Raw genomic sequence first — 108,974 nt, 5'->3', positions numbered from 1 at the left:
TGACCAATGCCAGAGGCATGCCAACATATACCATCAGCTGGCCACAACCCTCTCAGCTCTCAGCAGGGGGCAAAAAATACCTTGTCGTCGCCGTGGACTACTTCACCAAGTGGATAGAAGCCAAACCCCTGGCTACTATTACAGCTCGAGCAGTTCAGAGCTTCTTCTGTAAGAACGTTATTTGCTGCTTCCGCCTCCCCCACATGCTAGTCACCAACAACGAGAAGCATTTTGATGACGCCAAGTTCCAGGAGTGGTGTGCCTCCCTCAGCATCAAGCAACAGTACACCTCGGTTGGCTAACCTCAGACTAACGGCCTAGCCGAGGTCACCGAGCCCTCCAATAGAACAATCTTAGATGGACTGAAGACCAGACTAGACCGAGCCAAAGATTTATGGGTAGATGAGCTGAGTAGTGTCCTCTGGGCATACCGAACCACACCTCGAACGGCCATAGGAGAGACCCCGTTCTACCTAACCTATGACATAGAAGCAGTTATCCCAGCAGAAATTGGCCAGTCGACACTCCGAACTGAAGCGTATGACGAAGCCAAAAACACTGAAGCACTTAGAGCAAACTTGGATCTACTGGAAGAAGCCCAGGAGCAAGCACAGATTGGGGTGGTTGCCTACTAGCAATGAGTGGCCTGTTACTACAACTCGAAGGTGAAAGAAAGACACTACCGAGAGGGAGACCTCGTCCTTAAGAAAGTGATGGTCCCCGAACCTAGAGTAGGAAAGTTGGGTCCCAACTAGGAAGGCTTCTACAGAGTCAAACAAGCCATCAACCCCAACACCTTTCACCTGGAACACTTAGATGGAAGACCCATCCCTCGGACATGGAACTCGGAGAACCTCTGGATGTACTATAGATGAGTGTAATTTTTTTATGAAGTGATGAATCAATGAAGCAAAGTTCTTATTTGGCTCAAAGCTTAGCCCGTGTTCTCACTAAGTCTCTAAGACCCCTCGACTTCGCGACTGGCCGAGGTGCATAGCCTCTCTCGAGGACCATGTGCTCATGTCGGACCGTCGCCCAGGCATATTACTAGTAGAGAGCACCCTAACACTTCGCCAAATTACCCCAAGATGACTGAGGCCTCGAACGCCTCACTGCCTGCCTCGGCGGTTGATGGCCTCTTGGTCTTTTACACTTAGCGCGATTAACTAAAGGCAGAAACCCCGACTAACTTGACGGTTTACCTCGGCCTGAGACCCCAACCTCCTTAAAGCGTCATCTTGGCTTTGTTGAAATAACCACTTGGAGAGACGGGAGCTAGGCAAGCTTTAGCTCTGCCTCAGCCCCTCCCCCATAGTTCAACAAGCCATCTTGGCTTTGACTAAGCAACCACAAGAGGAAGGGGGCCAAGCAAGCTTTAGATCTGCCTTGGCCTCTCCTCCACATTTCAATAGGCCACCTCAGCATTGCCTAAGTGAACACTTAGAGGGAATTAGGTTAGGCGAGCCACACTTTGGTCGCGTGGCTCTACCTCGGCCTCTCCCTCCTAACAACCTAAGGCATGTGTGTAACGAGCCAACGCGAGCTATTTTTTTGTGCCTTGTGATCTTTTCGCTTGGGGGGGCAAGGACCCCTCAGGAAAGAGAGAGAGAGAGAGAGAATACAAAAAGAATGCTTAATTTCTCATTGCACTTCATCAAATTTTGAGCCTTTACAAAAAATTTTACAGCTTCTGAGCCCGAGCCCATTTACAATCACAAAAAAAAATCAAGTAGAAAGCAGGAGCCCCATCTAAGCCTCGTCGCCAGCCGAGGGAGGGGCAAAGCCATCAATGCCATCGGCAGCCTGAGTCTCATCAAGGGAGTCGGGAATGACCTGTAACCCCTCGGCATTGAAGTCAAGCATCACTTGTAGGAGGGCCTTCTTGGTGTCCTTGATTCCATCCAAGTAGGATGCCGACGCATATTCCACAAGAGCATGTTGGTACTCAGCGGATTTCTTGAAAGCCTCCACCGCATCATTTGTCGCTTTAGTTGCCCGCTCCATTGCTACCGCTGCCTCCACAGCCTTCTTCTCTGCCTCGACCTCGGTATCCCGCCTCTTTGCCTCAGTTGCCCATCACTCTACCTTTGTGACAATGCTCTCGAGACGAACCCTCTCCTCTTGCTCCTTGTTGAAACGGGCCTGTGTTTCTTTCAGCTTAGCCTCCGCCCGCTCTCAGAGAATATGTTCGTCCCTATAGCCCTTCCTATAAGTGTCTCGCCTGCCCTCGATAGTGGTGAGGGTACCTTGGAACTTTTCTTTCTCTTTCTTGAGCTTGTCCAGGCGAAACAGAGTCAGTTTCATTCAGTCTCCCAGACTGACAAAGTGAAGGCAGGCTTATAACAAAAGCAATCAGTAAACACTTTAACAAAGAAATAACCACAAGGCAGTGCATGAGATCAAAGATTACCTCGGCCAAGTACAGCCCCTTGTCACAGATGGCCTTCGGCTTACTCTACATCATGCGGTAGCAATGCCTCGAGAGGATTGCCCCACTCACCAAGGCCTGGCTAACCCCTTCCTTTGTTATTGAGTACTCCTCGCGAACAGACCACTAGGGGCGAAAGATCTGGTCAGACCCCTTGGCCCCTTCGGCAAGCCCCTACATGGACGGAGGAGCAGATAAGGGCCCTATGGGATGCCCCTTAGGGGGAGGCTTCGTCGCGGCATCCTTGGTCGGACGCTCAGCGTGGGCCACCTTTTTTGGCAGCTACTCCTTCAAAACTCCTTCGACAAGCCTCTTCTTGCCTGCCTCAGTCCCTTTTGCGGGCTTCTTTGATGTCTTGGCCGGCTTCAGGGCCCCCTTGGTCGGCCTCTTCCCCTTAGGAGGGATTTGTTCAACTGCCCCCTTGAAGGGGAACTATTGCTGGGTAACCCCCTTGGGGGGGACTGATGCCTGCTCGCCCCTTACAGGCTCGTTCTTGGCGTTTGCCCGCCCATCTTCTCCGCCTGGGCCCTCTGCTTGGCGTGGGCCTTCTCGAGCAACAACTTCTTGGTGTCCATGGGTACTTTTGCAAACAAAGGGAGAATGTCAATACGTTAGCCGAAGACGAAGGGGACATGTTAAAGAAACTGCAAGACCTCTCCTACCGAGGGGAGCAGGACTGATCTCCGCAATCACCAGTAGGAGCTCCTCCTCCACCAAGTGTTGGGCTCGGACTCTCCCCAGCACAAGCAGGTGAGCCAGGTCAGCAGCCTCCTCGTCCAAAAGTGGGGGGGGCACTCTTCTCCATCGTTAGGCAAGCCTCTCCCCACCTTGACTTGAAAAACCAACCCTCAGGGCAAGACACGAAGAAGAACTTGCTCTTTTGATTGTGGGCAAACGAAGGGTTATCTATGGGCTTAGTCCTATGGGGCTGGAAATAATACATACTGGCCTCAAAAGAATGCTTCCTCGGCATGAACATGGTCTGGAAGAGCTTTGGTGTCAGTTCCACTCCCTGAAGTTGGGCCACCACCAACATTGCCACTATGGTCCTAAGGGCGTTTAGGATTAGTTGGTTGAGGGTGATCCCATACCATCCCAATAGCTCAGAAATCAGAGGGTGAAGGGGGAACCTAAGGCCGAACTGGAGGAAGTGCTGGTAGACATAGACCTCCCCCTCCTTGGCAGTCCACGGCCGGTCACCTACACCGGGCACCCTAATAGTGTAAGTCCGAGGGATGAAGTACTACTTAGCCAGGGACCTAATCTGATCCATGTACAGAGAACTATCGAACTCCGAACGCGAAAGACCAGCCCTTGCCACCCCTTGCGCAGCACTTTCGGCCACTGTCTCAGGGGCAAGATCCGGGGTCTCCTCCTCGACTTGAGGGGACTCCTCTGGCTCCCTCAGCATCACAGGTGCGGCGCTCTCATAGGGAGGGTCACTGCCTCTGTGGCTGCCTTCGGCACCCCAAGAGGCTACCCTTTCCTTTAGCACCATCACCTCCAGCCGAGGGGAGATAGTTGCCGAAGGGCCCAAGGGAGAAAGGGGGGAAGGAGTCTGAATGGAGCTCCCTTCCGAAGCATTCGGAAGTTCATAGCACTCAGGGCCTGAATCTGAGAAAGACATGGTTTGAAAGTTACCTAGGAGACGAAGGTGAGGAAAGTGAAGGCGAGGTGTGTCGAAGGATTGAGAGTCTGAGAGTAGAGTTCACTCGATAGCAAGGGCACCCAGAGACAAATGACAGAGAAAAATCGCCACTAAGGCCCCTATTTATAGATGAATGAATGGCTCAGATCTTGTCAGAACCAACGGTCGTGAGGTCCTCGCTTTCGCTGACCACCCACGGTGTGACACTCGGCAACCGGCCTCAGTGAAATGAAACGACACCTGTTAAACTGCACATGCCTAGCCTTGGGAAACCAAAATGACGCCTAGTAAACCCACGCATACCTGGTCTCAAGAAAGCGAAACGACGCCTAGTGAACCGGCACCCGGCCTCGGGAAGGCAAAACGACACCGAGCAAACTAACAGGCCCACTTGCTGTGACCCACCGGTTCGAATGCATGAACCTGATGAACGCATGGACCGGTTCACCTAGAACGCCCGTCTCCCCTACGGAAGGCTCTCCTCATGCTAAACCCGTATCAGGCACGACTCCGATGCGCCAGCCAGTGAATCTCGTACCGCGCACGGCCCCAGACCATCACCATGTGAGTACAAGACATAGGCTCGACTCAGCCGGGCCCCTTCCACCTCGGGCTCCCTAGCCGAAGCAGAGGCATCCACAGACTCACTTCTCTTATGCGAACTATAATCAGGCCGAAGCATAAGCGAGATGAAGGAGACGTCACTACAGGGTACACTCCGCTAAACAAGCCCGATGGCACCTACCAATATCGACACTCCCTTTGGCCAAAGCCGAGGCCCCTTCCGAACCCCCACCTCGGCCTCGAGAGTGGGGGGCAAGTTATGTAGGCGCATTCAGCTGGCCTGTACAAGGCCGACGCGTGTCAAATGGAGGACGCCCGCATAAGTTTACCATGAGGGTGCTCAGAGTTACCTGACGTAGATCAAGCGGGCCTAGTTGCAGGGTACCATGTGGCGCTGGCAGAACATCTCACCAGGCCCTCGTACAGCTCACATCTAGACCATCCGTGCCCAACTACCCCCTGGCAGCTCCGACTATAAATGCAAGGCACCCCCCACAAGGTAGGGGATTCGATTCCACTTGAAACCTTTATGATCTCTAGTGCTCTCTCCACTAAGGACTTAGCACTATTTGAGACCTCGTTTGGACCCCCTTGGCTCCAGACTCATCACTTACCTCGTGCACGTACTAACTTGATCGTCGGAGTCCTCACCTCGGGTAACCACCCGAGGCCTTTAACACCCTCTCCTTTGCAGGTTTGTCATTGTGGAAACAACACCTCATCCTCCCTCGGGACACCCTTCTCAGTACTAGCCCTTGGCTTCTACAGTATCTGAAGGATCGACACACCTCGGCCTTGGCTCATCTCCTCAGGACCCGCAAAGCCTTTAACCTTCCCTCGAAGCTTAGGAGTGAAATTACTTTGTTGCCATCGGCCAAACCTAGCACCAATAGTATCGATACGGAACCCGATATGTATGAAAAAAGACTATACGTCTGATTTTCATGCATATCCCGTATCCCCTTTTCAAAGATATGATGCAATACGCCCCATATCATGTGTATCGCATCAATACTTTAAACCTTGACTTCCAGAAGTGAGTTCCACATAAACAACCTATAAGCTATATTTGATGGAAAAAAATTGAAGAGCCCAAATCAGTTGTCAATTTTTAGGTTGTCCATTTCAGTCTCTTTTTATAGTTTATCCATAGCTCCTTGAAGTAGCTGAACCAGCTTAGTTGAATGTTCAGCTCAGCCCTCCTAAATGGGCAATGTCTGTTTTGAAGAACTAACATGCAACGACTTCTAGCTAGCTTTCTAAGGTGGGTTCCACATAAACAATCTATACACTATATTTGATGAAAACTCTAGAGAGTCCAAATCGGCTATCCGTCAATAAATTTTTGGACTGTCTATTTTGGAGAACTGATGTGCAGTGTGCTTCTGGTTTTTTGATGTGGGTCCCACATGAACAACTTATATAGGGAAAAGTCCAACGAACCCAAATTTAAAGGGTTGTCTGTTTCAACCTCCTTTAATGGCTTATCTAGAGAACTTCAAAGCAGATGAACAAGCTTAGCTAAATCTTTAGCTCGGGTATCTTAGAGAGCCAAAAGCCATTGTGTTACCTTTCCAAATGGACCATAAAAGAGAAGACACGTCTTTTTCTTGTGGTAGGAAGGCATGTCCCATATAATTCAGATTCAGTCCTCACAAAACTGTCCTTACAGCTACTTGTAACCATGCATTGGGAACATCTTTGTACTTAGATGTTTTATTCAAAGGGAGATATTCTTAATGCACGACTGTGAAGACGACTTTGTAAGGACTAAGTCCGATTTCCATCTCATGTGTAAATGTACATCTAGGTAAACATGATTTTCTTTAATTAATTACAAATAATAGGAAATTTAAAAATACAAAAAGAAAAGTGAATCACCATACTTCCCTATCATTCTCTTTGATAATATTCTAAGAACTGACATCTTATGTCCAATGCAACTAAGTTAATGCTTTCTTCTGCAAGTGGGTTTAATGGCCCGTTATCATTAAATGCTAAGTTTGGTAGGAATACAAATACAAATATGTACAGAAAAAATACATATAAAATACAAGGTTTCGCGCTCTACATATTTGTATTTGTAATCCTTCCAAATGGAGCCTGAAGGGTGAAGGCTCAAAACCAAATTTATGCATTAAAAAACCTTGTTTGGTATTGCAAGAGTGAATAAATAAAGTATAAGAAGACTAGGAGAAAGATTGAGAAAGATAAAGACCATGCTCGATCGGCCAAACAATAAACAACTTTGTTTCCTTCTCTTTTGGCATGTGTAACTAAGGCATAGGTAAACTCTCTCAACAATTCCATGTAGGAGTGTCAATTGGACTGGATTTGGTCCAATCTGATCCAATCCAATGTGAGTCCATTATAAATGGACCTGATCCAATTCAATCCAATGAATATTTTAGACCATTTTGGACGGTCCAATTCAATGTTTGGACCATCTAATCTGTTCAAATTCGTTTTGATTTAGATTGGTTTTAACCCAAACCCGGTCCATTGACACCTATATTCTTATCTTATATCAATGACCATATATTGGCTTATCCAACCCAATCCAATATAAATTTATCATGGACAGACTAAGTCCAGTCTAATCTAATAAATATTTTGGACCAGATTTGTCTAATCTAATATGTCTTGTTGATCCGTCTAATCTGTCCAAATTGATTTCGGACTGGATGGGATCCAATCCAAAACCGGTCCATTCACACCCTTAATTCCATGTAATTGGCGATAATAGATTGCACACGCCAATGTGATTTGACATTGTCCACCAACGGGTAATAGACAATAGTTAAGAGATTCACTCTCCAAAGCAAAGAGAATCCCCTCCTTATATACAGCAATTGCATTCAATCTCTTGAGGGGAATACAAGCTCTGAACCATGGCTCGACCAAAGATGAATCCAGTCCACCACCATCATCACGAAGAACTTCTCCTGTTGTAGTCTTAAAACCATAGAAATCTTTTTTTACATCAGCATTATCCTCTACTTCAATATTGAGCTGCTATCAAACAAACCCCCTTTTTTAAGTAGCTATCAAAAGAAGAGTGCAAATTAAATGCAAATATAAGGTTTAGAAAATACTTTATACAAGGTTTTGTATTGAACATATTTGCATTTGCATTCTTTCTAACATAGTTTTGAAAGGCACTAAGGCTAGGTGTCGAGGTGCACACCTCAAGGCGAGGCGGAGTCAAAACGCTTGGCCTCAGTTGCCTTTGCCCCTCTGCTAAGAGGCTACGACCTCTATTTTTGAGAGGCTTATGCCTCACCGCCTCACCGCCTTGCGCCTCAGATTGGCGAGGTGTAAGGCCTGTATAAAAAGCATTAAAATTGAAAAAAAAAGAAGAAATATTATAAATTACTTGTAATATTTCTTAAAATTTAAGAAAATTAATTATTTAGTTGTTTATAAATAAAATAAACCAATTATATTAAAAAAATCCCATAATACTTCTTTTAAACAAAAAAAAAACATATAATTTGTTTTTCTCTTACTGAATGTACATGTTAGAATAGGGTTTCTTTTTTTTTTCAATTCTAATTATAACGAACAATAATACCCTTCTACAAACAAATTTTGCTCCGCTTCGCCTCGCTTGTGTTTGCCTCCGCTTCAAAAAAAAAAAAAACCCTTTTACTAGTTTTAATTCTTCATAATTTATATATTAAATTATATTGAAGAAGATCTAAAATATATATAAATTAAATAGAGCTATTTTTATAATGTAAACTATATATATATATAAACTATGAAATATGCAAATTAAATATGATTAATTTTAAGACAAAAATGAATATAAATATCAAAATTGCTATAAAATAAATAAATTGTTCCCATAATGCATAAAATATTACAAATAATTTTAATATGTATATATGTATATATTAACTAATTTAGATAAATAGAGTTATAAACATAAAGCAAAATAAGAAATGAAATTTTAAAAAACACAAGTCTCATATTAAAAAGAATATGCATGTAATAAAAATAAAATGTATAAGTTGGCTATAAAATGAAATAACTTGTGTCTATATACATACATTGTATTTATATACAAAAATTAAAAAATATATATTTATACTTTGAGGCTTATGCCTCGTCCACCTTTAGCCATTTAAAAACTTGCTTCCCAAACCAATTCTTGTGCATAAATTCTGACTAACTTGTGCCTTCTTAATAGAAAATTGTGATCTTTATTTTGAATTTTCAAACCTTTAAAGCTAAGTTTGGAAATAGTACAAATACAAATATGTACAATGCAAAACAAGGTTTAGAAATACAATATACAAGGTTTTGTCCTGTACAAATTTGCATTTGTGCTCTACCTAGATTGATCCTTGTAGAGTGCAAAACCTTGAATTTTGTATTATTTTTCATGTATTTATACTGTACATATTTGTATTTATACTCATTCCAAATCGAGCCTATGCAATCTTTATTTAATGGATGTATTTATTTAACTATTTGAATTCATAACCACTTGTAATTTGGGTAATTATAATTCATTCTTGAACTGCACTAATATTAATTAATAATTCAATTCAAATTAAATTGAATAGATATAGAGTAAGAATACAAGTAGTGGAAGGATGGAAAATATACAAAATCAATAAAAAAAGAATGTGGGTAAAAAAACTTATTAGGTACCGCGTTAACCCCAATATCTAATAAGTTCTACCTACTATTGGATTTGAACCAATTTTTCCCGCCATGTGAAAGCAATACTCTAACCACTGAATTAAGTAGGTCATTTATCGTCATAAAGAGATTCGGGAGCTATTATGTTAGATCATGAAATATTCATATTGACAAGAAAGTTATCTACATGATGAAATATCTATCACAAGCACAATGGCTATAGCTCAGTTGGTATAGCACCTCGTTTACAATGGCTATAGTTCAGTGCATATTATCAAAAATTGTGAGCATTAGTAGCCTTTTTTTTGTTGCTAAAGCTTCAATAGATTCAAATCATATTAAATACAATGCATCAAATACATATTATCAAGGTTCAAAGTATGGTAGGAACACAATACAATTTTGAGCTTTAGTAGCTTTTTTGAAATTTTCACTCTTTTTATTTTTTACTTTTTTACTAAGAATGCATTTGTTTGCGATATAAACCTAGAACCGGGGTAATTTATGCACTCCACTTCAGATTTGTGAGTGTGTTTGAAATGCAAAAAATGCAATGATTAAGATAGGAAAAATGTCTTTTTGACATTCGTAGTGTGAGGAGAGTGCATTACTGTACCTATTTTTGGCTACAAATTTTTATTTTTTAAATCTTGAGTTGATCGAATAGGAGAGAGACCACCGTATAAACTTTTACATTGATTTAAAACAAACAAGAAGATAACAAAAAATGGGTTAGAACTGAAAACCCACATTGCATCCTTAATTGAAAAAGAGGTATTTATGTAGAGTACAGGTTTGTGTTTGTATCGCAAACAAACACAACCCAAGGATCAAAATATTCGTATTAGGTGGCCACATGGAAACACATGGATACACTATGATGGTGTGTTATAAATAGAGTCAAGGTTTTTGAAAGCTAGGTGATGGTGCGCAATCCGGCCTAAGGGAGAGCTCGAGCTCCTTACTGGGAGTTCGGGCTCCTTGTAGGGAATTCGGACCACTGGTTCCTCCTTTCGGAGCTCGCGCCTTGGCGAGCTGTTGTGCCGAGCTGTTGCCTTTGCCACGTGTTGAGTGGTTACGAGGTCGGGCCAAATCTTCCTTCATCATTAGGGAATAAAAGCCTTTCCATCATGCACTTAAAATAAAAGAATAAAAAAATAAGAGTTAATATTATGTAATCAATATTTTTATCCTTATTTTTCTTCACAACAAGGTTTGGGGGAAGATATACTAAGGTAAGTGCACGCACAAACAAAGAATAAAGATATAAATTAATATTATATAATCAAATTTAACTTTTATGAGCAGGCAAGCTTTCACTTTATAATAGTAAAGATAGGGAGGGGTTCTAAGGATTATACATAAACACCCTATAATCCCTACATTTGGGCACATCACATTTTTATAATCAATGCACATCTCTATCCAAAATAATAGAGAAACATTCATCTATACTGATAAAAAAGAAAAAAATAATAACATGTAGGAGTGATTTTTTTCCCTTGGAAACATGCACTTTTTTCCCTTCATTAAACATTTTACTCCAAAATTTTCATATTTTTTAACATAAAATATATTTTTTTTGGCAAATGAAAATCCGGATATTTGTTAAAATGTATAAAAAGTTTTTAACATAAATTTTTAATATTTGCTAACATGCTCTTTATTAACAATTATACATTCATATGTAAAATATGCCAAATATTCTATTTTGTATTTATTTAAAAAATAATATATTGAATTATATATCTATACTACTTTAACAAGCACGAATAACCTTATTTTTGGAATTTTTTTGAGGAGAAAATTTACCCCTCTATATTTAAATTTGTTGATAAAAATTGAGGGCAAAATGGTAATCAATTGTTAATATTAAATGAGTTGAAAATATATAATTATAAGATATTCAATGCACCCAATTTCTTCTCATTAAATCCAACACTTAAGGTATTAATTTGCATTCACTTTCATTGAATCATATATTTAAGGCATTTTTATTTCTTATCATCACTAAATTCTATTAATTAAATCCATACATAATAAATTAATAATTCCAATAACATAAAAACATACTTTTAAAACCTACCTGAAAAAAATAGTGTTTTCATTTAGGCAGTGGTAAGAAATTAAACTATTTCGGGTCAAATGGGCCAATCTATGTTCCACAATTAAATAATAAAATTAAAAAATAGATAAAATGAAAAAAATATAGAAATTCAAAACATTGAAAATATTTTTAACATCATATATTCGACATATTAAAAAATAATAAGCATGGTAAATAAGAAATGATTTTATTAATGATGGAAATTGAATGTAAAATTTAAAACCAATTAAAAATAAAACTATCTTCCTATTCTCTTTCATGAAATCTCACATTAAGGTATATTCTCTTATTAAATCCACAAAATTAATTTTAATATTACAAAAATAAATACTTTGAAAACAAAACAATTTTCTTCCCTCCCAATGGTGGGTAAGCAATTCAACCATTTTGGGTCAAATGGATCAATAAATAATGTCATAATTAAATAATAAAAAATTAAAAAATATAAAATATATAATACAAAAAATAAAAAGAATTGGATATATCTAATATTGAATATTCATTATACTAAGCAAAAATGCGTATAAAATATAAGAAGTAATTTTATTAATGATGAAAATGGAATGTCAAAGTTAAAATCAACCTATAAATGAAATGATGTCATAGTCAAACAATAAAATTTAAAAAAATAGAAAAAATTTGGGCACATATCTAATGTTATATATTCATAAAAATAAATATTGGGTACATCTTTAATATTATACAATCATTACCAATAATGAAAATGTAATATAAAATTTAGTGTCAACCTATAAATAAAATTATTTTCCTTTTTGGGTTGTGTGGGTTAGTGGTTTGGGTCAAATGCATTAGTCGATGATATGATAGTTAAATAATAAATCTTTAAAAATAAAAAGTACAAGTAATCAAAAGAATATATATAAAAAATTATATATTAATTATGTCAAACAAAAATTAAGTATGATAAGTAAAAACTATTTATATGATATAGATGATATATAATTAAAAAAAATCCGAAAGTAAAGCTTTTCTTATCTAGATGATGGGCCAATAATCGAACTTTTCAAAGATAATCATGATATCATAATTGAATAATAAATATTTAAAAAAGATAGAACACAAACAATGAAAAAGTATAAAATTCTGTCATATTTATATATTCATCATAATAAATAAAAATATTTATTAAAATAAATTTTATTTTTATTTATAGAAAAATAGAATAAAAATTAATAGTAATAATAATTTAAAATTTCCACATGTAATACACATGCACATTTACTACAAGCATTTGAGTTTATTTTTAATCATATTCTTTATTTTTGTTAGTTTTCATTTTTTATCTTAATTATGATATATCTAAAATTCAAGTAATTAATATAAAAAAATTGTACGCACTTACTAGTATATATATATTCGAATTCGATCCAATTAATAAAATGGAATACATTTTCATTTTTCAAATGTGATAATGTTTTTATACTTCTTAGCATTGAATTCAAATTTGAATCGTATTAAATCCGATCCATTTCAGCCCTACCCTAAAGGGCAAGTTTAAGCCCTCATCCGACCCACTTCTTACCCGCGTCATACCATCAACGGATTCCCGTGGCACCGGCTTGAAACCCAAGACGCCCATCCATCGCTCCATGTAAATAGTAAAGTTCATTATAGCTTGTTTCTATTTTTACCCAAACGGTCCCTTGTTTCCCCTTCCTAATAATTGTTTTTGTTATGCACAGACAGACAGACAGACAGTGAGGGAGAACGAGAGAGGTAGAAGAGCTTTTGCAGAAGGGCAAGTTTAAACCCTAGTGAGATAAAAGTTGCAGAAAGGAGGTTTAACCCTCCAGGGCGAGAGAAAAGAGAAGAGCGAGCTTCTTGTTTGCTATATATTTTGTTTTATTTTTATTTTGAAGATTTTCTACTTGCGAAATGAGGATTTCAAAACCCTAGTTTGGGAAGGTAATAAGAGAAATTGAATGGTTTTTTTCTTGTTCAGCTTCGATTTCACTGTAGTGAGTCGAGACAGGGAATTGAGTCCTCTAAGTAACCTTAAACCCTAGAGTATTTAGTGGAGCAAAACAACCAAAAGTCAAGATGAGGATTATGATAAAGGGTGGTGTTTGGAAGAACACCGAAGATGAGATCCTTAAAGCGGCTGTTATGAAATATGGGAAGAATCAATGGGCTCGAATATCTTCCCTTCTGGTCCGCAAGTCTGCGAAGCAGTGCAAGGCTCGATGGTACGAGTGGCTCGATCCATCCATAAAAAAGGTCGGTGGTTCTTCGTTTAATCTATTTAATTGTTTCATTTAGAACAGAGAACTTACAATGGCACCGTATTTGATTAACTTCTATTTATTGTAGTGACTATCTGTCGGAATTTCAAACCTGATAGTTTAGTTGGATTTGTGATTTTAATTTTCAAAGTTTTGCTCATTATTAGCTTGCATTGCGCTTTTCTTTTCATCCGAGTAAAGGTTGCTTAGCTGCCGTTGATCGAAGGAGTTGTGTACACAGCTTTTCATTCTATTTTATTTTCTTTTTGTTGGTCGAAGATCTTTGCTTGTTTAATTGAAGTTCTGGTATTTTATGATTTGGTTAAACGATTTTTAGCATGCTTTCGCTTTCTTTCCTGATGTTGGAGAACTTTGTGATTTTGCCCTAAATGATTGTTCTGTACTCTTCTTCTCTTTGAGCTTGTTGTCTTTTCCTGCTGAGAAACATTTGTCCTCCAATCAAATTTCTTTGGTTGGAGTGGTTTTCCCACCATCCTTTTGGTGTTCCTGAAGATGGGAAGTGTCTCGTTGTTTGGTTATCTTTTTCTTCTTCACCTCGCTGCCTTTTCTCCTTCAAGATGGCTATTTGTTTAACTGGGTTTCTGAATAAGGCTATCTAACTTTTTTGTAGCGTTACCTTTCAAAAAAAAAAAAAAAACTGTTTTGTAGCGTTACTCATGTTTATTTATGCTTTCCAATTGTATATTGTTTTACTGCATTTCTACAAGCCCTTCTTTACATATTTGTTCAATCCCATTTTTGAAAACTGACTTTTTAATTTTATTGAATCACCTAGACCGAGTGGACCAGAGAAGAAGATGAGAAACTGCTTCATCTTGCTAAACTCATGCCCACACAATGGAGAACAATTGCTCCCATTGTGGGCCGTACTCCATCTCAGTGCCTTGAGCGTTATGAGAAACTACTTGATGCGGCATGTGTCAAGGATGAAAACTATGAACCCAGTGATGACCCACGGAAATTGCGCCCTGGAGAAATTGACCCGAACCCAGAGTCCAAGCCTGCACGTCCAGATCCTGTAGATATGGATGAGGATGAAAAGGAAATGCTGTCTGAAGCACGGGCTCGATTAGCTAACACAAGGGGAAAGAAGGCAAAGAGGAAAGCCAGAGAGAAACAACTTGAAGAAGCCAGGAGGCTTGCATCTTTACAGAAACGGAGAGAATTAAAGGCTGCTGGGATTGAGACTAGACAAAGGAAGAGGAAAAGGAAGGGGATAGACTACAACGCAGAGATCCCCTTTGAGAAGAAGCCACCGCCTGGTTTTTTTGATGTTACTGATGAGGAGAGAGCAGTAGAGCAGCCCAAGTTCCCAACTACCATTGAAGAACTTGAAGGGAAAAGGAGGGTTGATATTGAGGCTCAATTGAGAAAGCAGGATATTGCAAAGAACAAAATTGCACAACGGCAGGATGCTCCATCATCTATATTGCAAGTCAACAGACTGAATGATCCAGAAACAGTTAGAAAGAGATCAAAGCTGATGCTTCCTGCACCACAGATTTCAGACCACGAATTGGAAGAAATTGCAAAGATGGGTTATGCCAGTGATCTTCTTGCAGGGAATGAAGAGATTGCAGAAGGCAGTGGTGCAACACGTGCACTTCTTGCAAATTATTCTCAGACTCCACGTCAGGGGATGACACCAATGCGGACTCCACAAAGAACACCTAGTGGGAAAGGAGATGCTATTATGATGGAAGCTGAAAACCTTGCAAGACTCAGAGAGTCACAGACACCATTATTAGGTGGGGAGAATCCCGAATTGCATCCATCAGATTTTTCAGGGGTTACACCGAAGAAAAGGGATATCCAGACACCAAATCCTATGGCTACTCCTTTGTCAACTCCTGGACCCATGGGTCTTACTCCAAGAATTGGCATGACACCATCAAGAGATGGATATTCTTTTGGTATGACTCCAAAAGGAACACCTATCAGAGATGAGCTTCACATAAACGAAGATATGGATGTGAGTGATAATGCAAAGCTTGAACAACGTAGACAGGCGGAGTTAAGAAGGAACTTGCGGTCTGGTTTAAGCAATCTTCCACAGCCTAAGAACGAGTATCAGATAGTTGTTCAACCTGTTCCAGAGGAAAATGAAGAGCCAGAGGATAAGATTGAAGAGGATATGTCAGATAGAATAGCTAGAGAAAAGGCTGAGGAAGAAGCAAGACAGCAAGCATTGCTTCGAAAGAGATCAAAAGTCTTGCAGAGGGAACTTCCTAGGCCTCCTGCTGCTTCATTGGACCTTATTAGGAAGTCTTTAATGAGATCTGATGAAGACAAGAGTTCATTTGTTCCTCCTACTTTAATTGAGCAGGCTGATGAAATGATAAGAAAGGAACTCCTAGTTTTGTTAGAGCATGATAATGCCAAGTATCCACTTGATGTAGAGAAAGAGAAGAAGAAAGGAGCCAAGCGTGGAAAATCTTCCATTGCAGTCCCTGAAATAGAAGATTTAGAAGAAACTGAACTGAAAGAGGTAGGTTTTCTTAATTAATTTCTATGTATTTGGTGTATGTTTCTAGTAGCTATTTCTGCATTTGGTCACTTAGGATGGCCTTTAATCAATGTCTATCCTTTTTAATAATACTTAGTTAATATTCAGTTCAACTAAAATTTTCACTCTTCATATTGTATTTGATAGTTAAGTATGTTATCTATGCCATTTTTATTTTTCTTCATATGATTTCTTGTTATCAGGGTTGGTTGGAAACTATGCTTTTTGTACTTGGATTTTTGTGTATTTTGCTGATATCTTGAAGTCCATTTACTTTCAGATATATATATATATATATATTATAACATAGCTAGGTTTCTTTGTTACACATTGGCTGCATTGGTTTCTGTTGGTGATTAATTTTTTGATTGATATTGGTTGCAATTGTTTGTACATAAAATGCAAGAAAACTTCCTCAAAAATGATATTCAAAGGGAAAGCAAATTATCTTCCTAAATTTCCTGGTGTTTGGATTTAACTCGGGGAAATCAAACTTTGATTGTTGAGACATGTAGATGTTGTGAGATTTCAATTAAAATGGCGAACCATCTGTTTAGAGAATGACTTGTTTGATGATCAGAAGGAATGCTATTTTTGTACAACTACACTCATTTTTGAAAAAAAAAACAGTTGTTTTCCATTACCAGTTATGTGGAACTAAACATCATAAAATAACAATTTTAATGAAAATTATTCTTTATTTTATGTTTTATTTTGTATATACACTATTTGTTTAAAAAGAAAGTTGGAATACACTGGTCAATGTGTCATCATCAATGTTTTTAAACCACAGTTGAACCTGCCACTTGAACCAATTGACCCATTATCTTACCATGTTTCTAATCCTGTTTCAAACTTTTACCTTTGAACCTCTAATTTTCAAAAAATGTTGACTTCGTCAACAACCTGATGATTTGGTTAGTTTACTGCTGAACTGTTTGACCCAGTCAGCGGGGTTGACCCAGAGGGTTGAACTGCTGACATGCCCATGAGATGGAAAAGTAGTCCAGTTTCAGGGTTGGTTTTTAAAACACTGGCCATACATTTTGAGGTTGTTGTGGAGATTTTGTGCATCTAGCTCATTAGATTTCACTTATTTTTTTCTTAGGATTATTTTATTTTATTTTTCAAGTTTCTTTCACATTTAAAATAAAGAATTTGTTTAGCTGTATACTTGATTACTAAGACCTTGATTCAGATATTTAATACATAATGTTGTTGTGTCTTCATGGGACAACAAGTGTTAGGGGGTGTTTGATAATGACTGAAATGGATGATCTGAATGACCTATTAATTTGTCATTTAGTAGATAATGTAGTTATATGGTAAAATATAATTTTTTTTTGAAAATGGTGAGGATAATTTCATTGAAGAGGTAAAATAGTTACAGTGTATGGCACCATGTACACAAGATTCCGTATTCTGAACCTTCACAAACCTTTCAATCTTTACAAAAAGAGAGGGGCGGTGGCTAAGATGATTGAAAAGAAAATGCGAGATTTTCTGTGGGAAGGATGGAAGAATGAATTTAAACTGCATTTGGTCAAGTGGAACAAAGTATGTAGTCCAAAGAAAGCAGGGGGTTTGGGGGTGAGGAAGCTAAGGAAGTTCAATATAGCTTGTCTTGCCAAGTGGCTTTGGAGGTGGAATGAACAACCTAATGCCTTATGGAGAAGGATTGTTCTAGCTAAATATGGTGTAGGTGATTCAAACTGGGAGCCAGTGGAGTCAAGAATGTCTTATGGGTGTGCCGTGTGGAAAGGAATTCAAAAAGCTCTTGTGGAGTTCAGAAAAGGAATCAGGTACAAAGTGGGAGATGGCTCAAGAATCAAATTCTGGACTGATACTTGGGGCCTATTCATTTCCTCTTAGCTCTCATCTCTTAAGAGGAATCTTTTAAATTTAAGAGAAAAATGGTTGTTCGTTTTCTCTTATCTCTTATCTCTTAAAGTGCAATCATACAACTTTTTGTTTTTCAATGATGCCCCCAAAAAGGTAAACAAAAACTCTCATATATGGGGTCAAAATGGATATTTGATAATTTTCAGAATTCAGAAGTCAGAATTCAGAGCAACATTCTCTGCATTCAGAGTTTAGAGGAAAGAAAAGTTCACCAATACCAATATACCTCTTAATGTAATTATTGCACTTTCAGATGTCAGACTCCAGAGCAAATGAACAGGCCCTTGGTGTGGAGATCCTCTTAATCAGAGCTACCCTAACCTCTATGAGATTGCTCAAAGTAAACACTGCTTGGTTGCTTAGGATTTCTCTTGGGTAGGAGATACAGCAGTTTGGTGTCCGGTGTATAGAAGGAATCTAAATGACTGGAAGATTGAGCAGTGAATGGAGATGATGCAACAGCTATCTGCCATGACTCCTGGATTCATGAGTAGGGATAAGAGAATATGGAAGTGGGATAAAAGGAATTTTGAATTTTCTCAGTGAGATCCTTCTATAATAAGCTCACGGAGGCAGAGATGGTGGATTTCCCCGAAGCTGTAGTGTGGAATACCACAACCCCTCCAAAAGCTGCTTTTCTCTTATGGGTGGCAGTGTTGGGCAAGTGTTTGACAGCGGAGGTTTTGGCTGGGAGAGGGCTGAGTGTGCTGCCTAGCATGTGCATAATGTGTGGGGAAAGTTTTTGGGTCTGTTTGATGTTCAGTGACTTTAGTTCTGTTTCCCAGAAAATCAATTAGCAGTGTTGCAGAGTTGGCAGTTGAAGGTCTGTCCCAAGAAGGCAAGGTTATTTGGGGAGTAGGGCCAGCTTTAGTGGTTTGGAAACAAAAGGCTGTTTGAAAAAAAGTTTGTTACAGAGGAAAATTTATGTAAAGGGCTTTGGGGTAGGATAATGCAGGAGCTGAAAATCAAATATGGATTTTTCTTAAAATTTTTGTGTTTTTTGTATATTTGGATAGTATGGGTATTTTCGTCATTTTAACTAGTCCTGTGTGGGGCCTGGGCTATAACATCTTGTTTCTCTAGCTTAGTAGTGCTTGTCTTTCGATTTTCAGTTTATTTGCATTAATAGATAGAAAGTTATTGTGTTTCTTGATGCACAAGACAAAGAGTGGCACTTTTTGTAATAATGGTGAACAGTATTCTGGGCCACACAAGTCACTCTATAAATAGATGTATTCTCTTTTGAAGCTAATGAATGAATGAAGATTTCTTAAGAGCTCTCTTGCTGTATGGAGTGATTCCTACAAACCCTAGAGTGATTCTAGGACCCCTTGGAGTGATTCCTTGGGATTTCTCTCTCTTTTCTCTTTCTCTACCCTTTCTACCCTCTGTTCCTCTCTCTTTCTGTCTTGTGTTAGTTTGTTCCAGCCCTACTGCATCATAGGATGTACTCATGGGTAGGAACACAAATGATTCAGGAATAGACAATATAGCTCTTTTTGTAACTATGTACATAGGGTATACAATTTAGAAGATGTACAGTTCTTGATTGGGCACTGCACAGCTCCTTGTTGTGCAGATATGGTTTTGCTTTTTGTCTAACATATTAGTTTACCTTTCTCTCAAAAAAAAATTTTACAAAAGGAGATTACAACTATCAAAAAACATTTCAAAATTTATTCCTTTAAATGCTGGAGGATACTTAGCCATGAGTAAAGGAATCCACAGATTATATCAACTATTTCCTCTTCTGATGCCTGAATTTGGTTGAAAACTCTTATCATTTCTTTCCTTTCATACATGCCAAATAATTGCATCCAGGATAGAATTCCAAATAATTTTCTGCTTGTTTAGGCCAACCTCCTTGGTGCAATGGTTGGATTGCTCCATTGTGACCTTGGTGACCAGGGTTCAAATCTTGGAAACATTCTCTCCATGTGCGCAGGGATAATGCTGTGTACATCTGTCCCTCCCCAGACCTTGCATTGGAGGGAGCCTTTTGCACCGGACTGCACTTTTTTTGTTTAGGCCAACCTGGTCCCAGCACCATAAATGTCTACAGCTGAAGCTGGCATACAGCCAAATACCTTAAAGCATCTGTGAGAAATCTTGCCCATAGGGCAGAAGCTAGCTGACAGTCGAGAGTCTCCACTTTCTGACAGATACCACACATTATCATCCCTCTCCACCATATTATATTTTGTCAAACATTTATCTACGCAGCAGCCCAAACCACACAAGCCATCTCAGAAGGAATATAAGGAACCCAAATTTCACCGAGTATTGACCCGAGCCGTCAAATTTTCATATCTTTCTGTCTTCTGGGTTTACATTAACTTCATATCTTTGAATCATGGAGAGTAACTCCATTAATGAAAGTACAGCCTCTAGTTGTACATGGTTTTTTTTTCTTTTTGCATTAATGAAAGCAACTCTGTTAAATGGTCAACCTCCCAATCATTTGCATTTCTTCTAAATGAAGGGTTCCAAGCCACTTGGTATTTATTATTTGGAAGCAATCAGCCACTAAAGCATTTCTGTGATTCTGTCCCTGGGAATCAGATAAAGGGATGGGAATAAGTCCATAAGAGGTTGATCCAAGTACCATATATTGTTCCAAAACCTGATTCAATTACCATTCTCCATCTTGTATTTTATACCTGAACTGAAACCGTTTTAGCTTTTTTCCACCCCTTCCCATAAGGAGCAGAGCACCTATAAGGTTCTTTGGAGCTTCCCAGGTCCTATGCCATGTTTCTTGTACCATAGTTAGATGCAATTGTTTTTCTCCATAAGCTCTTTGGCTGTTCATCGAAACACCAACACCATTTGCCTAACAGGGCATCGTTAACTAATTTTAACTTCCTTACACCCAATCCATCCCTAACTTTTTTTGATCAATAACATAGATTTCATTAAATGATTAAGAAAAGGAGTACATAGAAGGGGAGCTAAAATATCTTAACTCCCCACAACTGTCACCCAAAATACAACATCAGTTACAATTGAGCCCAAAAATAGAATTTCTATTTGCCCCTTGTCTAGCTAATCCATCTGCAAAAGAATTAGCATCAGTGTTTTAAAAGTGCGAGGCACAAAAAAGGCATAGGGGTCAATTTGCACCTAAGGCGCAAGGCATAGGCGCACCTTTTTAAGCAAGGTGCAAAAATAAAAAAGGCTAAAAAATAAAAATGCCAAAAATGCAAAAAAATTATTAAACATAATATTAATAAAAATATAAACTTTAATTTTAAAATAAATGTTTTAAAAAACCTATTATCTAATATTTAAATACATAAATATAACATGTAAAGCATATTCAAATGAGAATTAAAAAATCAAATCAAATATATAAAACATTTTCAAGCATATAAAACCCACAATCTCCTTTTTTCTCAATTGCATTACTTCAAGTAGCTAATGTGATGTAAAACATATTACATTCCTAATTCTATGAGCTGCCTTTGTGCCACGCCCCTCGAGGTAAGCCCAAACAAGTTCATGTTAGGTCTTAAATTCTTAGTTCTCACACAAAAAATAATGATTTTATATTTGTAGTTGCTTTTTAAGAAGACATTTTATTAGGATGAATGAATGAACAACATTAAGAATACATTTTATTAGGATGAATGAAGACATTTTATTTGAGAACCCCCTATTTGGTAATGTTGTTCATTCATTTCTAATAAAATGTCTTCTTAAAAAGCAATTACATCTATAAAATCATTATTTTTTGTGTGAGAACCAAGAATTTAAGAGCTAACGTGGACTTGGTTGGGCTTGCCTTGAGGGGCGTGGCACGGGGGTTCGGGGGCGGAGCCCCCAGCCCAGCCACTAGACACACAAATGCAAAAAAAGTGTCAAAGTTTCAAAAGGCGCAAGCCTTTTGAAAGGGCTGCGCGGACCTGGGTGAGGCGCCTACCCTGAAATGCATCTAGGCACGCCTTTTAAATCATTGATTAGCACTTTTTTTTATCCATGTGCATTGAACTTCCATGTCCTTGACCAACCATTTATATTTCCTCTTATCATTTCTGTAGCTCTATAGTCTTGAGTTGTCTTCTATTAGCCAGTTCACTACAGTCTCAGAGTCTGCTTCAATATTCAGCTTGTTTAAGTGCAACGCTTTAGCCCTTTGAATCCCTTCCAGAGCTGCTAAAATCTCAGCCCTTGATGAGTTTCGTTTTTCGATTGGGCCAGAAAACATGGATACCACATTCCCTTTGTCATCCCTTAATACTCCCCCTATTCCAGAGGGCCCTGGGTTGCCCATGCTGCTGCCATCAAAATTTCAGTTTGGTAAAGCCAAGAGGTGGGGGGACCAATATGAGCTTGAAACCTTCTTGACTAAGAATGAATATGCAATTTCCTTCCAGTTTCCAATCAGATCATTAACTCAAAATGCTACAAACAAATCTAAGGTTTTCATCCAATGAATTACTCTTATGTGAATCACTAAAATTATTGCTTCCACAGTTCTCTCCTTTTCTGAGAAGATCCTTAAGTTTCTTTCTTCCCAAATAGCCATCACACTGCAACCCTAACACATCTCCACATAATCCTTGCCCTTTTTGTTGGCCAGTTAGAAAGAAAGGAAGCAAACAAGCTTTGCACATTTATTGGAGAGTTCCACCTGCTTCCAAATAGAGAAGTAAACCTTTTTCATATAAAGTTTGTGTTAGTGGTGTTAGTGAAGGGGTATTTCAGTCTTTGTACTTGTTGAGAATGCTGATGTGTACTGTTATGTTAGTTCGAGTGCCTCTTACTTAAAGAAGGGCACTCAAGTCTTTTCCAATAAGTCAATAATATAATAATAGGTCTGGCCGAATCAAGGGATTAACTTTTTTCCCTAATTCGAACCAGCCTTTCTCTCTTTTCTCTCTTCTCTCTTTCTTCTTTCCTCTCCTACTTCTTGCTGTCTACTTTACTCTACAGTCAACGAACAAGACAGAATTCTATGGCAGGTCAAACTTCAACATGGTATCAGAGCTAGGTTCACCAAATCAGACTTGCTAGAATTCTGCCTTCTGCGCATTCGAATTAGGGTTTCACTTGGGGTTCTCAGTTGTGAGTTGGAGACTGGGAAAAGGGCTGAAAAGGAGTGATCGCCCTCTTCCCTAGGAGGTCTCTATGCCTCCGATTGTGTCGTTGGTGATTGGTTGCTGTGGTTTCTAAGCCCTAGTTAGGGCTGGTACGTGTGGTGCAGTGGTGTCTCAGCCCTTCGTATGGTTGGCCTTCAGGCGATGAGGTAAAGTTTTTTTTATATATTTTTTTTTGTTATGGAATACATGAGAGGTGTAGTACAGTTCGCATGATGGGTTTTCAGATTGCAGTATGCTAGGGTTTATTCTGGTTTGTGTGTGATTCGAATGGCAATAGTGTCTACTTAATGGTGAAGCTTCCTATAGTTGTGGATTAATGTTGGTGGTGTTACAAGTGTGGTTTTCAGCTTTTGATATCGCTGAAATCAGTGTGTAGACCTCGGTGAGTAGGGGTTGTGGTGTTGTAGTTTTCAACATTTAATACTGCTGAAATCAGTGTACAGATTTCGGTGAGTAGGGTTTGTGGTGTTGCAGTTCTCAGTTGTTGAAATCAGTGTGCAGATTTCGGTGAAGTGTCTGTGTGTAGTGTGCAGTGTGTAGTGCTCCTAATTCAGTGCTCAGAATTAAGGGAGTTCGGCAATGGCAGATAACAGTGATAGTAAACCTAGTGTCATGATATCTACTGACTACCTGAATGTCCAAATGACCTCCATTAAACTGAATGGAGAGAATTATGTCCCTTGGGCCAAGTCTGTAGAGGTTTTTCTGAAGGCGAAGAAGAAAGTGAAGCATATAAGAGAGGAGAAACCCCCCGCTAATTCTCAGGAGTATGAAGACTGGGAACAGGAAGATGCATAGATCATTACATGGTTGTGGAACAGTATGGAACCCAAAATCAGTGTGAACTTCATGTTTCTTGACACAGCCAAAGAGGTGTGGGATCATGCTAAGAAACTGTATTCAGGTCAGGATAATACCACTAGGGTATATCAACTGTATCAGGAATACTTCAATCTGCAACAGGGAAATCAGAGCCTTGAGGAGTACTATGCCAATGTGAGGAATATCCGTAATGAGTTAAATGTCTATCATCCTCTCACTTCAGATGTCAAAGTTCAACAGCAACAGCGAGAGCAGCTTGATGTAACACGGTTTCTGGTGGGGCTGAAGTCTGAGTATGAACCAGTACGAGCCCAGATACTAGGGGGATCTGCTCTTCCATCTTTAGAGGAGGTGTTTGCTCGTCTTCGGAGGGCTTCCATTGGATCTATGGACTCTAATGTCTCCGATAAATCAGCATTTGCAGTGTCAAGAGGCCGAGGTGGCAGAAGTGGGACTCGAGGAACCCAGCCTGGCAGGAGTGGTAGTGGTGGATCTACACATATCCGTGGTGGTGGTCGTACTGGAGGCAGAGATTCAGGGGGAGCTCGTGGTAGAGGACGTGGCTCGGGTCCACGGAAGTGTACTCACTGTGGTTTGGATGGACATACCATTAACTACTGCTATGACTTACATGGTCCTCCCTCGACGTGGACCAACCATGCCATGACTAGTGACACCAGTTTCAGCCCTACACAGGAGAAACGGTCAGCTGACCCGATGCCTTCTACTCCCTCAGATGGTCCAGGCAAGGAGATGGTGAGTGTTCCTCGTGATGAGTATGAGAGGTTTGTTCAATCCAAGTCGCAGCAGAACACAGCTTCCTTTGCACACTCAGGTATGGCTTGTTTGGCATCCACACCCAACCCCTGGATTATTGACTCTGGAGCCTCCGATCACATGACGGGAACTCCAGGTGTGTTTTCATCTCTCACTCATTGCTCAACATCACAATCTGTTACCCTTGCTAATGGCTCCACGTCATCTAGCTGTGGTGTTGGTAATGTTGACCTAGACCCTGTATCCCTATCCTCTGTTTTATATGTACCTAAGCTTCCATTTAATCTTATGTCTGTTAGTAAGCTGACCAAGTCACTTAAGTGCTCCATCACTTTTTACCCTTCTATGTGTGTTTTTCAGGATCTCAAGATGGGGATGAAGATTGGTGGAGGGCATGAAGCCGGTGGACTGTATTATCTTGATGGTGGTGGACGAACATCAACGGCTCTTCAGTCATCCATTTCTCCTCTCCAGTGGCACTGTAGATTTGGTCATCCTTCGCTGAAAGTGTTGCAGTCCTTAGTCCCTTCATTGAGTCAACTTTCTGTTTTAGATTGTGAGTCTTGTCAATTTGGGAAACACCATCGTGTTCCCTTTCGTTCTAGGGTCGATAACCGTGTGTCGAGTCTTTTTTCTTTAATTCATTCAGATGTTTGGGGTCCTTATAAAGTGATGTCATATAATGGATACCGATATTTTGTTATTTTTGTTGATGACTGTTCAAGAATGACGTGGCTCTATTTAATGAAAGAAAGAAGTGAATTATTTTCCATCTTCCAGAAATTTTATGTTGAGATCCGCAATCAATTTGGTGTTCACATCAAAATTTTCCGTTCTGATAATGGTCGTGAATACTTGTCTTCATCTTTTCGAGAATACTTGGACCAACATGGCATTATACACCAAACTTCATGTACCTATACTCCGCAACAAAATGGGGATGCTGAGAGAAAGAACCGCCATCTTGTAGAAACGACACGCTCCCTCATGCACCACATGAATGTTCCCAAAACTTTTTGGAGCGATGCAATGCTCACCTCTTGTTTCTTAATTAATCGGATGCCCACGTCTATCCTTGATGGTCGTTCTCCTTTTAGTGTCTTATTCCCCAACATGTCTCCGTTTCCGCTTTCTCCTCGGGTTTTTGGGTGTGTCTGCTTCGTTCATAATCTGAGTCCCGGGACTGACAAGTTAGATGCACGTTCCATGAAGTGTATCTTCCTTGGTTATTCCCGAACTCAGAAAGGGTACAAGTGTTATCATCCTAGTTCTCGTCGTTCCTTGGTATGTGCTGATGTTACATTCTTTGAGTCTACTCCGTTCTTCGTGGGGTCCGGTGCTGCTGTTTCCCCCACATCACCACCTCCTCTTCCTCTTCCTGTGGCTGATCCACCTCCTCTGGTTCCAGTCATGCCTACGTCCTTGCCTTCGGTGCCACCATTGGTTGACCGTCCACCCATCCGTCACATGTATACACATTGCCCACGTGTACCGGCTGCAGCTCCTCCAGCTTCATCACCGTCGACAGATCCAGCTCCAGCTTCGACACCAGCCTCCGACCTAGATCTTCCTATTGCCTTACGGAAAGGTAAGCGTACTTGCACCCTTCACCCTATTTCCAATTTTGTTTCACTTACCCACCTCTCCGCTTCCCATCGCCAGTTCATATCTTTGTTATCCTCCGTGGTTGTTCCTAAGGATGTCCAGGAAGCCCTTACCTCTCCAGAGTGGTGCCGTGCTATGGAAGAAGAGCTCTCTGCTTTGCATCATAATCACACTTGGGATCTCACCGCTCTTCCTCCTGGGAAGCAGGCTGTCGGTTGTAAGTGGGTGTATAGTGTTAAGTACTTGCCAGATGGTCGTGTTGAGCGCCTGAAGGCGCGGCTGGTTGCCAAAGGGTACTCCCAAACCTATGGCATTGACTACACGGAGACGTTCTCCCCGGTTGCTAAGATAGGGTCAGTTCGTGTCGTCATCTCTCTTGCAGCTATGTCTGATTGGCCTCTCCATCAGCTCGATATCAAAAATGCCTTTTTGCATGGTGATTTGCTCGAGGAGGTCTACATGGAGCAATCACCTGGGTTTGTTGCTCAGGGGGAGGATGGTAAGGTATGCAGACTTAAGAAGGCTATTTATGGACTTAAACAGTCCCCTCGAGCATGGTTTGGTAGGTTCAGTGAGGTGGTCAAGAAGTTTGGTATGAAACAGTGCCAAGTTGATCACTTTGTCTTCAGTCTTGACTCTTCGGCAGGTAAAATAATATTGGTGGTGTATGTGGATGATATCGTTGTGACTGGGAATGATAAAATGGGCATTGACAGATTGAAGGCATTCCTACAGGAACACTTTCAGACAAAGGACCTTGGCAAGTTGAAATACTTTTTGGGCATAGAGGTAGCAAGATCTAAGCATGGCATTAATTTGTGCCAGAGGAAATATGTGCTTGATTTACTGGAAGAAACAGGATTGTTGGGTACTAAACCGGCTGAGACACCTATGGAAACAAATACGAGGCTGAGCAGTGATATAGGTGAAGTGTTTGAAGAGCCTGGCAGATACCGACGACTTGTAGGCAAACTAAACTATCTAACCATTACTCGGCCAGATATTTCATTTGCGGTTAGTGTGGTGAGTCAGTTCATGCAGAAACCTTTGGTCCCACATTGGAATGCAGTGTTAAGGATTGTGAGGTATCTGAAAGGAGCTCCTGGTCGTGGTTTGCTGTACAGAAGTGGTGGAAAACTGGTAGTAGAAGGATACACCGATGCTGATTGGGCAGGTTCTATGTCTGATAGACGATCTACCACAGGCTATTGCACCTTTCTGGGGGGTAACCTGGTAACATGGAAAAGTAAGAAGCAAACAGTTGTGGCAAGAAGCAGTGCAGAAGCGGAATATAGGGCCATGGCACATATTGCTTGTGAACTAGTGTGGCTGAGGAACCTTCTACAGGAGATAGGATATGACATCAGTACTCCAATGAAGCTCTACTGTGACAATCAGGCAGCGGTTCATATCTCTTCCAATCCAGTGTTTCATGAAAGAACCAAGCACATCGAAGTTGACTGTCATTTTGTGAGAGAGAAGGTGCTGAATGGGGTGATAGAAACTGCATATGTTAGTACGGGAAACCAGTGGGCAGACTTGTTTACAAAAGGCTTGAGTCGGGGGAGAGTGGACTACATATGTAACAAGCTGGGATTATATGATATATACTCACCAGCTTGAGGGGGAGTGTTAGTGGTGTTAGTGAAGGGGTATTTCAGTCTTTGTACTTGTTGAGAATGCTGATGTGTACTGTTATGTTAGTTCGAGTGCCTCTTACTTAAAGAAGGGCACTCAAGTCTTTTCCAATAAGTCAATAATATAATAATAGGTCTGGCCGAATCAAGGGATTAACTTTTTTCCCTAATTCGAACCAGCCTTTCTCTCTTTTCTCTCTTCTCTCTTTTCTTCTTTCCTCTCCTACTTCTTGCTGTCTACTTTACTCTACAGTCAACGAACAAGACAGAATTCTATGGCAGGTCAAACTTCAACAGTTTGCAAATTGACAGGAAATTAGTAAGTGAAACTCAGACTCACTAGTAGCTTTGTAGACGACACACTAATGTGGAGAGAAACATCTATTGGGTCTTTTTCTTTGAATCACATCTCCTGTATTAACTCGTTCAGAAAAGCCTCCCAACAGAAACTACCCACCTTTGGAGGAATAGGTTGATACCACTCCTCTTCAATAGGGAAAGGCGATCCAATTGGAACATCCAGTTGTGTTAGGGCTTTAAAGGAGGCGCAAGTAAAGGTACTTGAGGGAGAAAGGGTCCAAATTCTACTGTCTACCTTTGTTGGCTCTAGGAAAACCCCATCAAGGATGGATAACAAGGATAAGGTATTGTCCAATTATGTGTCCTTGATATCTCTTCTTAGCCCAAGTTCCAACGAAACTAGAGGTCGAGTTAGAAGGTACAAGGAAGGTAGAAACCGGTTCATTCTTGAAGGTAGACATGGAAAAGAGAGCCGGGAATTGGTCTTTTAGGGGATAGTCCCCAACCCAAATTTGTTCCCAAAATTTGATAAGGTGGCCATAATTCAAGTCATACCTGATCTAGGGAGAAAACAGAGGCAAAATAGGTTGGGTTGCTTTCCATGGAGATGCCCTTGTAGTCCTTGCCAGAATGCCAATGTCCCATCCGTTCTCTGCAAGCCCATGAATACTACCCAGTATCTTAACCCACAACTTTTTCTTTTTCCAGCGAGAATCTCCACAACCATTTCCCCAATAATGCCAAATTCTTCTTCCTTATGTTCCCAATACCGAGGCCACCCTCCTTCTTACTCCTACACACCACTCCTATCCGACCCTTTGGTCTTTTTTTTCTTCCCCTAGTTCCCACAAGAAATCTCTCATTAATTTTTCTAGCTTACTAGCCACCCCTGGCGGGATCTTAAAGACTGACAAAAAGTAAATAGGCAAGTTAACTAAGGCATACCTAATTAGGGTGATTCTTCCTCCAAGGGAAAAATATTTCTTCCACGAGGCAAGTCTCTTCTTAAATCTCTCTATTACCGGATTCCAGAATTTTCTCCTACCTTGTCCCACTTTACCAAGTAAATTTCTCCTCCCTCTACCCTATCCAAAGAATGTTTCTCATTTTCCTTTCCAGATTGTTAGCCACTTGAGCTGAAATTGGAAAGAGGGAGAGGAAATAGTTGGAAAGAGCTGTCAACACACTATTTATAATACAAGTTTTCCTCCTTTTGAAAGACACCTCAGCTTCCATGAGGCTAATTTCTCTTTTTGGTAGTAAAGAAAAAGAAAATTTATTGAGAAAAGAAGAAGAAGACTACAAAAAGGTCATAAAATGTCGCCCAACAACAGAAAAATCTCATCCCCAATAGCAGCCACCCTGACGAGGCAAAAAAAAGAAGAAAATTGAAAAAGAAGTGAATGTAATTCTGTTTTGCATGTTTTCTTGTAGTAGGATCCCAAATTGTTGTTTTTGGGTAGCTTTGTTGACAGTTTGGGACCAGGGGTATTTTCGTCAGGGGCAGTTGGGTGCATATCTGTTGGGTTTTGATCTCTTGGGTCTTTTGTAACAAAAATTATCTTTTGGGGGTTCATTTGAAGTTAGTTTTGTTCTTAAGGAGTTGCTTGTGAGAGGGAAACATTCTAGGGGTTTATGTGTAAATATTTTAATTGGCTTCTTTAGTAAGCCATTGGGTCTTATAAAAGAGAAGGTGACCTGTTTCTGGGGGGTCTTTTTGGTTCTTTCTCTCTTGTTTGAGCTGTAGCTCAGCCCCAGCTAGGGTTTTCAAGTATTGGGAGCTTGGGTTTTGAGGAGTCAACCCATTTTGGCACATTCCAATCCCTCTATCACTGCGTGTTCGCACTGGAGGCCAGCTTGCTGCCATTGTTACTGTAGCGAAACTGTTTCAGGAGGAGTTTTACTTCAGGTTCAGGTCTGAAATCCCTAAAAATCCAACTTGTTTTGTTGTTTTCAGCTTGGTATTTCTTGTGCTTATTGCTGTATACTTGAAGTGTTGCTTGTAATTTGTTTTCCTATCCACATCACACCCTCCTCTAAGACCATTAGCTACAGGCTTCCAAAAGATGCAAAAGAGAAAAAACATCCCAAACCCTAGGCCCAAACCACAACAGACGTGCTGACATATTCCTCCAACTCTTACAACAAATTGCCAACTTAACTGACTACAAAACCATCAACACCCATCAACTGACAAGACCTTCATAACAAATGACAACTATACTTCAACACTGCACAAACAGAAAACCCAATTACTCGGCGTCTCTTGAACCTAGACCAGGACCTATCCTAAATAAGCCCTCTTTACTTCTCTTGATAGTTTTCTTTGTGTTCTTCACCTTCTTAATGGGCCCCATCCTAAATAAGCCCCCCTCTATCTGGAAAGAACTTTTGACACCTGAACAGTTTGCTGACTCTTCTGATTCCCAAACCACATTTTATCTTCCATGATGCTAACCTCTTATCAACTGTAGATTAGAATGGAATTTCACACTTTCTTGGATATACATCTTTGCCCTAAGGGGAAGCCTAAATACTTCATTGGAAGCTTACCTACCTTGTAGCCCAAACTTTCAGCATCTAAGTCTACACCTTGTACATCACCCACTGCCATCAACATCCTTACTCTTGTTCATGTTTATGTGCAATCCTGAGACTACCTCAAATAAAGATAAAATGCATTTTAAATGTATTACCTGCCTTGAGATGCTCCATAGAAGAAAAGAATGTCATATGCAAGTTGAAGGATACTTTCTCAGTTTGTTCACTAACTTTAAATCCTTCCACCAAAGCACAATCACTTTATCTGTCAATCATTTTAGAGCCGGCTCTAGTAACACAAATGAATAGGTATGGAGATAGTGGCTTCCCTTGCCTCAATCCTCTAGACCTGAAAAATTACTCATAAACAGCTCCATTGAACAGGATGGAGTAAGATAGGGATGATATACACACCCTGATCCAATTTCTCGATTTGGCCCCAATGTTCATTCTTTTTAATACATAATCTAGGAAAACCCATTTGACATGATCACAAGCGTTTTCAACATCTGTTTGCAGATCAAACCCCCATACTCCTTGGATTCTTGAATCAATTAGTTCATTAGTCACCAAATCCAAGAATTTGCCTGCCCTCCACAAAAGCTCCTTGTACATTGTATATTACCAATCCCATTACTTTTTCATCCTTGATGTCAATACCTTTGCCATTATTTTGTATACATTACCGATAAGGCTTATGGGCTGAAAGTTCTTGATTTCAACTGCACCCTTCTTCTTTGGAATTATAGCAAGAAAAGTTGCACTAAGGCTCCTTTCCAAAGCAGCTGAAGAATAAGATTCCTCAAATGCTTGCATAAGGTTCTTTTTTTTATGAAGTTCAAACATCTGTAAAAGACCATAATAGTGAAGCTTTTCGGTCCTGGGACTTTGTCACCCCACACACATACCCTCAAGGTTCAAAGTATTGATACACTTCTGTGTATTGGTAGAAGTATATCGGTACTTTAACTGATACACCTTTTATTTTTTTAGTTTTTTCTTTTTCAAATTTTAAGTTATTTAATATAACTTATACTTATAATTATACAAGTATAATTATATATGTTATTTAATATAAAAAGGAGTTTGTAAAAACACCTGTAAACAGGCGTATTGGGGCACAAAGATACTTTATGATATGCTCCGTTTCAGGCGTATCTTGTCGGTACTTTGAACCTTGCATGCTATCAGTGGCTTCTTTAACTTTTGCCTCTTTTCCGACTGACTTGATTGATCATCAGACAAATCATTAAAGTTCAAAGAATCTAATTTGGGTTTCACCTTCTAGGTTTTCTTGTACAACCATTTGTAATAGTCCACATTTTCCTCAAGTCTTCTTTCTTTTTCTACCATTTATTCTCCAATTTGTAATTTTCTAATATTGTTTTCCCTCCTTGCATTGGCTAATTTGTGGAAAAAGCAGTATTCTTGATCCCTTTTTCAGCCATTGACTCTAGGGTATTGTCTCCATTTAATTTCTTCTTGGATAGCCAACATGTTAAATTTCTTCTTTGTTTGCTTACTTTCTCTATCCTCGGTTTTGTTCCCTCTTATTCTTTTTTGTGCACCTCCATTGTTGTTCTTAGGCTAAGTTTGAGAATACACTCTTCTTCTATTAATGTATTTTCTCCTTCAAATTCTTTAGTTATTTATAGTGTTTAGAGAACCGGATTGGATGACGAACTGTTTTCCCCTTCAGGTTGTGGGTTATCGGTTCAACTGCCTTAGTCAAATTGGTTGACTCGTGATGTCATTATATTTGTATATTATTAATATGTAATAACTATATACATTGTATATAATATAATACATAATATATGTGTAATATGTAGTAGAATATGTACATAATAATATTAATTATATACACATATTCAAAATATATAACTATATTTTGCATATAACATATATGCATATCATTGAAGTTTTAAACTTTTATACTAAAAATTAAGATTTAAGGCAAAAAATGCATTTTTTGGCAAAAATAGTGGGGCAAGGTGACTTTGGTGCCTTGGAACGCATAGATCGTGAAAAGTTATACAAAATAAAAATATCACCCCAATCAGACAACTGAGTGCAAGGTAAAGTTATGACCTTTAGAAGTTTGCATATAAGTAAAGAAAAATGAAAAAACTGGCTGATTTCGTGAATTTGGGACCAGTTCTCCAGTTGGATTGGCTGGTTGGCCAGTTTTTAACTCCCCTGGTTTTCAGGACTTTTTGGAATTGGCTGGTGGACCGTTCACAGTTTTTCTAGTCGGGCGGGCTTGTTTGGCCCACTTTTATGAACACTTGTCTTTTACTGAATACATGGCTTGGTGTATCCTTGAAGTTGAAAGGATTTCCACCACATTGTCTTTTACTGAATACATGGCTTGGTGTATCCTTGAAGTTGAAAGGATTTCCACCACATTGCTAGAAGCTGCGCAAAGCCTTCTTCCTTAAGCCAGACCCACATGTGTTCAATTGGAAGGACTGAATTAAGTTTCTCCATAGTCCAAGAAAATTGGAATGTGTTCTATGTAGAGCCTCCTAATATAGTTTGGGCATCTCTCCGCTCAATCAACTATTGACAAGAATTTGTTTAGTTTCTCTAACACTGGTGTTTCTTGATTGTTCGTCCGTGTGTACTTCACCCCAGATAAATGCAGATCAACTGGCTCCCCATCTGTCCACAAAACGAGCAAAATCTCTCATTCCCCTATTTTCTCTCTTGACTTCCTTTTTCATAGGAAATTTTGACTACATTGAAGTTGCCTGCTATCCAAGTCAGATCCCAGCTGTTTTTTTCCATATCTAGTTCTTCCTATAGCCCTCTTCCTGAGCTTTCTTTATTTGACCTAAAGGGCAGTTCAGTGAGTTGTATCTCCTAGGTAGTAGGTACCTCCAAATATATAACCAAATTCAGTATCCTTTCACTCTATGCTGAATTACAAAATGAAAGCTAACTTATGAGTTTAAATCCATCCATTGGTAAGGAGTTCTTTTGAGGTTCCCCTCCTCTAATTAGTGATATATTTGTAAGGACTGGAGTTGCCAAAAGCGTAGGGCATTCTGATTTGTCTAGGTTACCCTTTCTTTGAAAAAAAGGATGTGATTTAGTGATTCTTTATACTAGGACATCCAACCTAACTTTTATTTGTTTGCAAACTAAATATTTAATATCGTTCTTTTTTTTGCATAATTGTAGTCTATATTAACCTATTTATGATATTGCTAATTGCTTTAAAGAACTCAAATGGTCTCACAATTAGTGTCTCCTTCCAAGGTGGGCCTGGATTGGGATCTTGGTATTAGAAGGGGTTTAATGGACTCTGCCACTCTCCTTGTAACTGTCAGAAACAAAAAAAAAAGTCACTAGGTCATTGGAGATCTTCTCATTTTTCACAACAAATAATATTATTAGGAATTGGAAACAGGTGGCTGGTTCGCCTTCAATTAAGACAGTCCCCATGACTAGATGGGTTTCTCCTAGGACATGCTTTGTAAATCTAAGGCCTTGTTTGGTGGTACTTCGTGCTTTGTACTTCCAATAGCAGTAAAGTACAAAGTACGTGGTATACTTTTGGATGGAAATTTTTCAAAAACATGTTTTTCAAAGTAAAAGTAAATGGTGGTGTTTGGATATACAACAAAATATTTTATACGTATGTATGCCATGTGACGTCTGAATGTAAGTCAATAATATGTGGATGCTACATGGCATCATATATGGGTACCACGTGGCATTTAAATGTAAGTCAATAATATGTGGATGCCACCTAACATCATATATGAATGGCACATGGCATTTGAAAGTAAGTCAATGACATTACATGCTATGTGGTAGCATAGATGGATGCCAATTGCCACATGACATATAATTGTCACAAATTAGGTTCAGATGGCATGTGGTGTCCATATGTGCCATGTCACAGCATATATGGATGCCACATGGCAACATAGATGGATGTCATGTGGTACCAGAAGGTAAGTCAACGATACTATGTCATGTGGCATGCCACATGTCATTGAATACATTAATGTGTCTATGCTTCCACGTGGCATTCATATATGCTACGTGTACAAGTATCACACGTATGGTTGATGCACACATTTTAGAAAGTATAAAATATGTCAAAGGGCCAAAAAGCACAAAGTATCAAAAGCTGGTTTTGTGCTTTCGTGTTTTTTGTACTTTTACTTTGTGTTTTTCAAAAGTAAAAAACACCCCAAACAAATGCATTCCGGTACTTTTCATACTTTTGGAAACTTTTAAAAGTACCACCAAACAAGGTGGGAAAATCATTGGGAAGGTTTGGTTTCCAGTGTTGCCTAGAGTCACTTTAGATCACCATCCCATTAGATTAGGAACAAAAATCTTTTTACATGGCCCTACTCCTTTCAAATCTTAAAACATGTGGTTGACGCATCCGGATTTTATTCGGAAAGTGAAGGAATGGTGGAAGGAGGAATTAAGGGGATTAAGGTGGGAAGGAATCAAATTCCATAAGAAATTGCAAAGATTAAGCACTAAAATAAAGGAGTGGAATAGGGATCATTTTGGAAGGTTAGAAGAAAGGAAACTGATTCTAATTCCCAGATTGAAGAGTTGGACAATGTGGAAAATGAGAGAAATCTCAGTGCGAAAGAGAGGGATTTAAGATGGAAATCAAAGAAAGAATTGGAAGAAGTCCTTAAGAGAGAGGAAATATCTTGGAGACAAAAGTCAAGACAAAAATGGATAAAGGGGATGAGAATACAAAATTCTTTCATGCAATTGCCAATGGAAGAAGGTGCAAAAACTGTGGCTAGGTTGGAAATCAATGGAGAGCTAATCTCAAATCAGGATGAAATTGCCGGAATCTTTGTGGACCACTTTAAATCCCTTTATAGGATATGTCGAGTTTAGAAGGATTGGAGTGGCCTTTACTAGATGAGGAGGTAGCAAATTGGCTGGGAAGAGATTTTGAGGAAGAAGAAATAAGAAAGGCAATGTTCACCATGAATAGGTCTAAAGCACCGGGCCCAGATGGATTCACAAAGGTTTTCTATCAGGATTGTTGGGAAGTGCAGAAAGATGATTTACTTAAAGTCTTTAAGGAATTCTCAAATACACATATTGTTAGCCTTGGAGTTAATGCAACTTTCTTGGCCTTTGATTCGAAAAAAAGGTGATGCTAGCCATCCAAAGGATTTCTGACCTATTAGTCTAGTGACTAGTGTTTACAAGATAATTGTTAAAGTCCTATCATTGAGGATCAAAGTAATTCTCCCTTCCCTCATTAGTCAATACAAGGAGCTTTTGTTCAAGGGAGACAAATAGTTGATCAAATTCTAATAGCCAATGAATGTGTAGAGGAGATGAAGAGATCTAGGAGGGAAGGTTTTGTGTGCAAATTGGACTTAGAAAAGGCCTATGACATGGTGGATTGGGGTTATTTGAAAGAAGTTTTGCATCAATGGGGGTTCAGGGAAAGATGGTGCAATTGGATGTTTGGGTGTGTACGATCTTGGCATTTTTCTATCCTAGTTAATGGTGTGGTAAAAGACTTCTTCCTAGCTTGCAGAGGGTTAAGGCAAGGTGATCCCTTCTCACCCTTCCTTTTTACTTTAGTGGCATATGTCTTCAGTAGACTCCTCTCTAAGGCAGGCAAAGAAGATGATTTTAGGGGTTGGAGAGTGGGTAGAGACAATGTTCCAATTACACATCTCCAGTTTGCAGATGGTATCATTATTTTTTGTGAAGGGGGAGGCATCAGGAAAGTCGAGAGATTGAAAAATCTAATCAAGAAGTTTGAAAAAGTGTCAAATATGAAAATCAATTTGGACAAGAGTTGCATAGCAGGGATTAATATGGAGGGGATGGTCCTACATAGGATAGCAAATTGCTTAGAATGTCATATCACCCCGTGGCCTTTGACCTACCTAGGGCTTCAACTAGGTGCAAACCCGAAGGGAAGTAGTTTTTGGAACCCAGTTATAGAAAGATGTAAAAAGAGATTAGCTGCTTGGAAGAGAAATTATATCTCTTTGGGAGGTACGACCACTCTGATTTGGCTAACCTACCCATCTACTTCCTCTCTGTCTTTAGGATTCCACCAAGAGAAGAAAAGAAATTAGAAAAAATTATGAGGGATTTCCTTTGGGAGCTGGGAGAGACTAGAAAGGACCACTTAATAAAATGGGAGATTGTGTGTAAAAGATAGGAAAAAGGTGGTTTAGGTCTAGCGAATATAAGGAAGAAGAATACAACTCTGTTAGGGAAATGGTTATGGAGATGGCCTCTTGAGAGAGAAAATTTGTGGGTTGAGGTTGTGGCAAGCATAAATGGTAGATTGGAGAATGGCTGGGACACTGTGTATCACGTAGATCTACTTTGGCAGCACCTTGAAAAGCAATTCGTAGCCTCCTCCCTCAGTTTCTCAGGTACATCAGGTATGATGTTGGTTCAGGGAATTTAATTCGGTTCTGGGAAGACACTTGGCTTGGTGATCGGCCTTTAAAGGAGGTGTTTCCTTCTTTGTATTCTATTTCTTTGTATAAAAGTATGGTCATTTCAAATTTTTTGGTTCTTCCTTCTTTGTCTTTGATTAGTCTTAATTGGGATCTCGGATTTCGAAGGGGTTTGAGGGATGAGGAAGCAACTTGTCTGTTAGAACTTCTCCTTCTTGATATTTTTCTTAGAGCTTTCTTGTCCAAATAGAAGAATTTGGTCCCCAAGCTCTAAAGGTTCCTTTTCTTGTCCTCCTTTTTTAAAGTTCTTTGTCAGTTCTCTTCCTCTCTGTCCTTTCCTTGGAAAGAAGTGTGGTTTCAGCTGATTCCCTCTAAAATTCAGGCCTTTTGTTCGGAAGTGGCTCTTGGGAAAATTAACACTGGCTTATTTGCAAAAGAAGAGGCCTTTTCTATGTATTTCCCCGAATTGGTGCACTCTATGCAAATCTGATGGTGAATCTTGTTACCATTTACTAATTTCCTATTCATTTCCTACAGATATATGGATTGGTTTTCTTCTTTGTTTGGGTGCAGGTGGAATATGGCAACAAAGATAAAAATGCTGTTTGACCCATCTACCTTTGTTTTACCAAAGAAGAGGGGAAAAGTAATGTGGAGGTACACTAGAGCAGCAGTGGTGTGGACATTGTGGGAAGAGAGAAATGCCAGAATCTTCCAAGAGAAAGAAATGAGCAAATGACAAATTATGGAGTGTCTAATGACTAGGGTTATACACTGGCTACAAACGCTGGAACTATTCAAAAATTTCACATTTGATGATATTTGGAAGAATTGGTCTTTAGTGGCTTCTAGCTGAGTGTAGAAGGTTAAAGCAAGGTTGGCTTGGACACCTCCCATTGAAGGATTTCTGAAACTAAACTTTGATGGGAGTTGTCAAGGCAACCCAGGCCCAACTGGAATAGGAGGGGTCATTAGAGACAAGGAAGGAAATTTAAGAGCACTCTTCTCAGGACCAGTGGGGAATGGAAACTTCTTAAAGGCAGAATTGTACGCAGCCCTACAAGGCGTACATATTGCAAGAGAGTTAGGATTGGAAAATTTGGTGATAGAAGGGGACTCCAAGGTGGTGGTGGGTTGGCTAAAAAACCCAGATACAGTGATTTGGGCTTGTAGAAATGAAATGAAGAAATTCAAATGGATAACTCAGCAGATGGATGTAACTATACAATGGGTGGGGAGGGAGGCAAATGCTTTTGCTGATTCTCTAGCTAAACTAGGAGTAACTAGGGGTCAGTTGTACTGGGTCCACTTGTAACTTTATGATGTTTCTGTATTAATGAGTGAGGCTGCACCTCGCGCCTCATATTGGGATGCTTGTGACGGACTATTTATCATTTGCTTCTAATGAAATCAATTGATTTTTTATCTATCAAAAAAAGTACCACCAAACAGGGTCTAAAATTTGATGGATGGAGACTAGGAAATCCAGGTCTGGTGGGCATTGGAGCGGTAATAAAAAATGAAGAAGGAAACATCATTGCTATATTCTCAGGACCTATAGGAGGTGGATACTCAAGCAAGGTGGAGACATGGGCATTCTTCATGGATAAGAAGTGCAAATTTTTGAATCTCAGTACTCTGATTGTTGGAGGGGGGATTCAAGAGTTGTAATTGAATGGTTAAGTGGAGCTATGGAGATTTCATGGAAGTAGAGATGTGCTGTTCAAGAGACAAAACATATTAGAGGATCTGAGAGCAATTGTAATCTGGATACTATGATCTGCAAATGTACTGTTAGATGAGTTGGGAAAACAAAGGGCTTATGCATTAGGGCCAAGTGATGTAAAAGATTCTATTTTCTGTATCCTGGAGGGATTTGGCCAAGGCTAACTAGTAATTACCTCTCTGGGGTATAAGACTGCTATTTTTACTCCTTTTTAGCAGCATTGATAAAATTCTGATCTCTAATCCTAAAAAGAATGAACTGCAACCAAAATTATGAAACCAACCCATCTCTCTCTCTCTCTCTATATGTATGTATGTATACATATAGAGAGAGAGAGAGAGATGGGGTGCTTCCCTATATCCATCTCTCTCTCTCTCTATATTGGGGGTGCTTCCCTAAACCTCCGAATGGACTTCTTTTGGCTTGCTTCAAGGTGCCTTAGGGAGGCAAAAGGTTTAACTTTTAGGGTTAGGAACGCAAGATGTTTAACTTCACGCTAGTTAAGCAATGCAACTAGGAGACAAATAACATGTTGAAGGTTTTACATGAATTGTTGAATGTTTGAAGCACTTTGGTACAATCTACATATGTTTGCTTTTGCCTTCGGTTTTCACTTGAATACGTTTTATATATACTTCAGGCCAATGAGTTTTTAAAACATTTAATTCCTTTAAAAACTATGTTTGCATTTTTTTTGTATTACAATTTTTCTTTATTTTTTTTCCAAAAAATTTCACTGCCACTAGAAGGTCGTTGCACTTTTCTTGTGCTTTGTGCTTTTTAAAAAAACTGATTTTGGTAAGGAACTTCCCAACTCCCAAGGTGACTTTCATACTTGTTTGCAAATGAATAATATCAACACCACGTGGTTTTCTTATACATTATGAACAATCCCCGGAAATATAAAAGAGATTGAGGTTTTGGTATTTGTGGGCTTTATTAGTTTTATGGTTAACATGACCAACTTTAGTAAGGACTTTTAACATGAAATTCTCAAGTTCCGCAGCTGATGTTTCTCCAAACTAATGTAATCTGGGAATTCCTTCATATCATATGAGATGCAATGGCACCATGGAAATCAATGTTTTTTTTTTTTTTGCTTATTATGCTTGGTGATTGCTCTCAGAAACCAGCTTATCTTAAAATGCCATTCTTCTCTTTGCAGGCTGATTCTATGATACAGGAAGAGGTTCAGTTTCTTCGAGTGGCAATGGGGCATGAGGATGAATCATTTGAGGAGTTTGTTGAAGCACATAGAACATGTCTAAAGGATCTCATGTATTTCCCTACTCGCAATGCTTATGGTCTCTCTAGCGTTGCTGGGAATATGGAGAAGCTTGCAGCCATGCAGAATGAATTTGAGAATGTGAAAAAGAGGATGGATGATGAAGCTAAGAAGGCACAACGCCTTGAGCAGAAGATAAAGCTTCTCACGCATGGATATCAGGTATGTTAAGGCTTTGAGATATAACAGCGTCGGAATTGATTTTGTGTTTATTACTGTTAATCTGTTATTGACATTCTGATTTTATAGCTATTAGTTGTATTTGACTTTGACATTCCAATACTAGTATGTTCATTTTTTTCTGATAGTGTTTTTCTGGTTATTTTAAAGCTCAAGTCTTAGATCATTTGCATTTCATTCCTGGATCTTACAAACATGAGATCTGGGGGTTAACTGTTGGAGTATTATTTTAAATGAGCAGATGCGTGCTGGGAAGCTTTGGTCACAAATTGAGGAAACCTACAACAAGATGGATACTGCTGGAACAGAACTTGAGTGCTTCCAAGCTTTGCAAAAACAGGAGCAGATGGCAGCATCACACAGGATCAACTGTCTTTTGCAGGAAGTGAATAAGCAGCAGGAGCTTGAACAAAATCTTCAAAGGCGCTATGGGAATTTAATAGCCGAGCAGGATAGAATTCAGAGGCTTGTGGATGAGTACAGACTGCAAGCACAAGTAGAGGAAGAACTTGCTGCAAAGAAACGAGCAGAGGAAGAAATTGCAGCGAGGAAATGTGCCGAGGAGGAAATTGCAGCGAGGAAATGTGCCGAGGAGGAAATTGCAGCAAAGCTTTGTGAAGAGGAAGAAATTGCAGCAAAGAAACGTGAGGAAGAAATTGCAGCGAAGCTTTGTGAAGAGGAAGAAGTTGCTGAAAAGAAACAAGCAGAGGAAGAAACTGGAGCCATCACTTATGAAGAAGCAGTGAAGAAATGTTCTCTCGAGTTAGAATTTGCCACCAATCAAACTGACATGCAAAGCACAGAATCTGTTGAACCTGTAGCCTCAGAACTTGGGGTTTCTGTACCAAATAATTTGCATGGTGAAGCTGCAACAGAGCAAATAGATGCTTCCCAACACGAAGAAACTCATACAAGCCCTGAGCACATGGATGTTGATGGGCAGCCAGGGTCAGCTACAACCGGGATTTCTGCTTCTGAGGGAGAACAGACAGCATCCGCAGGTCATGTGCCAAGTGATCCTCGCCAGTTCAGTGGGGATGGAAACAACCCAAGTGATGTTTTGGTCCAAGGTGATGGAGGTAAAGTTGCCACTGATAATGATGATTCCCATTCCATTTCAGTTGCAGATGGGATGGAGATGATGGTCGACTCTGGGAGCCATACTGCTGATGATGCGGGGAAGGGTCTTGATATTGTGAAGGATATTAATGATGTACCTTGTAATGGTCTGGAGAAAGTTCCCGTTGATGGGCCAACTTCCCTGGAAACTGGGAACAATCCAGATGATAATTTGAGCGAACCAGCCAACAGCTTCCAGCATGATGATGGGGATAACGAGCCGGTTTCGTGCATTGAAATTAATATGGATGGGAATGATGTGGAACCGGTTACAATTAGTGGTGCGGACAGTAAGGAGTCCGTGCCCACTCCGGATGGAGATGCTGAACCAGTGGCTAATATTAACGAGTCTGAAGGTGCAATTGCAAAGCCAGATGGGGAGTGATGAAGGAATGGCGAAACCTGTGTCAAACATTCTGATGACGTTCCTGCCTTTCCTGGGAATGGTGAAATCATCAAGCTGGATTGATTTGCATTATCTTTCGGAGGTCATAATGGTTTGTTGTCTGTCTGGTGGTTCCAGTAATTTTTCCATTTGGGTTTTGCAAAGGATATGTTACTTTTTTATGTGGGGAACTGGTATCTACTATCTACATAGCATGGTCTCTTGCTTTTAAAAGGCAACATCAGAGGAACAGAGGAATCTTAATATTTTTGTTTACCATGTATTTGTAACGTCATGATTCAAATGAGTTTGTGATAACTGCGACTCATCAGGAAAAGAATGTTTGGTGGGGAATTGGTTAATTTTCCATTTTATATGAACGAGATTTCATGTCAGTGGTCACCCAAACGGATGTTTTAAGTTAGGAATGTTTCACCTTGAATCCTGGTATCACGTTTAGAGGGTAAAAACTAAAAAAGATGTTTATAATTTATTTAGGCATCACAGAGACATGGGATGGTTGAAGTGGGAATTTTCCATCCCCCTGAAAGATGTTTACAAATCTGGCTGTGTTTGTGCAAATAGAAGAGTAGTTGCGTAAATAAAGTTAATCTTTCTTTGCATTCCAAAATCAAAACAAAACATGTCTTTTTATTTTTATTTTAAGGAGAACATTTCAGGTTATGCTTTCATTTTAGGTTAGAAACACGGTTGAGCTGAGAATTGAGTTGCAGTTGCGTGACGCAAATAGATTTGATTTTAATCTAATTTATTTAAGTCGGATTTGATTTGAATATTTATTTATTTTTGGTAAAAGAATAATTGGCCATAATCGGATCTTATTGGATTTTGAAAATGTGATTGGTTTATTAATTTAATCAAATTTCGATATTGCATCTCCAGAATTCGAGTAAGTATACGTATCGACTATGCACTATTGGACCCTAATGGAGGGGTAAGCGGATTAGCTGGAGACAAATACAAATACACCCGGCTGAACTACCTATCAAGGTTGAACACGTCAATGTTCAGTATAGTTGGGTCTCAGATGGACCCACAGTAAGCACTGGCGTTTTCAACTGTGATAGATAGTTCAGCCAGGTGTGTATGATTTTGTCTCGAGTTCATCTGGACTGACTGGAGAAAGGGGTTCTCTCTCTCTCTCTCTCTCGCTATATATATATATATATATATATAATTTCGTAGAATTATACAAAATTCATACAGGCTTAAGGGTCTGTTTGGTTTACTGTTAGAATCTGAATTGAAATATCCTCGAATCAAAATCAAAGTTGCCTATTCCCAATGCCTGCTTGGTTCAGACGAGAATCAAAATCCAATTTCAATTGTTGATAGAATGGTTCAATTGGATTCAACTGAATTATTTTATTTTATTTTAATTTGTTAATGCTTTATTATTTATTATTACTTTAGTAATATAATATTAAGACTTTATTAATACATTATTATTATTGTTGTTAGTAACTTAGTATTATTTTATTTGTACTTAATAATTATATTTTTATTATTTTAATAATATTTTATTATTTTAATATTACTATATTATTATTATCTTATTATTTATATTTTATAAATATTAGGATTTGGGAGTTTTATTGTTGAAAAATCTTTACTTATAAACTCTAGAATGGGAATCCCATTGGGGGGTAGGTGGGGTTTCGGCTTGGGAATCCCATTCTGCTAAGATTGGGAATTGGAGAATCTCATGAAACGGCTGGGAATAAAAGACATGTGTTCAACTCCTACTGACCACAGGCTGAGCTTTCAAGTTTAACTGTATTTAACAAGGAGAGATGTTTGACAAGATTTGAAAATTAATAATTAATGGCATTAACGGTGAATTAATGGGTTCAATTTGAAATTTGAAATCTAAATATCATAATTAATGGGAATTATGATGATAATAAATAGGGTAGAAAGTTGGTAAAATACAATTAATGACAGGATTTGAATTTCAAAAAAGAAAAGTGGTTTGTATCAGCTCGTATCGTATCGACTGATCCAAACCAATACAAAGGCCGATACAATCGATATTTCGTGGCACGAGGGGAACATTTGGCACCAAGATTCCTCCCGTATCGCGTAATGGGTGCTCAAGATACTGATACGGTCGTGCCGGTATTTAAAACCACGATATTGAATGGGAATTTGCTTTGGAGTTTGAACCCGAATATTCGCCAACGAACCAAATTCGGATCCCTTGATGTATGCGTTTCGATCGGATCGATATGTTTGCAGCCCTAAAATGGCAAATCAACCAAGCACTAGTAAGGCTGCAACTTGGGCCGGGTTGACCCGAACCCAACCCAAAAAAAATCGGGTTGGGTTGGGTCGGGTTGATGATCGGGTTAGTGTTAGGGTTGAAATTCTTAAACCTGACCTTAGTTCGGGTTAGATTAGGATTGACCCTTTGGGCAACCAAACCCAACCCCCTATAGTACTAGACTACTAGTCTACTAGTCTACAACTCTACTATATGTCATATATATAATTATATATAACATACATTGATTTATTTAGATGTATCATAGTTGTATAGCCCCGTCTCTTTAAGTTATTCATAGGTACTTGATTATTTGTTTTTTCCTTTTGTCTTATAATTTTTACGTGTGACCTATCTAATAGATTCAAATTATTTGCTTGATCATATGAGTTGTTATTAGTGATTTTATTTCCATAATTTTGTGTTTCATTATTGTTGATTTCATGAATTTATATTTGAGAAAAAATCTATCATAAGTCATAACTTATGATAAACAAATACTTATTTTTCTACTAGATTTTAAGGGATGGAAAGATTGGGTTGGGCCTAACCTGAGCCCAATTCAACTTGAACTTGACATCGGATTGGGTTAGGATTGAAGGAATTAATTAGGGTTAGGGTTAGGGTTGGGTTAGGGTTAGAGTTGAGGGTTTAGAACATAGGATCGGAGTAGGGTTGGCCTCAACCTGACCTAATTAGTGAACAATAGCTATTGTACTTACCGGGATGGGCAGTAATGAGTGATGATGGTTCACGAGTGAGCAATGAGCAGAGATCAAATCAGCCCCTACAAGATTACCCCCATAACGTCCCACAGCACATCCTCGCCGTGTATTGGAAAGATCCTTCGATGATGACATACCTGTGGGGGGCAATCTTGTGGGCTGATTTGAACTCGAATGAGCATGTCTGTGGGGGTGAATGTGGATCACGTTTACACTGTTGGGTTGAAAGGCTTTGCCAGATCAAATAAGCTCCCCACAGGATTACCCCTCCCCCAACGTTCGACAGCACATCCCCGCCGTATATTGGGAACATCTCCCGATGATATGAAATGGTGATGTCATCATCGGGAGATGTGGGGGCAATCTTGTGGGGAGGGGGGGTGGGGGCGCTGTTTGAACTCGTTCCTACTTCCTAGTTAGGCGGAGAATCAAAATAGAACTTGTCTTCCTCCATTTTAATATACCGGAGAATGAACTATAAATAGTCCGCCATTGAAGTTTCAGAGGAGCTGGATTCGATCCAACGGTTCGTATTAAAGCAGCCGAAAAGTCCGTCGCTGTTTTATCTTTCTTCCTCTTTCGAGGAACGGGGAAGGCGGGAATCCACCACTAGAGGTCTAGAGCTGGGAATTGTGTTTATTATTAGGAAAAGATCTGGATATGCATCGTGGAATCTGGGGGGTTAGACGGGTTACTTCAATCTAGTGGACGCATTGCCACTTGTTTGTAGTTATCGGAATGCACTCACTACAGCTACATGTGGTTGGGTTTTTCTTCTTGCGTTCTTGACTCGTTCTACTGGTGCGTGTCAGATAAATGCAAGTCGAGCCGTAGAGGTTGGAAATGTTAAGTTTCTGTATCATGGATTAAGTCGGACTTCGTGTATAAATAAGACCCAGTTCATGCTTTTTGTATCATGGATTAAGTCGGACTTCGTGTATAAATAAGACCCAGTTCATGCTTTTTGTCGAGTATTAACCATCTCTGCTTCTTTTGCTGGAATAACAAAAAGAGAAGATTGAGTGGAAACATTTCTTTTACCTTTTTTTTTATTGCGATTTCTGGTTTAAATTGGATTTTACTTGAAGATTCGATACTTCGTCTTCAGTCCGCTTCAAGGCGTCATTTTCAGAATCCAAAGATTCTCATGCATCTTTAGTAGCTATCTTGGTTTCGGCGTTCTGTTAAAGGTTTTATGGTTTCTGAATCTCTGTTCCATACTTCCATATAAGGAGCAGGACAACTGTGGTAGTGAAGGGCTGAAGGCTTTTTGCAGTTACTAATTGAGGTCGAGGTCGAGCAGCGTGGGTCTTGGTGTGCGGCAGAGAATCGTTGATTTCAGCGCACAGAACACAAAGGTAAGAAGATTGGTTGCAAGCCGTAAGCGGAATCATTTATTATTAATACAACATTTTTTATCTGATTTTTAATCATTAAACATAAGACAAGATTTCTTGTAGAACTACCGACTTATTTCACTTATCCTGTAAGCGATCTTAGCAGCCAGACTGAATAGTCCATTCTGATCGAAATGCCCTTCTACTTTGGCCACCTGATGAAATAGATGCATTCCAGAGTCAGTACTCAGTACCCACATAAATAGAGGGTAGAGGGGACATTTTGAATTTATATTTGATTTCAACGAGACTAGTTTGGTACTTTTCCACGTTTGAATTTTGATGATTCCACAGTAGAGCATCAACAGAAGGGCTGTTACTTCATAAAATTATTAGGATGCTCCAATATTTCTTTTTTATTGAATTCTCTGTCAGTATGAACTATGAACTATAAAATTATTAGGATGCTCCAACAGGAACTTATGTTTAGAGAAAATATATTATTATTAATTGTTATTTTTTGTCTCAGATTTTTTTTTTGGTCTTAACAGGGAGAAGGCAGAGCTCTTATTGTATATTTTCAGCAAAAATGGTGGTTAGAAAGGTGGACCTTCGATCTGACACAGTCACGAAACCAACTGAAGCAATGAGGGCCGCAATGGCAAATGCTGAAGTTGATGATGACGTATTGGGTGCAGATCCAACAGCTTGCCGCTTCGAAGCGGAAATAGCCAGGATCACGGGCAAGGAGGCAGCTCTATTTGTTCCTTCAGGCACTATGGGTAACCTTATAAGTGTCCTTGTCCACTGTGAGATTCGTGGAAGTGAAGTCATTCTTGGAGACATTTCCCATATTCATGTATACGAGAATGGAGGCATCTCGACCATTGGACATGTACATTCCAGGACTGTAAAGAATAATTCAGATGGAACAATGGATATTTCGCTGATTGAAGCTGCCATAAGAGATCCTAAGGGGGAGCTTTTCTACCCAACTACTAGGCTTATCTGCTTGGAGAACACACATGCAAAGTAAGAGCCTTGTTATATTTTATTACAGGAATTTAAGTTGTGGTGGATGTTTAGATAAGACCCACTTGGTCTTTTAATTATTATTATTTATTTTTTGTTAGGTAGTTTACAATTTTGTGGTGTATGTTGACTTGTTTGCTTTTTCACAGTAATGTTTGGTTTTAAAGGTGGGATATTCCTTGGACTTTCTTTATAGAATATTCTAGTTTTCATATGGCTGTGGGCAAAATTCTTTTAGTGGGGTTTTACCTGAGATCCATGTCAGCATCATGAACCTTTGGCCATCCATCATGATCTCCTTCAGTTACAAAAGGACAAAACATAAACCTGGCCACCTGGGTTCTTCTGTAAATACAGGGTTTGGTGGGGTACTATGTCTTGTTCTTTTGTGATTAAATTGTGATTCAGGATGCTACAATTTCTCTTCTACTATAAGGTTGCTTATATTGCAGTTTTTGCTTTATTGAACTAACTTATGTTTTATGAATGGCCTAGTTTTCCCGAAGAATGGGTTTAGATATACTGGAGTTTTATTCCTTTAAAATTCATAACCTTAAGGATGCGTTTGGTTGCCAAGAAAAATTTGCGGACTGTGTAGGAGATCAAACAGGACTTTTCTTGTTTCAAATGGCAGTTTTTTTTTCGTTATTTTTTAAGCAAAACTGTTTTGAATGTAAAAGGAATGAGTGCCTTGATTGAAATGGATGGATGGATCCATCCAAGCATCATACTGAAAATAAAGATTTCATCAATTTTCTTCTCTTTTCCTATTCTTTTTTTTTCTGATTTTTTTTCACTTTATTTTGTTTTCTTTAATCCTACTAACAACCAGATGGAGCCTAATACTTCTAGAAAGAAATTAATTCCAACTTTTGAGAATCGCCAGAGATTTGTTGTTGTACTCTCCAAATCTCTTTACCATGTTATTATTCAATTCAGCTGTGTTTGACCTCATCTGTCCCACATCTATAATTACAGTGGATAATAAGTTTGGCTCTTTTCAACCGTATGGGTTATTACTTCAGAAAGGAATGGAAATGGTTCACCTTAGACAAACTGATCAGGATATACAAGCCACACAAATGCATGGACCCCACTGATTTGAGGAATGGCAGAAAGCCTGAAACCAGTTTGCATTTCTGTCCCTGTATTTGAAAACAATCCAAGTTTCTCAGTGGTCTCTATTCGATGTTCCTGGTTTATTTGATATATGTCTACATAGCTTGAGGATCATTCGGCTGTTCCTCTGATGTATAGAATGAATAGTTAAAACGAAACTCCTTTTTGTATGGTCAATTCAATTCATAGTTGTTGTTCTAAACCTTAAAAAAATATCAAATGGTGTTATTCAAGTATTTCCTCCTCAAAGGATCCTGCCTCTTAACCACATACACTGCCTGGTTGGTGGTCAATTCAATTCATGGGATATCTTTTGAGTGTGACATATCTTTTGTCCATAGGCAGTGGAAGGGCGAAGGTTGTGGGTTCATACTGTTGATGGCCTTCAGGTTCATCAAACATTTCTTTTGACCACAAACTGCCATTCTTTCTATGTTTCGTAGTGGAGGAGGCTTCATTTATACATGCAGGTTTAAAGGTTCTTCAGCATTAATCATTGTTTTGTTCATGGTGGAGTAATAGTGGAGGACATGTAGAACTATCTAGCTTTACTGACTCTGATATTTGGGCTTTGCTATTGATTTAACTTTCTTAAAGGTTAGTGCATGTCATCTCAATAAATTGATATCCAACTCATTATGATTACAAACCATAATAGATTTTGTTTGTTACAATTTATAAATTTCAACTGCTAGTTTCAAATTTCTTATTCAAAAAAGTGCTTTGTTATCAATGCAGTTCTGGTGGTAGATGCATTTCTGTTGAGTATACAGACAGAGTAGGAGAGTTGGCTAAAAAACATGGGTTGAAGCTCCACATTGATGGAGCACGAATTTTTAATGCATCAACTGTAAGTGACAATTTGTTGTATCTGAGTTATATAGTAGTAGGTCATAACTTTATTTGGCTGCGATTTGTGTGGTTTTATTTTTGATTTGTTTTATGCGAAATTAAATGTTGGTTCTTTTGAACCAATATATATGCACAAAAATTTAAATAAAATCCCTCAGTCATTCCACCCATATTATATGAGATCTACTAGTGTTAAATCTCCACAAATGCTATTTCCTCAGGTACTTGATTTAATCTCACATTATCATGATATGATCCTGTTTGGTATTTAAGTTTTGGAAGTTCTGTGGTGGTTCCTCCCTCAAACGATCCTTCAGTGGGCCTGCATTCTCTAAATTTATTATGTTTCCTCTTTTCCCTTTGTTGCCTGGATGTAATATCAAAGAATCATATGCAAGTTGAACTCTTCTGGAATCTATATCTTGCTGACTTTAGAGCATTTTCTTCTCTATAAACTATCATAGCTATACAGTTTGCAATCTTGAACTGAATATCCATTTTTTTTTGGTTTAAATCCTTCAGAACTCGTTCTACACCTTACTTGACTTGGCTCCTGGAAAAAAGGAAGAATACATTGAAATCACGACCTAGTTGCAAAATTATGGATTAGCAGGGGTTATTGCTTGGTGCAATGCTAAAATCTCGGGAATGAGAATATTGGTTCAAATTTGATTGGTCACTTTGTGCAAAAAATAGCTAAAGTTAGGTCCATATTCAGTCCACTTCTTTACCTAGCAAGTGACCTTAAGAGAGAGTTATTTTTGATAGACTTAAACATCTGAACAAAATTAAAATCCTGCCTGTTATTTGAAAATAAAAAAGAACAGAGAAATGATAAATCATATTTCCTTCTAAAACATCTACGTTCACCTCAGGCATCTTCTTGGAGTTATTCCTTTTAAAGTAAACTGATTATTGAATGTTTGGGGCCTTTTCTTGGAAAATGGGGAACTTTCTAAAATTAATCTTCTTCCTAGTTTCTGAAGTACTTGTTAAGAAAAGAGAAAAATGGTTTTTGGAACAAAGCTTATTGTGCCTTTAAGAGATCAGATGATTTGAGTTTAGAGTAGCTGATTGTTATATCATCTTGGGAGATTCTTTGAGGTTCTATTTCTAATATTCCTTGGACCTAGTGTGGTTTTTCAACACTCTTTCTATGTATAGTGTTTTTATTTCTCAAACATAAATCCCAATGCTCTTACAATGACAACCTCAACCAATAATCTGTACTTCCTTAATTAGAATGACAAGTGAAAACCTAAGAAGAATCTCAGTTGTCCTTCATCTCATCCATTTTCTGATCAGGTCACTACAACTCAAAATAATACTATTGCCTCCACTTTCTATTCCTCTAACTCATGTGTTATGCTCTTTATCCCTCCTCCCTTCTCATCAATTCTTATCACTGCACTATCGCTACCCTGAAAGCTCTATCACTATCCTTAAGCTTCTCAACCCTCAAATCATCCATTTCACTATTCTTCTCCACCCCTGAAGCTGCACCTTCTCTCTCTTCCATTTGAAAAGATCCATGATCTCTCATTTCCCACCTAGCTTCTTTATGTGCTTATTCCAAATTTCCAATTGCCATCTCTCTCTCTCTCTCAACTCCACATATACTTAAAATTTGCAAGTTCATCTGCACCAAAAAAAGAGAGGTATTTAAATACTCTACTTCTTTCATACATTAATCAGAAAAATTTGGATGTTATTTAATCAGAAAAAAAACTATGGAATGTAATCAGTTGGGGGGATTCTCCATGAATCTTATTTAAATACTTAATTGCAAATTCCCTAATCCTACAGCTGCAAAAAAAGTGGGAATTCAGATAAAGTAGATGCAGATAAATCTTTTATATTTTTTTGGATTGTAATTTTTTTATTGGAATTATTCTGCAGGGTCTTATTTTAGCTCATTTTATTCTTTTACTTGATTTTCTTTTCATAACTTTACTAACCCAAGAATGATGTGACTTAATGATCACTCTTGGTGGACGATGGGGATCTAACTCGGTTGAAGTTGGATCTCATCTCAGTCATAGTGCTGGGACTAGGGATATAACCCCATGCTGACAAATATATTATCATAAAGGACAGCTTGAAGGAAAGTTGATGCTGTTCTGCATGTTCCCTTTATTAGTTTCTATATTTAACAACTAATGGTTGTGAAGGAAAGATGAGAAAGATCCATGAATGCATTCGTTTCATGATGGTTATATCCAAACTCCAAAGCTTCTGAGGAAATCACCCCAAAAAAGTTATATTGCTCTCAATTGATGGGCAAGGAATTCTAATTATTTTCCTTTAATGTTGCAGTACTGCTATGTGGTTTCACTTCAAATGCTTGTTGTTACTATTTCTACAGTTCTAACATTGATATTTGGTGCCAGGCCCTTGGAGTTCCTGTTAGTAGGCTTGTACAAGCTGCTGATTCAGTTTCGGTATAGTTCTCTTTAATTATTTTGCAATTTTACCTTTATTTCCCTTGTTTTTATTCTTCCCTTTTTAGTGAAATCTCTTCTACATTTACCTGATTGACATGCAAGGTGAACAATCTTGTGTGAACTCATAGAAGTCGCACCTTAATTTTGTTTAATGGTTCATTTTCCCCCACTATATTATAAAATGACTTGATCTCTGCATCTTTATCTCTTGATTGAACATGTAGGTCTGTCTGTCTAAAGGTTTGGGTGCGCCAATTGGATCTGTGATTGTAGGTTCAAAGAGCTTTATTGCCAAGGTATTGGTGAACTACGTGCAATAATAGCAGTGTCTTTCCTTTGTAGAAATGGATACCCATGCTACAACTCCTTTTCAGGCTAAGAGGCTCAGGAAAACCCTTGGTGGTGGAATGAGGCAAATAGGCATCCTGTGTGCTGCTGCATATGTTGCATTGCATGAGAATGTTGGTAAGCTTGAGGGTGATCACAAGAAAGCAAAAGTTTTAGCAGGTATTTTTTATATTTTAACATGAGAATGTTGGTAAACTTGGTTGCATTTTCTAGTGTTGTGGAGATAGGTTCTCAGTTGTGTATAATGTGATTTAAGACCCTGGCACCAAGGTTATTCAAATTTCTTATATGTCTGGGTCAGACTTCTACTCATTCAGAGACAAGCTAATATATTGATCTAGACAAATCCCAGTTGTTCATGTCTGTTTCCATCTGTTAATTAATATAAATTTGCTTAATTCCATGTATCATATTATCTGAGTTCTTTCTATACTGTATAATGAAATAAAAGACATAAAAATCGATTTGGTGTATGAAATAAACAGTAAAGTTGTGACCTTTGGGTTCTTGAGGCTAGTGCTACTTATGTGTTTATGTGTCTGACATTCTCACATGGGTTAAGATTAATAGCAATGTTTGCCATACATTTGCATTGGGTATGAGTGCATCATACATCACAGATCAGGAACATTGTGTATGGACTGACACAATGTTCAAGATATATGGTGTATGGACTTGTATCTGGTACAAGAAAACTTTTGGATTGTCTTTGAGAAATACCGATGAATTTTTGGATTGTCTTTGAGAAAGGGTGCCACTTGAACCCCATACTGTGAGCATAGGCTATTTGTTATCTAAATTGGTCAATATTGTTCTCCAGTAAATGTAATTGACTTTATTTTCTGCAGAAGGACTGAATCAAATCAAGGAACTAAGAGTGGATGTATCTTCAGTAGAAACAAATATTGTGAGTATCACTAGTGCAACATTGGTCTTGCTTTTCAATTATACTTATGGTTGCTATGCTGGTAATTCTGCCTAGTCTAAGGCCCTTATCTAGTAGTTTTGTTCATTTCCTCAGAAGAAAATATGGAAGATTCAATTTTTTTCTAGTTCCAGTCCTCTATTTTTTTTAATGGTCAACAGAATGAATTTTCATTCAATATCAAAGAACCCATGTTGTCCAAGAATGGTCAGCAAGGGCATTACAAGACAGCTACAGCATAGCTGTTTCAGTCCTCAATTTTTACCCTGACCTAACAGTTAGAAACTGAAAATGGGGCTATGTCATTAAGTTTATTCAGAGGGCTTATATCTTTCAACCTGGATCTTTGAATTTTTCTAACTTTAGCATCTGCCATCAACATATAGTGGGTCTATTGGTATAATGTGATATGAATCATTACTAGACATGTTTAAAAAAGGCCATTACCAAATGTTGGTCCCAGCTATCTGGAGTCTTGGGAGGGGTGAACTGGATAACCTAACCTCTGACATTTTTTGTGCACAGTGGCTACTCGGTTCTCACACTCACAGACAAGTTGAAAACCTTGTATGAATTTTGAGAATGCTTTTATCCTTCACTGTGGACTGCATATTGCTTGTTTTGTTTGATCCCTTCTAGTGCTTTTAATATAATAAATAATTGAAAATAATAATGTTATTTTCATTTATTGCATGGCCAGATATTTTTTCATGTATTGGAGGGTTCTGAAGTCATTGTAGAAAAGCTCACACAATTTCTGGAAAAGCATGGTATACTTGTGATGCCAGTAAGCTCATCCGGGTGAGTTTTCGGTTCTGATTAGTGCATGTTGTCATGTTTTTGTTTCATACTTCTATGGCATAAACGTGATATGCTAATACATATAATTGAAACTTAATTGTTGGCTCTTTGCCCCTCTCCTTTGAACATGAGGACTGCTTACTACAAGACCCAAGCATTGTTTGAAAACTAGCACAAATCAGCTTCAGGCTGATGATAAACCTAACAACTAAATGAACAAAGCTGCCTGTTTTATATGTGATTAAGGCCCACAAACAGAGAAAGAACTGCTTGCTACCAAGTTTGCAGATGCAGACCAGGTGGTAGGAATAGACAAAGCTCCCATTGTCAGATGCCAACTTTTTACCTAATGAAACATGGGACCTCTGTTTTTGCTCAGACACTAAAATGTAGAATCCAGTAATCTACTGGCTTTGTTCTCAGATGCCAACTTTTTACCTAATGATGGGTTTTTTGCTTTTGACTGTATCAGAATCAGGCTTGTTCTCCACCACCAAATCTCTGAAAGTGATGTCCAATATACTTTGTCATGCATTCAGGTAATCAGTAGTTTTTGGTATTTGGTAGTCTATATTCTGTCTTTTAGTAGATTTGCAGAACTAAGATTTGGTTACATGAATATTGCAGCAAGCCGTTCGTCTCCATGTTGGAAGTGCTGGAAATTGAGACATACAAAGAATCATTTCCTTTCTGTGGTCAGAAAGATGTTTGTAGGCACACAAGCAGTTGAAGCATATGTGCTAATTCAGTCTCAGCCATATTAAACTACTGTACTTTCTAGCCTTTATTTCTACTTTCTTCTTGTTGTACTTGCCTACCAGAAACTCATCAAAAAGAAAAAAAAAAAGGAAGAATCCTATCAAAAGCATTTCTTCTTTCTATTTCCATTTACCCATTCAAATAATATTTATTTACTCTTCCATGTTCCATCTCACTAATGATTTTCATGGCTTTTATGTCATCTCTGCCCCCACCACCACCACCTCTACGGTGATTATCAAACCTCACTGTTTTTCACTTTCATTCTATCTTAGAATCATTTCTTTTCTAAAAGTACCAGATCCCAAATGCACTGAAGGCTTAATATTCAGTTTTCAATGAATTGGACAAGGCCATGTGAACATGTTTGCATGCATGCAGACATACATGGATACACGTAATGATGGAAGTATATCACTGCACAAATAATTATTTGCTTGAATGCTAAACTATGCAAGATGCCAATAGGGATAGATGGGTCCGTTTGGATGGACTCCCAAACACAAATGGAACTATTTCTGAACATGCTCATCTACAGTTTACTCGTCCTTTGTTATGTCCTTTAATTTGGATAGCTGATAGCTCCCACTCTGCACTGCACTGCACAAACAGAGTACGTTTGACTAAAGGTGTTCTGGGCGCTTGAAGCACACTTTGTATAATCTCAATTGTGCTTGTACCATTTCTTCCGGATTATGCGGTAGATGCTTTGACAGCCCAATACAGAGCTGTGTGTTGTTTTTCCTCCCATGTGTCTAAACCTTCTTCTAACATTGACAGGGTAGATATATGCATCTTGGTTCTTTTATAGAGCTGTGTATCTTCTGTGGGATTCAAAACAAGGACATGCTCATGTATGATAATTAAATGAATCCAAATCTAAGCTTAAAGAGTGAGTACAATAATGAATCCTCTTTCATTAACTACAGAAAAAAAAATTACCGTAAGGGAAATAAATTACTCCAAAGTCAGATATTGGTCCCCCCAAAGGATTTTTTATTTGATTACTTGACCTCCTGTCTTAAAAAATGAATAAATAGATAGAAAAACCCTAGTCGACTTTTTTCTGATGTCATGTACAAATTTTCAGCCGAATCTCTTTCAATTACCTGGCAACAATGTGCAAGTTCATTTACTGAACTTTTCTATTCAAAAGGAAAATGCAACTTGAACAGATTTTGGGAAAGTTTATTTACTATTCTTGGTATTGACTGCATGTTAAATCTAGATCTCAATCAATTCACGTTTTCACATTAAATTTAGATCTTATTTACTTTTCATTGATTCATGTTTTACAAAATGTACTTTTATGTTTAAGTGAAATCTTGTACAACTTTCATTTTCTTTTTCTGAATTAGACAAAATCTATGATGCATCTACTTCAACATGCAACAAAAGACATGACTGGATATTTTTTAAATTATTTTCTGATATTATTAAATATTGTTATTTATATTCATTTAAAGATGGGTTTTAGAGGAAGGTTCAAAAGCAACTTTAGTTCTTAAATAAAGCGATATTAACTAAAGCAAAGTATCAAAGCTGAAGAAAACGATGGTACATATGATTTGTGACTTTGGATTTTAGGGGATGGTTCAAAAGCAACTTCACATTTATACAGTAGGTTGCATGGTCAATTGGTTTATGGTAATACTAGAAAAAGCCCCATACAAATGATGCAAAAGTAGAAAAAGTCCCATGAACAAAGGATATGGCACTGAACAGAAGGGAATGGTGAAGCAGTAACCGACCCATATAGTTAGGACTAGATGTGATGGATACATACATGAATATGAAAAGTAATTAAATATTCATGAATATGAAGTATCATATGGAGATGTTGTGAGTGTTGATAGATTGCTCTTGCTTTGCTTGTAGGTGCATCCATTTCCGACCTTTGGAAGGATGTAGAGATCACAGTAAAGAAAAGAATGTGTGACATAAGATTTAGTAATTGTAGGCGCATTTATGGGGAGCTATTGGAGGTGATTGAGACAAGTAGAACGCGATGAGTTCATGTGATTCTTTTTTTTTTTTTTTTGAATTTTTAGAAAAGATAATTGACATCTAGACAACATTTCCTAGAGCTTGCTATGACAATACTGCTATATGATATTGAAAAAGTAATTTGCTTTTTTTGCTTTTTCCTGGCTGCATCATGTGCTCTTTTAGGATCCATGAACTAACGACATTATGTGCAACTGAAACTGCAAAATGTGCAAACTATAATATCATATGGTTACAAAAGCTACTACCTTAATTATCATAGAATTTGTATTTGGGTGGAAGAGAGAAAGTGAGAGCTTTGGGAATTAAGAGAGAGAGAGAAGGTGTAGTGATTATTGATATAGTGTAAAAGTATAATAAAGAAAAGCAAAAAACATGAAGAGAAAGGGGTGATAACACACACCCAGCCTCAAATGTGAATTGCCTATCAAAAACAAAACCCCTCAAATGTGAATTTAATTTTGTAATCTTTTGAGAAATCTTCCATGTGGCAAAGTAGTCATGAACTCAAAAGGAGTCTCTGTTCCTCTCCCTCCCTCAATTAGTGGAGAAAACTTCTCCTAAGACGACATTGCCACATTTCAAAGAAAAAGTCCTCTTTCCTAGATAAGATAGGTTTCACATTAAAAAAAGGAATTAAAACTTTTGATGGCTAATATTAGATGTGAAATCTGTCCAGTCCCATACATGGTGGAATTAATGGGCGATATAGACTACGGGATTTTAACTTGTGGACAATTCAGTGGGTTTCCTATCTAATTAACAGTTTGAATGTGCCACAGGATTCTTCCATCTGTCAGAAATAACTGCGTTCATGCCGAGTTCTTTAGGCTTCGTTTGGATTTGGTGTAAAACATCATTGGTGTAAAAATACACTGATAATGTTTTACATTGATCATTGCATTTTGAAAATTGTGATAAAAAAGTGTAAAGTATTATATTGATAATTGATGTAAAGTTTTATGTTTGATGAGATTTTACATCGATTCATGATGTAAAGCTCTATTCCATCCAAACTTTAACAAATCTAAACTAGAGTGGAGTTTTACATCGATCTTCATTTACACTCCTTTTAAATGTCAACAAAACCGAATTGGTGTAAATTTTTACATCTTTTTTGATTTATGCCAATTCCAAATGTAGTCTAAGGATCAACTTCGAAGGAGTACAAATACAAACATGTACGGTGCAAAAATCTTGTATTATTTTATATGTATTTACATCATATATATTTGTATTTGTATTTTTTCCAAACTGAGATTAAGGCTTAGTTTGGAAACAGTACAAATTTAGGGGTGGATTCAAGCCTAGCTATTCGAGCTCGGTTTGCCAAGAAATTATGAGGCTCGAGCTTAATTCGAGCTAGAGATTTGAACTTAAATTTGACTCGAGACAAAAAGCTCATAAGCTCGAACTCGAGACCGGGTCCACAGCCCTATTTCTTAGCTAAATCCGTAACAGGACCCTCTTCTACCCACATCCTAACTAGAGGAAGCCGCTTCACGAAGACAGGCTTTGCAGCCCTCCTGTGTCGCCTTTTCCAGTTTGGTTGGCCCACTTCCAAAGTGACAGATATCCGATGATCTCTAACTCACTTTCTTTTGCAAGAAAGTTCAGCCCCTATTTTTGTATTTATATTCCTAATATAAATACAAGTATGTACAATACAAATACATATAAAATAATATAAAATACAACGATTTACAGTCTACATATTTGTATTTATACTCGTTGCAAACTGAGCCTAAAATGTATTTGATTTGATGGCTATTAGTCTCTTATTTTCTATCAAACCAAACATAGCGCAAGTGACTAGGTGGTTCAGGATGATCCATAATCCATTCTGTAAGTGCCACAGATGGTTTGGATTGGAAACAAACATTTGGATTATGGGCGAATCATGGACCCGCATTCAGGATCTTACAATTAGTGGACTCAGCACAAACCCAACTTAATGGGCGGCCTACCAATTGCCTGGGCTGACGAGCCCATCTCAAGCCCACCGAGCAGCTAACAGTAACACGACTCTCCCCTTAATTACTTTGTTCCTTCTGTTCCCTCTCCGTGCAGGGCATCATCGACAGGACCATCAGTAAAGAGAGATCCTACTAGTCTTTCAAGTTTCCAAAGGAGCATCTGATCCTTTTCTTCCTCAGCTGTTTAAGGTAGTACAAATTATACATTAAGGCTGCATTTGACATTCCTTATTTTAAGGACTTACCTCCTTTTTACTGTGAAAATGCCTCTATAAACACTGAATTCTTAAAATAAGGAATGCCAAATGCACCTTAAGAATTGTCTTTTACTTTGTGAACATTGCTTAAGTGAAGTTATATGATAACTCTTTCTCTGGTTTGGGTTGGGGGAGTGATTTTGACACAATCTCGTTTTTGATAGGTGCACACACCCGATCCTGAGGTTGAACCGCTTTTTCCTCTTCAGTGGTTCAGCTGTTCTGATTAATAGATCATCCCATGATCCAGTAACCTGCTAAATGGGTTGGATGGGTCAACGATTCAACTAGGGTTGCAACTTGGGCAAGTTTGGGTTAGACCGACCCAATGGCCTAAGCCTGAAGCAGTGTAAAATACTAACTCGGTTCAATATGAGTTTCAATGCTAGTTTCAACGTTCAGATTCACAGGCTATTGGTTAAACCAACAATTTTCTGTGATATAATTAGTTAGAGATTGGCCCAAATCAGGATTATAACCAGATCATCCGGTTGTTGGTCCGACCGGCTAGATCAATGATGGATTTAAATTTAAATCAAGGGAAAATTTCTGATCAGTACAAATCCAGTCCCCAAACTTTAAAACGTGTCTCTGCAGTACTCTAAACTTTCAAAATATATCTCTTTAGTATCTTGAAGTTTCAAAACGTGTCTTTGCATTAAATAATTTCAAAATAGCAAAATTATGCTTTATGATATTTTTCTGAGCATTTTACCCATTTCGTTTGAGTGTTACGGTTTGTTACAGGACCAAGCACATTGGGATTGCATACGAGCTAATGACTATCCAGACCTTACCAAGAGCTTTTTAGAATTCGTAATGTGGAGACGGGGAAGAAATATGAGTACTTGGTAAACTGAATAGTGAAATCAAGAGCGGAGGTCTATGTATTTTCGTCACCCATACCCATAGAACAATTTGCTGAATTTGCAGGAATTAACGCCATCTTGGGCTTCCCATTGTCAGATATGGATGAAATAGGAATGTAATACCTGGACATGCAAAACAAGATTGTAGAAACCTTGCATTAAAGAACGCAACGATTCTCCGCTACAGTTGTTGCATTTGAACTGCTACCATTTCAACTGTCCGTCTCTTAATTTGATTTATGTAAAAGTGGTAAATAAAGAAAATTAGATGACACCTAATATAATAGATATTGCTGTTATTTCACGTATTTGTTAATGCTTTAAATTGTATCTATAGGGCCCTTATCCGTTAATATTTTATTATTAAACACAATTTGAAAGTTTAGGGTATTATAGAGGGACTGAGTTGACACATAAAGTACATGATACAGATCAGGAAATTTGCCATAAAACAATGCCATTTATATAGAGGGGTAATTTTGTCATTTAATAGCGGTTAGAGATATGCCCTTTTGGTAATCAAAGGATGAGATGTAGCCAAATCAATCTGGTAAAAGGATCATTTCTTTCTTTTCTGCGATAAAAAGCTGACTAACGTGCCACGTGAACATGTAGTGATGTAAAGGGACACGGCTATCTGAAGCCAGCCACGTATACTACAAGGGAGGGGGACCCACCTCCATCCAGCCTTCTAGCTGCCAGCAATATATGCATCTGATGCGGTGATACTGATGCCTCTTTTTACGATGTGAGTTTATTTTTTGGTAGGCATAAGGTAGTGGTAGTGGGCACTGGACTTTTATAATTGGCCCATATGTTTGGTAGCCAGGCAATGTCCACAGCTGCGAGATGCACTGCAAGGAGAGAGAAAGATACGACAATCTTTTTCTTATTATGCCACGTGGAATTTGTACCTGCCTGCGTTGGCCATACCTCTCTATATAACGATTGACATGTGGCCTTGACTGCCACCATCTTATGAACTAAGGGGGCAGCCCCACCCCATGATAATTGCTTTTCATTTCAAAAATAGGGAACATTGGATAGATTAAGGTACCCTTGTACTTTTGGGGTACAGTGACACTTGAGCACTCGAACCTTCTTCACTTATATATGAGTATGACAAACAATAAGCCATCCTTTGCTTCATAGAAACCAATATTCAAGATTAGCCGTTAGCATTCCCTAAGTTATCTGTAACATGTGATACTATGTGCATTTTGAAACGTTTAAAAATTTCAAAATTATCCGAGGTTTTGTTTTCAAAGAGAATACTGGTTGAAGCAACCATGTCCATTTATGTCATTTTACAATGCTTTTCTCTTAACTATTCAACCCCTGAATGGGCATTTTGGGAAATCTATTAGTCACTCTGAACGCCGTTAACAGACAAGATCGGCTTCAGTCAGTGTAAGATCTTCGTATTTATGTTGAGAATATTTTCGTATTTATGTACTCTTTATTTTATGGGAAGATATTCCGAATGCAAGGCTATAAAAACTGATGAAACGGGCCCTGCATCAACTGAATACAGGTTTGTAATTTCTGAAAATCTGACAGTACAAGGTCCTACCTTATAATGGCAATCAAAAGTTGAGGTGCTTAAGTTAAGTGTCATTTACCCCTAAAGTACAATAAGATACTGATTCTTAATTTTCTCTTGAAAATTCATCGACATCTCTCGTCAACGTCGGAAAACCAGGCAGTTGGACTTGTTTTATTGTAAGATCAGACCTCAATCAGTCCAGTTGCATTGATATCAATCGGATAAAAGTCAAAAACAATGAATTGGATGTTTCAATTAGTAAATTAGTTCAAACAGCAAATGAAATCTTCGATTTCTTTTCAAATAAGGAGCAGGGCTTGTTTTGAAGATTCAGTTAAGCTGGTTCACTGAAAAGCTATTCAAAGAGGCTGTGGCGGATAGTCCTTCCTTCAGATGACTGCTGACATTTGATTTGGGTTCTTCAGATATTTCACCAAATACAGATTATAGGTTTTCTGTAAGGAACTTATCTTAAAAAGCTAGAAGCCATTTTGCTTCAGCCCTCCTAAATGGGTATTTCATTCTATTTTTTTTCAAGGTTGTGTTTGGAAATGATGCAAATGGAGTGTAAATCTCAGTTCAGGGTAAATTTACACTTTGATTCATTTTTGCTGGTGTTTGACAACATTATATTTTTACATTGACAAGTGACAGACCAATGCATATTTACATTGATAATAAGATGTAAAAGCACATCAATAAAAAAGAAATAAATTTGCATTCAAGCAGACTTTTGATAAAAAAAACACATGCTTTATTAGAATTTGTGTTTGCATCCGTTACAGCTAAAACTCTGTTTGGTAAAAAGATAAATTTGTCAATACAAAACTAACCCAATTTTACAATTTATATGAACCATTTTATACTCTATATATTTACATTCACACATATTTGCATCATTTACAAATACACTCTAAAGATCACAAATTTTAACCAAAGCAAAATAGACATGATCTATGGCTGAATAGTTTCTTTTTATTTATTTATTTTTTTTTAATTTTTTGGCTGGATAGGGTTTGGGGTTTGAGTTTCAGATGTATCGAATTGCCAAATTTTGAGTTCATCCAATCTGATTTTGGATGTACTGGTTAGGTTATTAAATATTTAGGTAATGTTAATTTTATTGAGACCCAATAAAGTCATTTTACAAAAATAATACTTACCGCCAATTGGATTTTTGTCATGCACGCACCAGGTCTATATGATTCCGACTCAACCCAAACTATAAAGGCAGTAGGGTTAGGGATAGGTCGATCCAACCAGAGCCTCAATTAATCCAATAGAACTTTTGCATATGTTTGGCCTCAGTTTTTGAGGCTGTAGGTTACGTCTGGGACTGACCAAAATTTGGTTTCGGTTTGGATTGAGGACTTAGGTAGGAATGCAAATGGATTGGGTCGAATTTGAATTGGGGTCTATCTAAATTTATAGGACATTATTAAGGGGAGATTTGATCGGATTTCATAAAGGTGGATTTGAACTTGAATCCAATGAGACCATCAAATCTCTGGATCTGATCCAATCCTATCTAGTCTGTTTTTTTTTTAAATAAATAAATTATTAAAAAATAAAACATAACAATTTAAATAAAGAAACACAAAAAATACAAGTATCTTCAACTATTTTAGTAATATATATATATGTATATATATATATACATGTTTTACACTAAAACAAACATGTATAAATATGAACTGCGACGGTGAAATTTTACATCGAAAACAAACGCAGTTTAAATAAAAATTTTCTTTATTTATAGTATGGACTTAATAAATAAGGTAGATGTTAGGAAATTGGCACCGTCAGCACAGACTTGAATAATTAGGTAGACCACCTCTTTCCGGTATTTAAAGAAAACATTTGCACATGGATGTTTGCAATGCTGCAGAATGTAATATAGATGCTCAAGCCTGACAAAACTATAGGGTATTGAAACGTGGCAGATCTAGTTGGGCCCACGGCTCATGTAATTAAACCAACTTAATTTCCATGCTTGGATGTTGGGATGAATTGATTGTGAGGTGGGACCCATTAAAACACCCTCGTTAGTCATAACGACCTCTACATAATGAAACTATACTTTCTGTGTTCAGATGTGGGGTCCTCCTCTTCGGTCTTTACCTAAACATCGTCCATACGGCATGTAATGACAACAAACCTACTACCCTGTATCTTGAATTTGATGTTTCTGGCCCCAACATAAAAAGATGACCGCGCTCTCGTTGCTATTTCATTCGCATAAGGGTCTGTTTGGTTGAAATCCGAATGGTTGGGTGGATTGGGAATTCTATTTCCATTCCTGGCATAATGATATTCCCATTCCGATTCCTTGTCCAAATCAAACAGGCTGGAGGAATAAATCATTTCGATTCCAATTTCAATGAATTTTAATTCTGATTCAACGTGAGTCAAATGAACCCTAAAATCATCTGGTTTCAAAATAATTTGTTTGTTAAAACAAAATACAGTGGTCATACACAATTTATTTTGGTGAGGAAATAATGTATGAGTTTGAGTCCATGGGTGTTTCTTATATAAATGTTTAATTGAAAAATGTTACTTTAAATGTTTATTGTTTAGTTGGACATTTCAAGTAATACCCCATGAAGCTATTTTCCACCTGAATTTACAAAGTTCTAGGCAAGTATTTCATTTCAATAAACATTGGGGCTTTGGGTGAAACCAGAATTTGAAGTTCCCCCAATGCCTCGTGCACATAAATCCAATTGTTTCCCTTTTTTAATATTTATTTGATAAACGGTAAAATCAAACAGTAATTTCATATACAATACACACCAATCCCAATGCCAATGCCAAAATGATACTAATATGACAGTATTTTACCCATAAACACCCACAAAACCAAACATAGCCCATATAACTCCACTTAATCCCTCAGAATGATGAAACCAAATCAAATGACACTTGTAACCACCCATAGTCAATTCTTTGTCCCATATATCTTAACTCTATATTATATATTTTTATTTTTCATCTTCTCCCCCACCTGCCTTTGCTGGGCTTATATCTATAGTTCATTCAAAAGGGAGAGAAAACTTTTAATTTGTCTGTCAAGAAAAACCCTCTTTTAAATACTTCCATTAAAACCAAAGCCTAAAGGTATACAGGACCAGTTTAGTGGTACATATATTATGTGGGGTACAAATTTCAAGATGTGTCCTCTGTGCCTAGAACCAAGATGGTCCCTTGTCCACAAAGCCTCTATAGCTGCTAGTAGCTAGATGGAAAGATGGATAGATATCTAGACCCGATCTTCTGATATGATATCCTTCTTAATTAGAATTAGGATCACCCACCAACTTGTTTGAAACCCGCCCATGCATGGGCGGGCATTTTGGGGTCGAACCTATTCTTTTTCTCTTCTTACTCACCTTTTGTCTGGTGAATTGGTTATGTAACTTTTTTTTCTCTCTCTCTCTCTCTACATCCACCAATAACCAGTCCAATGTCAATATCAATCCACTCACTGAATAGTGTCCAACATGTGAACCCAATAAGGTTGCTTAACCAACTTTTTTTCTTCTTTGGAGAGAAAGAATATGCTACACTAGATGGGGTAGCAGGGCCCCAAACACCACCCAAATCAAGTAGTGGAGTCTGGAGCTAGCCCAGGGAAAGAATTTCCACCTACAACAATGTCTTCTTAATTTGATCAACCAAGGCCACAGTTGTATCACTTGGATCAAAGTTCTATTATTTGGGGCATTAATTAAACTAGTTATTAGGGATGAATAAAGAAGAATTAAACAACAAATTTAGCCCATCTTTCGAGCTTCCCATTTTATGAACACAAGAAAGAAATTCTGACTCTCCTTTTTAGTGGCAGCAGGAGCAGCACCCTCCTTTGTAGGTCCCCATCACCCGGCAACCAATCCCTGACAAGTGAACTCTATACCCTTTTAATAATGCCCAAGGACAGAGGATTGGACCCTCAATGGTGTGAGAATTTTGATCTTTTACTGAAATACGAGACCAGCCCCTGACAAATGATCTCTATCATTTGCTCCAAAACAAAAAAAAAAAGGTCTGATTAGTATGTTTTCTTTATTATTATTATTTTTAAAACTTGTGTTTGTTTGTATAAATCAAGTACTAGGCAGCTGCAAGCCTGCATTAGCCATGCACCATGGTTGCACTGTATCCATGCATTGGCTGTTGAAACAAAGAGAAACATATGTGACAGAGAGGAGGAGAGTTAGTGTCTCCATCGTTTGCTTCTTCAACCAGGAAGATCGGAGAATGGGCCATTGTTCTGTTTTCTAAATTTCAAAAGCGAAGGGACTCTTTTGGCTTTCCTAAGTACTTCTTATTAGTGGGTCGCACGTGCCTGTGATTGTACACGAGTTAAGGCATGCAACGACATAGCGTGATGGTGGGGTTGATCCTAGCTAGACTAGAGGGTGATGGGCCTGATGGTAAGGTAGGATCTCAGAAGATTTGGATTTGATATTTTGATAGTACTAGTACATATAGAGAGTAATGAAATTGTCTTAATTATTTTATCTTATTTTATTTATTTAATTTTTTTTGTGAAGATGAAATGAAATGGTCTAATTAGATGGAACCTTTATTGCCAACCGATAGAAGAAGAATTGGGAAAAAAAAAGATGAACTCATTATTAGAATGCTAATTAACAAAATTTTAGATGATATTTCTACTTCATTCAATTACTTTAGACTTAAAACTGATATTCCTGTTAGATTTTCTTCTTTGGCCCCATTTGCTTTTTGATAAATTATTTATCCGGGTAAATGCAATTATTTAGATAAATTTTTCTTAGGAGATATTTACCCGGATAAGTGTATTTATCTATGTTCTTTTATTTCTTAGGTAAATAAGATAATAACTATTTTAGTCATAAAATCCATTATTAAAATAGGCATTTTTGTCCCATTCAAGTGTTAGCAACTTTCCTCCTATATGGGTAGGTATATCCAAGAACATAAACTTTCCTAGTCTCCACATTAATCTGAAAAATGAATAAGAATCAATGGGAACCAAAATCCTATTGACCAACTTTCCCCTCTCTCAAAATCCAATAAAAGAGAGCCCCCTTTATGTAATAAATTTTCTTAAAATCATTAAATGTTAGATTTTGTGGAATATAAACATGTTTTAGATTAATGTATCTAGTATATAGTATCTATTTTTCTTTAATTTTATTAGTTTGTATATATTTTTATTAATGAATTAGATATGGTAGGCATTTTGTATGGGTCTTGTAAATAAAGAAATTTGTGGTTTAAATAATTTTAAGTATGATCAGACCTACATACAAAACATTTTAATTTATGTTGAAAATTGAATAGATTACTATATAAATTTATATACATTAGATGGTTAATTAATTAATTAAGTAAAAGGCTTCAGAGATGACAAGCAGATGCATATGGCTAACCCAATAGAGTCCCTTATTGGATGGACCATTTCTGATCTTCTTGTCAGTGTTCTGTATAACGGAAAAAACTGAACTGGAGGCCTCAAGGCCTCGAGCAACATATTAGAATAAATTAATAGAGATATTCAAACAAACTTCAATTCATAATTTAGATTTTTCCCTTGAAAACCACAACCCTTGAAGTTCCAACTTTATATTTAAAATCTACCACCCCAAAACAACACTTTGCCATGTGGCAGAGGTCTTTCTTGCTGAAACTTAACGCATAAATGTAGGTTGTAGGGTAGCTTGCCCTAATTTGATAACAAAAGAAATACTCAAGCAAAGATTCCTTCAAGGGTGAATAAAAAAAGGGTACGACTTTGAAATTCCTCCCAATTGATTTGAGTGGTCGAATGGTACTCTCTGTTATTATTATAGTAATATATATCTACCATATGAAGCAAAACTGATGTTTATAGTTTGGGAAATGCCGTGAGAATTCCATCTACAACAGGGGGTCTTTCTACACATAATCTCTCACAGTCACAGTTGAAAGGATTGAGAGACATGATATCTGTACTACATTTTGCTTTTCTCAAGACAAGGAGGGAAATAAGAGAGTGGGTAGGCTTGCTCTCTTGACACTTCTCTTCTTCTGAGAGTTCTGACTGCAGCTACCCTAGCTCTTGATATGGGAAACTGAACATCAAATTCATTTGCTTTATTAAAAATAAAATGGATAAGTTAACAATGAAAATATGATGGCCCTTGAGTTAAAAAAGTATGGATGCATGTGCAAGAACATGATTGATGGATTGAATGGTATATGATGATCAAAGGGGGGTCTACTGGGAGTCTATACTCTATACAATGTAGAGAAAACGGCTGGAAGGGTGATTAGACCAACGGCCTTTAAAGGGTTGGACCCTGGTCCCTGTATTGATTTGAAGTGTAGTAAACTGTTGAATAGACTGGTTCAAACGCTCAAAGTGTCAAACTACCTGAGCTGCCTAGTCTAATCTGTGATGGTTGCCAAAATTTACACCATGTATGTAAACAGAGTGATCATTTCCAAATTACAATCTCTCTCTCTATATATCTATATATATTAATTGATACTGAGAATTCAGCAACAGAATTGCCATAACACCATAGAGATTGATGAAAGCATAGAAGACAAGAATTCAGAAATGGCCACGGACAATTCTGCTTTTGGACGAATCCATCAAGTGGGGATTATTCAGCGGCGTACGGATCAGTTCTAAAATCATTCTAGGTTCTACTATTTTGGTTTTTTTATCTTTTTGCCCACAGTTTTTAAGCCACATGCTATCGGCCTGAGATTTAAAGAGTTGAACGGTGATAGAACTGGATTGACTAGAACTGGGCCCATTTTGGTCTGGTTTATTGGATCTATACATTGGAATAAAAGAACATGATGGTTCAGGGTTCAGAGTTGATAAAATGGTCTGGACTCTGGAACGAGCTTTATATTTGTTTATGGGAAACATGTTGCCATTATTAGAAGATTTATAAGTTTTATAAAATCAGCAATCGCAAACGGATGATGTACGGTTTTTGCTAACAAGGGAGAATGAATTTCTTTCGAGGCCAATTTGGGTATTATCTGCAGGCTACCATGCTCCAGCCCGACACTCAGAATATGTAAATCCAACTTGCTGATAAAATATGAACATTTGGGTTCCTTTTATATATAATATTGTTGATTAATTGTTTTCCATCCAAACAGTGCTTTGTGGGTTGTAGGATTCATGCATGATCCCATGTTTTTTTTTTTTTTTCATTTGGGGGTAAAGCATCTTGGTGCTTGATAATTGATAGATACCTTGAAACTCGCAATAAGCTTTGTTTGTGTGTGTGTGGTTGGTTGATAAAAGTGGTTTGGTTTCATGTCTCGCAACTGCCCATTTGTTGATTGGGCATGTATATATGCAACCATTGTTGATTTTTATGCAACCAAATTTCTGGGATCTTCGCCAATAAACTAATACAAGGCTTCCATTCCCATAATTAATATACTTGTTTTTTTTTTTCAAAAAAAAAAGTTCTTTGATTTTCAGATTTTTTAGGGGCTGTTTGATAACAGCTGAAGATTTTAGTGAATAAGCTTTAAAGGAGTCTGCGGGTTCCTTAATTAATGGTTGACTCTTAAGTTGCGTAAATAACTATAACCTTGAAAATTTTATCACTTAATAATGTTAACAATTATAAGACAAAGCAAAAAGTCTTTTAGTTCAGCAACTTCAAATGTTATCAAACAGTCCCTTAGTTTTTTTTTTCCTTCTTAGGTGTCATTTGGGAGTGTTTATTGGATAAATAAGTGCTTATATTTGGTGAAAAAGTATTTATTTCAAATGGGATAACTAAGTATTTTGAAAATTATGTAGTGGGCCAAGACTAGAAACACAATAAATACTTTTTCAAAAAGTGCTTGAAAAAAGCCAAAATTTTGGGTTTATTCAAAATGGGCTTATTTCCCTGAAAAAACATTTATTCAATTTATTATCCAAATACATATAAGTGCTTATTGATGCAGTCCTGACCTCAAATAAGCAATCTTTCCAATAAGTGCTTAAAAATAAGCACTCCCCAATGGGAGCTTAATAATAGCAGCCCTATGAAGGAGCCCACAGGAGATCTATCATAGTTTAACTACATATCAAATTGTTTGGTTGAAGGGATGAGATTCATGCTAGAGCTAGGGATGCAAATGGATCGGATTGGATTTGAATCAAGGTATATGTGAATCCAATCCGATAGCATATATCTGAGATCTGATCTGATTGGATCTTATAAGTGGTGATTCGAATCTGAATCCGTTAAGGATGTGGGATATATGAATCTGATATGATCCAATCCAATTCAAATTCTGAAAATTTCAATGAACTATTAAAAAAAACATAACAATTTATATAAAAAAATAAAAATGTAAGTAATTTTTCAATTATTTTGTTCATATATATTAATGTTATACATGTCTTATTATAAAAAAAATACAAAAAAATGCAATATAAACATATCTATAAATAAATATGTCAATAAATATATTAGTATATGTATGTCTTTTTATAAGTAAATATGTTTATAAATATATACATATATAAAGGTCAGATGAGATCGAATAAGGGATGATTCGAAATTTTTATATCAGTATCTATTATTCGATCTGATCCAATCCAAAAATCTGATAAAATAGGGTCGGACTCGGATTGGATTAGATCATGATAACAATGGAGTTCACAAGTTTGATGCCCAATTTGACATTTCATTTGATTATCCTAGATTTAGATGTTAGAATTTGCATATGATGATTAATAATTGGATTAGGTGTGGATTTGATTCCATCCGATCCATTTAAAATTTGAGTCTAAATAAAATTTATTATTATATTATACAATTAATGTGAAGTTTATAACTAATAGATTTAATATTCCCTATAAATTAAAATAATTTTTATTTATTTATTTTAGATTTTGTCATTTTGAGCACAATAAGATGGGTGTGATTAAATCAAAATCTAGCAATCGGATGAAATGTGTCTGATCCAGAAAATAGAGTATGTGCACTGAGATTAAAAATTCAGATTGAAGGTTTATTATTATTATTATTTTTTTTTGGGTAATACAAGGAAAATGAGATACAGAAATATAGGGGTATGAGCTGGTCTCCTAATGCATTGAACTGGAAAGATGATTCTAGCTTTGTCATCTGCCAATCTGCTTCATTAATTAAGGGCATTTATTCCCAAATGTCCTTTACTTGCTAGTGCTTCCTTTGGGCTATAGCAGTACTAAGAGGCATCCCTATGAATGGGGGATATCTATCTTTGTTGACAAAAACCAACCCATACAACCTAACCGTCCTTCTCTCCAACTTCAACTCCCCTAAGTCAAAACTCAAAAGGAAAGCCAGCTCAATTTTTCTAAGAGAATTAGAAGTTGTGATGTCTCATTCAGTTATACCATGTTCCACCCCATTAGCTCTGAGGTCCACATGCACTAGGTCTATATGATACAGAATAATTGACTAAAGACTAAATGCTCCAAAAGATGGGTGAGATATTCTGTCATAACTTGCTGGAAAATTAATTCAGATTCCACTTCCAACTTTTTGGTATATATTCAGTCCATATATAGGTCTATGTGTAATTATTGTATGCGTTCTATGGATCCATTATATTAGTAGTCTACTGTAATCATCTCCAAAAAGGCAGTCCACAAGGTTCCCCAGTTTAGGGTTTGGGGAGAGACAGATGTATGTAGCCTTATTCCTGCATATATAGGGAGGCTGTTTCTACGATTTGAGCCGATCACCCGGATGGCAATGGAACACACAACCCAACCGTTCTATCAAGGCCCATCCTCCAACTGTAATCATATGATTCTTATCTATACTCCTTTAAATAGTATGAATCCACATTTGAATTTCTATACTTCTATTTGTTAATTTGTCCCCTTTTTATTATTAGGGAAAAATGGTAAAGGGGTGTTTGGTTGGATCATATCTCTTTAGGAAAGTTGTAAAAACATCCCCTAGATTTTTTGACAATCATATAAATCTCCCTGTGATTTGACCCTAACAAAAATATCCTCTGCGGCTTTGAAAAAAAAAAAAAGGTGCGAATACTTCCCTTTTATTAGTTTTCCAACTATAGAGATTTTAAAATTACCAAATTACCCTTATTATTAATCAGACATTACCATATATAATTTGAACCTTCTAACTTTACCCTTTAATACTTCACTCTGCCTGACAACTTTTAGAAGAGTGAGGTTGCTTTACGCGGCTTCAAGATCAAACTTATCTACCTAAAGTGGGAAACCTTAGGCCTGCAGAAATGAAAAGTCTCAGATTATCTACTAAAAATCAATCAAAATAAAGATTTCAACCCAACGATCTCAAAGGGGATCCCTAACATGAGGCCGATCCCATTCTTTGGCAAGTCAAAGAATTTGTTCAAACTTTACAGATATTGCATAAAGTTGAGAGAGAAAGATCACCCTTTTATCTAATAAGCTTGAGATTGAGTTTGAGTTTGGCTTCTGTCAAGCACCCTAATTGAATAAGATTCCATCACCATAATCACTGAATTTTCCAATCAAGGTCTATTGGCCACTGAGGTGGATTGAGTTTGAGGCTCTGAATTATTCCTTTATATATTTGTTTTGGTTTATAATCGCAGAAATAATAACATAATTAATAAATATTTGATTTAATCTTGGATGCCTTCTCCAATTGATGAAGTTTCATGTGGTGGGAATGTGAAATAAATAGAAGAGATACAATGGGTAACACCATCTAACTGGATAATCCCAAGGTAAATCTGGTATTTTAGTAAATGTTCTTTCTGGGGTATTTTAGTAAATGTATATTTGAATAAAAATTAAAACATTATGTCAATGTTTTCCATCTAGAAAGCTAAGGAAATAGAGGTATTTCTCTATATTTTTTTGAAACTATAGGGGAGGTTTTTGCCAAGATCAAAGAACGGGGGAGGTTTATATGATTGTTAAAAAACCCATGGGAAGTCTTTTATAATTTTTCTTTTATTTATTGTGCACCATAAGGAATAATTAATTTGAAAAAGTGCTATTAATGCTTTTAATTGTTTTTGTGACTTGAACTATTTTTATTTGACAATTTAAATTTCCCCCATTGTATGGTGAGGGAAAAATGTTAATTGACCTAGGTTGCATTTAGGGAAGCTATCTTGTCTTTCTTGATATACCTCCAATGGTTGCACTTTCCTCTTGTCTCAAAGTGACTAAAATGTTCAAAATTTTGAGACATTATTGTAAAAAGTTACTTATTAAATAGGTTAAATGACCTATTCACCTCTAACTTCTATTTATGGTGATTCAAGTGCTATTAGACCACTGAAATTAAAGGTTAAAAGAAGATTATTTCTTAATCCACTAATTATTATGTGCTTGGGAATGGTTACAATGTGACTCTTCAATATGGCCTAGCCTTTTTTTTTACTTAAAATGGAATAATATGACATATCACATATGAAGTTACTCAAAGATGTTTTCCTAAATTGTTGGGTTTATCTTTTCAAAGGTGTTTTTATAAATTGAAATTGTGAATAGCCATGCTAATATTTATTTATCGTGTCCACATGAATATCTACATTTTCTAAGTTTTATATACAAATTAGAAATTCTAATATAATTTTGTAAAGTTAATTAATATTTTAATTTATAATAAATAACAATGTATTTATTATTTACAAAACAAAAACATTGTTAACATAATATTTAATAATTTAAAAATAAATTGACTTTTTTGTTAATATATGAGTCAAAAACAGTAAAATAGAAAATAATTGATATCGTAATTAAAATATATTGGTCGCATATAATTTGTGCCTTGAACCTTCAACATTTTCATGAATCTAATATATGTTTTAGGTTAATTATATATTTCTATAATTATTTAATAATTTAATTGAAATAAATATTAACATAATGATGGTTTCATGCATGTAATAATTTGTAAAAATCTATATAGTTTGTCTTTTGGACTCTTGATTGATACATTAATTATCAATATAGTTGTATGATATCTACATTTCCCACTATATTGATCGTAATGTATTTCTTTATATGTACCATTAAAGTATACATTTCTTATGCATTTATACCTTATTCCTTGTTATTTAAACCTTAAATTTAGGGTTGTTAATATATTTGTGGGATTTGTAAGAGTATTGCTAATACATCCAAGTGTATGTATATCTTTCAATTGTATCCAAAGCCATTTGAGGTTACTAGTATAATACATGATACTGATATTTTGAACATTGGTTGGATTAAAAGGGCGGGTGTACCGCCCATGGGTAGTTAACATGAATTGAAATTGTTATCTCCAGTGAATTTTGATGAGTACTTGTTGATTGGTTATTAGTTTTTCAAGTATCATGCCTTTTTGGTAACATGGTGGGACTATATTGTCATTTGTTGGATTAGGAAATAGGTAAAAGAAAAACTCTCTTCTACATAGGGGTGATAAAGGAAAACCAAAAAACCGAAAAATCAAACCAAACCAAAAATTCTGGTTAACTGAACTGATTGGTTTGGTTTCAATTAACCAATAAAAAACCAGCAATTAATCAAACCGACTGGTATATATATATATATATATGAATTGAACCAGCCGTTTGAAACCAAACCAATCAGTTTTCCAAAAACTGGTACTACTGGTTTGATTTGAAAGTTAGACCCACAGTTTGGTTAATCGAACCGTGAGCACCCCTACTTGTACAAGGAGTCCAAATTTCATATGCACATGTGATATGTCTGCAAACAAATTGGATCAGACCCAATATATATGGTAGATCCAAATTAAAAAAAAATGAACTATAAATGGCTTTGATATTGTATAACCATGAAGAAAATATGTTGAAAATAAGTTTCATGGATTGGACAGGGGTGGATCCATATTTGATCCAAACTTTCAGGAGATCCCACAAGTGTGCTAGGCAAACTTGCAGAACAGGTGTAAAACAGTGATTGTGTGCTTATTATGCTCATGGGGTATGGTACCTGATTCTGCCTCTCCTAAAAGGAGCAAAATCTCCTTTTGACAGTGAATAACAAAATTATGTTGGCATTTAGAGAATCACAAGTTTCACATGATAACATGGGTGATATGGCTCTGTTTATCCACCATTCAAAAGAGCAATTTCTCCTTAGTCCTTACTAAAGTAGCAAAAGTGAACTCTTGGTATAAAGATATCCATATCTGCATGTTTTCATTACATGAGAAACATGTGCACACATAGTGTTTTCAAATACATACATAACCTTCATTACAATAACTCCATTCAAATTCTACTTTTACTGTTTGCTAACTTTTGAAGTCTAGGCTCAGTTTGGAAGGAGTACATATAAAATATTTGCATATTCTACATATTTGTATTTGTACTCCTTCCAACCTGAGCCTTATGCCTTCAATGATATCAATCCTAAATACAGAATGAAGAACATAGGCATTTTATTCTATTTTTCTCTTTGGATGAGCCCCTTTTTATGTATTCTATTAGTTAATCTGGTAATATTCTGTGTTTATGGTATGCAGAGTAGGAGATTTATCAACATGTATAAATATAAATTCATTCAAAATGTGCTTTTGAGATAATACCATATTAAACTTTTCAACATGCTTTTAGCATTTTCATTTTGTTTTCCATTTCTTGGTTCTGGGTGTATTTAATCATTTAACTCCGTCTCTTCAGAGCTTCTTAGAACAATTTTAGGAGCTATTATTGTTGCATACTTGCATTCCTGTACACCGGTCAACTTAGGGCATTATTCCACTTTATCTATAATCTCAATTTAAACATTGCAAAGAAAGGATTCCTCTTTAATTTATCATCATTTTCTGTTCATCATTCATTGGATTATACATGACTTATCTGTTCTTTTTTTTTTTCTGTAATTCCCAGGGGGTTCAGAAAGGCCATGGCAATGTGCCTATTTGGGCAAATAATGTTCTTAATTGGAACTAATCTGTTCAAGCAGATTGCTTAGATGGTGTATTATTGGTATATGATATAATTTTTAGAGGTAATCACATCCAATGCCTTGCTTCATGACTTAGCAAATAATAATGGTGAATTACTCAAATCTAATGAGGAGTTTTCAAATTTCTTTTTTTTTAAGGGTAGGCCAATAGGCCATTAATCAGCTGCAAGGTGAGAGGTTCTAATTAAGATGAATGTTCATAATTCCTGAAAGAAAATATGTCAAGTGACCATTCTCTATTCACTTGGAAATTTTGCTGAATATATGTATATATTTGAATTATCACCAAATGACATTAAGTTTTACTAGTTCTGGTTCTTTGAATGTGAACCAACACTGAATAAGGGATCAGGATCACTGTAGCCAGTGCTACTTCATGTGTAAAATTCAGTGGTCTAGTACATTATCTCCATGGAGGGATGGGCCCCCGAAGGCCGCCACTACAGTAAATTCTCAACAGGAATATAATAGTAGAAATCTAATTACAAATCTTGAAAACCCAAAAAAAAATTATAAATCTTAGCCATTTATAATAAAGTTTTAAGATTTGTTTTTAGAGTTTTTCTTTTACCCTCTTGAAATGAAAGAGGGAGATGATAATTAATGATGCTATTCTTGGAAGAAAACCATGGCTAATGGAGTGCCTACAGGTAAATACCTAGGTCTCTGTAGCCCCATCCTGTTTGAACAAATCCAGCAATAGAAAAAAAAATCCAACAAATTAAAGAAAAGTTTTCTGTCAGTTTCTTTTATTTTTAAGAGGCTACCACATACAATTAGTGGTGGTAACATATCCCCCAACCCTAACCCTGATCAAAGGCAGGCCGGGATTCGAACCCAAGTGTACACTATGACAAGCAGAGACTTTACCAGTGAGCTAGCTGGCACCTTCAGAGTTCTGTCAGGTAAAAATGTAGATGATTCAGCTCTTGTTGGATTTATTGGTTACCTTCATTGTTCTGTCAGGTTCAATGTTAGAAGATTCAGCTTTTATTGGATTTATTGGCTTTGGTTTGTTGATACTATCTTGGGTCTGGGCCTTCATGACCCACATATTCGTGCCAATTCAATAATAAAAAAAAAAAAGCATCCAATCAATATGTTTTAAGAAATCTTACCTTCATCAGGTCTGTTAAAGTGGATCATCTGTTGAGGATGGAATAAAGGAAAAGGGGAAAACTAGTAGCTAGGAAGAGAAAGAACCAAGTGGGAAAACTATGTAGCTTCAGTTATTAGAATCTACATAATTAAATAGATAGAACTGTTACTTGCCACAGACACCTGAATCCTGAATATGAATAAAACAAGTAGAAATCCTCATGAACAAGAAGTGAACATATAAGGGGTAGAAGCCAATTGTATGTCCTTTCATCCCTTGAACATATGCTCAATCAGTACTAAAGCTTGGGTTTGGGGCTTTAGGGGTGCATTGCCAACTATAATATCAAAAGGATTTTGTAGGAATGATGTAAGCATGTAGCATTGCTTAGAATCTTGGTTAAACTTCCTTTTCTGGTCAAGTTTCCAATGTAGAAATCTAACCTATTTCACCTATATTTATTTATTTTAACAATATCTGTACAAAATCTTCATAAAAGTTACATGGATTTGCATTTAAATTGATTATGTGTACAGTAAAGGCATTAAAGAACTTCTAGAGAAGGGGTTTGTTCAAAGAAGTTAATTTGGTTGTTTGATTGATGACACTGTTTTGTGGACCTACTTATTAATGAAGGTCATATATGCTTTGCTAGTATGCAGATTGTTTGTCAACAGAGCCCATTTAACTGCATTAAAGGTGGTCATCCAAATTGAGCCCATTTAACTCCATTTTTTTTCAGTATTTTGCTATTTTATATGTAACCAAGTTTTTAAGTTGATTTTAAATTTCATTACTAAAAATTTAATTATTCGTAAATATCGTAAATATTTACTATTTTTACTCATTTAAAATCCACTTAAATTATATTTAAAAAATAAAACAAATTTATTAATTTTTATTAATTTAAACTTAGCACAAATTTGGTCACTCTCACTGGGGGTGCAACTTGGATTGTGGTTAGATTGGCTAGATGTAACCCAAAAATAATGTTTGAGTTGAACTTGGATCTATTCAGCTTAATTGAGAATATCACAGGACTCCTTTTGCTTAACAAAACCTGTGCTTCGTGCGGGTCCCAACTAAGTATATAATAGACACATAATACCTCGTTAATGCTTGTTATAAGAGTTCTTTACGACTCAGTTTGGAAAGACGGTAAATACAAATATGTACATTGCAAATACAAGGTTTAGAAATACTGTATACAAGGTTTTACACTAAACATATTTGTGTTTCTATTTTTCTCAAACTTAACTTATGCACCAGAACAGATCTACTTAAATTAAGTAGGGTATTTTAATTTGAATAAATTAAGTGCTTGTTTGGGAGGGCTCTCTGCTCTCATGTAGTGGTTTCTGGATTTGTGAGGTGGGTTCCACATGGACGGCCTACAAGCTATGTGAGGTGAAATTCCAGAAAGCCCAAATACACTATCATTCAGCCAAAAAATTGGCTTTCCTATTAAGCTTTATTTTTCAGTAGCTTCTAGCGAGTCAGTCTGAAAGCAATTTAACCCACCCAAACAGGTCTTAAATAAAAAGTTCTGAACCGAATAATAAGCATTCCCATTTCTATTGTTTAAAGCTTAAAGGTGGTTTAAATAGAGCTGAAGTGGCTGGACTGCTTTGGTTTTGGTTTTTAGTGGATGAAATAACTGTTTAATAAAATATTAATTAACCCAATGTACCAATCAATGAATCAACAATATTAATGACATCCACAAAAGGACAAAGCAACAAGTCATTCAGTACAGTCGCTCAATTATCAACCAGTCAGTGCCCTGAACTTAATCTCGGTCGACCATCAATTGGATGAACCTATTAGTTACAAATACTTTGCTTATCATCACCATTTTCTGACAAATTTGTCATTCAATCCATCAGTGTACAGTGTTTAATTAAAATGGAAACACGTGTATTTTAGAGATGGCCAAGTGATTTTTTTTATTAAGTCGTAGGGGATTTTTCATCTTGTGCCGGAACTGTTGGATTGGAATATCTTCTTCGTGGATCTGAAATAAAAAAAGAAAAAGGGAAAAACAATCTTAAAAAGATAAAGATAATAAAAATTTAAATTCCAGATAAAAAATTTCCAATCCGTAGACTGTAGGGCCTACGGCTCCATCTGTTGGCAAGAAAAGGAGCAGAACATGACCAGCCAAAGACGAAAGCACAAGTCATTTTCGGTTTCTTTATGTGATAATTTATGCATAAATAAGTTAAAGTCAAAATCATTTTTCTCGATCGTAATTAAAGAAAAGCATAATTTCAACGAAAAGAAAGGGGGAATAAAAGATTTTAGATTTTATACTCAATGTATGCATAACCCATTTTGGGTTTTATCTGTCAAACCAAACGAGTCCTACTTAGTGATTGACATTTTTGTCTTCACAAGAATTTCTTAATATAAAATATCCTGATTTAATGGTTTTGTTTGTTCACATTGGGACTACAACCATGGCTGTAGATATTTTGTCTATTCCATCATTTCTCATTTCTCCTTGGTAATAGACTAAAAGGTGCAACTAACTGGTTTATAAAAATGGTTATTTGGGATTTGGGATTTTCTTTCTTTCTTTTTGCAAGCAAATGGGTTGAATTAGATTGATTTCAATAGCTAAAACCAGACATTTCATGAAAATTGCAGACCCCATTTAGTTAATTAATTAATACTCTAAACAAACCCAAAAAAACCTTATTTCCATTCTGACAATTGCCCAGAAATAATTATCCTAAAATAGTAATTGGTGCACCAGTCCAACCTTTGGCCGTAGATGCTGTATTTATGCCATTACTGACTGCTATTTGGCAGTAATTTGTCAAAAGAAAAGAAAAAAAACTGAAGGGATTTTAGTGATTAGAGAAAGAGAGCTCATGCCATCCATTTTCATTACCAAAAAAAAAAAAAAATCATATTATTCGCTCCTCATATTTTACCCCCGTAACTTTTTCCTGTCCCTATCACCTCAGCCCACTGTCAACCTCTTTCTAATCCCACAAAAGCCCTAACCGAGGAGTTCCCACCACTTACCACAGGGAAAAGAAAAAAAAAACCAAGTAAAAGAATTTAGAATTCTCTCAGTCTCTAAAGACACACACCAAGGCACTATTGGTCCATCATCAACAAATAGGAATTCAGTTTGCTCTTCCCCTTTTTTGGAAAAAAAAAATTCTATCATCCCTTAAAACATTTGCTTCAGAAAATATAGCAAAAAAAGTCCGCGAACACAGAGCCTTTCAAGGTTTCTAGTATTGCTCAAACTAGAAACCCCAAGAAGAAAGGAGACAGAATCCTTTCATTCTTCTGTTGATCTCATCAACTCCATCAATTTTCTTCTTGCCACTCCACGCCCGACTCCATCCATACTTCTCTCACTCTCTCTCTCTCTCTCTCTCCTGAACAAAAGATGGAAATCATGGAAACAGCAAAAGTCTACCAGTAATCAGTTCCTTTTTGAGAGTTATTTATCTCCATCAACAGTAACATCTGAAAAATACTCTTCTGCAGCTGGAAGGAGGAGAACAAAAGGTGAAGTGCTTATTCTGCATCCACTATGTTTGTTACTGCCTGATCTCTTCAACCGAAGCTTATCTGTAACTGGTTTGCTTTTTATTCTTTCTCTGATCTCCTGATCTTCGTTTTTTGCTTTCCTTCCCTCTCTTTCTCTCTCCTTCTCTCACCGGTGTTTGCTGCACATGCTTACCTTTTCATGTATACAAGGAAATAAAAACCCTAGCAGAAACCCCATAACAAAAAAAAGGAAGAAGACCAAGAGGAGATTGAACGTCATCCTCCTCCTCTTCATCTTCTTTATCATCATCATCATCATCATCATCACCATCATGTTTATCATCGTCATCATGATTATCATCAACATCATCATCATCATCATCATCATCATCATCATCATCATTATGAATAGCAACTCGGCCAACATCAAATATCACTTCTGCTGCTGCTGCTGCAGGTTCCAAGAAGAAAAGAAAGAAATAGAAGGGGGAAAGACACCGTTCCAATGGATACAGTTCCAGCAGCAGACAGTTCTAACTCGGAGAACAACAATAGCAACACCACCAATAACTCCGCTGCAACCTCCTCATCGGCGTCTGCTCCCAGCCGATACGAGAACCAAAAGCGTAGGGATTGGAACACCTTCGGCCAATACCTAAAGAACCACAGGCCTCCACTGTCACTCTCCAGGTGCAGCGGCGCCCATGTGCTCGAATTCCTCCGATACCTCGACCAATTCGGGAAGACCAAAGTTCACACTCAAATCTGCCCCTTCTTCGGCCACCCGAATCCCCCCGCGCCGTGCCCGTGTCCACTCCGTCAGGCTTGGGGAAGCCTCGATGCTCTCATCGGACGCCTCCGAGCCGCTTTCGAGGAGCACGGCGGAAAGCCAGAAGCCAACCCATTTGGTGCTCGAGCTGTCAGGCTTTATTTACGTGAGGTTCGTGAATTGCAGGCCAAGGCCAGGGGGATCAGTTACGAGAAGAAGAAGCGGAAGCGCCCACAGCAGCCGGCCCAATTGCCACCTCCAGGTGCAAGCTAGAAACTGCACATTGTCCAGCACTTGTTCGCACTATGGTTCCAGTCGTCGTTGATTATCCAAACTCATAGCCAAGAATTGGTGAAGGAGAATTCTACATTTTCTAGATCTTCTGAGCTCTTAGCTTCCTTTAGCGCTATGGATACTGCCTCTCTTCTATTTTCCCTTTCCAATAGGTAATCTGATTAAGTAGAAGTAGCTAGTTATTCATGCAATTCTAGGTGGTTCATTCTGTTCTCTGTCTTATGTTTTACTTGGGCAGAACCTCTATATGTTTAGATTTATGGGTACCTTGGATTTGATTTTGATGCAAACAGTAGTGGTGGTGGTGGCTGTGGCGGTAGCAATGGTAGTAGCAGCAGTAGAGTAGTAGTAGTATTTATAGTAATAGTATTGGTCCTAGTGGTGGTAGTGTAGTAGTAGTAATACTAGCTAAGTAGCTAGTAGTAGTTGTTATAGTTGTTGCTGCTGCTGCTTCTGTTGTTGCCATTGTTGTTGATGTTGTCTTAGTAGTAGCAGTTGCAGTAGTAGAACTGTAGATTAGATAGTGTACTTTGAGTAATGATCGATGTGGAATTGAGCATCCAATTGCTCTTACTTATGTACTTGAAGATTCATATATGCCAACTAATAGATTTGCAGATCATATGTACATCTCCTTTTATGTTTTCATTCTCAAGTTTAATGGGTAAAAGGCATATTCACTTAAAGAGTGAAGAGAACTTTTCAAGGATTATATGTCAGATGGTGTCTAGCATTCTCCTTGTTTGTATGTGGAATTGCAAATGGCATTCAGCCTTCAATTTTACAAACTTCTCTTTGACTTTCTTCTGTCCTTTCCTTTTGCTTCCCCTTTTTAATCTTGAGCTTGATGATGAGTACCTCGACTTATTGAGGAAAGGAATCACATTATGACCTTTTGAGAGTAATCCTAACAGGTCAGGTTTTGGGCTAATTTTGTTGAGCTTTTTGCAACTGAAAATCTAATCAATACCCAAATGGAGTCTGTAAGTCTTTCTTATTAAGCTTGTATAGAACTGTCGTCATTTCATTAGAAGGAGAAGTAACTTAAGATGGTAGATACTGCAACTCTTTGTTGCCTTATATTTCTCAGTAATTACTGATCTTGTCTCCTTTTATTACTGTTTTCCAACCTCATTTGGTATGCCAATCCCATCACCCTTTAACCTCTTGTCATATCAAGTTCAGATGTTCCCAAAAGAGGAAGAAGCATTCAAGAGGTTTGGTTACATTTGGTGAACACTGAACACTAAAAACAGTAGAATCTAGTTATGCTTTCAACGGAAGGCAATTTGGTATAGATCTATAAATTGGGAAAAAGACAAAGGACATTATCCATTATTTCCATCACAGATGCTAGCTCATATATATATATATTATATATATTATCTATATATATATATGTTAAAATGTAAATTAATAAAAATGGGTGAAGGGAAAAATGTTGCATTGAGATTGGGAGCCAATCAGCCAAATTTCCTAATCAATCTGGCCGACAGTCATCTAACGTGATGAATAGTTATTCCTTATGATTGGGTTTGATGTTGGGTTTTCCGTCCCGGAATATCTTATTGTTTATTTGCCTTGAACTTGAAGGATGAAATATTGCTCAGTCTTCTATATGCTTGGAGATGGAAATTGTGTTGAGTTGTGTGTATATATGTAGCCTACAAGGAAAGCTAATGCTATATAGCATATATAGATGCTAGAGGACTATTCCTTTAAGTGAGTCAAGTGGTGGGTATGACACTACCGTTATACCTAATTCAGGATCTATTCCCACTATTAATTATTAAGTTTTTCTTAAGATTAGATCCTTATGTTTCAAATTCAATGTACCCAACAGTGACTGATTCTGAGAGAGAGAGAGAGAGAGAGAGAGAGAGAGAGAGAGAGAGTTGATGAGATCATTTTCTTTTGCAATGTGTTGAAAATTTAATATCAATTTTTGACAATGAGCTGATTGTACCTATATTAAGAGATCCTATATTATTAACTCTAAGCTTTTTTGTTAATTACATTGTGTGCTTAAGGTTGGCCCCATAGTGCCCACTTAGGCTTGTTCCAGAATTTCTTACTCTATCATATACAGCCGATGAAAAAGGATAATTCAGGGGCTCACAGTCCCGAAGACAATTTTGTTTTGGAAAATAATTCATAATTCAGTTATGAATGTATACTATAGCTTTTTTTTGGTTATCCTCTTTAGCTTTTCCTGAAAGAGGTGTCGCTGCAGATTTGAAATTGTAATAATTCAATTTTGTTCCTAAAAGTAATGGGCATATATACATGGATCCAAGGCTTAAACAGAAGTTTCCTGTAACATTCTAACCAAGAATGGAAATATCTTGTTGGAAATGGGAATTAGTGGAAAACAAATAAATAAAACCACAATGACTACGTTAGAATACAATTAATTTTTTTCCTGTTAAAATTATTCAGACTTCAAATACAGCTTAGGCTTATAAATTTCTCTGGCAATTACGTCTGGGTTTAATTGGAAATAAGTGGTAAACACTTTCTCTTGAGAAAGAACTCTGGTTCTGTTTTTTCTCAAAGTGTTTTGTACTCCACTGATTAGAGTCTTTGTTTATTTATGCTCATTGAATGGAAGCCACAACTCTGTGGAAAGAGCAATGTGGTTTTTTTTTTTGGTAGAGAGGGAGTGATTTAGTCCCTTGTCATATTTCTCCATTTGCATGCACGTATTTCCACTGGACAAGTGTCAAAATGCAAAATGCCGTGAGCAGCTTGTTCTCTTTCAAGTGAAATGGCCAAATAGTATCTAGTCCAAGATCAGGACGGAGCAATTTTTGCAGCCAAAGAACACAAAATTGTACTGTCTTTTTAGTCTTCTTTTTACCCGGAAAAGAAGCTTGTCCTCTGGGATTTGCCTTTACAAATTCTTAATATAAATACCTGTGACTGGTTTGAAGACATTTGGCAATTACTCCCTGAGAGGGTTGCTCAAAAATACTTTGCCTTTTAACGTCATAATGAAGTACAAATAGTGCTCCAAATTGATGAAATATTGGCAAGAATCATCACTGTGAGTGTGACTGACCAAGTACACTGCAATTAACTTACAAGTGTAAACAGTGAAACAAAAATATTGTTGATTTTAGTTTCCTCCATAAAGGAACACACCTACGCTAAAAGAGTAAAGATTCTACTGAAATCTGGGTTGTCATCACTCATCAGCAACCAATGCAAGATATAAGCAAAAGGAAGTGCATGGTCTTAATCTACTTGATTGCCAAAGCCTAATATCCCACCTTCTATCCATTGAATACTTTCCCGGGTTTTGCTGAGCCAACTTTTTGGAGAGAATTTTATCCATCTACATCTGTATTCAATAAATTTTATATTGCAAAGTGCCTTTTTTTAGCCTACAATGGACTCATCTAGCCCTGGATGGTTTTAGCTTCCTCTTTTTGATTAGTGGGTGGCGTAGGGGATTTCAAGCTTCTTTTTCCTTGTTTCTCCCTCAAATACCATTACCCATTTATCAACAGTTCAGTCATGCATGTAATATATATGTGGATGGCACGAGAGAGAGAGAGAGAGAGGGGGGGAGATGTGGATATAGCAATATAATTATTCTTTTTGCCTTTTTTTTGGATGAGTGGCCGTTTGGAATAACTATAACAGTAGCAGTCAAGGCTGTGGTGGAGAGAGAGAGAGAAAGACCATTAATTGTTAATTTCTTATATGAAATCTGGCTCCATGACTGTTTTAAAATTTTATTTTGCAGCTTCATCAGTCCTACGACGTACTACTTGTTTCTTTATTTATTTAATCAATCTTTTTGTTTGAGTGGTCATGTTGGAACTGTTGTTATTGTTGTTGTTGTGTATTACTACTCTCCCTTCCCTTTTACCTAGAAACTCACTATTTCTGTACTTACACTGTTCTGTTACTACCACAGTACTTATTCCAATGCTGCAATTGCAAAACAAATTAAACATTAAACAAATCCCTAATCGGTTCCATAATGAACCTTAGATGCTCGCCATTGGATCTTGTATTCTTGATATCCATGCTGTTGTAGATTTAGGGTTCAATCGTTGACACTTACAGTCTATTGCCGTTCTAGAGAGCAACTTCTACTTAATTCAATGAGTGTGACTTCTCCTGAGAGAGCCCATTTTTTGTCTCACCTCACACTCTCACAGGACTGTGGAATCCCATAAAACACACAACTGCAACTGTTTATCCCTTATGTATCAACCTAGTTGTTTGTATGTAACCCACTTATCAGGGCACTCTAGTCTCATCTCTCATGAGATATGGAGCCTTTTTTTGTTATTTCTTAATAATAATAATAATAATAATGATGTTTTGTAGTCTTTGTCATCATCTTCGTTGTTGTTGTCGTCATCAGTATCATCAATGTCATTGTTGTTGTATTTGTGATGGGCGTTTAGTGAATTTTTCTTTGTTATCACTAAACAAACATAATGGATGTGCCCAATATCAAAATTTTACATTAAGGCTCAATTTGGAAGAAGTACAAATACAAATTTGTAGAGTGCAAAACCTTGTATTTTGTATTATTTTATATGTATTTGCATAGTATATATTTATATTTGTACTCCTACAGTCCTACCAAACTAAGCCTAACAGTTTGATGATAGCTATTAGTAAAACCTTGCAATGATAGTAACAACAACATGACATCGTGCATTAATTTTCTGATTATTAAGAGGAGACATGATGGAATGGACAGAAGATTATTGGATTGTAACTAATTTCTTATGAGGATGATTTATAGAATAGATGAATGGTCCTGAAAAAGAAAAAAAAAAAATTGGAGCTAATACAATCATTTTCCCTCACATGATGGCTAACAATCTTAAGTTCTATCCCTGGTGTACCCACAAAGAAAATGAAATAAAAAATGTGATGGGATACCCTAAATGAAAACCATTTGACTTTTCTCCTTGAAATTTCAGGTTTTGATTAGATGGTGGGAGCCTGGAAGTAGCCTTTGGGGCTTATTTGGTTCAGTATAATGAAATTCAATTGATTTGAAGTTTTGTTTGTTTGGATGCTGGTTTTAAATCCTGTCATTTCACAAATCCTTGGGAAGATAGATTAAGGTTAAGGGATTGGTGGTTGAAATTGGAAATTATTAGAGGCATTGGTTGAACAGGTGGCATTAGGAGCGAGTGACTGTAGTTAGATTAGGGTTCAATTTCAAAGATGGAAAATTTCCAATCAAATCTAGGCTGTATCTAATCAAGTCTAATGTGATGAGTTGTGGCATCTGCTGTGACCATCGTCATTGCATCATTTTCTTAGGACCCTAATTAAACACCGACATGGTAGCAACCTAATCAAAAGTTAGATTAAACTGTGTTTTGAATTTAAGACAAATTAAGGGGGATTGTGTCAAAGTGATATTGAGACGATGGTCACGATAGATGTGAACTTGATCTAGGATTGGTCCATTTTTGAATGTTGATCTTTTATGATGATATAAACCCACTAAACATGGATATGGAACCCAATCAAAAAGCAGATTAAACTGTGTTTTTGAATTTAAACATAGGTGGATTCTGTCAATGTTATATTGATGGTTAGAAGAAAATGCCGAGATGATGATCATAATAGATGTGAACTTGATCTAGAATTGGTCCTTTCTGGTATGTTGATCTAAACCCACTAAATATGGATATGCAACAATGTGGATTTTTTATCCGATTTACTTGATTTCATGAGAGAGAGAGAGAGAAAAGTGGGCATCATTTTATTTATCAGTCAAATTCCCACTTCCCACTCCAATAGATTTTAACATTGAAGCTTCCAAAATAGAGAAAATTTCAGGATAAAATCAAATGACCTCTCTCTCTCTATCTACTATAGTTTCCTGCTTTTGGGTAGATGATGGATCAATCCGATCGAGGAGTAGTAGAGCTTCAGTTCACGTAATCAATGATGGAGAAAATAGCTTCGAGAGGATATTTTGGTGCATCTCCACCACTGCAGCCTGCACTACACCAGTACACGGAAGCCGAACACGACGAAAAGGTATCACTCACCCGTGCAACGGTGGGTCCCGCTGCAGGAGCCAATCAGAAACGTTGTATTAACACAGGCAGTCTCTGGTTGGGAAGCTAGCGGTTCAGGATTACAATCCAACGGTGATGCCAGTTGTCAGCCCATAAAAAATAAAAATAGAATATTAAAATTAAACAGAAAAAAAAGGAAGTAAGTAAATGTGGGGAGGGGGGGGGGGCTTAATTATAACACGCATAATTGCCAAACTGAGAGCCTGACCGCTGAGGATGTATACAGTTAAAAAAAGTGCAAACTTTCACAAAAGGTGTGGCTGGAAAAGTAATATCTCTAATCTCTTCTAATCTCTCTCTCTCTCACATACAGAGAGACTGAGACACACTCATCAGTTCCTGCACTCTCAGTTCCTGCAAACTTCCCCCCTTCCCGCCCTTTGATCCACATACACACAGACTCACAGAGTGAGAGATAATAACCCTTTAACCACAGAGAATCTCAACGACTCGTACGAGAATCCCGCATTCTACGGTCAACTCGATGGGACGTCTGACTTGACAACTGGGTCCCACCGGGTCCCACCAATCGTGCGCTCCCTCACGTGGTTACCTGTCACTCATGTCGGAATACGGAAGACAGCTAGTGGTGAGCTACTTTGAGAGCCCCTCCCCGTCGGGCCGCCTCACTGACTCACCCCCGCTGATTCTTCCCACGTGTCCCGATCCTAGCGGCCGATACATCAAATCTCGTTGGGGATGGTGGACCCCCTGGGGGTTCCCGTACCGAAACGTTGTCGGGTCTGCATCAACGTGACTTTTCTTTCTTTTGCGCGTCTCGACGGTCAAATCTCGATGGCTGGTGGCGTGGGTCCCGCTTTTTTCCTTTTTAGGTGGGTGAAGTTTTTTTTTGACTTTTCCGTACGTCCCCCCCTCCGCCTCGCCTCGGTTTCGTTATTATTTACAGACAAAATTAGAATATTTATTTTTTGAAACCGGACGAAATGTCTTGTCAACGAGTCAGTAACCTACACGTGCCACTCATATGGGTTCGGGACCCGGTCATTTTTGCTTGGGTTCCCGAAATTGATTGATTCCCATGAAACGATCGCAACCGTCCAAATGAAATGCTTTCCCTTTCAGTCTCTCTCTGGGGACTGGGCCTTTCTCTTTGATCTTTAAATTTTAATTTAATGGGTTCACTGTAGTACATGATACATCAGGGATGGATCAGATTAAGATGTCATGTGACGCTTTGAGGTAGTGACACGTGTCCTGATAGGGTGCTCTTTACCGACTGATGGTTACTTTTGTGGCAGTAACAATTATGGGACGAGAAGCAGGAGAAAGCCCCCGTGGTACTAAGTACTACCCCCCCCACACGCTTGCAAATTGCAATATGGCCAAATTTGTATGGCATTAGGCTCTTTTGCACCTGAGCACCTATGTTTTGGCACCGTATTTTGTATTTTTTCTCCCTAGATGCCTTTCTTTTGCACTCCTACCAATCCCACCCCCCCCATCAAATAATAATAATAATTTAAAGAGAATAAAATCAATATTCAAATATATATTTTTTTAATTACCAAAATACAAATGAAAATTAGTTATACAAGAGTACTTTTCTCTGATTTTTTAGTAAAAGTTTTTGACTAATAAATGCTAATTAGGGGATTTGCAGCTTTTGAAAAGAAAAATAGACAAAAAACAGTGTGTTCCCTAATCACCACTCAACCCTTAAATAAGGAGTCTTTTGAGAATGGCTAAAGTGGCTTATGTGAATGCTCATTGCTTTGTCTTTTGCTGGTTAAAATGATTTAAAAAAAAATGAAACACTCCAGGTTATAGTGATCAACCCAAATGGCCCCCAAGTCATCTTCTAAAAGAAAAACTTCTGAAAGATCTGTTTGGATGCAAAGAGAAGCTCAAACTATTATCCACATGTTTCAGTTAAAATTAGGTGGTGAACTTTAATTTAAACTTTATTTTGCTGTCCCCGTATTAAAATGGATGGGGGACAGTGTCAAGGGGATTAATAGATAAGCCTGACTGACATTGGAGCCTATATGGAGTGAAGCACTGACAAGGCAGTCCAATCAGTCACCTAATGAGGAAACTTTGGGATTGGTCATGTGGGGTGTTTCTTATCCACATCAGCCCTTTAAGTCACCATGTCTTGCACTTTTCACTTACCAATAGTAGTCGTTGAATTTCATTCCTTGAACATCTTCAAATGAACAAAGGGCTAACTGTGAAGCAAGAATGATTCCTTTTGTCGAGTGGTAGGGATCTTTCGCTTTGAACTTGCCACCTGGAAAACAGCAGCAGAAGTAGTCCCCCTGAGTCCTCAACTATCACCTCTCTTGCCCATGTCAAAATCAAGTAAAAAAAGTAAGATGGAGGACCCCCATTGCCTTAATTACTTGAATACAAAATGAAAATGAAGATGGGGGAGAGACCATTACTTCACCAAAATGGAAGGGGAATATGCAAATTAAATAACTAATTTTATTAATCACAGCCTTTATATTCTTTTTTGGTTATCAAAGACTAATTTCCAAATGTTTCCAAACCTTGAATATGGATATGTCTCACTCATTCTGATGAAGCGCCACAGCCCTAATTATCATTCAGAAATTAAATAAAGTATGAATTCTAAAAGACAAAAGTGCCCCATTTTTGTCATTTCACTATGGATGAGTTTGATTTATTAAAAGTGATGGGATGTGATCAAATCAATCTCCAATTTTTGGGTATTAATGTATTATTTATTATTTTTCAATGTTAAGAAATGCTAACCCTACACCAGAGAACAGAAATAGAGATCTAGTCTTAAGCTTATAATGGCCACATGTATAGAAAATAGTGAGAGTGGAACTCCATTTCCACTCTCAAGAATAGGTTTAGCATTTTTTTATATTCTGTCCTCTTCTCTTCTCTTTTTGTTTTGCTTTAAAAATTTTCTTTTCACTATAAAAAATAGCTTTATACCAGTTTTTTCTACATATGTAGGATTCTTTGATGTCAAGAACAATCTGTTTCAATATTTTAATAATTTTATAAACAAAAAAAAAGCAATATAAATGGCCCATAAATGAATTTCCCATAATCTTCCATGCATTTAATGATAATTAGCATCCAGCAATAAGATCTAGTTGGGTAAAATAAATAAAAAAAAGTACAATTTAGTAGTGAAAATGAAAATTACCACACAAAGTTTAAAACTAATATATCTAAGAAGATGGTTAAAAGTGATCTAAGGTGGGCTCCCCCTGTGCGGCAGCCCTCGAATCCTGATCCTCTGAAAATAGAAACATGTAATGGCAGCCCCAGAGATCAGAATGCGGTTCTTATAATCTAGAACTTTTTCTTTATGGGGGTAGATGAATCAGGATTTAAGAACCCTAAACAAAATAAAATAAAATAAAAAGGTTACTTAATTTTTTTGGGTAGAAGGAAAACTGGAAAAACTGGGGAAGGCTGAAAAGAAAAGAAAAGGAGAGAAAGAAAACCTAAATATAAGCAGCTTCTCATGCTGATAAGTACAATCTTGGGATGAACGACTAAGATCGATCATCACCTCATATCCAGCGCCATGGGAGAAGGAGCCAAGATTGTCCTTCTCTCCCAACAGTACTACAACAACAAAGGAAGAACCGGGGTTCATCACTGATTAGGGGGAGAGTGCAGATTGACAAGAATGTATAATATATGTGCACCATTTGCATGGTTTGCGTGGGCTCCGTACTACCAAAGATGACGACGATGCATGGTACTTCTGCTTCTGGGACAAGATGAAGAGGTCCACTTCTCTCTCTCTCTCTCTCTAATTACTTGCCCTACAGACTATACAGTAATAGTTCCTCGTGACCTCTTCATCGACTTATCATCAGTCTCTGCAGGTTTCTTCAAGTGAGAGGTCACCAGTCACCACCTTCCCTTTCCCTTTGACGAGGCAGCTTGGGCGTCTCCCCCAAAATAAGACCGACAAAAGGATCTTAACTTTCCGATCTACACACCACCCACATGAACAAGAAAAAAATAAATAAAAATTGCGGAAAATAATGAGTAATTAAAGAAAAGCTGCTAAAGAGAAAGATGCATGCAGAAGCTGTGAACTGTGATGGCTTCCACATCAGGAGGCAACCCTTATTGCCTCAGATTTTGGGAATGTAACCTTTTCAATGGTGCTGGTTTGGTTGATCGGGTATTTTGGTGTTTTTTACAGGCAAAAGGGTTCCATTTTCCGGTTTCATCTCTGTCTCAGATGATGAAGATCTACCATCTCACTGCTTAAAAGAGAACTATAAGTGATCATGCATGGATTCGTATTTCGTAATGGATTCCACCTCAGAAGGATTGTTTTTGTTGTTGGGAATTACAAAGTGCAAGTGGAATTGCTGCTCCTGTGAATTGTGGACAGGATTGTACGTATGATCCATCTATAATATATATATAGAAAAGGAGAACATCTGAACTTCACTCTGTAGCATCAGTATATTACAGTATATTACTATTATTACAGTTACAATTAATACTAGCTGCCAAATAACATCTACTCTCCCTTTCAGATTTTAGAACTTGTCATGAAAAACAATTATGGAATAAATTAAGAAATTATTATTTATATATGACTGATGTATTACTTTATCCACCTATAAAAATAGGAGAAAATCATAATTTTCAGATATGATGAAATGGTGATAATCTTTTGAACTCATGATTAACTTTCAATCTCCTATGACTTTTAAACCTATCATTGCAAACAAACCTTTATATAGATTAATGTTTAATTATGCTTTTATTCGATAAACAATTAATTTATGGAATCAATGTCTACTACAACCATTGTGAAGAAATAGTCTACTAGGTATGGGCAAATAGGCATTTTTTCCTCTTTTCTTATTTCTTTGTAATTAGGGGAGGAGAGCAGTAGAAGAGATCATAAAGCCTGTAGCAACATCACCATACCATAACCTTTGAGTTCAAAATATTGCATTGTATCATCTATGCATATCCTATGGTATATATATTTGTATGTTGTCATTCATGGGGAAATGTTCCAAATGCACATATGCAACGTGTTGTGAGGTTGGTGTAAGGAACGATCTGGATTTGATACAGTTCTGATACATATGGACTTTTGAACCCACTATACAATTTATATTCCTTTCCCTACCTTTTCTTTCAAACCAAACACAAGGTTAGCTATCCAAAGGTGTACTTGTGTTTATTTTACTATTATTGATATCTTCCTGTCATTTAATTTGTAAGTTGTCATCCAAGAGTATGATTAGCAATTAAATAGCATGATTAATGAGTTTGTTAGACACTAAGGCTGCGTTTGAAAGCGGTGTAAATGTAATTTTACACTGTTGGAGTTATACATTGATTAGTTTAAAAGTTACTCTTGATGTAAATGAAAACTGGGATTATCGATGTAAATGTTTACATTGGTTTTATCAAAGTTAACGTTTACATTGATTGTCAATGTAAAACTTGATGTGAGTGGAACTTTATATCGAGTTTTAGTACTGTTTAATTACACTCCATCCAAATGGCTACAAAATCGAATTGGAGTATAATATAACACCGGTCCAATAGTTACCCCGCAAACAAATGCAGCCTAAGATTCTAAGGCCATGTTTGGGAGTGCTTATTTAAAATAAGTGCTTATTTGGGCCATTAAACACTTATTGGTATTTGGAAAATAAGCCCAAAATATGTGTTTATTTTAAAAATAAACGCTTATTTTTTAGGGAGAATGACCGATAACCCCAGTGTTAGAATTTGTAGGTTCAAAGTACATTTGGGGTAGGTGCCAGCTTGGAATTGATGCCAATTCACGGGCGGGTATGGATGCATAGAATGTGCTTTTTTGACGTTTTGAATGTTTATAGCTTTGCAGTGGGAATCAGAAATATGCATTGAGTGTATTAGTACTTCTCCGTATTTTTTAAGCCCAAATTTCCAACTTTTTAAGTGCTTATATAATAAGCATTTATTCATTTTTTTTCTTCCAAAATTATCCCTAGTTGAATTTTAAAATACCATTTATAAAATTATCCCTAATTGAATTTTATAAAAGTACTTTTATGAAAGCACTTTGACGAAAGTACTTTTACAAAATCATTTTTAAGAAAATACTTTTATGAAAGTATTTTTACAAAAAACATTTTTATAAAAGTACTTTTATGAAAGCACTTTTACGAAAGCACTTTAGGAAAGTACTTCTACGAAAGCACTTTTACAAAGTACTTTTATGAAATCACTTTATGAAGTACTTTCGTAAAGGTGCTTTTCATAAAAGTGCTTTCATAAAAGTACTTTTGTAAAAGTGCTTTTCATAAAAGTACTTTCTTAAAAGTGCTTTCAAAGGGTATATTTTGAAAATTTGAAAGAAAGTGAAGGACCAAATAATCACAAATGCTTATTCAATTGCTTATTAGAGAAAAAGACTACCAAACACCCAATACAAAATAAGTGTTTATTTTAAAGTTGTGTGCCAAATGCAAAAAAGCGCTTATTTGAATAAACACTTGTTTTTAAACACTTTAAGCACTTCTAAACATGCCCTAAGACATTGAAATAATATAACTAATTATACATGAATGGTTTTAATTTTAATTTGTTATTCAATTTCTATTTTTCTCTCTTTTATGATGGGAATATTCCTCCCTAAAAAGTAATACCTAGAACTAGCCAGAAGCAATTGTAAAGAATTTTCCCTTTTATACATTAAGCTGGCTAGTAGCTTCATGAAAAAACATTGCTCAAAATCTTAGGCTACTTGAATAAATTTTTTCCTATTTTCTGTTTTTTGCTTCTTTTTTTTTTTTTGTTAAACCAAGTTAATTAGAGTATATTTTGGTTTTTGTAACAATTTTTTTTCAGTAAATCTTTGTGGTACGTTTCCTTCTTTTCTTTTTTTTTTTTTGTTTTTCTTTTGTAAACTAATGCTACTAATCTTTGGATCTTGTCAAGGTGGAAGTAAAAGAGTGTTTGTACATAAATATATGCTTTTGGGTTTTTTTTTGGTGAACCTTCAGAAATGTCGGCAAAAGTGCATCTCTTGAGGGAAAAGCATTACTTTAGAGAAAAAAAAAGTGTTATTCTTTTGCCTTTTTTTAGTCAGCTGCTCATCTGCTCTTGTGAATATAGGCATCTTACTGAATCATGTTAAATTATTGTGTTTGTTGTGATTTGTTCTTTGATATTATGTTTCTATTTTTTCTTGTGATATGACCTGTCTATATGGTCACATTTTTGTACAGCATTATCATATGGTTAGGTGAGATCCAAAGAGGAGTGAGCATTTGGTTTATCTACTTAAAAACTGAACCAAAATTGAATTAACGGAATTTCTAAAAGAGAAAACTGGAAACCAAATCTAATTAAGGAATTATTACTGAATGAATTTCATATTTGATTGTTTCTGTTTAAACTGATTTTCATTGTGGGGAGTTGGCAAATAGCTATTTAACCTATTTAGGAAAGCATTATTAGTACTTGTATAAACACATAACATTGCCTTGTGTACTAAGTTTTGGTTAATTCGATTTTTTTTTTCAGTTAAATACATTTTCAAATCTAAAAACCAAAATCAATAACTGAAATGGGAAACAAAAATCGAACTGAAATGCAGCATTAAGTGTTGGAGAACACTTTCACCAGCGTACCTGTTGTGTAGTCTATTTGCCCTCAAGAAGAGAAGTACAGTTTGGACAAAGAAAGGTCATAGTCACATTAGCCTCCTGTACCCCCCCCCCCCCCAAAAAAAAAAAAAAAAAGAAAAAAAAAAGAAAAAAAAAGGTGTTTTTGCTAATGCTAGTGTTAATGTTTTACTATCAAAATGAGTGTTATAGCATTCAAACTTTAGCCCATATATGAGTTAGATGGCTATAAATAAAATATTTTGTGTTCAACCAAATACAAAAATCTGGAAATCATCAAAATCTTGCAGGATTAGAATTTCAGGACCCAAACTGTTGGTTTAGGGCATGTCCCCTTTATAATAAAAAGGGTATGGAGTCATTTAGGGCTGCAACCAAATCAAGCTCTAATTGGATAATTCAGGCTCAATTTTGATAAGGTTTGATTCTAATCAAGCTCGGATTGAATTTGAACCTTACGGTAAGCTTGATTAATTATTCGAGCTCGAACTTGATTATTAAAAAGTTCGACTTGAAATCTTGCGAGTGACTCAATTAATATAAATACATACATATTATAGAATGTAAAAATATATTTTCACAATAATGAAAAATAAACTTTTATATTCGAGCTTTCGAGTTGAACTCGAGCTAATATTTAATCGAACCCAGCTCAAACCAAAAAATATAGTTTGAATCAAATTCAAACTCAGACTTGAACCTAATAGTATTTTAGTTGAACCTACGAGCCAAGACATGCCAAAGTTTGGTTTGGCTCGGCTCTATTGCACCCCTAGGCCCATGTCATCTCCAATGCAGAAAGCTTTAGAATTCGCTATATCTTTAATTATTAGAGAAAAATTACCACCAATCACCTCAAAGGTTTTGGTCCAAACCAGATATATCTTGAGTGCCTTTTTTTTTCTTTTTTATTTATTTTTCCACTTCATTATGTAAGTAAGAGCTACTCCTTGTGGTCTTTTTTCTTTATAAACTTTTAGAACTTTCAATGGTTGAAGAAAGGGTTCAAATAGGGGAGAAGTCGAACATCAACCCCCACCACCTCTAGTTTCAATTTTTTGAAAGTGTTCTCCAACACTTACTGAACATTTCAGTTACCAAGAATGAAAGAATCTGGATCACCATTGTTCAAATAGGGGAGAAGTCGACGGTTCAACCGCCCAAATCAGTGATTTGTTGATCAAATCAATGGTTTTTGGCCAAAAAGTGATTTTAGGATGAAATGGAATTGATCAGGTGACCGATTCCCGATTTTTCTGATCCAACCATACAGTCTGGTCTAGTTTTGAAAAAACTGATATATAATGAAAAACTTTGTATTTTATATTATTTTGTATGTATTTATATTGTACATATTTGTATTTATACTCTTTTCAAACTGAGCCTAAAGTCTAACAAAGATGTAAAATATATACAGCCCTGTCATGGTAAAAACACATAAACTTTCTACCTTGTTCTGAAAGGAAAAATGTTAATAAACCAAGAATGAATTCCCTAGCTAGAAGTCTGATAGGTCAAGGTTCTTAGTAATCATATCCATGGTCCCTAGGGAGGTATTATTGATATAAATGGAATCAATCACTCCAGGTTGTTGAAGTACACTTAACCATTATTTCTTTTCAAGACTATTCACATCAATCATGAAATATTCAAAACATTTGTGCAAATCAAACAGTTGGACCATAAACCAATGAATACAGAGTTTTATGGTCTAAAGCACTAACACAACAATCAGACAAAATGAGTTCAATTTTGTAAAATTTTCTATGCTAGAATCATTGCTTTGTTCTGTTGAAGGCAATATATTCCTCTTATGACTTCTTTTAAGGAATCAACCTGTATACTTAAGCCAATAGGAATAGCTAGGAAATCATCAAAATCCAGAAAAAAAAAGTCATGCAGCACTCTACTCTACTTTCTGTCACTTTTGATTTTAGGGATTTTTGGACTGCAATTCCCCTCAGAAATCAAATTTGCAGCCCCTTCCTAATCTACTAGTAGCCCCCCAATAAACCGTATCCTGCTCGTGAATTTGACATCAATCCAGAGGCAGAATTCAGTTCATCCCTAATCTACTAGTAGCTCCACTTAGGGGTGGACTGAACGGTAAAAACCCCTTGATATTATCCACACAGTCCCCTTTAAAATTTAGGGTTTGTTTGGTTTATAGTCAGAATTGGAATCAAAACTTTTGGAATCAGAATCGGAATGGCCTATTCCGATAGTCTAGATCTACTTGGTTCAGACAAAAATGGGAATGGGAATTGGAATCAACAAGAATGAGATTTCATTCTCAAGAAAGAGGTAGAGAATGGCCATTCCAATTTTGTCCAACCAAACAGCTGGAATCAGAATAGCCCATTCCAATTCCGATTCTAGACCCCTATTCCTGTGAACCAAACAGGGCCTTTAAATCACTCGAATTAATTAAGCTTGCACTACACCCCCTTCTCTTATATTATTTTATAATCCCTCTCTTATCCTCATTACATATCTTTCCCTAATTCCCTTGTTATAGAACATAACCCCCTCCATTCTCTCTCTCTCTCTCTAAACTTTTGAAACACCATATACCACCAACCCTACTTCACCTTTAATTTAATTAGATGTTTGTATATGTAATTTATAAAAAAAATATCTAAAAGGCTAATTCCGCTTCATTTAATTGGTGCCAATTCAGATTTTTGTTTACTACTTTATTTATTTATTATTTTTTTTATATTTTAATTTTTCACTTCATATATATAGTCGTTTATTTCTTAAGACTAGTAAGTCCCTCTACATGGAATGTCCACTAATATAAGGACAAGAATAAAGGAGGGCCCCAAAATCTAATGAGAGATATATAATGTGCTACTAATTTCGAGGGTAATATCATAATACAAAATTTAATTGAAGAAATACTATCAGGGGGCATGGTAATTAATGATACATTTAACATTGTGTCATTTACTTATGGAAAAATTGAAATTCCATATTTAAAAAACTACCAGTGAGATTGTCAAAGTAGTCCCCAGGAAATCAGGTCGCGACCAAATGCCTCAAGCTGCATTATAATCAACATATTTAGATCTGTATGTTTAGTTAAATATTTTTCAATTGTTCACCAATTATTCTTTCAAACCTATATTGCTTTCTGATATGCTTATTTTCTTAAGCATTCTACGAGTTTTTAATAGCATTCAATTATTTGATGTACAATATACAATTTCATATACAAACGTCAACTTCCTTTGGCCAAACCAATAAAACCAATGTGAAAAACGACACATGATTCCTACCTTAAAGCCTCTTTATTTATTTCAAAATTAAAGGGCACAAGGGTGACTAATCAGCTTTCCTAACAAGTAGTGGTGATTGATTATGAGACAAACAAAGGATTCCAATCTTTCTACTACCTAAATGACAAAGAAACAAAGGATTCCACATCCTGTCCGTAAATTTAGCATTAATTTACGGTCAGGATGCATTCATCCTGTATTTTGGGGCTATAAAATTCTGATGTGGGCTGATTGGTCATTCTCCCAAGAAATTTTGGGTAAAGTTTAAAGAAAGTAGATAAGAACAGCCAAGTGATTGATTCTACAGTTATTCAAACATAGCATCAAAAATATTATTGTGTTTTTTGACTACGTCTATTAGATTTTAGAGAATATATAGACAGATAAATAGATATCTTTGACAAACTAAACTGATGATGGTTCTACCGATGGCAATTTGTTGAACAGGACTGACAAATTGTTGGTGGAAACTGAAAACCATCATGCACTGAGATGGTTTATCAAAAAAGAAAAATAATAATATCCCACGAAAATTTAGGCCCCGTTTGGCATCTACATAGAAAATCGACTCTTATGATTCTCACGACTCTCCTAAACATAATAAAATGGGTCTTTGGCCCCTTCAAAATTTGAACTAAAATGTAAAGGATCATTCTTTAAACTCCTCTATCTCTTAAAATTTTAAGAAATATTTATTTTTTTTAAGAAAAGGGATTTTTACAAATCAGTCCACCCCTAAAAATCTGCAAGGCTGCAATGAAACTAAACCTTACTCGTTTAACTTTGACCCCTTCAAAAAAAAAAAAAAAAACAAACAAAAAAGAAAGAAAGAAAATCCCAACTCCGCCATGATAATTGTGGATGTATTATTTCCATGGTATTCAATTTCCAAATGCATTATGTGGAGTTTCCTCTAAAGAATGATGAAGAGCAAGTTCCAACAAGCTTCACTCTATCAACATCATGATGACAACTACGGTCTACGGACCCTCCAAAATATATAAGTATGTGTTTTGGTCATTTGTGTGTTATATAAGCTGTAATATCCTTTTGCCTGCCAACTTGGGTTGGGGGGGGGGGGGTCAATTAATGCGTGGTTGCCAGGTCAATGGGAATGTATTACATCCACCGATTTTGTGTATGTGTTCGGCACTAGTACCAGTAGTAATGGGTTTGTTTCGTTTCACCAACTTGCCACGTCAGATAAAAATTGGAAACGCTATTCAATCACATCTGGCAAGAAGTTTTTTTTTGTTTTTTGCAATGATTAATATCTTGAGCTTTGTGAGAGGTTTTCTTGAATTGCCAAATTGATGTTACTTACCTGAATCAAATCACCTGGGTGATCCATTGAATCACCTGTCAAATTTTTTATTATTTTTTAATATGATATGACACATTGAAATTTTGAAAGCTGACGGTTTAATTTTCTGAGATGTCTTAATGAAAATATTATTAAGCAAAGTCAATGTAATTTTTTCAAACACTCTGCATGCATCTCCACCAAACATGTTTTTATGCTTTTATTTCAAAAAAAAAAAAAAAAAATTGACATTACCGAATCATGGTGCCAAAAGGCCCAAAGCCATGATTGTTAGCTGAGCCGCCTGGTAGCGCACCTTCTTAGGTTCTATTTTTCATGTAAAATCTTTATATATTTAAAATTTTATTTTGAATTATATGTTAGGATTGCATTTGGTTGATTTTTAAATTTAAGAAATGTTTTTTTAATGGTAGAAATAAGAACTCAGAATTGATCCTTCATTAGCGATAGGGATGCAGACGGATTGGATCAGATTCAAATACGATCTGACATTGTTTATGTCAAATCTGATCCAATCCGAAGATTCAATTGGATTTGATAAGACTCTATTTCAATTTGAATTTCTTTGTAAGTTGGATCTTCGGATCTGAACTGATCTGACTTGTTTTCTTTAAAAATTAATAAATTATTAAAAGAAAAATAAAATATACAAATTTAAATAAAATAAAAACAAAAAATACAAATATTTTTAACTATTTTATCATATATATATATATATATATATACATTTTTATAAAAAGTAAATAACATAACAAATTTATAAAAATATAATATAAAAATTTATTTATAAATAAATAAATAACATATTTATGTAAATATATAATATATATCAGATTGGATAAAAAGATAATCCAAATCCAATCTAATTTTTAATTGAATCATATTATTGCACCCCTAATTAGCAACCTGAGAATCATTCAGAGTCGATGGATCATTGTCCACCACCTAGCTTATAGCTTTAGGCTCACTGAGGTTGAGATGACATTTCCAGCTCCATAGATTCCATAGATTAGAGAGAGAGAGAGCTAGTCATCATGGTTGTGTATAATATAAGCAGTTGCAGCCTTTACATTTGTTTGGTCAAAAGACCCATCAACATATAATTTGAAATAATTGGTGAAATCAGTCAACATTGCATGTGCCTTCAGGCTTCATCACACCCTTTCGGTTGCCTTGTTTCCGAAATGCTTTTGAAATTTTCATTTAGGCTCCATCTGCTTGCATTTAAAAATTATAAAGCAATTTTCAATGTAGTGAATAGTGATGAGTAAGAATATAGGGTGGTAAAAAAAAAAAAAACATTCTTTCTAACCTTTTATTTAATCAATTTCCCAACAGGGTCAGGGGAGATTTAACCTTTTATTTAACCATTATAACAACAATTACAATTGCTGCTGTTAGGAATGGCAGGGGGAGGGGGTTCGGGGCGGGGATCATATTCTCCATCCCCAATCTCAATTTTAAAATAATTAAATCCCCGTCCCCAATCCTGATCCCAACTGGAGATAAAAATTATCTTACATTTCCGATCTGTGACAGAGATGAATTCTCCACAGGAATTCGAATTCTCGAATATTTAATTAACAGTATTTAAAAAAAAAATAAATTTATAATATAAATAATATTTTAAATATATATATATATATAATATAATTGAGGTAGGGGCGGGGAAAGGACTTTATTCCCCATTCTCGATCCTAAATCCAATTGGAGATTCCTATTAATCCCTCCTATTCCCATCCTTGTCCCACCAAAGTTATCTCCACCTCCCCCTACCACCACTATTTGTCTGGTTATTTTATCGCAGTTTTGTTGCTTATTTATTTAGAGGTGGTCCTAAGGTTCTTACACTATGAAACTGGTGCGCAAGTCATGCACTCATGCCCCAACCTCTGTCGTATGGTAATTAAGTGCATAACCCAATATTGTCACACGTTGAAAAAATTGTATATTCTCTTCAAATTTGAAATTCCCATCCCATTTCTTCAGGAATAACAGAATAAATTTAAGAAACATGAGGGTTAAAAAAAGGGCAAATTCCCAAGGTGGGTTATTTTCAAACCGCACAGGGCACACATATGTGATATGTCTCCCCTCTATTTACACACTGTATTCTGTACTGTACCTCATTTAAATTCAATATTGCTTATTGGCCCTACCAATTCTCCAATATGTCCCACTTAAACGTTAAACGTAGTATTGTCGAAATATCAAATGGATTGAGCTATCTTCAGCACTTCTCTCTCTCTCTCTGTCTATCACAATTAATTGATGAGTTTGAGTTTGGTGGGGCAATGACGTTGTAACCACCACTCAACTTTGGCAACAACAAAACCCGTGTATTGATGTATTTGTACCCGACTCTGATTTTACAAGCTCTACTCTCCCGATCTTTCTTTAGGCTTGGTTTGGATCGAGTAAAAATGCAAATGCAAATACATGCAAAATGATACAAAATACAAAGTTTTACAATATACATATTTGTATTTATACTCTTTCCAAACTGGGCCTTAGATTGATTCTAATCTTATCTTTATTCATGGCTAACTCTTGTGGTTCCATCTGATTTGTAATGTTGTTCGACTATATCTTTTACAAAGTGTTAGGGGTAGACTGGAAAGGACTTAATTGAAAGTAATAAACATTATTACGACACCAAACTGAAACTGAAGGAAATGACGAAATATGATTCATATAGCCGACCTCATATAGTTGGGACAAGACTAAGATAACAATGACAATAACTTTTTATACTGTCATCCTTCTTCTTCCCCCATGTTCTACTTTGAATTCTGATCCATCACCAGTATTCAGATGGGAGCATAAAACCACTTTCTTAGCTCATGCTCAATTGGATGCCAATCCCTGAGGTTGTAAAAGTAAACTACAGTTCTGATTAATTAGCCCGTGACTTGAGGTTGAGAACTGACTTCAACTATTAGCTTATTGAGTAATGAGTGCTCACCTTGACAATATAGTTGGATAGGACATAATTGCCACCCCTTTTAATTATAATTTTTATGGCTAAAATGGCCATTGTCTTATTTATCTTGAAAATAAAAGAACGCGAATAATTCACTTACCCGATTAATTGTTTTTAAGTAATTTCTCAAAAAGCAAATAAGCCTCAATTCTAATTTTGTTTATCAATAAAAATTAGGCTTGGTTTGACTGGGTGCGTCGGTGGATCATCTCTTTCTTCCATTAATATGCATGCAGCATACCTTTCTATAGACAACACAGCCAAGAAGAAAAGGCAATATGATGGGAAAAATGTAAATAAATAAATAAATAAATATAATACAGCACCCTTAAGTCTGTTACGAGTCAAAGGGGAGTAGATGAGCCAAGAGCAATCTGAAAAAGACTTGGATGGAAGTAGAAGAAATGATTTAAACATTCATAATTTAACAATGAATATGACACTGAATAGAAAGAAAGGGTGAAACAGGGACAAGGATTAGATGATGATGACGAGGATCTTTCCATTATTTCAATCAAATTCAGGCCCATTTCTGTAGACAAGCCCTCTCCTAGCGCCAGACTGAAGTTGTAAATTGAAAATTCAGTCTCTTGGGTTGGGCCTAAGAAGACCATGATGTCCCTTATCCTCTGACTGGGTCGGACTGGGACAGACACCATCTAGCCTAGTAAAGTTCATCCCCACCCCAGCACACAGGAAAAAGTGGAATGGCCTTTCTATTGGCAATATGTGAAGTATACACCTTGGAATATAGCAACCAACCCTGAACAACCAGTAACAGGGATTGCTGTTCCATATCTCCTGGTTATGTTCTGGGAAACTCTTGGCCCACTCTGGCCTTGAAGAAATTTTGGAAGCCGTCTCTAGAGTTATATTATTTAAATAATTTATGGGTTAAATAACTTATGCACGTGTCTTAATTTTATATACTTAGTCTCTGAATGAATGAATTAATTAAGGAAACTAGTTTTGTTTTGGGGGGTCTGAACTCTCTGAACAAAGTAGAGTCATTTTAGGGATTAACGCTTGTGTGTGTGTGTGTGCGCTCTCTCTAAGAAGGCTCGTCTCAGAGAGAAGCAATGGTGCAATTCTCAATGGATTAAACTTTTATGTTTCATTAAATCGAGATTGATGCTTGTTGTTTTGAAGAAGCCTTCAGAAAAGAAACAGTAGAAAATTTGATTTTGACTTGATCAAACACCCAGTTGTTTTAAAAATGTCCCCAATGGTTCTAATTAAGGATAAAACAATTTTTATATGCAAATTGTCGACTGATTGATTCTAATGAAACACAAACATGTCTATCTGCACATAACTTCACTCTCTTGCGACTCCCAATGAATGATAGAAATAAATTCAGAGCATCGTTAAACTTTCTTTTTTATTTCCATTAATGCTGGTTGGTGTGTATCCATGCATGTTACGTTAGAGGGTTGCAACCAGATGCTCTCCTTAACATTCTCTGAGTAGTGAGTTGAGAACCGCAACGTGACCAAAATGCAAATAGCTCTTCCCCATTGGTTTTAACTTTTCAGAGGACCGGAGGAGGATAATGGCTGCCGCTGATCCAACATACAAGACAGAAGGCTCCAGGCCTGCAAACCCATTGGAACCAATACTATATGCCGACATTTAACCAAAATGCAAATTGCACATTAGGCTCTGTTTGGAAGGAATACAAATGCAAGTATGTAGAGTGCAAAATCTTATATTTCGTATGTATTTGCACTGTACATATTTGCATTTCTACTCTTTTCAAACTGAGCCTTATATTCAAATCTCAATCAATCATAGTAAAGTTTGTTTAACTTTTCATTGTTCAAGTTTCATAAAACGTATTTTCATGTTTAATAAGGTATACTATCATGTTCAACCAATGCACAATGCAGCGATGCACCATATTTGGTATCATAGTCAAGTCCTAGTCAGCGAATTTAGAGACGTTATCATTAATTATAGTGGGGGAAATATATCCGTTACCAGAAAAACATGGTGGTAGGGAAAGAATGTTGACCAATCAAAACCCACCCATGAATTTACTGATTGATTGGTGGCAAGCTTTTCAAATATCATGTCAAGTCCTAGTCAGCGAATTTAGAGACGTTATATCTAAAAGCCTTATTAGCAGCTTGCCTTCAAGAAAATTTGGATTGATTAAATTTTGTTACAATCAATTTCAGTTAAGAGTATCATTACCATCTACTAAATTTTGTTACATGCCGCTCTCCATGTGACTTGCATGTGAAAGTCTTGAGTATTAAGGGTGCCCATGGTTCGGTTAATTAACTGAACCAAAATTAATCAGTTAATTAATCTATCAAATCGGTCTTTTGTTAGTATATATCCTTTCAATTTAGGTTGTGACCAAGGCATTGAAAACAATAGGGCCAATGATGGTAACGTTTACAGTTATCTAATATTTCTTTCTTTTTTCTATATTTTCTCTTTATATATATATATATATATATATATATATATATATTTTAGGGAGAAGCATCAGACAGTCGGAGGACCACTAAGTATGTATATATGTACTTGGTGAATCTAAAGGAACTGGTACATGATCTTTTTTATCTCAATTGTACAAGAAGTTGATCCCATGTAGGAGATTTTTTGGACATAAATTCAGCTTGATTGTCTTTAGTGGGAAGAGGAATCTTTATTTTTCAACTATTGCAAATTCATCCAAACAAATAGGTCACCAATTTATCAAATTTGAACTGAGATTTGTAGTCTATATGATCTCAAATGGGGCCCGAGAATTGATCTCTTTAAGCTTACAACGTACATGTATACATTGCATTGTGTTGGAATTGTACTACCTGACCTGTATATTTCCTCTTTGGTTTCTATCAAAGATAATGTTTTTTTTTTTTTTCTTTTTCTTCTACTTCAAAAAAAAAAAAAGAATGAAAGAATAGTATTAATGGATTTTTCATGGTTTGTCATATTAACTTTATATGGCAGTGATATATAGTCAATATCCATAAGCAGAGTCACATGCAGTGTTAATCAAATGTGTTCTATTAATATTGATAGGAAATTAATTAATTGAAAAAAAGTGCTTTTCTTCTAATATTTACATTTAATTGTCTATCTAGAAGGTTCATGGATCGTTTGGAGCAGTTCAGCACTTCACGTGTGGTGGGTTAAACTTTGGCATACAGACAACAAATTATGGTGAATGAAACACATGGTCATCTATGATTCTATATATTCTGCCACTGAAAAAGAAGAGCAGGAAGAAGAAGAAGTAGAGAAAATAAAAAACAAACCCAACTAACGTCATGTTTGGTAAGGCATGGCCCCGTCTCAAGGAGGGTTGTGTCAGGTTGGCAGCCAGCACTAAGCTTTTGCCTGTGCTTTGATGACAGCAACAATGGCTGATGCAGCTTCATTTTACGTACTGCTTCAACACGAACCATCCATCTCATCTGTCATCTCCCCTGCAAACAACACATGTATTGGCCCTTATCTTCATGGAATTAAGTAATTCTGGGGATTTGTTTAAAGTTTAAACCATGACAAATAATAAGACCATGGCCTACTGACAGAGTCCATCACAAACACCACAAAAAAAAAAAAAAAACTAACTACTCTGATAATTCTGATGTTATATTGACAAGAATAGCACAAAAGAAGAGTGGAGAATTCATTGTTGCAGGATGCCATCACAGCCCCGCCAGGAAGAGAAGAAACAGACAGCCAAAGATGAAGAATGGGAAACTAAACACTTGGGTCGTCGTCTCTCGTCTGTGTTATTATATACATACCTATATAGTTTTCTGTCCACGTGTCTCAATTTTAACCGTAGGTGATGCCACCTACCTAAACTTCCCTGTCATGACACGTGTGTTAGTATAACAGTGTAGCTAGGGGACACGTATGTTTCCTGATGCTGACTTCTCCTCCCTTTAATTTCTCTGTTATTTCTGACGTCCTTATAGCCATTTATTCAACTGGGAACAGCAATCCGATAGATATATGGCCGGAATGATAATGAATGGCTACGAGTCTACGTCGTCGTCAGCTTAACTTGGTTGAAGGATCGATGGTCGATGGAGTGAATGAATGCAGAGAAGCTTGGTCTATCTACAGATGTAAATTCTCCCAGCTTAATTAAAACTGAGAACACAGTCGGTGGGCTCCCCGGCCCATGTTCTACAGTTGAGTTCCACTGGATGAGTTTCATTCTCCACTCCAGTCACGACACGTATAACAACGTCTTTATAACCCCAGTTCATGCTGCCTCTATGTATGTATCATCAAAGTGCATGTGTCGACTGCCGATTGCACAGAAATGGAGGTCATTATGCCGCCATTGAAGCTGCTTAGGCGCTCAAATTTATGAACCGATTCAGTCTCTCTGCTCCCCCCTTTCATATTATAAACATACATACATACATAGTCTTCATGCATGCATGTGGCGTTTTGTGAACATGAATATCCAGTAGTCCAAAGATATTAGTCTTCATGCATGCATGTGGCGTTTTGTGAACATGAGCTCATTCATAAAGAAAAAGGAGTGACTGTTGTTTCGATCGAGATGTAGGGTGTTGAGGTTCTCCCATGCATACTCAAGAAACCTTTGATCATCGTTCTTTCTTCGGGGGTGTTGGCTTCGATATGTTAATTAGAATATTTTGCTGGCATTTACAGGACCCAGCATGTCAGAGATAGTGTTATGACTTATGAGTAAGTAATTAACAGCCAGCGGAATCAAAGTTAATTTTGAGATTGCTTCCTTCTATTTGAAAGATGTCACATATTGTCACTGTATTTATGAAAGAAAGCCCTTAGGCAGATTCATTCATTCAATTCAACATTCAGTACAGGCAGAAGAAAATCCGGAGGGATAGACCAGGCGATGGTCCTGGAAATAATTACAAGCATATTTTGTAATAGCTTGAGCGGTTTTATTGACTGTATGTGGTACGAAGGAGAAGGTATAAGATTGGAATTCCTTCAGAAGGTCCCTGCAATCAGCAATGATAGAGAATTAATAATCGCCAAGGTGTATCGGGGTGATCATCCAACAGGGATTTAACCACCATCTGGGCATCTCCTTCGATCCAGATATTAGAAACTTTCAAGTCTTTAGCCATACGAATACCTGCCCGGAAAGATGGAGCCTCAGTGGTTTGTGGATCAGCGAGGCACTCATTAATGGCCCTACCAAACAGTAATTTAATTTCCTCTATAATTTCTGAAAATAATCCCCAGTCCAGAATTGGACTGGTTCTGGGCATCATCTACGTTGACCTTTATGAAATGTGGAGAAGGAGGGCTCCAAGTGACTATAGGAGGACTCCCAAGGCCTAAAGGCCGAATCAACATTAAGTTTCTGAGCAATTAACTCTTCTATTTGGGCAATGGCCGCAGCAATAACAGATTAGGGTCTAAAAGTAGTGGTGTTTTCCATTGCCAACTTACACCTCACCTTCTAGCAATGCCAAAGAAAGAAAGAGAATTTGCTAAAACAACTCAAATCCTTCGAGAGTCGCTTTAAGTTTATGCCACTAAAAGGATGAGCCAGCCAGTCTTCAAGGTGCTTATCCTGGAACTCGTCAATATTGAGAGCTAAACACGATCCAAGCCAGATGGGACATACCGCTTGACAATGAAGAAAAATATGATCCAAATCTTCCTCAGCTTGAGAGCAAAGGGGGCAAAGATTATCGATCTTCCTTGTGTATTTGGCAAGAAGACTTTTCAGGGATAGAATGTGAGGAAAGATCCTTCAAATAACAGCAAACAATCTAATGGAAGAATCAACCATGTCAGCACTTAATAACTTGTAACATGAGGCGCTAGTAAAATGGTCGTGAGGTGTGAGCATTCAGATTAGACGATTCTGATGAGAAAGATGCTTTACAGGAATCTCAATGTCAAAAATTCTAGGGGCTGTAAATTCATCAAATTTTGAACAAACTAGGTCTGTCTTCCAACAACTATTATCAAACTCAGACACCTTACTACTGTGACCTAAAACTCACCTTGGTTCAAAATGCTGTGTGGGATCCAAGGGTCATGAAGAATGTTTCTACCCTAGGTTATTACTCTTATTAAATGATGGTTGTTTAATACATGGTTTTCTAACCGTAGTTGACCTGGACGGTAGACCATATGGCCCCGAAACTGTTCAAGCAACTGGTTTGTTTCAATCGTCAATTATTTCTTTGTCAAAAACTGTTGATTTGTGGGATGTTTGGAACCGTCGCCATTTTTCCATATAGGCATTTCAACAAACGCCCGTATATTGTATATGCGTTCATTGAAAAATCGGACATACCTCGTAAGTCGGGACCCACCAATGCGCCAAATTTGGCGTTTCATGCATTGGTGAACCGTTGCCCCCAACGGTTAGCTGAGCTGGTGAATAGTATATCCTATATGGCGCTTATGTGTAATCTGAGTTGGCACTAGTGGGAATGTTCCAACGGTGCTTCTCGGCCCACTGGAACATTAATCCAATAAATGGTAGGGTTATGAAAATCGGTCCTCTTCTTTCTTCTTGCCGCCGAACATTATCTTCTCTCACAGAGCCTTTGTAATCTCTGCGCGCCGAAAGTATCTTAGTAACTGCTGTCGCCGGAGGAAGTTGGTCGTCGCCTGGTGACCCACCTTCTTCCATGGCCATTCTAGCTGCTTTCTTCATCTCTTTCACCTACTTCCTCACCCTCTCTCCGTCTTCTCCCCCTATTAATTCCTTCACCATCTTCTCTATCATCTCTGAATCCACGAAACCTCGAACTGATGAACCATTGTTTGCTAGAACTCTTAGACCCACGCCGATCTCATCAACTACCATCC

The 108,974-nt window shown here is 37.0% G+C and overlaps 3 protein-coding genes, 1 long non-coding RNA gene and 1 pseudogene across 6 annotated transcripts; 3 read left to right on the top strand and 2 right to left on the bottom strand.

Moving 5' to 3' along the window:
* The first annotated feature begins 13,106 nt into the window (after window positions 1–13,106).
* On the top strand, window positions 13,107–42,390 carry CDC5 (cell division cycle 5). Its single transcript, XM_010248492.3, has 4 exons — window positions 13,107–13,638; window positions 14,440–16,152; window positions 40,179–40,460; window positions 40,720–42,390. Exons 1-4 carry the CDS (start codon window positions 13,462–13,464, stop codon window positions 41,980–41,982), a joined length of 3,435 nt encoding a protein of 1,144 aa, XP_010246794.2. The 5' UTR covers window positions 13,107–13,461; the 3' UTR covers window positions 41,983–42,390.
* Window positions 42,391–45,393: 3,003 nt separating this feature from the next.
* LOC104589995 (low-specificity L-threonine aldolase 1-like) lies at window positions 45,394–54,783 on the top strand. 2 transcript variants are annotated; one of them, XM_010248493.3, is made up of 10 exons: window positions 45,394–46,349; window positions 46,880–47,360; window positions 49,218–49,329; window positions 51,722–51,772; window positions 52,000–52,071; window positions 52,150–52,282; window positions 52,972–53,030; window positions 53,749–53,849; window positions 54,322–54,388; window positions 54,477–54,783. In XM_010248493.3, exons 2-10 carry the CDS (start codon window positions 46,918–46,920, stop codon window positions 54,513–54,515), a joined length of 1,077 nt encoding a protein of 358 aa, XP_010246795.1. In that variant the 5' UTR covers window positions 45,394–46,349; window positions 46,880–46,917; the 3' UTR covers window positions 54,516–54,783. The 2 variants fall into 2 exon arrangements, with proteins under 2 accessions (XP_010246795.1, XP_088751098.1); XM_088894972.1 differs by having other exon boundaries at window positions 45,454–46,349; window positions 52,975–53,030.
* A 24,921-nt stretch (window positions 54,784–79,704) lies between these two features.
* LOC104589996 (protein LIGHT-DEPENDENT SHORT HYPOCOTYLS 4-like) lies at window positions 79,705–81,511 on the top strand. 2 transcript variants are annotated; one of them, XM_010248494.3, is made up of 2 exons: window positions 79,705–79,844; window positions 80,284–81,511. In XM_010248494.3, the coding sequence occupies exon 2, from the start codon at window positions 80,332–80,334 to the stop codon at window positions 80,866–80,868; it is 537 nt and encodes a 178-aa protein (XP_010246796.1). In that variant the 5' UTR covers window positions 79,705–79,844; window positions 80,284–80,331; the 3' UTR covers window positions 80,869–81,511. The 2 variants fall into 2 exon arrangements, with proteins under 2 accessions (XP_010246796.1, XP_010246797.1); XM_010248495.3 differs by having other exon boundaries at window positions 79,780–79,916.
* An 8,488-nt stretch (window positions 81,512–89,999) lies between these two features.
* Window positions 90,000–91,323, bottom strand: LOC148804048 (uncharacterized). The gene is made up of 2 exons (XR_016082453.1): window positions 91,078–91,323; window positions 90,000–90,911 (listed from the first exon to the last, which is right to left on the bottom strand). It is a non-coding gene; the product is annotated as an uncharacterized LOC148804048 (long non-coding RNA).
* Window positions 91,324–106,942: 15,619 nt separating this feature from the next.
* The window catches only part of LOC148804047 (UDP-glycosyltransferase 90A1 pseudogene), a 2,854-nt pseudogene continuing 822 nt past the window's right edge, over window positions 106,943–108,974 (bottom strand).

This window comes from Nelumbo nucifera, chromosome 1 (genome assembly GCF_055504915.1).
Source record: "Nelumbo nucifera cultivar China Antique chromosome 1, China Antique-T2T, whole genome shotgun sequence".
NCBI classification, from domain to species: domain Eukaryota; kingdom Viridiplantae; phylum Streptophyta; class Magnoliopsida; order Proteales; family Nelumbonaceae; genus Nelumbo; species Nelumbo nucifera.
Note: the sequence above shows the minus strand (reverse complement) of the source record. Positions and strands in the feature narration are given on the sequence as shown.

Excerpts from the sequence above, each read along its gene's own strand:
- CDC5 (XM_010248492.3), top strand. The coding sequence starts at position 13,462 with ATGAGGATTATGATAAAGGGTGGTGTTTGGAAGAACACCGAAGATGAG. Across the intron at positions 13,639-14,439 it reads TCGATCCATCCATAAAAAAG|ACCGAGTGGACCAGAGAAGA; the intron begins GTCGGTGGTTCT and ends TGAATCACCTAG. Across the intron at positions 16,153-40,178 it reads AAGAAACTGAACTGAAAGAG|GCTGATTCTATGATACAGGA; the intron begins GTAGGTTTTCTT and ends TTCTCTTTGCAG.
- LOC104589995 (XM_010248493.3), top strand. The coding sequence starts at position 46,918 with ATGGTGGTTAGAAAGGTGGACCTTCGATCTGACACAGTCACGAAACCA. Across the intron at positions 51,773-51,999 it reads AAGCTGCTGATTCAGTTTCG|GTCTGTCTGTCTAAAGGTTT; the intron begins GTATAGTTCTCT and ends TTGAACATGTAG. Across the intron at positions 53,850-54,321 it reads ATGCCAGTAAGCTCATCCGG|AATCAGGCTTGTTCTCCACC; the intron begins GTGAGTTTTCGG and ends TGACTGTATCAG.
- LOC104589996 (XM_010248494.3), top strand. The coding sequence starts at position 80,332 with ATGGATACAGTTCCAGCAGCAGACAGTTCTAACTCGGAGAACAACAAT.